Source organism: Crinia signifera, chromosome 1 (assembly GCF_055691185.1).
Source record: "Crinia signifera chromosome 1, ASM5569118v1, whole genome shotgun sequence".
NCBI lineage: Eukaryota > Metazoa > Chordata > Amphibia > Anura > Myobatrachidae > Crinia > Crinia signifera.
In genome coordinates, this window is record NC_139217.1 from 313,044,874 (window position 1) to 313,189,052 (window position 144,179).

The 144,179-nt window shown below is 43.3% G+C and overlaps 3 protein-coding genes and 1 long non-coding RNA gene across 8 annotated transcripts in view; 1 reads left to right on the top strand and 3 right to left on the bottom strand.

The window, feature by feature from the left end:
• Positions 1-2,680: 2,680 nt before the first annotated feature.
• Positions 2,681-69,593, bottom strand: KIF27 (kinesin family member 27). The gene is made up of 18 exons (XM_083186286.1): positions 69,442-69,593; positions 68,414-68,770; positions 49,440-49,640; positions 48,111-49,072; positions 45,579-45,722; positions 35,626-35,814; positions 35,117-35,298; positions 34,837-34,937; positions 34,585-34,740; positions 27,677-27,882; positions 22,991-23,188; positions 15,002-15,115; positions 13,016-13,192; positions 6,618-6,833; positions 5,961-6,167; positions 5,563-5,761; positions 4,221-4,370; positions 2,681-3,954 (listed from the first exon to the last, which is right to left on the bottom strand). The coding sequence occupies exons 2-18, from the start codon at positions 68,709-68,711 to the stop codon at positions 3,497-3,499; spliced, it is 4,158 nt and encodes a 1,385-aa protein (XP_083042412.1). The 5' UTR covers positions 68,712-68,770; positions 69,442-69,593; the 3' UTR covers positions 2,681-3,496.
• A 23,481-nt stretch (positions 69,594-93,074) lies between these two features.
• LOC146029126 (uncharacterized) lies at positions 93,075-94,702 on the bottom strand. The gene is made up of 3 exons (XR_014455314.1): positions 94,418-94,702; positions 93,824-93,898; positions 93,075-93,646 (listed from the first exon to the last, which is right to left on the bottom strand). It is a non-coding gene; the product is annotated as an uncharacterized LOC146029126 (long non-coding RNA).
• An 11,328-nt stretch (positions 94,703-106,030) lies between these two features.
• Positions 106,031-125,243, bottom strand: HNRNPK (heterogeneous nuclear ribonucleoprotein K). 4 transcript variants are annotated; one of them, XM_083186317.1, is made up of 15 exons: positions 124,732-124,876; positions 123,614-123,698; positions 123,381-123,478; positions 123,165-123,221; positions 121,675-121,718; positions 120,763-120,835; positions 120,555-120,668; positions 119,882-120,010; positions 119,493-119,800; positions 119,283-119,319; positions 119,008-119,023; positions 118,837-118,901; positions 118,559-118,728; positions 117,568-117,646; positions 106,031-106,295 (listed from the first exon to the last, which is right to left on the bottom strand). In XM_083186317.1, the coding sequence occupies exons 2-14, from the start codon at positions 123,666-123,668 to the stop codon at positions 117,607-117,609; spliced, it is 1,206 nt and encodes a 401-aa protein (XP_083042443.1). In that variant the 5' UTR covers positions 123,669-123,698; positions 124,732-124,876; the 3' UTR covers positions 106,031-106,295; positions 117,568-117,606. The 4 variants fall into 4 exon arrangements, with proteins under 4 accessions (XP_083042443.1, XP_083042444.1, XP_083042436.1 ...); XM_083186318.1 differs by lacking the exons at positions 106,031-106,295; positions 124,732-124,876 and adding exons at positions 114,859-115,991; positions 125,220-125,243; XM_083186310.1 differs by lacking the exon at positions 106,031-106,295 and adding an exon at positions 114,859-115,991.
• The window catches only part of RMI1 (RecQ mediated genome instability 1), a 24,323-nt gene continuing 5,226 nt past the window's right edge, over positions 125,083-144,179 (top strand). Inside the window, exon 1 of one of the 2 annotated variants that reach the window (XM_083186303.1) lies at positions 125,083-125,404. The gene's annotated coding sequence lies outside the window, so the exon portion shown is untranslated. Of the gene's footprint in view, positions 125,441-144,179 lie in introns of both variants that reach the window. The other variant, XM_083186299.1, reaches the window with a different exon arrangement.

Genomic DNA, 144,179 nt, shown 5'->3' on the forward strand with positions numbered 1-144,179 from the left:
TGGTATGTATATATGTATATTTTCTCATACCTCACAACTTTAGAAATGGCCATGGTGGGACCTTTGCCAAAATTTTAAGGCATGGCCTAGCAGCAAGGGGGCATGGACGACAAAACACATCACTACTGAGAGGCCATGCCCCCGCCCCATTTTTCCACTGTGGGGGCCTGAGACGGCAACAGAAAACTTGGGGCCCCATACACTTATCTCTAGGGCCCCCTTATGACCACACACACATAACTGACTAGCATACTTCTTTCAAACGGCTTACAGCAGCTGAACATGTCCCCCCTGGCAGCTGCCATCCATAAGCTCAGTCCGCTCCACACTGTGCACTTTGGGCGGAGCAGGGCGCAATGTGGATGTAGCCTAATGGACAGTGCTGCGTAGCTGCTGCTGAAACAGCCGCAAAGTAGGAAGCACTGTCTGCATTGGTGTTTGAAGTTCAGTGCGGGTGGGGACAGTGCAGATCCTCAGCGGCAGCAGATTGGAAGGATCCGCATGGTGCACCTTCATGGCATCGCGACACTCGGTGGGATCACCGTGTACATGTATTCACCATTTTTCTCCATTAGGTGGTACATAGGGGCCATTACATGTTTGTCTTTTGGCCTGTTATATACATTGTGATTCAAAAGTCAAAGTGCACCCTTTTGTTTCATATACTGTGCAGGAAATGGGAAAACGGAATACCGAACATACCTTACTGGAGTATTCAGTGTTCCCATTTCTTGCATAGTTTTTGAAACAAAAGGGTGTACTGCGACTTTTGAAACACCCTTTTTATATAGTTACAGTATGCTCCTAGACTTGCTCATTGTAATGTGGTATAAATAAACATGAGGCAACTGTAGTGCAACATAATATAAACTGGGGCACAGTAATGTGGCACACTATGAAGTGGAGGTATTTTAATGTGGTGTAATATGAATTGAGAACACTGTAATGTGACGTAATATAACCTGAGCAGACTGCAGATCTAACATAAATTAAGGGTTCTGTGTTGCATAATGTGAACTGACAGCTAAGCAATGTGAAAGAGGGAACTTCTCTGATTCCTAAAAAAAAATTAGAGCACAACTATGGAGCATTCATTAATGAAGGTATTACTATGGTTCAGATAATGAACAAGGGCACTACTATGGGACATAAAGTTAACTGCTGCAGAAAGGTGTCTCGCTAGAAGTATTGGGACATTGGTATTGCTATGGGCCCCCAAAAAATCTAACTATGCCCCTGGATGTCACTGGCATTCCAGAAACTCCAAACTGAGATCTGACATCCTAGCTCATAGCCATAGCTTTTGCTAAAACAAACATTTTAGTATTTTTATTACGATTCATTTTAGAAGTTGTTTGAACAGCTAAGTGTGTTGTACTGTATAAACATGGCACGCAGAAGAGTAAAGGTGTGTACACGGCAGATACTGCCGTGAGATGCGAGTCCCGACGCGATCAGATCGCATTGGGACTCACATCTCACGGCATGCCAGAGGGGCACAATTTACACTATATAGTGCAGATCTGCACTATATAGTGTTGCCTGCCCTCTCTATCTGGCTGTCGATATGCGCTCACACGGGAGCGCGCATCGGCAGCGCATTGGGCTCGCAAGCCCTAAAAAAGCATGCGATTTGGCTTCCGATGTTCCCTATATCGGGAACATGGGAAGCCAAATCTAACCGTGTGTACACACTATAAGTTTCACTGAGCAGAAAATTGGCATGAACAGTTCAGGACAGAGTCATCCAAGTGCTGTTAATTGAACCAGTCTCACACAGATGTTTTTAACAATACCAGCGTGTTTTCAGCAGAATACCTCACAAAATACTAGTACTTTTTAATTCTGTGCTATGGATATATGCTTTATCTTAGTCAATCTTTTAAATGTAACTCATGATGCTAAAATCTGGTACAATTACTGTTCGGTGGGCATAATTCAGCATGGATTGCTAGTTAGAGAAACAGCAGTTGTCTACGATCGAAAAATCACCACACCACCCAGACAGAAAGAATAAATGTCCCTTGCAAAATTGCGAATGCAATCGACTAAAATGTAAATGGAGAGAGAGATAGAGAGAGCAAACCCTTTTCCAGAGAGTAGGCTTCAACAAGTAACAAATAATGCAGTCTTACCCCTACATGTACTCATCAGGTGTTTGTAATGCACCCTGTTGGTTACCACCGGCAGATACAGATCAATGCATGCAATTCCAATAGATGTTATTGGGGCAGGGACTGGGTGGTTCCTGTCTGACGCGTGCTGGTGTCAGGACTCCATTAAAAAAGAGGCAGTTCCACTGGCTCAGATGGCCATGTATAAAGGTTGACACTGCGCTAAAACAAGGGGGAAGCAGCTCAATAAAAAAATTTTTTTTAACAATAAGATGGGTAATGAGCGCTAAAGGGATAGGTAAGAGAATAGTGCAGATAAAAGACAAGAAAAAAACACCTGAAAAATAAAACTGGTTAAATGAAATGTAAACAGCTCTTTGGAAAAGTTGCTGAACGGCCGTGGGGGCTGCTATGCTAACCCTACCTCTAAGCCCTGGGAGCGGGTGGGAGATTGAAGTCTCTGAGACTGAGCCTATGACCCTTTCAGAATAAAGGAATGCTGCAGAATAAGAGGATCACAGAGAAAGAACAACTTTGATTATTATTAACAAAAACACAGATATTGGTTCCTTTAAGAGATTTATTTTTTCTTTCAGTGTTTTACTACTTCCTTAACCAAGTTCATTACACATTAGGGGCCTGAGTCTGGTTCAGTCGCAAAAGCCAATTTTCTGTCTAATGGACAAAACCATGTGCACTTCAGGGGGCAGATGTAACATGTGCAGAGAGAGTTAGATTTGGGTGGGGTTTGTACTTCAAGTTGATATCTATATATTTACTCTGCATAGAAACAAAATAGCCAAATGTAACTCTCTCTGCAGGTTACATCTGCCCCCCCCACCCCTCCTGCAGTGCACATGGTTTTGAGAGAGAGAATTTGCTTTTGAGAGTGAACCAGAGTCAGGCCTTAAGTTCAAATAAACGGTAGTTTCCCCTTTTATTTATTTTCACCCCGGCAACAGACTTCTCGGTGTGGATGATAAATAAAAAGTGCCATCTTATAAAACAATTTAACAAGGAGGAAACAAAAATAATACAATTATTTCAAGATGATTAAATACAAAATAATAGTAATAAAAGAGCCTGGTGAATATACAGTTCCGAAAGTGTTCTTAAGGTTAGTGCTGGCTGTTTGTGAATCAGTGGTGAATAATTGGAACCTCTGTTGAGAGATCCATGGTCAAGGTGAAAATATTCACCGTGCAACAAGTGCTACTCTTAGGGGGGGAAGTCTTTTCAGTGTGATGTGACACTGTGATGGTCGGCTGTGCAATTACCTAATATAGGAGCAAAGCATCACTCATTTTCCTAAACAACTCCATGAGAATGATGGCATATATAAAATAGAGATATATATATATACACAATGTATATAACACAATCTAAACTTTATAGTCTCTAGATTGCTGTGTATCTTCAATTGAATCAGCAACAATAGAGCCAAAGCTGGAGCGTCGCATTGATAACCCTGACACAGAGATTTGTCGCACCTCCCGGCGGGACAGTTTCACTGGGTTCACTGTAAGAGGCTCGTGGACTGCCTCTGCTTTTGTTTTTACGGAAACAGATCGAGAATGAGCCTTTAAAATATGTGGCTCTTCAGTATCTTCTGGGTCATCGCTATTTGAAGAGTGTCTTCTGATTTGTCTATGTGGCTCTGAGACCTCTCCAGCTCCAGAAACCTCTCCAGCAATTCTGTAAGTGCTGTGCTGAAGTCGGGAATTTTTTAGGTCTTTTGGTTTTCTGTTGGGCTTGTTGGTTTCACTCATCAATGTCCATTTCTGTACTTTGCCTGGATCTGCTTCATCCTGACTCTGTGTGGCATCTCCAGGGGCATGGTCTTAAAAATTTATAAAAAAAAGGTAAAGGTAATAAATAAGCAGTAAAATATTTGCTGGAACCCATAAATAAAATTCTGGAACCCATAAATAAAATGCAGCTATCAGCTTTCGTTATTCTTACCATGTTGAGCTACAGAAAATAATAAATCCTTGGTATATATGAGTTACAACTCACTGATGTCACTCACATGTCCACTGCATATATGTACAGCAATTATCCCATATGAGTAATCATGGGTTAGGAGTGTTTCCAATTACCACTTACTTTTAGAAACATTTGATTCTCCAACCAAATCTCTTAGCTTCTTTCTCAGTTCCCGGCTGGTTGTTTTATAGAAGAAAAGCTCCTTTGTAAGCTCCTCAATTTTTGCTTCATTTGCCTTGATGCTTTCTGCAGAGACTACATTCTCATTATCTATAATGGCAAAAAGACAAAAAGAATAAACATACCAAAATATTAATAGTGATTTTCAATCCCGCCACTATTTCCGACGGGGGAAATAGCGGTGGGCGCCTATTTAATGCTGTCTTTCCCGACGACATTGAAGAGGCAAATTGACAGAATTGGCTGAGAACTGTCGTGATCACGGCCGGATCTTGACAATCCACGTCTGTTTACGAGGAGACGCCTCCTTTTCGTCGATCAGCAGGCAAGACATTGAATCCCGCCTGACGATATGCAGGGGAGCAAAACGAAAATGGGTCAGGGTCACGGCTGTCAGAAGTTACCGTCAGTTGTGACCCGGGATTGAATATCCCCCTTAGTCAGTCGTCAGTGGTCAGCTATTTCACAGTCAAGGGAATGACAATGATGTCAATATATGACATCAGTAGGAATTTCTTCTATATTTGCAGATCAGAGCAGCTGTCTGGAATAATTCAATCAGTTACTCCATGCAAGGCATTCACATCAGCTACATGCTGGCAATCTGCTTTATACAATTTAGACTGGCCTTTCTGTGTTGGACTGTTTCGATGGAGCTCTCCATTTAAGTACATAGTTCGTAAATGTATCAATGGCCTCTGATGTGTACATAATAAAATAGACAGAGTGAAACAAGTTACCTAAAGCTGGATACACACTAGACAACGCGAGCTACGGGACAGGGCGGGGAAGCCAACATTGGCAAGTGTATACACATAAAGCCCTAGTGGCGGCCATGCTGCATTCCACTGGGACTGCAGAGCATCTACACTTAGCAACAGGTGCATTACAAAATCGTGTGACAAAATGATCCTCCATTTTGCGCAGCCATATTTATTACTCCTCATATTTTGAGTCTGGGCTATGTAAAATACGCTGAAAAGTATATAGAAAAGGCAATACAGAAGCATGCAGTGGATCATGGGGCATTTGTATGCACTGTAACTATAAAACAGACTATTTGGTAGTTCAAACACAGGACCAGATCCACTAAGTTTCAAAAGTGATAAAATTGAGAGTGATAAACAACCGACCAATCAGCTCCCAACTTCAATTTCACAGACTATGTTTGAAAAACAGGGTAGTACCTGAGGGGGCAGAGCAAGACAGTGGGTGGATAATAATAATAAAATAGGACAATAGTAAATTAATAATAAAGTGCTCACTCCAGTAACCCTCAAACCTTTAAAGTGCTGTAACAGAAGCTGCATCTTTTGTTCCTGCTCCTTTTGTTGCTGGGTCAACCGTCTGTCACTTTGCAGTGTAAGATGCTCCAAGGCTGACTCTAGCTCTCTCACTATGTTCTCCTGCTCTGACACTTTCATAGCCAATTCTTGTGACTGTATCTGCAGCTTCCGTTCGGTCTCCCTTAGGCTGACAACCTGAACAAAAGATAAGTCCTCAGTCCTGGAGTTCTTTTACAGTACATACGCTTGCAAAACAGCCTCTAATTAACAGTAAAGGTCAAATTCTAAATTGAAATAAACTATTTATTAAACAAATCAATCTGAATTTATTTTAACTTTGACTAACAAAATTGACTACAAATTTATAGCACTGATCAACAGTAAAAGCTTAGACCTTGTTGAAGTATTTGACAAGGATAGATCTGATCTCGGAAGCAGATAAGGAGCTGAACTTCTCTATGACGTGGGCTTCACTCTGGGTGAGAATCTGAGAGAAGTTTTTCACGGCATCCTGCCGGCTCTGAATGCACTCATTCTTGTACTCAATGGCAGCCTCCAATGCTTCTATCCCCTCTTCCAGCTGGAACAAGGTGTGCTCTTCCTGTGGAAATAAGTATTGTAGGCACTGAGCAGTATTTAAGTAAAGCTTCGCTAGAACATATGCAAAAGACCATTACATTAGCAACTGAAAGAGCAGCATCTCCTGTAAATTCCTAGGCAACGATAAAGGCTTACATAGTATGTATTATTATAAAAAGACAGCTATAGCTAAAAAGACAGAAAATAGTAAAGCACCCACCACTCTACTAACTGTAAGCCTGGTATTGGTGCACAAAACCACTGCTTGAAGAGACTATGGGGTCATTTGGATTAATTCGGTCCCGTTGTGTTTGCACCAGGGACCAATGTTTTCACACTGCGTCTATTCGCATATGCAGGGCTGCTGTACGGGCACCTTCAGCGATCACACGCTTAAATCAGGACCTTGGTTTTTTAAGTATCACAAACTACTAGAAACCTATATAAAAGGCAGCTAAGGAAATGTAGGTACCTCAGGTGATAGCACGGTGCCATTCTTCAGTTTTTCATCCAGACTGTCTCTTCTACGTAGGAGATGGTCCCTTTCCTTCTGCAGCACTTTGACCTCTTCAAACACTTTCTTCTGCTCCTCGCTAGTACCGCTGCGCAGTTTCTTACTTTTGTCCGTGAGCTCATTTTCTACAGCATTTAGGCGAGTTGACAACTTCAGTATGTCACTGTTAAGAGCCTAGAAAAGTAACATCATTTATGAACAACATACTGCATGTAGAGCAGCCAGAAGATATACACATGATTTTATGGGTTTTAGTAAAAGCCTCTGATTATGCTATATTATCCAACAAGAAGAGAGGCACTCAAACATCAGAAATATTGTTTCACAATTCAATTTCCTGGCCAGGGTGGAGAAAGTATTAATTACTTATAAATAAGGTACCCAGGGGGAGATACATGAAGCAGTGATAATTTTTGGGGAAGTGTGCATGGTAAGCAATCAGCTTTGAGGTGACTATTAAGTCAAGTGCATGCCATACGATTATAGGTAGCACCTGAATGGATGCCATGGGCATCTTCTTTAAATTGTTCACTGCACTGCTTTATACATCACTGTTATTTACCTGCAAGCAAAACCAAATAGTTCCAGTAAAGATGCACAACCATTAAGGAAAATAGGGAAAGTTTTAACAAAGTGTGATATTCCGGTTATCTCTCGTTACTCATTTTAAATGTTGCACTAACCAATAAGCTATTTTTTTTTTCCACACAAGACCGGAGATGATTGATTGGAGCACCAAAATGAGTGATAATAAGAATATCACTTGTTATATCTGCTCAAAAGTAAGATAACTCAACAATAGCTATTTGTATACGGTGTCTGCTGGTCATCTGTAAAGTTTGGGAACATGGTCACTACAATAAGTGCCAAGTAGGTCTGCCAGATTGCTTTATATATATATTTTCTGAATCTAAGGACTTTAAATAAAGAAACAAAAAATAAGAATTTTGTTTTACATGGTTCTATATATTTAATATAGCCTCCAATAAGACTTTGGCATTGTAATTCAATTGGTTTCCTTATAGTGCAGGGAACTCCGTTATACCCCTGTCACACCTAAATCCCAGGTTTGATTTCGGTAAAGTGAATGCGATATCAAGCAGTGTCACAGCTGCTCAAACCTGTTTCTCACACAGTGGACCCAGGTTACTCCAGGATCTTCACTTCACACTGTAGCCTTGTCTGGCCTGCAGGTCCCTACCTTGAGGTAGGCCTGTGCACACACAGCCAATCAGCAGCTTTTTTTTTAAGCTCAGTGCTTCTTTATATATATATATTTTTTTTACCAAAACATATAGAACACACAAACATACATATCTAATGGGCCCATACATCTGCAATTAATTGTGACAATCCTCCGTTCTGGAGATGATTGTCACAATTAATCTTTAATGTGTGGTCTCCCCCTTCTGGCGATCCCAATCAAAAATTAATAGGGATCGCCAATCGATTGCTAAATCAGATTTTTAAACATGTCTAGAAATTTGGTAAAATGAAAAATGTATTAGGAGATAGCCTGCAAGATTTATAACTGCCAAGAAGCCCCTGAAGGGTTTAATCAGGCATTGTATAACCATGCCCCAGTGGAGAGTACCAGAGAGTAAAGAAAACAACAACCATGGGAAAAACAATACAAAACACACATTAGTTTTGGCATGCTTTTAACATGAGAATTAGACCATAATCTGGTTAGGTGCTCAGTACCATACAAATAATTCACAGTGAATGAATTAGCATTAAAATAGATTTCTTTCATGTATTTTGGCAACATGAACTCTAAAGGCATCCCAAAGCTACCCCCCTTCAGGTGGTTATGCACAGAGTTCCTGTTTCTACCCATCATCTGGCTAATAATTTTATCTAACCCCCAGACTGGGTCAGACATCACCAGAAGTCTTCTCTGACTTTACCTGCCAACTCTTGATCCAAAGAGAACATTGCATTCAGACAACCAAAGACAAACTACGGCCCCAAGATATTAAGATGCCACTCATTTGTGTTCAACCAATGTCACAAATTCAGACCCACGCCTCCCCGAAGGCAAACTTTGTACAAGTTGCTTTGACAATTTTTCATCTAGTCATAAAAAGCAAATGCCCCAGGGAAGTACCAAACAACTATCTGAAAGTGCTGCTGCATTTGGGATCATTCACTTTAAACTACAGTACATCTACAGATTGATTGTCAGATCTGGCTGGTTGGAACAAAAACCTGGTAATGGATGAGAGCAAATGACAGTTGACCATCTGCTTCAAAATGCTGGAAAATTGACAAACTGTCATTCAAATATTACCAGGTTTTTCTTCCCACCAGCCAGATCTGAAATCTGTAAATTTATGGCCATATTTAGGTGACTTTTCCAATTTATCCACATCCTGTTTAGGCAAAAGATAAATGGTATGTAATCTGAATGTAATTTAGATTTCTGTTTAGGTTTACTCCATGCCTCACACAGAAAAATCTAAAATTGAAGAGAAAATTCTGTGCACTGAAAGGCTTAGATAAATCCTTGTTGTGCTGGATGTGCAGTGTCTGTGCAATCTCTACATTCAATTCTCCACCAATACGGTCTTGAAGTTTTCTTCAAAAGCCATTAAATCCTCCATGCTACATTGCCCTCTCCATGGGAGAAACACTTAAGGTGCACATACATGTTGCGATAACAGCATGCAATGCAACGCGTTATCGGGCGGATCACATCGCAACGCATGCGTTTGGCGTGCGGTGCGATCCGCGGGCAGTACAAAAAGTATGTGCAGTGTTCTGTACTGTGCAATGCCCGCGGGAGCGCGCATCGCGTCGCAACGTGTATGGGCACCTTTGAAATCAGATCCTTACCAGGAATAACCTGTCCAGAACGGTTTTTGAATTCTGGCTCAAGAACAATTCTCCAGAATTCTCTCTAAAAAAGGTAACAATAAAACCTTGTACTGATTAAGGAAGGCACTGCTTCCAGATCAGCTCATCTTGTGATATTTCTTTAATCAGGCACAGGTGAATAAAACTACTTTGCTGGGCCAGTAATTATGCCACTTGCTTCCACAGACAGAATTTCTCAAGATATGAACTCATGCGAAAACTTTAGGGTTTAGGTTGATCACCTAATAATGCATAGAACATCACACGGACTGCCACAAAATGTAAAAAGCTTCACAGAGAACATCCCAGTGACCGCCATATACAAAAGTGCACATCAACTTTATAAGCTCCCAGACGATTTATCATATGCAATCCTAGTCAAGCCTGCCAAAAGGTGATATATCTGTCGTGCAGTCTGATCGATTTTCAGGGGCCGATGGGATGCTCACAAGACCACACATCGCATTAGACCTGATGTCAAACACATGCGATTTTTACACTTTTTATCTGATTTCTCACCAGAATCGGCTGAAGTGACCAAATTGCCATGGAATCATCCTAGTGTGTGGGCACCTTAAGACCTGGAATTGCTTCATTTATGAGACAATAAAAGTAGAAACAGAAAACTACAGGTGTGCACAATGCAGTCATATAACAACGGACAGCTGAAAAACAGTAGTTAGAGAGAAAAGAGACCCTGTACCCCACTCAGATATCCCACCTCTAGCTAGAACACTTGGGAGCAGCAGCTGATACAAAGTTGTTTTGGCACTATTCAGCCCCTGTGCCAAAACCTCCACGGAGCAGGTGCTATGCAGGGGAATACAGACTAGCAAATTAACCCAGCAAATAAAAAACCACTCATATGAGCAATCTAAAGAAGCCAAGTTCTCTGCAGAATGGGAATATAGAAATGGGAGGAACATAAACTGACTGAAATTAAAGTCCTATAGGAGGCTCTATATCACCATGGTCAATTGTCCTCTAATATAAACAAGATATAAACATAGGAAACCATTAATGAAATGGGTGGAGATTTTATGAAGAAAATATTTACATGTAATTGGGCTTAAATACCTGGATGTAAACTTCGTAATGAAAAGATTTTGTGATCTTTTTCCAGCGAGATAAAACCCGATGTATTCTAAATTACTTAAAAACAAGATATTTCCACCATTTCTTACTTTGTTAAATCTACAACTTAAAATGGACATTGACGGGTAATACAGTGTAAATGCATGTTATTCCCTTCATTCGTTAAAAAAAAAAAAAAAAACATCCTAGCGTTTGGGGGGAAAAAAAGTGATTAAAAGGTAATATTTTTAGCTGAAAAGTTTTTTATCCGGCAATATGGTCACTATGACCAGTAGAGGGTAATGACAGTAGAATAGGAATCTTGTCCCATATTGATATTGGTAAATAGCTGTATGATGCTAAAAGCCTTAAATGACAGAAAACAAAACATAGTGAAGGCTACTGACTAATAGTGACTTGCACAGATAAGTTCTTATTGATCTGAAATATGCCTAATGTATTCGAATGTATTTTTCGTAAGCCCAGGGCGTTGGCCATGGCATTTTCTTTAATAAGCATCATTATTGAGGGAACGATGCCCACTGCTGCGGTTTTGCTTGTATTCAAAACATGGGACTGGTTGTCTGATTTAGGCAATGAAGTTCCCAAGGTATTCCCATTGAAGCTAACTAGCTAGGTATATCTTTTAATAAACTACCTTATCTACAGTACATATATATATATTTTTTCATAACCCGATGTTATATCACATCTTATTTTCACTAAGGGAGGGGGGTGGGGGGGACAAGTGTGACGGGCCCCAGCGATCTCAAGGGCCCCAGAGCTTCCATGTCCCATCACGGCCGCTGGCCTTTCAGTGACCCTCGCGGCCAGGCCGTCTACTGTGCACCATCTGTGTGTGGCTGAGTCTGACTGACTCACTGTGTACCACTGCTGTCTACTGTGTGTGCGCCCTGCCATTCGGTGCTCAGAGCCATCTACTCTGTGTGCACATGGCCTGTGACCGCAAGTGCACAGCCATACCCGCCGCTGGCACTGTAGCCTCAGTCTCTAGCTCCTGTACTTTATAGCACATGCGCGGGTTGCCTGTTCTGTGCCTGCTTGTAGTGCTCAGAGTTCTTTTGTGAAAGTGACAGGCCGGCAGAAGGCAGCAGCCAGGAGCCAGGCCAACAGGACTGAGAACGAGAGAAGTCTGCACCTGAAAGCAGGATCTGGAGCTGCGAAAGGTTAAATGAGGCTCATACAGAAGAGGGTTGTGTGAATTTGGGATTAGGTGGGGGCCCCTAAAAATGTAATTGTACAGGGCCCCAAGATTTCTATTGCCAGCCCTGGCACAGCATGCTGAAGTTGCAAAAACATAATATTATAGATTTTTTATTTTTACAATATGGTATTCACCCTCAAAGGAATAAAATCTGATGTGAGGTATTCAGTCAGTTAAAAAATGTGACTTGACAGAAAGTGTGTGTTCACCTGTACTGTATAAAGGGGTGTACACACGGGCTGGGTGATTTTGACTAAGAGATAAGCTGGCGGCCATTCCCAGAAGCAGCCTGCATGTACTGCAGTATGTAGTGAAAATATTCTTGCCTGCAGTGGTGATTTGGCCGGGTGATGCTGTGGGGCCACGTATCACTATCACCCACTGTGTACCACAGGGCGATTCAGGCAAATCTGCTCATCAATTTTGACGATGTAGTCAAAATTGCTTAGAAGACTTGCCCAGTGTGTACACCCCTTAAGTTTACCTTATCTATGAGCTTGCTTTCTGGTGGTTACCTGGATAAATTACAATTTGATTGTTTAGTTATCTATTTCTCTAACTACTACTGGGTGTAAACTGGAGATTAAGGGGCCAAACCAGAGTTTCACAGCACTCTGTCACATTGCATGCATGTGATCAAATTCTGAATCATTACACTATGGGTGCTTAGAGAGAAGCATACATTCCATTATCAAGCAACAGCTTTAAAGGCCCCCAATACACTACTGCAAAGTATCGCAAACTGAGGAGCTCCCGGGTGGCAGGATACACTGTATGTGCTCTTTTTGCATATGATGTATCGCGTGCGATGCCATTGACTGCCACACACTAGGCCACTTTTCATAAGCTTTATGGACCTGATGCATTGCAATCATATATACCTGTATCGCCGCCTTTACAAAAGCATTAGATGATCATCTTTGCAAATGGGAAATGACTACTCAGCAATGGTAATTTTGTCATTTACAATGGTACCTGCTACTGTATCTGATGTGGTTGACTGTTACTGCTGCATAGGGTACTGCATTTCCATGCACAATGTGCACAGTACTCGGCATGTTTTTGATCTTCATAGTAGGTTTATTTTGAAGTTTCCCTTAGAACCTAGTTAACTTAGGAACTTCTGTGTTACAAAGAGGAAGAACTGTATATACAGTATGAAATATATGCTTTAATGTGTACAATTATTCACACACACCTGACTTGATCTCAACTTTTTCATCTCCAACTGGCTCTTCTCCTTAAGCATGTCTTCCATCTTAGCAACGCTCTCTTCTCTCTTCTTTAAATCTTCTTCTAGCTCGCTCAGTGCTTGCCGCTCCATTAAAACCTTCTCCACCTCCTCATCCAGCCATTTCTTTTGTTCTTCCATTTTCTGAATTGGACATGATACAAGATTAGGTAAAGGGTTGCATATGAGGTACATGCATTATTATGGGCTATGCAATACAGAATACAGTATATACAGAAAAATGGCATAGCTTATTGCTTTAACTATCAATGGGGCAGCTGTATTAAGCCTTAACAAGAGATAAATGCAAGGGTGATAAGGAGAGATAAACGTCCAGCCAATCAGCTCCTTACTGACTTTTTGCTCTATTTTCACAATTATTATAAAATATACCTACTACAACAATCATTAGTACACATGGAAATAATCCAAGCATATGCTTATGCAGTGGCGTAACTATAAATGTTGCTCCCCTCTGCCAAAAAAGTTTGTGGCGCCCCCCCCCCCCCCCCCCCCTCCAGGCTCCTCTCCAGCATGTTTCCCCAGTGTGTGACGTGATGACGGCACACGCGTAACGGAGAAGCTGAAGCAGGAAAGAGGAAGAGAGACCAGAATACACTGCTGCTTCCCTTGGCTCCGACGCATCCCAGACCGCACTAACACGCCCATCCGCCCTGCCCATCCTGTACACAGTAGCCAATAGCCAGCTCTGTGTACAGTCAATTGAATCAGTGGGGGAATTTGACATATCTGCCATGGCCCCACCCGCGCTGCGGCTGACTCACCTCCAGTGCTCAGTCAGTGGGCAAGGGCAGGCAGCAGCATGTCAGTGCGTCGAGTGGGTGCCGGCGCCCACACAGACCCTGATGCTGCTTGCTCCCCCAAGCGACTGCTGGGGCTGCCTTACATTAGTTATGCCACTGTGCTTATGGTATTACAGTACATTTGCTCATCTGAAAAGTAGTAAAAAAAAAGTACTAAGAAATGGTACCAGCTCAGCACAGTAACTTTTAAGAAGAGGTGGTTAGCAAGGAAGCGTGCAAAAAAAAATGCAGCTGTGTTTATCAAGATGTATGAGATAATTTCTATATCAGAGGGTTCTCCTGGTTCTACCATGGCCCCAGTCATAGGGGGTTATTCAATGTAGGGTCATGACTTTTGGGCTGGCCCAACAGCCGTGACCCTGTCCCATTCTTGGCTGGCTCAACAGGGATATTGCAGACGGGAATCAATGTCCCGCCTGGTGAGCACCAAGAAGGGGGAGTGAATACCCCCAATAGTCTGTGTACTCATAGTGGATCTTCTGTACTTGCTCCTGGCTTCTTGGATATTTACACTATTCTGCTGCCTAGGCCTTCTGTTCTGCTCTGAATAATATTACTGTTGACATCCCCTTGAGTTTCCCAGTATCTTTTCAGCAGGAAGCTGCTATATAATTTAGCAATTTTTATACCATGCCATGTCTGATTGTAGTAACTTGATATTTTACTTTATAGTTCTTATTGTATCTGAGACACTTAACCCTTTGAGTGCCAACATCTCTGTGAGATGTGCAAAACATCCGCAACAAATGCCAGCATCCCTCACATTTGTTATATAAATTCTAATAAAAACTGTTGTGTAAAAAAAAAAAGATTACAGGTCATTATGATGAATAAACAGGTTTGCTTTTTTCACACCTATTTTGACAAATTCACTTGGAACTCAAAAGGTTTAATAAACCTTTTCATGGATTTTTCATCAGTTATTACCAAAGTACAGAAATTCCATATGATACAACATATGGAAAATCAACTTAAAGTTAAATCTAAAAAAAATCCCCTCACACCCCTCTACAGTTTTCTTGCATTGAACCCAACATGCTCTTCAATGATAAGTTAGCCACCTGAACTCAAAATGCTCAGAAAATATTTATATACTGTACATTATGTGCCATACACAGTAGGTACTTACTAGCTGAAGCTGGTCTGGCATACTTGATGTACTTTTTCGTCTTCTTATGGCAGCAATCTGTTCACTTTTTAGCTTCAACATCTTCTGTTGTTGCTCAGTTTTTAACTGAAGTTCCTAAATAAAAGACAATTTCATTATCTTTTATTATATTCAGACGTACTGTAGACACAAGACTGTAGTCAGATAAATGGCTACTTTTAGTTCTTAACCCTTTTGAGTGCTAATATCTGTGAGAGATGTGCAAACATATTCGCTAGAAAATGGCACTCAAAATATGAGTGTCATCATCTCTGTGAGAGATATATACATTTTAAATTACATCTCTGTGTGAGAGATATATACATTTTATGTTACATCTCTGTGAGAGATAAAAAAAATGGGTACATATATGTTAGTTGGGCACCCACTAAGCTATTTGCTTAGTTTTCCGTGTCCGCTCGCCACGCTGAGGACTCGTGGCTCGCTGCGCTCGCCACACTATATGATATCAACTCCATGCCGACATGGATAGTAGGGACATGAGCGTACTAACTATACTGGGTGCCCAACTAACATATAAGTACCAAAAAAGGTTGTAAAAAAAAAATAAAAGATTAAATTTCCTATTTAAACGGTAAACATTACAGGTTATTATGATGAATAAAAATGTTTGCTTGGCAAGTTTCTCACCAATTTTGACAAAATCACTTGGCGAGAGAGATAAAGTGGAGAGATAAATTACCAACCAACCAGCTTCTGTCAATTCTTAAATACAGCCTGTAAAATTACAATAAGGGAAGCGGATTGCTTAGTACTTTACTTTATCTTTCTCCAAACTTTGATAAATCTCCCTTCGAACGTTTGAAGGATACCAATTCTCCACATTCTCCAAGACGAAACGGACATTATTTAAAATAAGTACACATATAAAATCAGCTAACAAATTAATTCACTATAATTGTGGTTACTAGTGCAATGGACATTTAATGCTGGGTCACAGCGATTCTATGCCACCAACAACCTGACACAATAAGCAGGCAGAACTAGGCAGCAAAAAAAGAAAACGAATGAGTTGAAAGTGTTATCCATGAAATTTTATAAACACAACAATATTTACTGATTAATTCTGTTTTTCGGCTGAAAACATCCAAATTTTAACATTTGCAATTTACACTGAATTATGACTATGGATCCGATTACTTGGGGGTGTATTCAATGCGGCCGGAAAGGGGGATAAATGGCGGGAATCACAGAAAACAAGCGATCCTTGCTGTTTAACCCCCCGCGCCAGCCGCTCACCCTGTTTAACATTCCAGGGGGAAACCTCGCTGTCAGAGGATGGCGAGGATTCCCCCAAACAGCGAGGCTCGCGGCTAATGCAGGGAGCCCACTGCGAGTCTCGCTGTTTTAGCGGCCGCATACCCCAATTCCCCCTCGCTCCAAAAACAGAGCAAGGGGTAATCAGCGTATGCAGGGAGTCAGCTGAATACTGACCCTGCGAGCTGTCACAGCTCGCCAGCAGCATTGAATACTGCCCTTGGATGCAGGCCGCCTGGCCATGGTCATTGGCTAATTCACTCACTAACAGCCATTACCGACATGACATCATCCTTTCTGCTAATATTGCAACCATCTCATCATGAACTAAAATATCATTAGGATCTTCTGGAATCACTCATTTTTTAAAGCATTATTTTGTTACCTTTACTGCTGGTTTCTTTAGTAATTTTTAGTTTATAATTTGTAATAAATATATATATATATATATATATATATATATGCATTTCTTAATGTGATTATAATATTGCAGTCATTAAATATGTGTGATACATTATTTTAGACATATTGTACCATTTAAGTTTAACACATTACTATCCAGTTTTAACACACTAATGCAGTTATCATGGTAATGTTATTTTTAAAAGTACTGTATATATAATTATATATTATCTCTGTCTGTGGTATTATCATCAACCTCTTTATATCATGATGCTTCTGGACTGATATATTCAAGCGCCAGGACCTGGCGGGAAGGGTGAGGGATTTTCCATCCACCGCTTCCTTTTTATGCAGTTTTTTTTATGGCAACTCCACTTTTGCCGACACCAGAAACAGTTTCTTATACATAAAAGTATCTATTAATGCAGAAAGACCTGATAACATGTGTCTCATACAGTATATTGCCCTTTCATTTCCACTTCATGATAGTTCTTCTCATGTTACAGGATCTCAAACCAACAACAGCGGCACATATCATTTATACTGCTAAGTGCTTTGAGTGGACTGCCGGGAACTAACAAAACTGTTCCTAACAACCTCAAGTGTCACTCATTATCTCACTTCGGCAATCACGTAGAAGGCACCGACACTCTGCATGACATGCTTGCACATTGTGAATGAATGCAGTGGTTAGTAGAAAGTCAAAGGTGTGCACTGTATAAACAAAGCAGACAATTCCACTAAATAATTATATTATACTGTTGTTAATGCCTCTTTTATGACTGTATTGAGGGACGAGGACAATGGCGTATAAAACGTCCTTTTATAATTTTAAGAATGGTATTTTTGTACTTAAATTATTATTATTATTTTTTACACTTTACCAGTTCTACTGGGACACTGGGATGCAGGGGTTTAGCAAGGAACCTGGGCACCTTTTAAAATAACTGCCTCATTTCAAGCTATTCCCCCTTATATTAACTATTAGACTATTAACTATTAGGCTTGTTCATATTTCAGCTTGCATCTAATAAAGTTATAAAGGATGGAGTATAAACGAGAGAAGAAATAAAAGCTTGTTCAAACTAAAATAAAAAAATACATTACAATATTGCAGTACGGAACAAGTTAGCATAAGGGAGGCTGCCTAGTATCTACCATGGATTTGAAGAAGAGGATCCACATCTTGGTATCTCACTAATAAAATTTATATTTAAAAAAAGGAGGATCCAACGCAAGTACAAAAATTACATTTTCAGCCATGGGAGACATTGGAATGCTGGTGACACCCCAAAAGCTGTCTTAAGGATGGATATTTTTTTTGTGAGGTTTACAGAATTGTAAGCCCAAACCTGGCATTCTTGGATACAAAGGTGTAAGATCTATTGAATTTTCAGAACTTGTGCATGGACAACCAGTTCATTGCTCTGCCTTACCACCAATAAAGAACACATGTCCTAGCAGAATCGCCCCACAAATTTTCCAGAACAGGTTTGTCTGCCTAAAGTTAAGCCTGACTGAAGTAAAAGCTTACAGAAAGCTTACAGACTGGCCAAAGCAGTTTATAGAAGATAAAAATATTGTCCATCTAAATCACCTCCTTAGGCATAGGGACATAAGTCTTAAGCACTCAGATAACGACTAGGGGTTAAAGGGCTCATATTCTATCTAAAATATCTTGCCGAATAGCCATGTGAACTCTAGAAACAACTTTTGTCTTAAATTATGTTTTAGGCTAGAGAAGAGCCCCATAGTTATAGAACACCAAAAAATGGTTATCTGCAGGAGAGTGTTTCTAGTGCTTGACCAAGCAACCCCAGGCTCACTTCTCTGTACTGCTCATATGCACACACAGCATATATTCTAGGATCAATCTGCTCTGCAAAGCAATGGGGATTAAAGCCTCCTCTAACTTCCCCTCCGACCGATGGGACACTATAGCCAGTAGGTGGGACAGCGGGAGGTACATTTACCATGAATTTATCTTATGGAAAGTCTTGGTTTATTAAAGAGAGGAACAAACGTGATTTCTGTTAATGGTGTGCATATTAAGTTTCTCTGAATGAAGTGTTCACCACACCTATTTCTCCACTTAAGCAGAGAAGTTTTATTATACAGATCTTGAGTCTGTAAGTCCTCTTTTATTATATATCTACTACATGGTGGCTTTTCAAAGTTGCTACTTGTAAGGGTGTTCTCGTCAGTGTATTTAACATAAATATATGAATATACTAATCAACACATTGCCTGGGCCTTAAAAGTTGGCCATTAAAATCCTAAATGTCAAAAATTGTTGCCAAGCCCCAAAATATACGCAAATAAGCATCCTTGACCATCCATGGAAATTCATCTGGAGTCAAGGGGTGTGATCAGCTGAAAGACTGAAGCCCCATCCCCAAGTATTCAGATGCCTTATTGATGTGTTCATCCAAGGTATATAATTCAGATGTACCGTATGAGTCCCAGGCTGTAAACCTTCCAAGAGTTGCTCCAACTTATTCTCCAATAAGTCTTGTTTAAGTGCTCTTCATTCACTAAGCCATTTCACAAACTGGGAAATGTGACCATAGTCATCCACTTGGTTCATTATGCTACCTGTATATATAACTTGTCTCACGTCATCTTCCAAAATGACAAGGACAAGAAACGTTAGTAGAAAATGGTTCACGAAAACCGCATGATAACTCATCGCAACAGAATCCACGTTCTTACCTGTCCATGTCTTATACTGCAGATTCTCATGAGAGAATACTGGGGGCTGCCCCAATTTCTTCTCCTCTCATGGCCACTGCCTCCTTATCTGGTAAGTTCCAAGATCACATGTCCCATATGTATGGTGAAATTTTGGAGATACAGGCCCTGACTCTAATCCATTAGAGCCCTAGCCCAGGGGAGTGATGGGGGACTGCGCTGCAGCCAATTGGTGCGAGCAGGCGCAGCAAATTTCTTATTCGCTGGCCCATTCGCATCCAGCCCGTTCTTTGCACCTACATCAGTCTGATTCCAGGATAGATTACACTTTGCTGGGCCACTTGGTGCAGGCTGCTTCTATAGGTCTTATGACTTGGTCTGGCCATGCTATGGTCCACCTCGATCTATCCCTCAGGTTTATGACCCCCAATGCAGGTACTGACTAGGGTGGCCAATCCCGGGATCGGGATCAGCGGGATCCCGGGATTTGGACCCAAAATGTCCGGGATTTCAATCCCGGGATTGGACTATCCAATCCCGGGATTTCGGGATTGTACAGTCTATTGCCGGGCAGCGTCTAAGCACACGCTCAGACCCTGACCGGCTGTTACCGACGCGGGGTAAGGCCGAGAGAGGTCAGACGGGGAGAGGATTCCGGTCATTCTGCCCTGTCACTTCTGAACTTACTTGTTCCGTGACACTGACTGAAGGGGAGGGGTGACGAGCGGGTTTCAGCGCTGGAGGTACAGCGCTGTGGCCTGCGCAGCGTGACCTATTGGTCACGCTGCGCAGGCCGCAGCGCTGCACCTCCGGCGCCAGAACACGCTCACGGCCGCACACAGTGACAGCATTCCTCTCCGTCCGGCGTCGCAGCCACCACCTGCCCCACTCCACCACTCATGGGGGACAGACGCCGCAAGCCCCGCTCCACCACTCATGGGGGACAGACGCCGCAACCCCCGCTTCTCCACTCATTGGGGACAGACGCAGCCAGCCCCGCTCCACCACTCATGGGGGACAGACGCCGCAAGCCCCGCTCCACCACTCATGGGGGACTGCCGCCGCAAGCCCCACTCCACCGCACTAAAGTAAGTGGGGGACAGGGGCGGTTTTCTTTTAGGGATGCCAATCCCGGGATCCCAGGAATCCCGGGATTGAGCATTTTTCAACCCCGATTCCCGGGATTGAAAAAATGCCCCGGGATTGGCATCCCTAGTACTGACATTTCAACAAATCCTTATTGAACAATCTCTACTATAGATCCCAACTTGAAAAGGCCACCGATGTGATATTTTTTAATAGTTTATTAAACTAGCATTTGCTTGCAGCTTCACCTGCATAGATGTCGGTTATTGCTCAGCATAACCAATTTTACAAAAACAGTAGTGCCATCTTATATTTATTGTACACAATGAAAACAAAATTTGCAGATTTTTCTTTAGGAATTATAAGAAATATATCCTTGGGGCAACTAACTTGTGAGCAAGCCATTTAAAGCTGCCAATGGGAGAAGCAGCTGGTCCTGAGATCTATGCCTGCAGCGCTCATTTGCCCATGTGACTTGTTGATCGTCATTGCAAAGCAGACAGGAAACTGCACTTGGATTGAAAAGAGAAATTATTGGGGATAATGAGTATACGTGGTATAAACATAGTCTCACCTATACCACATCCCATTAGAATCTCTGCCCCAGTTAGGTTCCTGATCAGATCACTAACTTTAAGTCAGGTTCTGTGGAGTCAAGTTCCGCAGAAACATGATCAGTGCAATGCTTTGCGATGGGTGCCCAGTTGCAATAAGTGAGTTCAGAAATTCTATGGGGTAGTTGGTGGCATCTTTCTGGTCTTCTGGTCTGCTGCGTTTATAGAAGTGTATCCCATCTCTTCTCTCTTATTGGTTCCTAAAATACTGTTGTTGATAGCAGTGGATTGCTAATTTTTTTGGGGTTAAACTGCTTGTTTGCATATCCAAGAGTTCTCTAAAGGAAACTGATTAATGCTTGAGCTATAGATAGATTTTAATGCAAAATAGGTCTTGTCTATGTGTATTTACTGTATATAGGCACACATATATAACCCTTTGTGTTGGAGGTGTGCAATGTATACACCGTCACACACACACACACATTAAATTATTACACAGACACACACATTTTGGACTGGAGGAGCCTACACACTGAACGCAGTGTCAAGCATCTGTGTTTTTCTTTTATTGCTCTTAACATGGAGTTACATCAAGATAATACATACCTCAGTTTCTTTCTAGGTCACTAAGTTATACAACAGTGAAATTGCCATCAAAATTCATCCAGTAAATTTTACGTGATGCCGGATCAGACATACATAGGGCCTTATTGACACTCGGATGCATGCACGCACGCACCTTGCGAATGGTTAGCCCGTACCACCCATTCGCACACAGAATTAATTTGCAAGGCTTGCGAACGGGTGTTTTACATGAACATCCATTCGCATTCCAGTGGGAACCTCCCCCATCTTTCAATGGTTGCCGACCATCGAATGATGGCAAAGGCGCACACGTATGTAAGGGTGGCTCAGACATCTCCTACATATGCGTGTAGAATTCCAGGGAATTGGGTGGGCAGCTGACATCCGGTTATGTCAGCTATCCACCCCCCACACGTGCGTCATGAACGCATTAGCATGTGTACGTCCAGCGTTTTCATGGGAACATATGTTAATGGCCCAGCACCTCACGCCCCACTCCACCCCCCGCTCGCAAGGCTGGGAGCGTGCACTCTGCAAGCAGACTTCTTGCCGAGTTTGCGCGCACCCAGCGCATACACATGCGCAGAAATGCTGCTGCGCATGCGCAAAACATTGGTCCCCCTTCCGAATTCCCGTCTGAGCGAATGAACCAGAATAAGGCCCATAGTTCAATTACAGTTACTAGAAGTAAATTTCTAAAAAAAAAAATCTTTATAGAGACACAACCTTTAGGGCTATTTCACATGCTCCGGGTCCTACAGGGCGGCGAAATCCCGCACGGCCTGGAAGCCGTGCCGTACACAGCAGTTTACAATGGTAGGGATGGCAACAGCCCGGCAGCCGTCCCTTCCAGTCGTGGGATCCGTCTGCAACCGGGCCGCGGCCGTCCCGTGTGAATGGACACATTTGTGTCAATTATAAACTTCTGCGTGTGGCACGGCTTCCTGGCCATGCGAGGTTTCGCTGCCCGGCAGGAGCCGGAGCGTGTGAAATAGCCCTTACAGTTTTATTATATGTATAGATGTATTTAAATACACAATCATTTTAATGTTTCAAATATTAGTGTTCCCACACAAATGAATGCTTGTTAATCAGGAATGAATACAGAATAGCTTAGCTAGCACTGGCTATAAAAGACATTGGGGAAAGTTACATGGGATGTTGTTTAAGGGCAACCAATCTGTCTATTATTTCCTAGAAGGTACTAAATAAATAAGTAGATTCTGATTGCTTGCCCATAGCAACATCCCATGTGAGATAGGACTCATTATCTTAATACATTTCCTCCATTCTCTCTTATATGCGAGAGGTTATGGTTTTACCACAAACATGGATATCACAAAATGATATTAAATAAAACCTCATCACTTACCTTGATCTGTTGTTGGTCTTTTTGCACAGCTAACTCTAGTTTCTTTTTTTTCTCAGTTTCATCTTTTAGTTTTTTCTGTAGCTGAGCCTGTTGTTGCCTCATGTTAAATACATTTTGTTGAAGATCAGATACACACTTGTCATTCTGCACAGAAAGGGTTGCCAGCCTCTTTGTGTCCTGCTGCTTCTTCTGTAGCACCTGACAAGTGAAGAAAATAAGCCAGTGGTTTGCATGGGAGACATGAGGATACAACTGAGAAGCCACGAGATGTCGTGGATATAAAAGCACATGCCTTTTTGTACATTTTTGTGATGTAAAATGAGACAGCAGATAAATCATGTATCATCATTTTTCACCTTTAATGTGACTTTAAAACTAAAAAAAGTCAAGTAAAAATCAAATAAACAATTTTTAGACTAAAGGGGTGAAGAGAATTCCTACAATGCCCTGTTTGAGTGCCCATGGCATATCATAACGGGAATGCAGCTGTGTTCAGCATAAACCAACCACATACAAAACAATGTTCAAAAGTGAACTAGCATATACCTGCCAGCAAAAGACAGCAGTTAGGGTTGAAGGTGCCAATCAGAGAAGTATGAAGTATGCAGAAATTCTGCCAACAACAATTTAAATATAGAAAATTGTAGAGTAAATCCAAATACAAAGCAATGGCCAAAATATGTATTTGTATGTATAAATGTACTATTTATAAATGATCTTGCAGGAGCATATAGACATCGCTATTTTCAAAATTAGATATTGAGCCAAAATACAAATTGCGCATGAACATGTGTTCCAAATGATAGAGAGGTTTGGACTAAACCCAGAATACGCATGCAAGTCAAATTGAGAAAGAGGTGTGAATAGATAGAAAGCCTACACAAAGCGATGTTGGAAGGAGATATTCTGAGGAAGCCGGTGATATTCGGAGGGAAAAGTGTCATAGGAGCTTCTACTTGTCTTTACAGGTCTGAGTGAGCCGTATCCCAGATTATATTCCAGATAAGGCTGCAACCAACGCCAGCAGTCCGGGAACACCGGAGAATACTAAAGGGCAGACTTCAATTCCTGAGTAATTACACTGCTGAACCATACATTAAGCCCATGTGATGGCTAACCTTGACACTCCAGCTATTGTTGAACTACACATCCCAGCATGCCCTGCATCAGTTTTAGCATGGTCAAATAGCAAAACTGATTCAGGGCATGCTGGGATGTGTAGTTCAACAACAGCTGGAGTGTCAAGATTAGCCATCACTGGCCTAGAAAGTGGCATTTATACAGGACCAAAGGACAAGTTTGTCTAACTCCCCCATGTCGACTTTCAGTGACGGTCTTTGGAGGCCTGTTAACTAATAACCAAAAGGCTGGTAAGAATGCTAACTCTACTGGAATAAACTAGCCAATTATTCTATATGCTACGGCTGATTCACGGTCACTAGGTCGACAAGAGGAAAATTGACATGCATGGGTCAACCACTGAAGGTCGACATGCATGAGGGTCAACCACTGAAGGTCGACATGCATGAAGGTCGACATGGGGTTAGGTCGACAGGGTCATTAGGTCGACACAGGGTTTTTCACTTTTTTTTTTAGCTGACATGTGCGCACAGGTGGTATTTAACGCCCCACTTTTAAAGAAAAAGTGTTTCTTATCTGCGGTGAAATTCTATGTTTACCATCCACTAGGGCTTGGTGGTAGAATAAAATAGTGTGCAGAGCAGGGTGTGGATCAGTTGGTCACCAGCAAGCTGTTAGACAGTCATTAGGTCGACAAGCATTTAGGTCGACATGCATTAGGTCGACTGTTGACCTAAGGATGTCGACCTAATGACCCTGCCGAACTTATGACCCTGTCGACCTAATCGACAGGGTCATAAGTTTGGCAGGGTCATTAGGTCGACATCCTTAGGTCAACAGTAAAAGGTCAACATGGGTTTTTTCACTGTTGTTTTGACCCGAATGTCGACACAGTTGACATGGACACAGATTAAAGTGCACTGCGTCCCCTCGCATGGCTCGGTGCCTCGCTATGCTCAGCACACTATTTTATTCTCCAACAACACCCTAGTGGATGGTAGGGCATGAAATACCGCCTGTCGGCACATGCCGGCTCGAAAAAAACTGTGGAAAACCCCATGTCGACCTTTTGACTGTCGACCTAACCCATGTTGACCTAATGACCCTGTCGAGCTAACCAATGTTGACCTAAATACATGTCGACCTAATGGCTGTCTAACAACTTTCTGGTGACCCAATGACCGTATCCCGACGAGCAGTGTGAGCCAAGGGAGGGGACGCGGTGCACCTTTTTAGTGTCCATCTTGACTGTGTTGAGATTTGGGATTAAAAAGTGAAAAACCTATGTGGACCTTTTGACTGTCGACCTTACCTGTGTCAACTGAATGCTTGTGTCGACCTAAAGACCCACTTGACCTAACCCCAGTGGTTGACCTAATGCATGTTGACCCTATGACCCATAGCCCTACAGCTGTATTAACTGCATTAACTGTATGAAAGTTGGTTTATACTAAACTCCTTTTGGACTAAAAAACAGCTTCAAATAACTAAGGGCTAATTATAGAATACTAAAGCTGTGTGAGAAACGGTCTGTACCAGGGGTAGGTAAGTAATTTTTAACGGAGTCCGGATCTTTCTAATTATTTTGATCGAGGTCCACAAAATGAAGTATAACTTTCAGCACCAAAATAATTTAGAGGGGGTGGCTGGACTTTTGTAGCCCGGGATCTACTATATGTACTCTTACTTACCGATAATCTACCGGCGTCTCCCCTGTGCAAAATATTCCCTGCAATACGTCCCTTACACACTTCACATTAAGCCACACAGTTTGAGACAAAATTCACATTATGCCCCACAATATGAGGCAAAATTCACATTATGACACATGTAATCAGAGCAATTCTGTCCACTAACCTAACACAAAGGGGGAAATTTACTAAAGGAAATTTGTAAAAAAATAGGTGTATTTGTTTTCAGAAATACACTTATTTTTGACATTTACTATCCCGAAAATACGGCAATTGCCGTATTTTTGGGATAGTAAATGTTAAAAATAAGTGTATTTCTGGATACAAATACACCTATTTTTTAAAAATTTCCTCTAGTAAATTTCCCCCAAAGGGTCACCTTCTGTTGACAAAAAACAAACTTCCACATAAAACCTCATTCCCTGTGCCCCTCAGGACTGCCCCCCCCCCAAAAAAAAAGTTAGTTATTTTTCCATGGAGGCCACAAAGCCCTATTGAACTGGGATGAACAGATGCCCCCCCCCCCCCCTACTCCACCCCACCACAGCAAGCAGTAACCAAGTAAAAAAAAAAAAAAAAAAAACATTTTAAACTTACAAAGCAGTATTCAGCTGTGTTCTGCCCACTGCCGCCACCACTGTGTTCTGGCCACTACCTCCGCCACCGTTCCTACCTCTGCTGCTTGTGTTCCCGGCAGACTGACAGAGATTCTCAGCCCTTGCAGTGCGTGAGTGCGTGGTGACCTCACCGGCGCACCCGCGCAATGCATTACTGGGACGCTGAAGCCAGAAGAGGCTTCAGGAGGCGAATGGGGCCAGGAGAGACTTAATGGCCACATCTCGCCGGTCCGCATTTCTGCCCTTTGCGGTCCGGAGGTGGACCGTGGTCCGCCAGTTGCCTAACCTTGGTCTATACTAACGTGCAAGCTTGCCTTGAATCTTTGTTACAATATTGATATAATTAATCTGTTTAACTGCTACTTCTGCTACTAAATTTCCAATTGGACTGTCATAATCATTATTAGAAGCAATAGACAACACAGTGTTTGCTAATTATTTACAGCTGGCCGATATATTTCTGTGTGTAATTATTTTTAAATAAATATATTTTGGATTATTCCAATAGCTCTGTTAATCTCTTTTTGTATGTGCCTTGTTTCAAAATGTAAGGGTGGTGTGTTCCCTTAAGAGACAGCTGCATATTGGAAAATTAACAGGTCTGCGATAGGTTAATTTTCCAAATAGAACTCTCCTAAAAGAAAAAAAAAACAGCTCTAATTATGTCTGACTTTATAAAGCGGTTTTATATCCACTTTGTAACTCGGACTCTGTTACATCAGCCAAGTTGTAGGTTTAACATGGGCAAAACACCTAGATCAGACTCTTTGCCTGCATCCAACTTTTAATTAATTTGGATGCGATCACATTGGTCGATTTTGCAAAATGTCCGATTTTAAATCGTCATTTGCAAAATTGAAAAAAAAATGACTGTCATTACATCCTGGCCCATGCCTCTGACCCGAGCTTCTGATGTCTCCATACACGCAATGCCAACAATCAGCAGCTGGCATTCAATGCTGGTGTCCCCCAGGAGGAGGGCCACTTCGTCACATGCGGCAGGTTGATTTGAGCGCAGGTTATCTGGCCACCCAAGACTGTTTACCTCAACGTGAAGAGGCTTTGGAGGAAGAACCCTGGAATCTCTAGGACGCCTAACACTTTTCCTTTCCCTGTTGACAGGAAAACATTCTGACCCTGGGAGGAACAGCTGAAGGGAGGAAGGCTGTCTTAGAAAGTGCTACCGTAGCAACAATCCTATCTAACTCAGCAAGAGGGCTCGCCTGCTCCAAGCAGCTCTGCAAGTGAGGACCTGTAATCACATACCTGTATCAGCAGTTTATGATGATTTGCTTTACCTGCATTTTTAATTTTGCAGCTTCCATTTTCTTATGGAAATCTTTCTGTAGTTTTGCTTTCTGTGTCAGATCTCTCAGTTCTTTATTCTCCAGCTCCTGTAGCTGTTTCTGTGCTTCAGCCAGTTCAGTTTTTGCCTGATCTGCATCTTGTTCTAACCGCGTTATCTTCTGCAAATACTGCTTGTTCATTGATTGAGCATCATTACCTTAAACCACAAATAACAAGATTATTCACATTTTCAAGATGACCAATTAAAACAACATAAATAAATCAAATGCTAAAAGGAAACTACAGAAAAAGGGTTTCGCCAATCTAAACCTTAATGTTTGGGCATCTAGTTTTCATTTTTTGTTGTATACCAGTGGTTCCCAAACTGGGCAACTAGATCCTGGGGTGCTGGAACCAAATAAAACTATTTATGGTGAAAGTGGTAGGCAAAATCAGTGCTAGTGCAACATGTGGACAATGAGAAGCATACCTTACAGCACAAATTACAGCAAGAGGTAGTGGCCCTAAGGTCACACAAGAGCACAGGTTCCAAATTAGCTGGCAAGTATTGAGCACTGCTGCTGCCCCTTATTGAGGATGCGTGCCTATATCTAGACAATGGGGGTTATTCTGATTCACTCGGAAAGGTACAATCACTCTCTAATAGACAAAACCACATGCACTGCAGGTGGGGCTGATGTAACATGTGCATAGAGAGTTAGATTTGGGCGTTTTATTGTTTCTGTGCAGGGTAAATACTGGCTGCTTTATTTTTACACTGCAATATAGATATCAGTTTGAAGTACACCCCCCATCCAAATCTAACTCTCTCTCTCTCTATGCACATGTTACCTCAGCCCCACCTGCAGTGCATATAGTTTTGTCCATTAGAGTGTGAACGTGCCTTTCCGAGTGAATCAGAATAACCCACAATATGTGTATATAGCACAAGCGGTATAAAGTCAGTGGTACTTTAAGAGGCGCAGCTGTGTTCGCTATAGTCAATAGTCAAATAAATACAATACTTTGAACAGTTTTAAGAATTTATTAAAAAATGAATTCAGAAAAAAACATAAAAATATCATTTGAAGCGCACTTTATAATTACATTAGACATCACAAGACAAAACAACACATAACACATACAAGCTGGCATTTTTTCAAATAATAATATTAAGCTAGAAATGGCTCAAATGGCAAGGCATCACAACTATAACCATTGTATTTGAAGCAATGGCCCTTATTCAGATCTGATCGCAGTACAAATTTGTTCTGAAAATGGGCAAAACCATGTTCACTGCAGGTGGGGCAGATTTAACAAGTATAGAGAGAGTTAGATTTGTGTGAGTTATTTTGTTTCTGTGCAGGGTAAATACTGGCTGCATTATTTTTACACTGCAATTTAGATTGCAGTTTTAACACACCCCATCCAAATTTAACTCTCTCTGCACGTTACATCTGCCCCACCTACAGTGCACATGGTTTTGTCCATTTTGAGAACAAATTTGTACTGCGATCAGATCTAAATATGGGCCAATGATTCTTGTATATACCAGTCCCGTATAAAGATGTTATCTCTCCAGTGGCTGTGTTTGTACAAGTATTTTACTGGACCTTTTTCAAATGGAGATTTTATCCAGATTATAGTCCTCCCTCTTTACTAGATATGCGCTCTGGATGCTGGATCAGGGTTGTATCTTTAGCCACAATTATTAGGAGTGATATGCCGCCATACAGATGTATTCTCAGCTGTATTTCCGATGCAATTAGCGGTGACCGGACTGCAGGGCTCACAATATGCGTTTCTCTGCTTGTGTAGAGAGTTCAGCAGCTTCCTCAGATGAATCCCATTGGCGTCTGCCTCCGATTTTTACATCAGTCCCGTTCGTGGGGTTATTATCGCATTTCCAGGTTCTGCGTTCCAAGCCTCGTTTTCACTTATCTTATTTATATATTCCCCAGGCCATCTTTAATTTGCTCTCCAAGCCTCATTCTCATTTATAATCATGTCACGGACATTTGAAACATAAAGCCAAGCCTCTTTTCCAAACACTGTTTGCATACAAAGTATTCACAGTCCAAGCATCTTTCTCAGTGCCGGTTGCCATTTTAAAAAAAGAATCTGCCTTAATATTATAATGCCGAATCTAGCCAATGCCAGTATATATACAAATATAACATACACATATTTATTATTATTAAGTAAAAAACATTTATCTGTGTATTCACGTATATTGTGTGTGTGTGTGTATATATATATATATATATATATATATATATATATATATATATATATATATATACACACACACACACATACATACTTACACACACATACAAACAAACACAAACAAACAAACAAACAAACACACAAACGGACAAAATATCTGTCCGCACTAATTTTTTCATACAATTAATTATAGGACTATACCACCACATCCCATTGTTTTCTAATTATTAATAACTAATCTATTACATGAACCCTCAGACCAGTACATTCTCACCCACCTTAACTATATAACTAACCCCCATCGCATCCAGATCTTTTGTCATAGAAAACATCAAAATCGTAAATTTGCCCCCTAAGCAAATCGCCAGAAATTGCAATGAATTCTGACTTTGTCTAAAACAATTAAAAATTTGACCCTATTACATGTGCGATATGGTGCAATTTTTTAGCGGTCTAATAAAAAGTCGCACCCTATTACATCTTGCCCTGTAAGTCACTTTTTTCACATATATTGGTCTCCTGTCACGTTTTTTCTACACTTACATAAATGGATATTTTATATTATCTATAATTGTTCAAAGATACCAAAGTTGATGTTAGGAGATGGCAAAGTGAATGACGCACTGTTTTACCAACAGGAACATCTAAACAGAAATCTAATGAGTGCTTGACGTGTGACTTTAAATATCATTACTCTAAGTGCTCATTTTCTACATTCAGTCTAGTATACATAGAACAATGGAAGGCATCTTGAATGTCTTTGATCTGTAAGTATGTAGAGGACCATCTGGATAGAAAAGTTCATTAATCTATACCCATTTATTCGTTGACATTTTTTATCAGCTTAAGAGTTTTATTATCTCAAAAGGTTTTGGAAATAATATAACCACTTGAGATATTGTAGTACTTCTGTTCAAGTGCTTGTAAGACTATTAACATATAAAGACAAGCTCTAGAATGGTTGAACTGTTCCGAGTTATTCTATTTCCCCTTTAAATAATACAGCACTGACATAAAGACTTCTTGGAATAAAAATATAATTTTAGCCATTATACACAAGGGGTGTGGAATAAGTTTCCGGATGTGCAGTGTATAGATAGACGCAATCTGTCTGGATGTGATCTGTAATCTTGAGACTAAAGTTTCTATGAAATGTCTATGCATAGAACCATATATAAGCAGCACTGTACCCTGAAGAAGCCAGCATGTTCACTTCCTTCAAAAACTAATTATAGAGCTCAACAGAGGCCAATGATCTTCTATTACTCCTGCAATAGCAGTAAAGTTTTGACCGACTACTCGCTGCTTTTGGTGAGGATGCACCATCGCAAACCACTGTTTTTGAGTTGATTGCAGAATTTGGGCGCAGGAGATGGTCCCTGCAAGATGAGGAGGGCTGTGGCAAACCTGTGTACGTCATCACGGAGGACAACATTGCTACCGTGCGAGCCATAGAAGGTCAATCCCACAGTGACTGAAGCCCAGATAGAGATGGAGACTGTCATCTCATTGGGATCCATCTGCTTAATACTCCATGAAAAGCTTGGACTGCGCAAGGTTTCTGAGAGCAGGAAGCAGATTGGGTGACGGTGCAAAATGTTGGCCAAGTTTGATGGCAGTTGCGAATACTCGTTCTGGTAGATCATTAGTTTGTGGTGAAACCCAGATCTCTGTTTGAATCACGAGACCAAACAACAGTCAGTCCAGTGGACCCAAGAAGGAGGTACGCCACTATAGAATTTATGACATAAGTGCAGTGTGGTCAAGCAGCTGTTGGCTGTATTTTTAGACTGCTCATGTAGCTCTCATGCTGTAGCGCACCCATCGCATGCACCAACCAGTGTCTGCCACAGAAGCCATTTCTACATACTGTCCAAGAACTGACAATTGTGGTTCCCTTTTCCATAATGACAATGCATTTATCCCTAAATCCAGGAAATTGGTAGATTGGCTGCGTGCTGTATAGTCCACACCTGACCTCCTGCAACTTCTTTGTGTTCCCACAAGTGCAAGATACAGTCAGGTCCATAAATACTGGTACATGAACACAATTCTCATATTTTGGGCTCTATACACCACCACAATGGGTTTGAAATTAACCAAATATGATGTTCTTTAACTGCAGACTTCCAGCTTTAATTTGAGGGTATTTACATCAACATCAAGTGAACGGTGTAGGAATTACAATGGTTTCTATATGTGCATCCCACTTTTTAAGGGACCAAAAGTAATTTGACTATCGACTCAAAAGCTATTTCATGGACAGGTGTGGGCTATTCCCTCATTATTTCATCACCAATTAAGCAGGTAAAAGGTCTGGAGTTGATTCCAGGTGTGACATTTGCATTTGGAACCTGTTGCTGTCGAATATCAATATGAGATCCAAAGAGCTGTCACTATCAGTGAAGCAATCCATCATGAAAAATCAAAACAAACCCATCAGAGAGATAGCATTAGGTGTGGCCAAATCAACTGTTTGGAACAGGCCTGGCCACCTGTGGCTCTCCAGATGTCAAACTACAAATCCCATCATCCCTTGTCACAGTTTTGCTATAAGGGAGTGTTAAAACTGTGGCAAGACATGCTGGGATTTGTAATTTTACAACATCTGGAGAGCCTTAAAAATAAAGAATGCACCGGAGAGCTCAGCAACACCAAAAACCCACAGAAAACAACTGTGGTGGTTGACAAAAGAATTACTTCCCTGGTAAAGAAAAAATGCTTCACAACAGTTGGCCAGATCGAGAACACTCTCCAGGAGGTAGGTGTATTTGTGTAACAGTCAACAATCAAGAGAATACTTCACAAGAGTGAATATAGAGTGTTCACCACAAGATGTAAACCATTGGTGAGCCTCAAAAACAGGAAGACCAATGTCCCAATATTTATGGACCTGACTGTACATGGGACTTGTTTGGAGTCACCAGAAGATGCAGTAGAGATCCAGCAAGTAGAAGACATAACTGCTTCAAACTGGTCCACCTGGCTCACAAAGTGGTTTAAATAAATTCAACTTTTTGTGCATCCAGAAATCTATTGCACACTCCTCGTAAACGTATTACAAAAGTCAGAGTAATGTGTTTAACTGCAACTAGGAGAAACATATGGGATACCAAACTCAACACAATTAGTCTCCACTGCGCTGTTCCCAGGATAGGCCCAATGGTCCTTTCTAGGAGGAGAAGTAGTTTTACAGATCTCCAATCATAGAGGGACAAAAGAAGATCCTTATGATAGACAAAGATATTTCTTAATCTTCTAGGGTAAAAACCACATGAGACTCACCTAGTCTTACTTGAAGACATTCACATAAAGGTATCTTTATACACTGTCTTTGTGGGTTCTAAAGCTGCCAGACAGACACTCACCTAGAAGGTCTATGTTCATAAAAAGGTTTCTTTATTGTGGATTCCAAGTGGGAAGGACAGCTCGCATCCAGGTCCAGATACAAACAGATTTATTCCAAAACTTCATAAAAAGCTGGGTTCAACATTTGATGATCAGCCCTCAGTCTCCTCACCCGGAATGATAAGATTTAAGGGTGATCCATCCTTAAGATGTTAACAAGGTGAAGATCGCAAAGTTTAAAAGTCCAAACAAAAAGTACCAACACGTTTCAAATATACACTTCTTCCTCAGGGTGAAACACCACCTTCTAAGTGAGTGTCGGTACTAAATCTGGCAGTGTATAAAGATACCTTTATGTGAATGTCTTCAAGTGAGACTCACCTAGTCTCACTTGAGACTGAGATCAAGAATCAATACGTACACATGACACATTTACAAAAGCATAAAAATTGGTACCGTATATACTCGAGTATAAGTCGACCCGATTATAAGCCGAGGCACCTCATTTTACAACAAAAAACTGGGAAAACTTATTGACTCAAGTGGGACCCTCACTCGAGTATAAGCCGAGGGGGGCTTTTTCAGCATAAAAAATGTTCTGAAAAAGTAGGCTTATACTCGAGTATATATGGTATGTCTTTACTGAAACAGTTACGGGTGTCACTCAATGGGAAGTTGAAGGATAATAGTCAGATCTACTAAACAGAAAAATGGAAGCTCCTACATTATGTTCCTCTGGGATCTATATAATAATCAACCCAGGTCTGTCCCATTTCTGACAAGTGCAGTGAGAGCCTGAATGGATGTTGGAACAGGGTGGGCAAAGGGGTGTCCATAGGTCAGTGCCAGGACAATGATAATCCCCTTTCTGGCTGCTCAACCTCCACTCTCCCCCACAACCCTTCTCCACCTACCTCCAGGACCCTTCTCTGAACATCGCCATGGGCTCCTACTAAAGGGAGTGATAAAAGGACCTTAGACACAGCAGACAGAGGATAGACGAACCACTCAGGGTAATAAAAACAGGTTACATATTCAGGGATGAAGTGGGTGGTGTGACTGGGAGGAGCAGAAGCTGGAAAGAGGTGACCTGACAGATGCCAGTTTATATCATAACAAAGTTAATCTGAATATGAAAAAACGGTACTTATGTAATATCTGGGCTCCCGTTTTTCTTATGAGACCGCGTCCGCTCGCCACACTTCAGGCACGGTGGCTCGCTGCGCTCGCCACACTATATAAAATCAACTCCATGCGTAGTTGGATAGTAGGGGTATGAAAAAATGGGGTGCATTTAACATGGGAGCCCAGATAATACATAAGTACCGAAAAAAACTCTTACTTGTTTTCGCAAGTTCACTAATAAGCTCCTCTTTCATTCTAATATTTATGGTCAGCTCCCTCATCTTCTGTTTTGCCGCTGCAAATCGAAGCTCACTGGTTTTTAGTTTCTTTAGATTACCAATTTGGCTTTCTTGAATTGATTCCATAGTGGTTCCTGCAAAAAAAAAAAGATGAGACACAAATGATAACCCTGAGTGCGTATAAATAATTATTAATTTCAATTTGTAACCTTATCTCATGATAACCTTACCAGTTAACTCCTCATTGTTTGTGGAAGATTCTTTAGCAGCACTATTAAATTCTCCACTTTCTGGTCCATGCCCTCGGGTCCATGTCCGATTGATGGAACGCCTGCATAAAAATTTATACACAAAATAATCAACTAAAGCTCTGCAAATATAAGCATATACTCTCTACCACTTTGTTTGACTTTTAACATAAAATAAAGATACAATATATAAAAACTTCTCAATTTTTTTTTTAATTTAGAGTTACTTTATTATAAGTTTGTGCATGAGACTATACATTACCTAAATGGAGATTTCTTCCTACGGTTTTTGTTTGTGTTCTCTACCTCTTCATCACTTTGATCTGAGAACTTTTCATGCAAAACTTCATCTTGTTCTTCTATTAAATCCAAAAGCATCTGACTACGAGTTCGAAACCCAGCCACCACTCGGTCTAAGGAGTATGAAGGAGGACTGGTACGCACCTATAATGGGAATAACATAACTAGATCCAATTGTTCAGGATGGTTTTATCATTGCCAAATGAAGACATCTTAACCAACAGAAATATAAGCCACATTACTTAACTTATAGGTAGTATATTCTTCCAATACAAAACAGATAAATGATTGACAAAGATTTCTGTGGAACATCAAGCAACATAAGGGAAATCCAATATTTTTATATGACATTGTTAATACATGAAAGCTATATGTTGCATTCTACTGCATCACTTCTGTTATCAAACAGCATGGTTAGTGTAATGGCTAGCATTACTGTCTCACAAGCCCTGAACCTGGAGCCAGTCTTACCTTCCTTGGTTCTAATGCGTTAGTGGACTCCTTGAAGCTTGAAAAGAGCACCTCAGATTGGTGACCTAATGGGACACTGTAAGGTCTCTTAGACACTAATTCCTGCTCTTTCACAGCTCCTTGTGACAGTTCTTCCACCTTGTATTTTAATTCATCAATAAGGATTTGTTGCTCCACAAGCTTTTCAGTCTGGTATAATACAATGAAATATTTTCAATAATATGATCATCTATTTTTGCTACACAAATTCACAATAATGACTAATCATATCAAATAAATATTTAAGGCTGTAGTTGGGACTGATGGGTAGATTTATTAAGTTCAGTGAAGTGATAAAGTGTCTGGTTTTTATCACCGGCCAATCAGCTCCTACCTGTAATTTTTCAAACCAAGCCTGTACCATCACAGTTAGGAGCTGATTGGCCGGTGATAACAAAAAGACACTTTATCAATTCACCAAGCTTTATAAATCTGCCCCAGAGTGAGTTAATGTGGCAGATAGCAGCATATGACACAGCAGGGGTGTCCAAACCTGTCCTCAAGATCATCTACCAACGGTTCATATATTTCAGACAACCTGTAGATCTATAGTAGGGGCACTGCCCGCGGATCGCATTGTATGCAAATCGCATGTGATTTGCATGCAATGCGATTTAGCACACCCCCACTATCCACGTCAGCCCGAAGCATGGCGAGCGCAGCGATCCCCGTGAGGGGACGCAGTATGCATCCTCCCGACCTGTTCATACCCCCACTTTCCACTTCGTTGTGGAGTTGATTTTATAAAGTATGACGAGCGCATTGAGCCACTGAGCCCAAAGCCCCGCGAGGGGACACTTAAACGAGCCTGAAGCATGGCGAGCGATGTGAGCAATGGTTCGGGCTCTTTTCCGCGTCCCCTCGCCACACTTCGGGCACAGTGAGTTGCTACGCTCGCCAAACTTTATAAAATCAACTCCACACTGACGTAGATAGTGGTGGTATGAACAGTTCGGAAGGACGTGTACCGCGTCCCCTCGCGGGGCTCGCCATGCTTCTGGCTGATGTGGATAGTGGAGGTGTGCTAAATCGCATGCGATTTGCATACAATGCTATCCGCGGGCAGTGCCACCGTGAAACTACACAAGTACCATAGTAGGAATGACTGCAGCATGTTTGAAAATGTGACAGTTAGTAATGACTACAGCTGTGCACCAGCTAGGTGGTCTGGAAAACGTAGACCGTTGGTAGATCTTGAGGACCGGTTTGGCCAGCCCTGTGACACAGGAACCAGAAATCTACACAATATACTGCACAGGGAAATGATTATTAAACTAGAAAATGCTGGTATTTTGGGTGTGATTCTAATCACATGCTCCCCTACGGATTCGCACAGGGGAGCAACAGCGTGCAACTGCGCCTGCACATACACATGTATGGGCATGTGCAGCCACTTGGTGCGAGCGGGCAAGGCAAACTGCTTGTTCGCCATCATGTTCGCACCTAGCAGCTTGGGTGGGGGGCAGCGGCAAGGGATTGCACCCATGGGAATGCCCAACGTTTCATGGGCATTCCCATGAAAACGCTGGGCATACCCATGCAAATGCACCCGTGACGCGGGTGTGGGGGGGCGGGCAGTTGATGTCAGCTGCCCACCCACTTCCGGCACAGGGTGCTCGCAGATGTAAGACACCAGAGATTTGTGTTACATCTGTGAGTGCTGTAGATATCATTCAATGGTCGGCGACCATCGAATGATTTCCTCCACGCACTCGGCGAGCAAGGGGGAGATAGCCGGGCGGCATTTAAACCACACACAAAGCTTCAAATTTCTCAAATCGCATGTGTTTGACATCGCATCTGATCAGATGCATGGTCCCGTGCATCGGATTGGAGCCGGAGGTCAGACCTGCCTGCGTGTCCGACCTCCGACTCGGACCACCACCCGGCAGTGGAGAATTGGATCGCATGCTGTAATTCACATGCAAAGGACCGCATACGATGTATCAAATGTGATCGTGCTGCCCGGGAAGGTCCCCGGTGGCACAGGGGAGATCAGACGGCCATACACTGCTGCACCTTCACACAGTAGTGTATGGCCACCTTTAGCTTTGGCCAGATTTAATGAGTGATATTCTTATTATGGTGCTCCATTTAACTCCTGTCATGTGTGAAATAAAGACATGAGCTGATTTGTTAGAGCAACATTTAAAATGATTACCAAGTGATAACCAGAATATCACACTGTTCTCTCTATCCTTAATGGCTGTACATCTTTAAAATAACTATATGGTTTTGCTTATGCTGGCAGATAAATAACAGTGATGAACGAAGCAGTGTGATCCTGCTGCCCGGGAAGGTCCCAGGCGACTTAAGGGGGATCGGGTGATCATACACTGCTGGGACTTCTCACAGTAGTGTATGGCCACTACTACAGTAGTGTAGTTTACAGCTCATTAACCCCTTCAGTGGTGGGTTTTTTTTTTGGGAGCGCTCCCCACTGGGCGAGTTTTCATGGGGAGCGCTCCCTTAAAAAAAAAACACCACTTGCTCCCTGGGTACGGGCAGCGCCGCTGCACTGTCAATCAGCAGCTGCCCGGACCTGCGCCCCCCTTGCGGCGTCCCTTTCACACAAAACCCGGAGGGGAGGGTGGAGGAGGAGGGAGCCGGAGGCGCCGCAGAGGGGAGGGAGCCCGGCTCTAAACAGTGGCAATCCCGAGAATTTTCCGGGCTTGCCAGACTGGGCACTGTGCACAGCCCAGAAAATTCTCGGGATTGCCACTGAAGAGGTTAATAGCAAGAGAGGCAATGCAAACTGCAGCCATTTAAAATTACAGTGGCATGAAGAAAAAAAAAAACAATGTATTCAAAACTGTTGTTCCGAAAATTAGAATGGAGCAATATAGTAAAACAGATTATTATTATTCAATTTTATTTATAAGGTGCCACAAGTGGTTACATAGGGCACATATTAGAACAATACAGGGTACACAGAACTAAACATATCAGTAACAGAGAACAAAAGCAGAGAACAGGTAACAATTAGCAGCACAGTTCTTAGTACACAATACAACTGAGATGCAGGGAAGCAGAGGAGCAGTGTGCATATAATTCAGTGGTAGAAATGAATAAACACAAGTGCGAAGAGATGCGGGTATAGATAGGAGGTAAGAGAGCTGTAATTGAAATGCAAGAAGAGTGCTGTGAGAACAGGAGGGAAAAGGGCCCTGCCCCAAGGAGCTTACTTTAATAATGTTTCTATGCAAATGATGATATGGCATAATGGAACAGTGTTATCGCTATATACTGTAAAGAGTAATGCTATACCTGGGGGGCGTGGCCTGGCAGCCTAACGAAGCAGACGCATCTATACACAGCTCCTGCCTTTACCCCGCAAGCTGAGCCTTTTTCCCCCTCCAGCTCCACTTTTGCCTCAGCACATAGCCTCTCCTGCATCCCCCCTGAGCTCCGGTCATTGCTGGCCCCTGCTGCGGAGCCGGGAAGCGCTTATAAGCGCTTTCGCGGGTTGCGGCCTGGGCACGAGGCTGGAGCCGGGACCTCAATTTTACCCGGAGGTGGACGGACGGACTCGGAGTGGCCGAACGGACGGGACCAGAGGCGATAGGAGGGTCCCCCCCGCTATCACCGCTCACCTCCTGGAAGCCCCAGCTGAGGCACGGATCCCCCTGCACGGCCCTACCTCCCTGCCGCAAATCGGCACTCTCCACTAGGCCGGAGCCGGCGCCAGAGTTAGACTCCGGGGCAAACGGCCAACATCAGCCTCTGCAAGTCCAGAGCCAGGCGGCCAGATAACACCTAACAGTCGTGAGTACACCTCTGGGAGCCCCTAAGCTGCCACCCATCGATAGGCTGTGTGGGAGTCAGCCATCAGCAGTTATTCGTAGCCATCGTAGGGGGGGGACATCCCAGACAGGGAGCGAGCCCAGGGGTCTCAACCTCCTAGCCCCAGGCTGTGTTACATCAACCCCTGTAGGAGCCACCTTTCCCTACTGCCCCCCTGGATAGGTGCTCTCCCCTGCATCTCCTCCATCCTGCTGCAGGCCAGCATCCCACAGTACTGCTTGTGTAAGCTCACAACCACCTCAGTGCCCTCTAAAGGCAGTGTACTATCTACTCTTACTGAGTTCAACACCCAAATCTGCAGGCCTCTCGGTGAGCTATTTGAGTGAACTCCTAGCCCCCCTGCAGTGTCTCCAGATGTGAAAATTCTACCTACCTGTTGCCACTCACTCACTATGTCCGACTAGAGGTTAACATGTCAGAGTGACCCTGCCCAGCTTCCTCCCCCCCCCCCCCCCCCCCCCCCCCGGTGCCATCCTCTCTGAAACTAATATTTTCAATACGAGTGCACCCATCCCTCAATATGCCCTCTAAGAGAGTTAAAGATGTTGTGCCCTCTAAAATATCCCTCTCCTCCCAAGAAATCTCCGCAACCCTCTACAGCTCAGAACAGCCCCCTAAGCCATATCTTCCACACCCGGGGTGCGCCGAGTGAGACGATGCCACCCTCTGGGCTAGCTGGAGTGGATGTTGACTCGGACCCTCCAGGGACGGTGAAGTCCCTGTGTCAGGTCTTCTCTCCATTCCAAGCGGAGATGACTAAAGATTTAAAGTCAGCTATCCATGAGGTCAAGACGGAGCTGGTCGCCATAGGGGACATAACCGACCACTTGGAGCGTAAAATGGAGGCGATAGTCGCGTCACATAATGACCTGATAACGTCCTATGATCGTCAACAGCAAGACATAGACCAATTCAAGTCCAAGCTAGCGGACCTGGAGGACAGGTCTAGACGCAATAATATTAAAATTAGAGGCATACCTGATTCAGTGGCTAATGCTGAACTTGAAGACTACGCCACCACCCTGTTCCATAAACTACTCCCTTCAACTGACCCCAAAGACCTCTTGATAGACCGCATACATCGCCTCCCAAGACCCAAGACAGTCTCTCCCGATCTTCCGAAAGATACGCTCCTACGGGTGCATTTCTTTACAATCAAGGAACGCATCCTCAAGGCGGCCCGTGAGTCAAAAAACACAGATGCACTAGGAGGTCTTCAAATCTTCCAAGATTTCTCTCCAGCTACTATAGCCAGCAGAAGAGCATTTGCCCCCATCACTGTAGCACTCCGATCCCCCGATATCTGGTACCGGTGGGGTTTCCCGGTCAAGCTGATCGTGTATTATGACGACTCCACCTACATCATATCTCAGGAACCGAAACGCCCGCAGTCTCTGCAAAAGGACTGGTCCACTACTTGAGAACTCCCCTGGGTCCTGAAGATTGTCTAACCCTGTTCTGTGAACCCGTTGTCCCTGTTCTGTGAACCCGTTGTCCCTGTTCCTGCGATCCCCTCCACCGGGAAGGGATCCACATGCTAAGTATTATATTTATCTGTTTACTATTATATGCAGGATGTATGACAATTGGTTCATTACTTTAGAGCTTCTGTTCTTTCTAGCGTACAATAGGTCTAGTTTTCACTCTTAAAAGTGTCAAACATGTTATACTGTTTATGTTCCCTCTTTAACGTTATTTACCTGTTTATATGTGAGTGGTAGCTCCTCTATACGTGAGCCAAGCCACCACCCCAACATTGCACACACTACAGCAAGACCCTTTTTTTCTTCCCCTGCAGTAGTCATGCAGGTCCAATTTACCGGACCTTTTTGTTTTGTCTCTCCCTATTCTTCTCCTACTTCCCATGCCCCTGTCTCCCCCTCCCAACTCCCGCCCACCCCTTTCCTAACTACCTGGTCCTTAGTGGACGATGCAGATGTTAGCCCGCGGAGCAGGATACACCGTTGGACCCTAGGTTTACACTACTATCCCCCCCCCCCCTATTACACAATGCCTAACTTCCTATCTTTGAATGTAAAGGGGTTGAACTCCCCTAACAAGCGACGACTGGCTCTATCCTACTTCCATAAACAAAAAGCGGACATAGTGGCTGTCCAGGAGACACACTTCAACTCCTCCAATCCCCCTCTGTTCAGAAATTCAAACTACCCAAATGGCTTATTATGCTAACGGTCCATTTAAGCGCAATAGTGTCGCTATTTTATTTAGTAAACATACTACTTTCGTATTACAATCTCAAATCCAGGACAAGAACGGTAGATACCTAATACTGTCCGGCCTGTTAGAGGACAAGCCGACTACTATTATATGAGTGTATGCACCCAACTCCAATCAAGTCCCCTTCCTGCGCAAACTATTCCTTTTAATGCGGAAATCCTCAAAGGGCCCTTTGATACTACTAGGTGATTTTAACCTAGCCTTAGACCCGAAACTCGACAAATCACATGTACCCACTTCCTGCCCCTTGCATACATCTGGCCCGTCTGCATCTTTTCGTAACCTCCTTTTAGAGTTTGATTTTTATGATGTATGGAGAGCCAACTATCCTTCTGGCCGTGAATACACCTTCTACTCCCCTGTACACAACTCATATTCTAGAATAGACTATATATTATGCGATAAGTGGACTTTACAACACACCAAAGATGTTGACATCCTACCTATCACCTGGTCTGATCATGCCCCGGTCACCTGGAAATGGAACATTCACACACCAAAAACACCCTCGAGACCCTGGAGACTCTTTCCCCACCTACTTAAAGACTCTATCTCTAAAACTACTATATTAAACTCTATAAACACCTACCTCTCTACTCCCCTCAAGATACCTCCATCACGAACCATTGGTGTGCCCTTAAGGCGGTCACTAGGGGAGCCGCAATTCAGGCAGGTGCCAACCTCAAACGAAGATCTACTAAAACCCAACAGGAATTAGAAGCCAAACTAGTTGACCTCGAATCTCAAAATAAAATGGCCCCATCCAGGGAACTCAAAAAAGAGATCTCGGGTGTACGCAGCCAGATCCAGAAACTTCTCCTTGCCCGTACTCAAATGGCATTAAATAGAATGCGTCACAAATTCTAACTTTTCAGTAATAGATCAGGTAGAATGCTTGCCCAAAAATTGCGAGCCCAACAAGCTAGAAACAAAATTAAGCATATTATAACCCCCACCAAAGCCAAAGTTATTAATCCCAAGGATATTGTGAATCATTTCGCCCAATACTACTCACAACTATACAATTTATCCTCCGATTCCTCTACCCTCCAGCCCTCTACTGACTCGATATCTGCAATTCTAGATAGTATACAATTTCCAACTCTTACCCCGGAGCAATTGGAAGCCCTCAACGCCCCATGGTCACAACTAGAAATCCAATCAGCTATTAAATCTCTACCTCGTAACAAAGCTCTGGGCCCAGACGGCTTCATTACAGACTTCTACATCACATTCAAAGACCTACTATCCCCGCTACTGACAGACCTATTTAACGAATTGTCCTCCCTGGGCTCTGCTCCTCCGGAACTATTGGAAGCCCGCATAGTGACGATCCCTAAGCCAGGGAAAGACCCGGCCTTCTGCCAAAACTACCGCCCCATAGCGTTATTAAACTGCGACATTAAACTGTTCGCCAAATTAATGGCCCTACGTATTAACCAATTTCTGCCATTGCTGGTACACCCGGACCAGACGGTTTTTGTTCCGGGAAGACAGGCCTCCAACAACACCAGGAAGGTGTTCAACCTGATCGACTCCCTCTCCGGTGAGCAAGACCTCCTTCTCCTATCTCTCGACGCAGAAAAAGCGTTCGATAGGCTGGACTGGCAATATATGCAGGAGGTACTTTGTCGCTTTGGCTTTAGAGATAGTATTCTCACGTCTATACTGACACTCTATAGATCCCCTACGGCCCGGGTGTTTAGCAATGGCTTCCTTTCTGACACATTCAACATTACAAATGGCACCAGGCAGGGCTGCCCTCTATCACCGCTAATTTTCGTTCTCTCAATCGAACCCTTAGCCATCACTATACGCAACAATAACAAGATATGTGGTTTAGAGATAGGTCACTGCCACCATAAGATGAGCCTCTTTGCGGACGACGTCCTACTTTTTGTAACTAACCCTATTAAAACTCTCCCATCCCTCTCGCCCTACTAGATTCATATAGTGCAGCTTCATATTATAAATTAAATACTACCAAAACAGACGCCCTCCCGATCAATCTCACTTCATCCATCCCCCGCCTACAAAAGGAATCGATAAAGTATCTAGGTATATATATCCCCTCTACCACGGCCAAGGTTTTTTATGTTAACCTCACACCCCTGCTTACAACCCTGACTGCTCTATCCAAATCCTGGCTTGCATATGATGTCTCCTGGATGGGCCCTATGTCAGCCTTTAAAATGTCTCTTTTGCCTAAACTGATGTACCTATTCCGAACTATCCCCTACAATTTCCCCCAGAAATCCCTTCGGCTAGGCACAGCCATATTGACCAAGTATGTTTGGGCTTCTGGCCCCCCAAAGATCGCTCGCGCAAAATGTCCCTACCCAGGGCATTTGGTGGCTTAGACCTTCCAGACCTGTCCCGCTATCAGTTAGCATGCCTCTTAGCCCCCTTTAAAAACTATACTGTACCCGATTCCCCCAGGAGCTGGGTTACTATTGAGCAGGCCTTGACCCCTCACATACCCTTAGCAGATCTAATTAGAATCCCAAGACATATTAGACGACTCAGCCCCACCTACTCCCATCCACCAAAGCATCCCTACAAGCCTGGGACCAATTATTAGCCACATTAGCCACCACGACAAATAACTTACCCAATATCTCCATAACAACCGTAGCAAAACTAATCCCTAACCTCAATTTAAACACCTTGAAGGCCCACGGTATTGCCTCTTTAGGTGATATATTGGATGCCCATTCCCTACTCCCATTCACTTCCTTACAGAGTAGTTTTCAGATTCCCGCTTCGGAATATCTTCACTATATACAAATAGCACACTGGTGGAGAATCAACCTCTCGACGCCCCCCGCCCCCCCACACGCCTCACTCCAAACAATCTTCTCCAGACCTTTCTCGTTAAATACTAAAGGAGATATTTCCTTTTGGTACAAGATCCTGGTAACCCCTTCTGCCTTTTCAAAATCTTCCGCACATATGAAATGGGAGGCCGACCTGGGAAGAATATTCACCCCTATGCAATGGCGACAAATCTTTCTTACCTCCTATGCAATGTCTCGCTGTTTAAACCATACAGAGATGCATATCAAGCTCATCAATAGAATCTACATGACCCCAGAGCGTTTGCATACCTTCTGGCCATCATGTTCCAATAAATGCTGGAGACTGTGTGGAAATATAGGGGACATATTCCATATCTTCTAGTCTTGCCCCCTAATCCTCAAATACTGGACAGAAGTATTCGACCTAATATCCTCAGTGCTCAAGACCACTGTCGCCCCAGATCCCTCCCTTGCCTTGTTTCATATCTGCCCTCAAGAGATCCCCCCCGAGAAGAGACCAGTTATGTGTCACATACTCATTGCCGTGCGAGCTAACCTAGCTCAACAATGGAAACAACCCACTACCCCATCCTTGTCACAGGTAATTTTGAAGACGAATCATCATTTTCTTATGGAAACTAGCTCAGCCCCACACTTGTCGTCACCCACCCCCTCCCCCCAATGCTGGCTCTTATGGCATACATATGTGACGGAAGGTGAGGAAACTAAGTTCTTCCCCCATGCATCCCCCTCAGACCCCCGCCAGTTTAGCCTGAACGAATCCACAGAGGTTCGATAGGGTCGTAAGCTCTACATTTAAGGGTACTAGAATTTGAAGGGTAAGGGTAATAGGATTTGAAAATAGAAGGTTATCCGCTCTGCTTGTTATGGTGTGTTTCTGCTGCATTGTTCGCTCTGCGTAGCGAAATGTTTGATATTTTAAATGTCTGTTGCTCCCAACCCCCCCTCCCTCCCCCCGCTGAAAGTACCCCCGTTTTCTTCTTTCTGTACCCCATTTAACAAATTTGCTCCAATAAAAATTTATTGACGTTAAAAAAAAGAGTAATGCTATACCTGCAGATTCTTGGTGCGATCGGTCTCTTGTAAAGACTTCTGATGATCTAGATTTTCAGCCAGCAAAGTCTGAACTTTTTCTTGTAATTCCTTAAGTTCCAATTCCTTCCTCGCAAACAGCTCTTCATCTGTTGTGAGAGCGTCCTTGCAAGCACAGTAGTATAACACAGTAAGCAAGCAGTGGTTGACGGTTATGGTAGAAAAAGGGTTGACAGTCAATAGGTCGACACCAAATGGTCGATATGCATAAGGTCAACATAGACAAAAAGGTCATCATGGGTTTGCTCTGTGTCATTTTGTAGATTTCATCACATGGATGCCAAATTAGTAAACCATGTCCCGTCACACCACTGGCCATGTTTCGGCCCACTTTACCCTTCTCAATTGAAGTCCACGTAGATGGAAAAATGTCCAAAGTGTCGTCGCCCCCCCAAAAAAAATAACCCCTTCAAAAAACTAATTTGTCAGCGATTGCCATGTCGACCGTTGGTCTATGTTGACATTGTGCATGTCGATCATATGGTGCCGACCCACTGATTGTATACTGCCGTTAACATGTTTTTTCTTTTTTACTAAAGAATCTGATTTTCTAACAGAATATTTTACTGTATACAGACAGGAGATATGCTAAGAAACCTTTTGAGTGCCAACATCTCTGTGAGAGGGTCCGGTATGATATGCCGGCGGTCTAAATACTGACGCCGGAATCCCAACCACCGCAATGCCGACAAGGGGGGGGGGGGGAGATAGCAGCCCCCCCCCCCCCTTGCGGGCTCGCTGCGTTTGCCACGCAGCGGGCCCGGTGCCTCGCAGCGCTCAGCACACTATTTTATTCTCCCTGTATGGGTGTCGGGGACAAAGTGCCGGCATTGCAGCGGTCAGGATTCCAGCGTTGGTATTTCGACCGCTGGCATATTGACCGTATCCCCTGTGAGAGATGTGCAAAATATCTTCTAAAAATGACAGCTTAGTTCAAATTTGTTATATAAATTCAAATAAAAAATGTATATAAAAATAGATGATATTTCCTACAGTAGGTAAACATTACAGGTCATTATGATGAATACAAATATTTTCACACCTATTATGGCAAAGTCACTCACTATTTAAAGGGTTAAGTTACAATAGAGCTAAAAAGCTATTGAAATTACAATTGCTCTTCTCTATCAAACAACGGAAATATACATTATAATGTTTTAGTTATAATATATTAGTTATAATGCAAGTAATTTCACTTTAAGCACAGTCATTATTTAAATTTTAAGAATTCCTTAAAATTAGGTAGGCAATAAAGTCCATTAATGTTTCCAAATGTTTTTTTAACTATGTTTTTTTTGTCAATTTTAAGCACCAACTATAGCTAGAAGACATTGGCAGGCTGCATCTAATTCCATGTACAGTATAACAAAGATTTATCAGCTCTGAAGAATCAGAGGCTAAATAAAAGAGTATAAAGCTGTTGCCTGGAAACCTCCACAGTACAGATAACTGGCTTTTTCCAGGGTTCTTGAGTGAATAGAATCTCTGTCCATGATCAGAAAGTGCTGGGTTATTAAATACATAATTGTGCACAGATAGATTATTACTACAAAGCCTTACCCAGGTGGGCAATACATAAATGAAAATTATAGGGGAAATTAAATTTGATTTGAACAAGAAAGATTGGACATTTTAAAAATAAGCTAACTTGGCTCTATTTAGAAAACAAATTCCCTAGACCATCTTAGTGTAGTTCCATTTACTTATGTTTTTTTCACTCACGTTATCACATATTACCCCCTCTTCTCTGATATCCACACCCTTCAATTCACTAGCACAGTAATATATCATAATTAGTTTCGCTTTTCTCCAAATACTACTATTATCAGGAAATCCTATTATAATATTATGGCATTGAAAAATAGCTCATAGGGCCCGCTCATAGGGCCCGCTCATTCCATATGCAGGGGGTGGGGAGTGGGACCCGCTCATTAAATATTCACTGCACAAGCGGGTCCCACTCATTAGATATGCACAGAGTGGGACCAGCTTGTGCTTACTATTGGCTGGGTCCTAAATACCGTTTCAGACCCGATCAGACTGCAAAAAAACTTGTCTGAAACGGGTTGGACCCTGTTTCCAAATAGCGTTTTTTTTTGGAAACTGTAAATTAACTGTGGACCTTTCAGACCCAGGTAATATGTGTGGCCTGAAAAGGGCATTACAGGATTCAGACACTCAAGATGTGAAAATATGCTATATTTGCAGGAGTTTTTTGTAGCGTTAATATTAGTATAAGAAAAATAACTTTATATATTCTTTATGTGCTTTTCTTAAAATATATATATATCTGCACCATAATAATTGCTTCAGTGTCCTGTCCCCTGATGCAACTATCCCTATTTACCATGTACTTGTCCTAAAATTGCCCTGTACTGTAATTAGTTATTTTCTTGTTTTTTGCTAATTTATGTTTTGTTAGGCACTGCAAATTCCTTGTGGCGCCATAGAAATAAATGATAATGACAATAGTTATAATATAGTACAGAATACCTGGCATTTCTTCAGTTCCCTTTTCAGCTGTAGTATTGTAATATGATGTGGTTCTTCTCTGCTACCAGTTACTCCATTGCGAGTTCCAGACATGGCGGTAATTTCACTTCTTAAATCTTCTGCCATAATTAGCCAACTCTGAAGTCTATTCTTTTGGGGTATTGTAAGAGCAGACATGTCCTTAAATTCATGGAACAAAGCTAAAGCTTCTTCTGTGCAGTGTCGATGATTAAAACACTCCAACTGAAACTGTGCAAGCTGTTCTTCCAGTGCCCGAATCTTATTCTTCTCCTGGCCCCAGTCTTGAGACACTTGGCTTATTCGACTTCCCCTGCTTTGCTGGTTCTGCAATGCTTCCCGCAGTGCCTTTATTTCCAGTTCCATTTCATCAATTCTATCCCAATCAGGATTATAATTTACAACTGGCTTGTTCTTGATGTTCCTGGCTCGGTTAGCATATTTTAGAGAATTTAGAGATTCATCAAAATCAGATGTAGAAGGACTAATACAAGTAATCATGACAGTTTTGGCATTTCCACCTAAGGAGTCTTTAAGGATCCGAGTAATCTTCGCATCCCTGTAAGGAACATGTGCATTTTTTCTCTTTGGGTCAGCAAGTGCACTTATCACATTCCCAAGGGCAAGTAAGCCACTGTTGATCTGAATGGACTCTTTAAATCTTTCCCCAGTGTTTCCAGTCTTGGTCACTCTCTCTGAGCCTGCAAGGTCTACAAAGTGGAATTTTGAAGTAATCATCTGAACTGAACTTGCAGATTCATTGTCAGTAGTGCCACTGCTTTTGTCCCTTTGTTGGCATATAGTTATAGTAAAGATTGCATGGGAACGGCTGGAGTGTTCATTCATTTGTGTAGTGCTGGTGTGACGAGCGGCACTGCCGGATTCTAGAAGACTCATTACTTCATCTGCACTTTCCACCTGGCATTCCTTGGCACCAGTAATAACTTGAAATACATAGATAAACTTGTAAATATAATTTGCAATTTAAAATTATGGTTGACAAACAAATTACACATTACTTTTGGCAACATAATTGAATATGAAAGCACTCGGAAATGCATTACAGATGAAGTAGGCCTTATTGCAGCATGTAACGCCAAATGGTTTGTCAATACCACCTCATTTCAAGTTATGAAAAATGGACTGTGACCAGTAGTGAGGTTACGATTTACAAATTAATTGCTACAAAATGTACAATGAAAGGTGTTGCGTTAGAACAATAATTAGTAACTTTTTGTGTTACATGTCTTTTAAAAAGCCTGATAAAATACAACAGCCACTAAAGAAAATTATAGGTAAGAAAATAAACACCTGTGTTTCCCTTTTCATCTTCACGGATGTGAATGTCCTTCACATTTGTTTCAAGTTCCAAGAGATCCCGCAGATCTTCTTTGTATACCTCTATGTAAGACACCTTAACACTGAAGTCTATATTTTGATTTTCAGAGATAATTTGGAAAAGCTCTTGGATGGTCCGTGGTATTATACCTTTTTCGTCATCTGCAACAGAAGCTGGCAAAAATATGTGTATATAGTTTATAAAATATTTTGTACAGTAATATAAAAACACAAAAAAAACCTCTATATACACCTTTCTATTATTCAAACACATCCTGACTCACTAAGGAGACGTCACACTCACTCATACTGTATATAATCAAACTGGAGGAGTACTATAGAGCAGGAAGCAATGACCAGTATATATTATAATATTTTGAATTGCCGTACATAGACAAAGACATACAGTATTTGGACAAAAAAAAGTCATTGGCTACACCTGATAATTATTAAATTCAGGTGTTTCAATCAGACCAGCTGCCAAAGTCTTATAGAAACAACTGCCCAGCCATGCAGTCATCATTTGCAAACATTTGTTATACAAAATGGGTTGTTCTGAAGAGCTCAATGATTTCCAGCGTGGTACTGTAATAGGAAGCACCTTGGATATTCCACTGTCAACTGTAAGTGACATTAGGGCAGATGTATTAAGCCTAAATGCAAGGGTGATAAAGAGAGATAAATGTCCAGCCAATCACCTCCTAACTGCCATGTTACAGACTGTGTTTGAAAAAAGTCAGTAAGCAGCTGATTGGCTGGACATTTATCTCTCTGAATCTGGATTTAGTTAGCTGGATGAGGTCTTAATCTGAGAGTCTCCAGGCATTGATACTACTCAGGGTATATACCCAGTCTGTTTCTGAGTTCGGTGGGACGTGGCATCCCGTCCATATTTAAGTCCAGTGGGATTGATTTCTATCTGGAAAGTTAAACGACAAACCAGCTTGAGACAATGGCCATTCAACTTGTCCCAAGGGCCAATTTAACTTTCAATCTTGGGATATCTGAAAAGAGCTCTATTTGCACCTTATTTTTGATTCATTACCTCATTTGTGTAAACAAAACCCTGATGAAGTATTTTTAAAGCCGAAACACGTTGGATTGTTACATCATCTTGAAAGAAATGAATGGATGCAAATCATGGAATTTTAAGTGAAGATTTTAATAAAAATAGGATTTTAATACCTACCGGTAAATCCTTTTCTCGAAGTTCTTATGGGATACAGGGAAGTCGTTCTTAACGATGGGGGAAAAGAGCATATCCGAAGGAGACAGGCACATTTAAAACTTTATACTGGGTGTACTGTCTCCTCCCCTCTGCTCCCCTTCCTCTAGCCAAGGGAACTGTGCCGAAGGAGAAGAACAATATGAGAGGAATATGTGTAATATTTACTGTGGTGAGATTCATCCAGCACACCCAACATACATTCAACGTACATAGACCACATTAGCGACCACAGAACCTGGGAAGTCTAAGGGCCTAAGAACATGTCAAACATGACAACTTTTTTGAACTGTGTTCCAACTGGAACAATTTATAAGAATTATCACTTAAGTGACAATCTACACTCGTGAACCGTTAAGGTACACTATGTAACAGTAAGTCACCTTGGTAACCTACACCCTTATGTCCGCAAGGAACAAAAAGGGCAACAGAAGGACCCAGTATTGGTCCACATCTCACAAAGTGAGTAAGGCAAACCTCCGCACAGAGGCGGGCACCCTGTATCCCAAAAGAACTTCGAGAAAAGGATTTACCGGTAGGTATTAAAATCCTATTTTCTCTATCATTCTTATGGGATACAGGGAAGTCGTTCTTAACGATGGGGATATACCAAAGACATCAGAACGAGCGGGATTGTGCGGAACTTATTGCCGCAGCACCGCTTGCCCAAACTGAGTATCTTCAGTGGCCAGAGCGTCAAATTTGTAAAACTTGACAAAAGTGTGTTGGCCTGACCATGTGGCAGCTCTACACAATTGTAAGGCCGATACTCCTCGGGCAGCTGCCCAGGAATTCCCCACTGAACGAGTTGAGTGGGCTTTCACCCCAGCAGGCATAGGAAGCTTTGCTACCACATAAGCCTGTTTAATGGTTGCACAGATCCATCGTGCAATAGACTGCTTAGAAGCAGGACGCCCTATCTTTTGGGCATCATAAAGGACAAAAAGTCCATCAGTCTTGCGAATTCTCGCTGTTCTCCTAATGTAGACACGGAGAATCCTTACCACATCCAAAGATGTTGGCACCTCAGAATGAGGCCCACTAGCAGGAACCACAATTGGCTGGTTCACATGGAACGCAGACACCACTTTAGGCAGAAACCGTGGATTAGTGCGCAATTCTGCCCTGTCTTCATAGAAGATCAAATATGGGCTCTTGCAAGGTAATGCCCCTAGCTCAGAGACCCTCCTAGCCGAAGCTAGGGCTAGTAAGACCACCGTCTTCCATGTTAGATATTTCAAATTAATTTCCTCCAATGGCTCAAACCAGGAGGATTTTAGGAACGTCAGAACGACATCCAAGTCCCATGGTGGAGTAGAGGCCACAAAAGGAGGCTGTATATGCAATACTCCTTGCAGAAATGTCTGCACTTCAGGTATATTAGCCAGCTTCTTTTGAAAAAAAGACAGATAGTGCAGATACCTGCACCTTCAAGGAACCTAAACGTAGGCCCAGGTCCAGACCTGATTGAAGAAATCTAAGAAACCTTTCAAGTTTAAACTCCGAAGGAGTAAACTTTTCCTGCTCACACCAACCCACATATCTTTTCCAGATATGGTGGTAATGTGCAGCCGTTACCGGTTTTCTTGCACTTGTCATAGTTCTGATGACTGAAGTGTGAAATCCCTTCTGTGTCAGGATCTGCCGCTCAACTTCCAGGCCGTCAAACGCAGCTGTTCCAAGGCCTGGAAGACGCACGGTCCTTGCATGAGCAGGTCTCTTTGCAGAGGTAGGCGCCACGAGTCCCTTTGCAGACTTAGAAGCTCTGGGAACCACGCTCTTCGTGGCCAGTCCGGAGCCACAAGAATCACCTCGGCTCCGTCTCTTCTTATCTTCCTTAGCACCCGAGACTAGGGGAATCGGTGGGAAGACATACACCAGGCTGTTGAACGTCCACGGTATGGAGAGGGCGTCCACTCCTTCTGCCTGAGGGTCTCTTGCCCTGGAGAAGTACCTGGATACTTTCCAATTGTGTCTTGATGCCATCAAGTCTACTAGTGGGGTCCCCCACCGAGCCACCAGAGAACTGAATACCTGGTGGTGTAGACTCCATTCCCCGGGATGGAGCTCGTGGCGACTGAGGAAGTCTGCTTCCCAGTTGTCCACCCCGGGTATGAATATGGCAGAAAGAGCCTGACAGTGACTCTCTGCCCAGGACAGGTTCTTTGTTGCTTCCCGCATGCAGGGTCTGCTTTTGGTCCCGCCCTGCCTGTTCAGAAACGCCAAGGACGCCAAGAACTCCCCCTCCTCCAGTGCCGCTATAACGGCCCGCAAGGACTCCATCTTGAACTTGGTTACCGTCAAGAAGGGATTCAGGGATTTTAAATTCAGAATCGGGTGCACTGACCCGTCCGGTTTTGGGACTACAAATAAATTTGAGTAATAACCCTGCCCCCTCTCTAGGGGAGGGACCGGGGTTATCACCCTGGTCTGTACCAGCTTTTGGATTGCTTGCTGCAACACCACTTGGTCCTCTAGGGGCGCTGGAAGGCCTGATTTGAAGAACCTCTGAGGTGGCTGTACTGCAAACTCCAGCTTGTAGCAGTGCGTAATAAGAGCCTGTACCCAAGCATTGAGGCACGAGGCTTCCCAAACATGGCCGAAGAATGAGCCCCACCGTCATGCTGCGGGTTTACCTGCAGCTGCCCCGGATGGCCGCTCTGAGGTGGCCGAAGCAGAAGGCTTCCTGAATTTACCCCGGGAGCCTCTGGCAGCATTTGAACCACCCCTGGCTTTAGGGCGTAATTTACTTGTCCGAAAGGACTGCTGGGAGTGAGACTGAAAAGGACGCTTGGGCGCCTGTGGGGTTGATGGCAGGAATGTGGACTTCCCTGCCGTGGCTTTAGAGATTAACTCATCTAAATCACTCCTAAACAACCTGCCACCTGTGAAGGGGAGGTTTTCTACACTCCGTTTGGAGTCAGCGTCAGCTACCCACTGCCGCAGCCAGAGGGATCTGCGCCCACAAATGAAAAGGAAGTATCCACACTCTTCTTATCCTCCTACTTTACTACCTCTCCTCTTGATCCTATACCTGCATTAAAGTCATTAAAAATCTATCTCCTGTGCTTATTCCAACCTTAACTAAAATCTGCAATCTCTCTCTTGCTACTGGTACTTTTCAGTCTCTGCTCAAACATTGTACTCCCATTCTGAAAAAACACAATTCTGACCCTAACTCTCTAACTATCGTCCTATCTCTCAGCTCCCATGCCTCTCCAAGCTACTCGAGAGACTTGTCTACTCTCTCCTCACAAACTTTCTTAACTCTAACACCCTATTAGACCCGCTTCATTCAGGCTTTCGCTCTCAACAATCCACTGAGACAGCAATGACTAAAGTGGTGAATGATCTGGTAACTGTTAAATCTAAAGGCCATTACTCACTGCTTATTCTTCTAGATCTTTCTGCTGCATTAGACACTGTGGATCACACTCTCCTTTTACAAACACTAAACTCCCTAGGTCTAAATGATACAGCCATTTCCTGGTTCACATCTTACCTATCTGATCGCTCTTTCACTGTTCGCTTCTCTGACTCTACTTCCTCTTCACTACCTCTGTCAGTCGGAGTTCCGCAAGGCTCAGTCTTAGGTCCTCTGCTTTTCTCAATCTATACCTCCTCACTTGGCAAACTAATCAGCTCTTTCGGATTTCAGTATCACTTATATGCAGATGATACTAAAATCTATCTATCAACCCCAGAGTTGTCACCAGTGGTTTTGGGCCGAGTCTCTGAATGTCTCTCTGCCATCTCATTTTGGATGTCTTCTCGCCAACTCAAACTCAATATTTCCAAAACAGAATTACTTATATTCCCACCAACTAAGAACAGTTACCATCCTGATATCTCCATCACTGTTGACAACTCTACAATCTACCCTACCCCACAAGCTCGTTGCTTAGGGGTCATCCTCGACTCTGACTTGTCCTTTCTTCCCCACATTCAATCTGTCTCCAAATCATGTTACATGCATCTAAAAAACATATCCAAAATACGACCATATCTCACACAAGACACTACTAAATCTCTTATCCATGCACTCATTATATCCCGCATTGATTATTGCAATAGTCTCCTAACTGGTCTTCCCAAGAACAGACTCTCACCACTACAATCCATTTTAAATGCTGCTGCTAGGCTGATCTTCCTTGCAAGACGCTCATCGTCTGCTGATCCGCTCTGCCAGTCCCTCCATTGGTTACCTGTGTTTTACCGTATTCAATATAAAACACTTCTACTAGCTTATAAAGCTATTAACCATACTGCACCAGCATATATCTCTCTACTTATGACAAAATATCTCCCATCTCGACCACTCCGCTCTGCACAAGATCTGCGTCTCTCTTCTGCACGGATCACTAGCTCCCATTCACTATTACAGGACTTTCATCGGGATGCTCCCATCCTATGGAATGCCCTTCCACGCACAATAAGACTCTCCACTAGCCTCCAAACTTTCAAGCGTTCCCTGAAAACTCACCTCTTCAGGCAAGCCTATCATATTTAAGTTCTACACGCATAACCCTCTGAGGCACTTATGTATTATATAGCTTCCCTTATGGACTTGTAACTTGGTGGGACTGCTATGCTATTACTGGTGCCTGTCCTTGTGTTTCCCTCCTATATCCCTATAGATTGTAAGCTTGCAGCAGGGCCCTCCTACCTCCAAGTCTGTCTGTTGTTACCCAGTTTGTTTTATAACTGTCTACTATTGTAAAGCGCAACGCAATCTGCTGCGCTATATAAGAAACTGTAAATAAATATATATATATATATATATACATATATACAAACATATATTGTGATCATCTTGATATATATATGGTGACAAGGATCTCAAACACGGGGACACAGGTGAAGACTTTTGGTGTTTATTTTGTACAGCAAGTCACAGCATAGCAGGTTCAATCCATATGCAATCGGTATTACAGGCAGACTCAGCATAGCAGACTCCTGAAAGGCTCCAATGGTCCGTATGATAAAACATCCCCAGCCTATCACTTCAGTAGCTATTCCACCATCAAGAGCAAGGTGACTCTGCTCTGAAAACCCTTAGATCAGGAATTCCCAGGTGCTGCTGTTTACACACCTGGGATTCTGCTACTGCTTCCAAAACCTGGTCTGGATCATCCACATTAATTTCATGTGAGAGGATGCGGTCTCTGCTGCACTCCTCCCCGTTAGCTCCAACCACCCTGGTGAATTCTTTCCAGAGGTCGCAAACCTTGCCTTCTTCCTCCAACTCTTGTTTGGAGGATCAGGACCTGCAAACCTAGGTAGGAGCAGATCCCAATCTCATTTTTCTTGTGACACTGCCCTCTGTATCATTTGCTTAAGTGTTTTATAACATCTTTCTACCAGACCATTTGTTTGCAGGTAGTACACTGAGGTGGTAATCCCGCCTACTTTTAGCAACTGGCATAAATCCTTCATGAGTCTAGAAACAAAAGGTGTACCATGGTCTGTTAAGACTGGTGGATTCCTCTATAACCCCCTAGACGTAACATCTCTTCCACCTCCTGCTTTACTGGCACCCCCTTTGCTTCGGGTATGCGATATGGTTTTTGTTTAACCACTTGAGTGGTATGCCTAGAAATTTTCCGGGCTCAGCTGCGCTGCCGTTAACCCTGCCATTAACCACTTTAACAGTCTCAAAGGCATGTACCAAATTGCTGTCATCGCGTTGATCTCTCCCAAAGTCCTGCAGTTATATCTTCTCACCAGCTGGGTTCCAATGGGCCTCAGAGTCAGTCTCTTGGGGTAGTTCAATACCAGCAGCATCTCTCCCGGATGCCAAACTTTGGTAGTCTCTGGTCTGAGTTGCTTCAGGGGCTGACTGTTTGCTGGTGTCATACCAGGTAACCAGCTCCTGCAGCAATGGAAAGTCACGGCCCAGGATCAGTGGATAAGGTTGTCTGGAGGTCACTGCCACTACCACCTTTAATGACCGACCTTGAAGGTCAGAGGTAAGTAGACACATGGGCACTCCTCATGGATGCACAACACCGTGACAGGAGGCTGGACCTTGTCAGCTCCTGGAGGAACCACGTTGGCAGCAACAATGGTGAGCTAACTGCTGGTATCCACTATGGCCCAGATCTCCAGGCCTTCCAACTGTACCAGTACACTGAACTGGGAGCACTCTGCATGGGATACACCCACAGTCGCCATGCTGACCAATGGCTAAGCCATATTTACCGCTCTGCAATCCATCGGCTCTCCCTATTTCGACAGTCCTGCCGCACATGACCAGGCTCACCACACTCAAAGCACACCAAGTGAAGCTTTGAAAGAGCCAATTCCTGCCATACACCAAAGCCTCTTTGAGGACATACAATTTGTTTGCCCTAAATGGGTGGAATTGTATCATAACGTGCCAGTTGACGGCCACCAGCATGACAAAAACGGGTGCCGGACGGGATCCCGACAGTCATTTACCCGACGTCGGGACCCCGACTGTTAAAATACCGCCGCACGGGTTCCCGAGGACCACAGACTATTCTCCCTTGTGGGGGTGCATGACCCCCATACAGGGAGAATAGAATAGGTGGCAAGCGTAGCGAGCCAACGTGCCCACAGCGAGCCCGCAAGGGGCTTTGTTGCACTTGCCACGCAGTCTGAGTCTGGTTACAAGAAATTGGGTGGGAGGGGACTGCACGAAAGATTGGAAATAATAGTTAGGAAAAGATAGGAAGATTGGGAAAAAAACTGACTATAATAGGAAATAATTTGTTGCTAACATCACCTACCAGCCTATGCAACAAGCCGTGGCTTTAAGAAAAGTGATGGTCAGTGGTGCACCCCCGAGTAAGGAAGAGTTTAATTGTAAACAAGGAAAGAAAAGAAACTCGGGTGGGGTGCACTCTTAATCCCCAATCTAAGTAGCTCAGCTGCTCGAAAAAAGTTTTACATATTTTTTATATTTTTTTAATGCCAAGTGAAAAAGTAAAAGAATGAAAAGGAAATTATTTAGAAAAAGTTTTTTTTCCTTTTTACTTTTATTTACAGGGACTGGCTGCTCTGCTTAGAGGCAGACACAGCCGATAATTGTGTATGAAATCAATCAATTGCACCTGTTTATGACCACATAGTGCTTGCCACGGTGCCTCAGTAAAATCAGAGAGGCACAATAAGTTTATAGCGGTTTCAGTGTAAATGTGTTTTTGTGGACATGACTCTGGCTCAGTAATGACTGTTATGTATGTGGATGCGCATGAACATGTAAGCAATACCATCTGAGATATACTAATTGGGCTGTTTATCTTGGAGTGAGTTTTCTTGCTGCAAAATTGCGACATTTGGAGTTTTATTATTTCTTGTTACAACTGTGTCTGTGAGTATCACCAGGCTAATTGGATAAATTTCTATGTGAATATTACTAGACTAACTGGCTAATTTTTTTGCAAACAATCAGTCAATTATGAAGTGAATTAAGGCATGAGTGCAAATATAAATAGTGTGTACATACTTTATTTGATTTATTATTTATTATTTTGCTGACTAATGATTATAATCCTTGTCTCATCCCAATTGAGAACAAAACTACAATGCCAAATGGTATAGGCATTAAGGATTTATGAAGGTCAGCTTTATACATTGTTGGTGCTTATGTGGATCACATATAGTGGTACACACACGGGAATTATTGCACCAATTTTTGATCCAGCCCCATCATCATTATAATGGTGGTGCTGAGATGAATCAGATATAGTGGTACACACAGGATAATTTATTATACCAATTATTGATACCAGCCCTATCATTATTGTTTAAAAATCATTCGCAAATAAAGGCATATATTTTGTATGTATATAAAATATTTATATAAAATAGTCTAAAAAATTTAATAAAAATCACTCTGATATAAAACTCTTGCGCAGCATCAGATTTTATTAATGCAATTAAAGCACATTAAAATATAAGCAGTCTGAGTCTGGCCAGTCGGGATCCCGATGTCGGGCTAATGATTGTCGGGATCCCGACTTTCAGAACCCTGTACCACACCCGACAAAAACTAGAAAAACACCTGTAACTGCTGCCTTTGCTGCCTGCCCCGACCTCGGCTATGTCTCTGGAGAAGTACTGTGTGCCACCAGTACAGTTCTGCTAACTGACTCTAAGCAGTCACTAGTTTCCTTCTCTGTACTTTGTTCTGAACTACCCGGTTAACTGGGGATTAGGGCTACTGGCAACAACAAAAAATGACACTGGGCGACCACCTCATGGGTGTGTTGGAAGAGCTGCTAATTATTTTAAAATGTTGAATTACAACCAAATCATTGATCACTTAATAAATATAAGATTTCAACCTATGCAACGCCGGTTACTTCAGCTTATGCTTCATAAAACAAAGCTGTACATAAAACGTAAGCTGGGTACACACTAAGCACTAGGCCATCCAATCAGGGAGATCGGACTGGGCTCTCATGCAAGCGAGCACATGTCTCATGGGCCTAATGGGAAATCCAGCACTTCCTTCAGACAAAGAATCTCTGAGAGTGTTCACTCTAGGATTTTATTAGGGAAGGGCACTTTTTTCAATCAGAAGGGCACATTTGAAATTAGAAATTTACATTAGAAACAAAGAAAACCATATATAAAAATTGCACACTGCACTAGGATTACTCCCATTAAACATTGTCGTACTATGCTATGCCCATTTCATATTCTGTTGTCTCATCATATTCATAATGAGACATTATGGAATACACTGTAATGCCTCTTACACATTATACCACACACCATAATGCCCATTACACATTATAGCACAGCGTAAGGGTGCACAGTGCCACACACAAAAGGGCAGGGTGCATTTTGAGACTTTAAAACAGGGCAGGGTGTGGCACCCTGCAAATGAAGCTTAGAGGGAACACTAGATTTAGTTCACGTAAGTAGTGGAGATCTACCATTGTCAATGGGCCTGATTCAGAAGTGTCTCATATACTGATATTTGCTCTGTTGAGCAATTTTGTTTTGCCATTCCGCATGCATGAAAGTGCTGAAGAATGGCAGATAGAAGATATGAATACATAGAGGCCCATACACAATAGAAGACATTGGCTTCAATATCACTGATAAAGTGGCTTTTGAGCGTTATTGAAGCCAATGTCTTCTAGTGTGTACGCCTAATATCATTAACGATGTGTGTCCCCGCACTTCGTTAACGTCCATCGGTATCTGCCGGACATGCAGGTTAATCAGCCCAATATTGTTAATATCATTAGGCCCATTGTTCTGTGTGTATGACACACCAAACGATATTACCGATATTGGGCTGTAGCCACTCCCCTGTCTCTCTTCCCTGTTACTAGAATGCATGCATGACAAAAAAAAAAAAAAGAGGAAAGAGTAGTGTCTGCATATGGTGCACAAAGGATCAAAAGGAATTTGGTAAATATTCACTTTTAATAAATCTTAATAAAATAGTTGCTTTTAGCGAAGTATGTTAAAATGAGTAAGAGTGATGTGTGTAAGGAAATAAAGAGTGATTTAAAATAAGGCTGTGTGTTGTTGCTTCTCTATGTGCATTATCAATTTTTCAAACTGTACTACAGATAGATCAATATTTAAAAAAAAGGTCTATACAGTATATCATCTGATATCTGAATCGATATGTATTCGTTCACCACAAAATTAGTATTGCTGTATTAAGGAGAGTACACACGGGTGCAATTTCATGTAAAATCGCTGGGAATATGGTCGCTGGTTGCCAGTGATTTGGATAAATCGCCAGCTGCGCGCTCCCGTGTGCACTGCCTAATGGTCCCTGGTCGCAGGAGCATGCTCCTGCGACCAGCGGCTTTCCCCAGCGATAGCCCCGTGCCGCTGCTCCCTCCCTCCTCCCATCAAAGTGACCGCAGCAGCATCAAGCTATTCTGTCTCATTCTGTCTCTACCTCATTTTGACTAGAAATCACTGGTTGCTGGTGCACAGTGCATTGTGCACCAGAGACCAGCAATTTTTTAGTCATTTATGAAGCTTCCTGTAAAGGGATTATTACCAAACAAGATGGGGAATTCCTAAAAGTAACTTCACCAAAGGTACCAATGCTATATCTGCTGACAAAGGTACACAAAACGAGAAGACACCACCCGGGACATCGATAGTCTCGGGTATAGGTAGCCTAAGTGAAAGGGCTAGCATCTTTATAGATCACTCTGTGTTACAGAAATGGAGGGGGGGGAAAGCTGGGGTCCCATTGTATTCCAATAACCAGCACCAGGCTCTGGGCCCAATCCTGGTTCCCAAAATACGGGGGGGGGACAAAAGGAGTAGGAGTCCCCTGTATTTCAGAAACCAGCACTGGGCTCAAACAGCCATCAGAGTAATGCCACAGCCAGGGGACACTTATTATAAGGTCCCCTGGCCAAAACATGATTACCCTGGCTGGTCAGCCTGGGCCGGGTCCCTGGGTGAGTGGAGACCCCCCAACAAAGGGGTCCCCCCTCCGGGGAACTACATCCAGCTTGAAAAAGGAGACATTGTTTGGATCTATGAAACGCATTGCTGCTAAATCCACGCCACTGCACTTGCAGCTCCTGCCCTGAGACTGAGGGATTTCCTAGTGATGTCATACACCAGATCCTCCCCAAGCAAATCAGGAGCAGTCTCTGGGGGAGCTCCACGGCTGATGGGCTGTTCGCGGCTCTATAGACGCCCATGTTAAAGATTAAAATGGGCGTCTATGGGCGGCTCCCACCATAGACACCCATGTTTTTTAAAAAGTAGTAACAGCAGTAGTAAGTAACAGCACTCTGTTTCATGGCCGGCATCAGTGTTTGATCTGCCCCCTCTATGCCTTTACTCAGAGGGTAAGTGAGATTGCTGGGCTATTAGGTTAGTATTTGTTCATTTGTACTTGATTTTACTTTGATAAAGGAATAAAATCCAAAACGTTAGCATGCAGACGCATTCTTGTGTACTTATAAAGAGGTGGTGTCAGCAGACACAATAAATACGTTTAAAATAAGGTTGGACAAACATCTATTGGGTAAAAACATCCAGGGATACAAACAATAATCATAATCTGTCTTTAAATATATCAGAATACACTATATATAAAATAAGGGATGAAGCTAATAGATCACTCACACTAACCAAGGTTGAAGTCGATGGACGCAAGTTTTTATTCAGCCTTAACCACTATGTAACAATCAGTAGAGAAGTCCATGTGAGTGCCGTTACTGTCCACTATTATATATATATTATATATATACACACACATATATATAATACACATACATACAATGGGGCAAAAAAATATTTGGACAGCCACCGATTGTGCAAGTTGACCCACTTAAAAAGATGAGAGGTCTGTAATTTCCGTCATAGGTACACTTCAACTGTGAGAGACAGAATGTGGGGGAATAAAACAGATCACATTGTATGATTTTTAAAAATGTATTTGTATATGCTTGTGGAAAATAAATATTTGGACACCTACCAACCAGCATCTGGCTCTCACAGACATGTTACTTCTTCTTTAAGAAGCTCTTCTATCCTCCACTTGTTACCTGTATTATTGGCACTTGTTTGAACTGGTTATCTGTAGAAAAGACACCTGTCCACACTCTCAAACTGTCAGACTGCAACCTCTCCACCATGGCCAAGACCAGAGAGCTGTCTGAGTACACCAGGGACAAAACTGTAGAGCTGCACAAGGCTGGGATGAGCTACTCAACAATATGCAAGCAGCTTGGTGAGAAGAGATGAACTGTTGGCGCAATTATTAAAAAATGGAAGAAATACAAGATCACTGACAATCTCCCTCGACCTGGGGCTCAATGCAAGATCTCACATCGAGGGGTATCAATGATCTGGAGAATGGTGAGGAATCAGCTCAGAACTACATGGGGAGACCTGGTCAATGACCTCCAGAGACCGTGGACTACAGTCACAAAGGTTACCATTAGTAACACACTACGTCGTCATGGATTCAAATCCTGCAGCGCCCGAAAGGTCCCCCTGCTTAAGCCAGCACATGTCCTGGCACGTCTAACGTTTGCCAGTGACCATCTGTATGATCCAGAGGAGGACTGGGAGAATGTCATGTGGTCAGATGAGAGCAAAATAGAACTTTTTGGTATAAACTCCACTCGCCTTGTTTGGAGGGAAAAGAATGATGCGTGGCATCCCAAAAACACCATACCCAGTGTGAAGCATGGGCATGGAAACATCATGCTTTGGGGCTGCTTTTCTGCAAAGCGGACAAGACGACTGATCTGTATTAAGGAGAGGATGAAATATTGTCCAAAAACCTCCTTCCATTAGTAAGAGCATTGAATATGGAAGATGGCTGGGTCTTCCAGTATGACAATGACCCCAAACACACTGCCCGGGCAACTAAGGAGGGGCTCCGTAAGAAGCATTTCAAGGTCCTGAAGTGGCCTAGCCAGTCTCCAGACCTCAACCCAATCGAAAATCTGTGGAGGGAGCTGAAAGTCCGTGTTGCCTGGCGACAGCCCCAAAATATGACAGATCTAGAGAAGATCTGCCAGGAACAGTGTGTGCAAACCTGGTCAGGAACTACAGGAAACGTTTGACCTCTGTAATTCCCAACCAAGGTTATATTACAAAGTATTGAGTTTAACGTTTTGATTGTCCAAATATTTATTTTCCGCAAGAATATACAAATAAATTGTTTAAAAATCAAACAATGTTATTTCACATTTTACCTCTCAACTTTTTTAGTGGGACAACTTGCACAATCGGTGGCTGTTCAAATACTTTTTTGCCCATTGTATGTATATATATATATATATATATATATATATATATATATATATATATATATATATATATATATATATATATATATATATATATATATATATATATATACACACACACACACACACACACATACATATAAGTGTGTGTGTTTGTGGGTATAAAACCTGAGCAAGTCCGTAGAAAGTGAACATTACAAAGCATTCTCAGCTGGCAGCTCCACTCTGAGCTAAGCAGGTGGTTAGTATGTGCTGTGCTCTATAGTTCACAGCATACAGCTAGTATGGGCAATGTTCACTCTAGCACCCTGCATCTTTCAAAACCCATGCTCTCTTCCCTGTCTGGGGTGTTGCGCTCTGCTTTGGTGCTTCTAGTACAGACCTGGTCTGCATATCAGTGCTGAAAGCCAGACCACACTGTGCTATAAGCAATACAGCAAAGAGTGACACCCCAGGCAGGGAAGAGGAACTGCATGGCATTTGGAAGATGCAGGGTGCTAGAATGAACACTATGGTCCACACATTTTTGGGGACAATAGAATTCATGGCGCACAAAGCACTATGCAATATGAGCATAAAAAGTCTTTATAGATTGTGTGTTCTCTTTTAAAAAGTTGTTTGTTACATCTTCACAGAGATTGGTCAATCTCTATGAAGATGCAAGGAAAAACTCAAACAATAAATTCGTTTTTGAAAATCAAAGAACTTCTAAGCTGTAAGAAGTATAGCAGTCCAAAATAACTCATGTGCAGAATCTATTAGCCGAAGCGTTTAAAGTGCAGCTAAAGCTCTGGGTGCTGGGTATCAGAGTGTTAACCCATGTGGTAAGCCCCAGGAACTCAGAGGAAAAATAGTAAGTGCACCCTATAGAGCAGGCATGTCCAACCTGCGGTCCTCCAACTGTTGTGAAACTACACATCCCAGCATGCATTGCCATAGCTTTGCTATTAGGGAATGCTAAAACTATGGCAAGGCATGCTGGGATGTGTTGTTTCACAACAGCTGGAGAGCCACAGGTTGGACATGCCTGCTTTATAGCTTAAGTTGCCCATACATGGTGCGATTTGCATGCGATCGGGACCTAGTTCAAAAAGTATGTGCAGCACTGTTTGAACTGTGCGATGGGATGTGTGCGGAAGCACGCATCGCATTGCACCCGCAAATCGCACCTTTACCATAAAGAGTAGCAGCAATTCAATACTGTAGGTCAGCCGTGGGGTTTGGATTTGCCCCAAAATACAGAACTTATTTATGTCTAGAACAGGAGCATTTTAAGAGGGAAGAGGGCTGTAGCAGGCAGCACATTGGGAGATCCTAGTGCTGTAATGCACAGGTCTCTGGGGAAATGGAGCAGTGGTCATTTTCCTAATGTGCATGGGGAATACACCATGAAAAAGTTTGTCTAAACAGGAACACTGGACCCCTTATAGCAGGGATGGGGAACCTTTGGCCCTCCAGCTGTTGTTGAAATACACATCCCAGCATGCCCTGCTGCAGTTTTGCTCTTTGGCCATGCTAACACTTTTGCAGGGCATGTTCGGATGTGAAGTTCAACAACAGCTAGAGGGCCGAAGGTTCCCTATCTTTGCCTTATAGACAAGCCACTGAGGACCACTGATAATGGAGGATCCAGTTATTCTTTATCATGCAAGGGAGAGCACAGTTTACCTATCAAGGGTCTATCACTATTGCAAACAATGCCATACAGTAGCGCAAGAATATCAGCTATAACTACATTATCACAAGGTTTAAAATGCTTAAAGTATAATTTTATGATACATGGATCACATATAAATAGCTAAAGATTTGCCAAAAGGAACAAATTTGTGACAGATGGTTCAAGGATACATTTCTATTCACACAAATGAATGTAAAAGGACAAAGGCCAACACACAGACATCCCTTTTGTTTTCATGTAAAGTAATACATGAAAGACAGAGATATAGCAGACTAAAAGTTACAGACATAACAAAACATGGTCTGAATGACACCATTAAAAAATCCCACACATGCCAGCTTGCAGACAATTGACTTCACTGCAGCATTGCTACATTAGGGAAAATTAACTTCTGTAATACCCCTTTTACACCAAAATCCCTGGTCGGACCCTGGTCTTTGAACACGGGAGTTTCCAGGGTTGGACCCAGCTTCATACCCCATTTACACAGCACTGTGACCCAGGTCTGCACCGTTTACACTGAACCTGGGTCAGCCCTGCTTTTCCCTATGGATGACATTAAAAATGTCCATTTTAGGACCAATAAACTGCCATCCAACCTTCCCTCAAATATTTTAAATATAAATTAAAAGACCTGACAAGTTAGCATTGAAAAATGTTGGTTTGTTTACTTTGTAAAATATTTTTCAAAAAGTTCTATTCAGTGCTCAAGCACACACAGCGGTATAAAAGCATCATCCATGAGCCCCCCCTGCCCCTTCCCCTGCAGCAGCAGACCAAATCTCCCATGTGCTCCCCCCAGCCTCCCCCCCCCCAAAAAAAAAAAATATATATATATATATATATATATATATATAAATGATACTCCATCCAATTATGAATTCTGTGTGCACTGCTCATATCCTTCCTGGCTGCTGTCTTTTGCCACTGAAGCGCACTGTGGAAAGGCATCCAGCACTTCTGGTATCCTTTCAGCACTTCCTGGATGTCCCAAACTGGGTTGGGACCATTTACACCGCCTACGACCCAGGTCCAACCAGTGTTCAACCCTGGTCAGGACCTGGGTAGGAGACCAGGGTTATACCCCTTTTACACCAAAACGCCGGGTCGCACCCGGCTTTTTTAGACCCAGGTTCAAGCCGGGTGCGACCCGGCGTTTAGTGCAATTTACACCGGGCGGACAGCCCGGCCTGCACCCGCATCCGCGCCCCCCCCCCCCCCGGTGCTTGGAGATGACAGGATGATGTCATCTCCAAGCGCCAATCACCGCCGCCGCCGGACCGGAACGCTGCTGGGGGCAGCCCAGCACTAAGGTAAGCTGCTGGGCTGCCCCCAGTCCCCGCGCACACTCCCCCCGCCGTCGCACAGGAGGTGAATGGATGTCGCACAGGAGGTGAATGGATGCCGCACACAGGCATCCGTTCACCTCCCTCACCCGCCGCCGCTGCTGTCTGCAGAGTATAGCAGATAGCAGTGCCGGCTGTCAGTGTCAGGCTGACAACCCGTCCAACCTGCGGACGCTGCGGTCCGCAGGTTGGACGGTCCCCATTCATGTAAATGGAAGCCGGGTCTTCCGACCCGGCGTTCCCATTTACACCGCCCTCTACCCAGGTCCTAGCCGTGTTCTACCCAGGTCAGGACCTGGGTAGAAGTCCCGTGTAAAGGGACACGGCGTTAGGGATTTACACCGCCGAAGATCCGGGTCTGACCCGCCGCTGACCCGGATTTTTCGGCGGTGTTTATTATTTATTATTATCATTATTTATTATTCCTTGGTGTAAATGGGGTATAAGTTGGCAGAACAAGGTGTGAAAATGTAATGTTTACTTGAACAAGGTGTGAAAATGTTCAATTTCATTTCTTATTAATACCAAGATTAATTTTATAAAAAGTGGACTAGCGCATAGGTGTTTATGCTTCAATGTTTTATAGTAGAATGAGGGATTGCAAAATGATCAGAGAAAAGCTTGACGGGGGAAATTTACTAAGACGGGAGTTCTATTTCACAGGTGATGTTGCTATGGGCAACCAATACAGAATCTACATAATTTAGCCCCTTCTAAAAGATAATAGATAGTATCTGATTGGTTTTCCATAGCAACATCCAATGTGAAACAGAACTCTCATCTTCAGTGGTGTTAAAATGGGTATGCAGACCGTGTGGTGGCTTGGGCGAGCAGTGCCAATGAAGTCTGCAGGGAGAGCGGGAGCTGCCACTTGTTTATGCAGCAGAGACCAGGTGCTGGAGCAGAGTACAGCGCTACAGAGAGGAGGGTGCCGGGCAACAGAGCATACAGAGCTCTATAGTTCACAGCATACAGCTAGTATGGGCAATGTTCACTCTAGCACCCTGCATCTTTCAAAACCCATGCTCTCTTCCCTGTCTGGGGTGTTGCGCTCTGCTTTGGTGCTTCTAGTACAGACCTGGTCTGCATATCAGTGCTGAAAGCCAGACCGCACTGTGCTATAAGCAATACAGCAAAGAGTGACACCCCAGGCAGGGAAGAGGAACTGCATAGCATTTGGAAGATGCAGGGTGCTTGAATGAACACTATGGTCCACACATTTTTGGGGACGTTAGAATACATGGCGCACAAAGCACTATGCAATATGAGCATAAAAAGCCTTTATAGATTGTGTGTTCTCTTTTAAAAAGTTGTTTGTTACATCTTCACAGAGATTGGTCAATCTCTATGCAGATGTAAGGAAAAACTCAAACACTAAATTAGTTTTTAAAAAACAAAGAACTTCTAAGCTGTAAGAAGTATAGCAGAGACCAGGCGCTGGAGCAGAGTACAGTGCTACAGAGAGGAGGGTGCCGGGCAACAGAGCATACAGACAGCAATAAGGGATCAGGGTATTTTCAAATGCTGCACTGGCTGCAAGCTAATGGAAACTTGCAGTCAGTCAGCCAATCAGGCAGAAGGGGCTCCTGATTGGCTTGCCATTCAGCACCACATGGATGGACCTCCCAGTTTCCTCTACCACAGCGTAACCTTTTAGTCAGTGCCTCCCCTTCTGCAGCCCAGGACTGTCCCCACCGGCAACCATGTTACCGCGAATCACGGTGCCCCCTTCCCTGCAATTTTTATCTGGATCAGCTCTGCCCCCTGGGTACACTGACAGTCTGTGTCAGGCAGCAGCAGTCTTCAGCCCCTTCTCAATGAGAGGTTGCTCCCAGGGTGATATAAGGTATTTAAAATGTTAATTTTGGGCAGTCACCTCGCTTTCTCCTCGGCACAAGGTAGCCCCACTCCAGCAAAGCCAGGAAAACAAACATAACCAATGTCAATTGCAAGCGTTGTTAACATACCAACATGGCCGCCTCCAATTGTATAAGTCTTGCCAGAACCAGTCTGTCCATAGGCAAACACGGTAGCATTGTATCCTTCAATCAATGATATCAAAAGTGGTTTGATGCAGGAGCTGTAAACATCGTCCTGGGAGGAGATTTTTCCAAAGACATAGTCAAATGTGAAGAGTCTGTCTTTCCCAATGATGATTTGCTGTGTATTGGGGACAGATCTCACACAAACTTGGTGTTTATGAAGAATCTCTTTTGACAGTAGAGGACGGATCCTCACTGCCACCTTTACTGGGATTTCATCCATTTTGCTCTTCGTGCGACTTTGATCAAGTCAAATCGCTTTGTTACAATTTATGCCATCATCTGAAATGAATAAATCACAAGTATTACATATAATTTTGTCATTAGTATACATGTTCAGAGATCATTCTTGGTAAGAACTGTACCAGGTACGTACATGCAAAAGAACCTATACCATCTTAACCTAATTAAAACACAAACCTGCACAACTTCTTTCTCAAACCATTCATTCCTAAGTATATTAAACATGTAAATACCAAAGCCATTGTTCTCCATTTATTGCATTAAATTTTTTTTTAACTGGGCTCAGTTCACCAATGATCTACTCTGGTATTGTGGAACATATGTAAATAGTAGCAGCATCTCAGCCGCAGTGCACCTATATGTTATACAGATAATAATCTGCACTCTGTATGCACAGGTAGGGAAGTGCCTGCTGTGGCTCTACATCTCTCAACACAAAAGTACAAAGGTGGGAGTATGGTGCACTTGTGTGTCTAGTTCGCCAGAAACTTAATGTATACAATAGACTTGAATTTAATAAAAATGGTCAGCTCTCTGATCAAACAACGCATGTAATCAACTATGTATGTAGACGAATGATTTACTCATCAGGTACATGACATCATTACTGCTACACACATGTATATATGGCACTTGTGCACGGTGCAGATTGCACACGCAGCTACAGCCAGCCATCGGCGCACACACATCACACACGCCGGGAACGTTACCGGTCAAGTGAGGACTTGCTGTTAGTGCCGCCGCAGCCGCGCTGCCCGGTGATGACGCCAGCTACTTTTGTTTTCAGCTGTTGCCTTAGCAACTGAGAGAAAAACGTTATGAACCGCCCGCTTAGCCGCCCAGCGACGGGTGCCCGGATAGCCATTATTAGAAAAGGGCGCTATCTTAATCTCCACAGCGCCCCTGGTGTCCAAAATGGAGAAGAACGCAAAATTACAGGCTGGAAGTGAACTGTGAGATGAGATGATATCTGTGACTTGACAGCGGGCAGGACAAGTCACACAGATCGCTCCCAAATCTCCAAATATGGGATGGATAGGGATGACCATCGGTGGGTTATCCATCGATATATAATCTTATTGGTGTAAAAGCATAAATAAATGAGCCATTGATGGTGTTACCCACAGTAACCCCTTTCTTAATTAATTAATTTACACAGGTTCAGCGCAGAAGATTCCGTTGCGCTTGTAGACAGTGATAAAACTGGGAAACAACAGACAGACTTGGAGGTACTCTGTAGGAGGGCCCTGCTGCAAGCTTACAATCTATAGCAGGGGTGGGGAACCTTTTTTGGGCCAAGGGCCAATTGTATGGTGGAAAAATCCTTTGGGGGCCATATGTAAAAATGTATCTTACAAATTGTCCTGCTGCAGCCGTCCCATGCTCCGGCGGCTGCACCTGAATAGGACTGACAGTCTCCGGTTGCTGTTGATTAAGAGGAATCTCGCAAGAACTACCAACCTCTCGCAAGAAGTCCACTGTACTTGACACCCGGCAAAGCCACTGGGTGGGTAGGAGGGCCACTCAGATCGGCTACGGGGGCCGCATACGGCCCCCGGGCCTGAGGTTCCCCACCACTGATCTATAGGGACATAGGAGGGAAACACAAGGACAGGCATCATTAATAGCATAGCAGTCCCACCAAATGGAGGTCCAGAAGGGAAGCTATATAATACATAAGTGCCTTAGAGGGTTATGCGTGTGGTCAGTGGCGTAACTATAGCACCGCAGCCCCCGCGGTCGCGGGGGGGCGCTGTGCATGTGGGGGCGCCGGGGGGCTGCGTTGCTATAGTTAGCACCCTCCCGTCCGCCCATCCACCGCTTGCCGCCCGCCCATCGCCCGCCAATCCGCCGCCCGCAGCCTTACCTGTCTTCAGTTCTTCTGCTAGTGAGACGGACCACAGTAAAATGTCCACCCCATATAGCAGACAGTTCTCTGAAACTGTCTGCTGTATGGGGGCGGACATTTTGTGTTGGTCCGTCTCCATAGCAGAAGAATGAAGCCAGTAAGGGAGCCGGGACCAGCGGCAGCAAGACAGGTAAGGCTGCGGGTAGGGGAAGGGGGAGGGGGGGGTGCTGCGGAGGGGGGGGGCACCCCCCATTAATGGCGGGGGGGGGGCGCCCAATTCATAGTTACGCCCCTGCGTGTGGTACTTAAATATGATAGGCCTGCCTGAAGAGGTGAGTTTTCAGGGAACGCTTGAAAGTTTGGAGGCAGGTAGAGAAAATATTATTGTGCGTGGAAGGGCATTTCATAGGATGAGGGCACCACGATGTAAGTCCTGTAATAGTGAATGGGAGCTAGTGATCCCCTCAGAAGAGAGACGCAAATCTTGAACAGAGCGGAGTGGCCAAGATGGGAGATATTTTGTGATAAGTAAAGAGATATAAGCTGGTGCAGTATGGTTAATAGCGTTATATGCGAGTAGAAGTATTTTATGTTGAATACAGTAAAATACAGGCCGCTAATGGAGGGACTGGCAGAGCGGATCTGCAGATGATGAGCGTCTTGCTAGGAAGATCAGCCTAGCAGCAGCATTTAAAATGGATGGCAGTGGTGAGAGTCTGTTCTTGGGAAGACCAGTGAGGAGACTATTGCAATTATCACGGCGCCCGCGAAATCGGCTGCAAATCGCATGCAAAAATGGGATGCGGTTTAGCAGCGATTTTCTGCCGATTTGCATGCTATTCCATCCTTGCAAACCCCCACTATCCAAGTCAGCCCGAAGCGAGGCGAGCGCAGCGGTATGCGTCCTCCCGACCTGTTCATCCCCTCACTATCCACGTCGGTGTGGAGTTGATTTTATAAAGCGCGGCGAGCGCAGCGTGCCACCGAGCCTGAAGCGTGTCGAGCGCACGCGAAAAAGGACTCGAAGCCGGGCGAGCGGCCACGGATTACTTGACGTGTATTCCGCGTCCCCTCGTGGGGCTCGCTATGCTCACCACACTTCGGGATCGTTTTCCGCGTCCGCTCGCCACGCTTCGGGCTCAGTGGCTCTCTGCGCTCGCCACACTTTATAGAAATAATCAACTCCACGCCGACGTGGATAGCGGGGAGATGAACAGGTCGGGAGGACGCGTACTGCGTCCGCTCGCCACGCTTCGGCCTGACTTGGATAGTGGGGATGTGCAAGGATGGAATAGCATGCAAATCCTCAGGAAATCGCAGCAAATCGGCCGCTAAATCGCATCACAGATCAAATTGGCCGCAAATTGCATGGAAATACAGTTTCTTATATAGCGCAGCATATTCCGTTGCGCTTTACAATCGGAGACACCAGTGATTAAACAAACTGGGTAGATACAAACCGACATGGAGGTAGGAGGGCCCTGCTCACAAGCTTACAATCTATAGAATAATCAATGCAGGATAAAATTAGTGCATGGAAATTGCAGGCCAATCAGGGACCGGGGGCGTGGCTTTGTGGGTATCAGAGGCAGAGCTATGCTCCATGTCCCAACAGATGGTATAAAGAAAAGTACTTGGTATCTGTGTATATCTTCGAATGTTGGAAACCATCTGGTTCTCCCCCATCAAAGGTAAAAGTAGTTACCATTGGTCATAGACATCAATCAATGATTTGCAATCATTTGATTGTCGATAGCCATGAGCCATCCCTAGGGAGGGAAGCTGGCATCCCAAGGAGCATGACATGCCCGATTCTGTGGAGCTGCTCTGGTGTAAGGCACCACAAGAGCGCCATCACTGGGATTTACCATATGTTAAGTTCGCGGTGCATGAGCAGAATGTGGATGTCGGCTTTTTTATTTAACTTTTTTACATATTCGTTTTTCCTATTTTTACTAGCATTATAGCAAAAAAGCGGTTCTCTGACAAATGACATGTCCACTAAATTAAGAGAAAAAAAATCTTAAATTAATGTATGCACAGCATAATAAAAATAGCATAAAAATTTAAAAATGTTTACAGAATAACTTCACAATAAAATTTGGGGATTAGAGTGCACCCCACTCGAGTTTCTTTTTTCTTTTTCAATTAAATACTTATACTTATAACTCGGGGGTGCACCACTGACCATCACACATACAGCACAAAACCCAATGGGTCAATGTTGGGCTGTGATGTCAATATAGAATTATCTGAAACAATTTAAATAGTCAGTTATGTCCCCAAATATAGTTATTCAATATATTTATCCAGTTTAATCTTTCCTGATTATATAGTGCAGTTCCCCCCAAAAAAACCTTCTAGCTGTCCACTGTATCTGTGTGGAAAGGAATGCAATCTATAACCAGCTACAAGAAAACACCTAAACCCACTGCCATGTACCAAGACCAAGCTGAACAACTTCTATTGCAGGTTTGAAAAAGTAGTCCACTGTGAACCAAACCATACCCTCTGTGCTGCCCCAAATGTCAACAGCCAACTCCAGGTCACCCAAGTAGAGGTGGAGGAGATGTTCAAGAGGGCCAAACCAAGGAAAGCACGAGGTCCTGACAGGGTGTCACCATCTGCCCTGAGAGTATGCACGGGTCAACTTGCCCCCATATTCACCAGGATCTTCAACAAATCACTGGAGCTACGCAAGGTTCCCTCCTGCCTCAAAAGCTCCACTATTGGTCCAGTCCCCAAGAAATCAACCATTACATATCTGAATGACTACCGGCTGATAGGTCTGACGTCTGTGATCATGAAAACATTTGAGCGCCTAAGATTGAACCACCTGAAAGCTGTGACTGGCCACCAGCTAGACCCCCTCCAGTTTACCTACCGATCTAATCGATGCATTCAGGTGCAGTCAACCTGGGCCTGCACTACATTCTGCAGCACCTGGATATGCCTGGTACCTATGCAAGGGTTCTGTTTGTCGATTTCAGCTCGGCTTTCAACACAATCATCCCCAACATAATCCACCCCAAACTACTCCGCCTGGGAGTCCCTGAAGCTACATGTTCTTGGATTGTGGACTCTCTGAATGATAGAAAACAAGTTGTAAAAGCAGGGGAATTCACCTCCCAAGTGCGGTCCATCAGCACAGGAGCCCGCCAGGGCTATGTACTCTCACCCCTGCTCTTCTCCCTGTACACCAACGACTGCACCTCAGAGGTGCAATCAGTAAAGATAATTAAATTCGCCAATGACACTACCGTCATTGGCCTTATCAAGGACAGGGACGAATCGGCCTACAGACAAAAAGTGGACCGATTGGCCCGGCGGTGCAGCAGCAACCATCTAGAGCTCAACCCACTCAAAACCAGTTGAGATGGTAGTGGACTTTAGGAAGAAAGCTGTTGGTGTTCCTCCGCTAACAAATGCTGACAGTGTGGTGTCGCTAGTGGACTCCTTCAAGTTCCTAGGAACCACAATCTCCTGTGACCTTAAATGGGGGCCCAACACTGATACTATTGTTGGAAAAGCGCAGCAGAGGCTATTCTTCCTTAGGCAACAGAGGAAGTTCAACATCCCACAGAAGCTTCTGCTCCTCTGCTACTCCGCAATTGTGGAGTCTGTACTGTGCTCCTCAAAACTGGTCTGGTACGGCTACGCCAATGAGAGAGACAAATGCAGACTTCAAAAGGTAGTCAGAACTGCGGAGAAGATAATCGGGACAGACCTTCCCTCTGTCCAGGACCTGTACCTGTCCAGAGCAAAAAAGCGGGTAACGAAGATAGTCAAGGACCAACTACATCCTGGCCATGGCTTGTTTAATATGCTGCCATCAGGCAGATGCTACAGGGCTATACCCACCAGGTCCACCAGAAGCCTAAAAAGTTTCTGTTCTCAAGCGGTTCACCTGTTGACACGTGAACTCATGAACACCTCACTGTCTAGTCGCGCCATAACCCTTTGCACATAATCTAACACGGTGTCCCCTTGGTATAACTTTCTATATGACTGTACATGTTCCCCCAACTGTTTATATTGTTTATTGCTTATACTGTATGCTGTTTACTTGTTACCCACCTGGCTGCTGCACAGCAACAAAAAACAAATTCCTAGTATACGCAAGTATACCTGGCCAATAAAGCTGATTCTGATTCTGATTATCACGGTGGTACCAAAAGGGCTTGTTATCCCAATTTTCAGGGAAATACCGCTTATAGGGCATCTGTTTCCTGTCGTGGACTGAACTCTTTGCATCAACAGATAAGTAACCAGCAGAAGCAATTTTTTCTGTATGTGCTGCCTGTACCACACTTGTGGTCTTAAATGAAATGAAGGCAAATTGCTGTCTGCATGTGAGTTTTCTGCATGGTCTCAAGACCCCTTTTCCCGAGTGTGACATGCCGAGAAATGGATGGGGTTGTTACTGAAGATCTACATGTCCTTTACATACAGAACTCTGCCAGCCCTGCCCTCAGTACATAAGTAGAATATTGGCCATTCCAGAGGTGCAATCGGAGAATAATTATACATCCATCAGGGGGGTTTCTGGGTACTGGCTGTGCAATGCCTGTAATACCAACATTACACAGCGATGAGTAAGGCCACAATGATGCAAGGGGACATCGTGATGGCCGTGCCCCCTTCAAATGTTCCTTGGGTAGCCCTGCCCCCAGCTCTACCCCATTTCACGGCACGGACACGGCACTGCCACCTATTTTTTGGAGCTGGCTACCCTTTCCCGGAGAGCCCCAAAGTCGGCAACCCTGGGACACCGGGATTCTTGCACGGCCATGCCACAGGTCTGATTGCTGGAGGGGCTGTAGCATAAGGGGATGCCATGGATGCACTCCCATTTTCCATCACTGTGGGGGCATGCCCAGTGCTCTGAGAGCTGTTGGCCATGCCCCGATCCCACTGAATAGACACCATGCTCACTGTGTATGCGCAGAGAGTCTATTCCCCGCACTGATGGTCATGAGTGGGACACTGGACAGTAAAAAAAAAATAATGACTATCCCACAAGAATCAGGACAGCTGGAAGGTATGTTTATGGGACCCACCGGTGAACACAATCTTATACAGAGTTTACCTCTGACTGCCATAAAATACATAAGTGAAAAGTCACCACCATATAATATTGACAGCATCAATGATTTCCATACAATACCTAAAGACGATATGTGGACAGGTCAACAGTCAATAGGTCAACCACTATTGGTTGACAGGCCATAGGTCATCATACCTTAGGTGGACATGGTCAAGATGTGACACATGCAATAATTGGAAAAGGTCGCCGTGATAAAAGGTCAATATGAGTTTTTCACATTTTATTTCTTTAAAAAAAGTTGATTTTCATACTTTACCATACAAGTGGACATAGAGATAAATTCTAATAGTGTGCCAAGTGTAGTGAGGCACCGTGCCCAAAGAGTCTATGTCGACCTATGTTGACATAGAAACACACAAAAATGTGGAAAAACTCCAGTTGGTGCCCATTACAGAGGCCTTGGATCTGCTGTTTGTTGATCGATTGGAAAAAGTAGGAGACAATATACAAGTATCGACTGTACAGGTCTCGTGATCAGAAGAGATGCAAACTTAGCTCACCTATTTTTTGGAGCTGGCTACCCTTTCCCGGAGAGCCCCAAAGTCGGCAACCCTGGGACACCGGGATTCTTGCACGGCCATGCCACAGGTCTGATTGCTGGAGGGGCTGTAGCATAAGGGGATGCCATGGATGCACTCCCATTTTCCATCACTGTGGGGGCATGCCCAGTGCTCTGAGAGCTGTTGGCCATGCCCCGATCCCACTGAATAGACACCATGCTCACTGTGTATGCGCAGAGAGTCTATTCCCCGCACTGATGGTCATGAGTGGGACACTGGACAGTAAAAAAAAAATAATGACTATCCCACAAGAATCAGGACAGCTGGAAGGTATGTTTATGGGACCCACCGGTGAACACAATCTTATACAGAGTTTACCTCTGACTGCCATAAAATACATAAGTGAAAAGTCACCACCATATAATATTGACAGCATCAATGATTTCCATACAATACCTAAAGACGATATGTGGACAGGTCAACAGTCAATAGGTCGACCACTATTGGTTGACAGGCCATAGGTCATCATACCTTAGGTGGACATGGTCAAGATGTGACACATGCAATAATTGGAAAAGGTCGCCGTGATAAAAGGTCAATATGAGTTTTTCACATTTTATTTCTTTAAAAAAAGTTGATTTTCATACTTTACCATACAAGTGGACATAGAGATAAATTCTAATAGTGTGCCAAGTGTAGTGAGGCACCGTGCCCAAAGAGTCTATGTCGACCTATGTTGACATAGAAACACACAAAAATGTGGAAAAACTCCAGTTGGTGCCCATTACAGAGGCCTTGGATCTGCTGTTTGTTGATCGATTGGAAAAAGTAGGAGACAATATACAAGTATCGACTGTACAGGTCTCGTGATCAGAAGAGATGCAAACTTAGCTCACCGGGCTTCTTTGTCAGCACACACAGCACAGTAGGGGAGGCCAGGATGCCAGGGACCACTTACACTGGGTATGTGGATGCAGGACAGGTGCACAGTGAGGAGTAGATGGCATATTGCGGGACTGGCATAGACATGGGGTGTGGATCGTATTGTCGACCCGACTTAGGTTGACAGTCATTAGGTTGACACCGTTGGGTCGACAGGCAGCAAGGATGACAGGGTTCTAGGTCGACAGGTGTCTAGGTCGACATGGGACAAGGTCGACATGGGTTTAGGTCGACAAATGCACAGGGCCGGCGCCACCACTAGGCAAATCTAGGCATTTGCCTAGGGTGCCGGGCACTGTAGGGCGGCATTTTGCCCCCCCCCCCCCGTGCCACCCGGGTACCTGTCCTGCGGCGCTGTGTATTTAAAGCTGGCGGCGGAGGCAGCGGGGGTCCCTGCAGTCCATTAGAAATAACAAGCGCTATCCGCCGGGCTATGCGGAAGCGCTTCTGTTGTGAAAACACTGGCAGCACGGCGCACGCTGATCTCAGCCAATCAGCATGCTGCCAGTGTTTTCACAACAGAAGCGCTTCCGCATAGCCCGGCGGATAGCGCTTGTTATTTCTAATGGACTGCAGGGACCCCCGCTGCCTCCGCTGCCAGCTTTAAATACACAGCGCCGTAGGACAGGTACCCCCCCCCCCGGCACCGGACAGCGCCGCAGGACAGGTACCCCCCTCCCCCGGCACCGGACAGCGCCGCAGGACAGGTACCCCCCCCCCTCCCCCGGCACTGGGGCGCTCCCACCCCGACTCGCCTGGGGCGCTCCGGTGCCTTGCACCGGCCCTGCAAATGCATTAGGTAGACATGGGTGAGGTGGACAGGTCGCGATGTTTTTTTCGCAGTTTTTTTACCCGAATGTCGACACAGTCGACATGGACACAGTTGGAAGTCAACCTCAGCCCCTCGTGTAGCTCGCTTCGCTCGCGATGCTTCGGGCACGGTGCCTCTCTGTGCTCGGCACACTATTTTATTCTCCCACCACGCCCTAGTGGATGGTAGGGCATGATATACTGCCTGTCGGCACATGTCAGCTAAAAAATCAGTGAAAAAACCCATGTCGACCTCACGACCTGTCAACTTAACCCATGTTGACCTAACACATTTGTTAACCTAAACCCATGTCGACCTAGACACCTGTCGACCTTGTTGCCTGTCGGCCCAACGGTGTCGACCTAATGACTGTCGGCCTAAGTCGGGTCGACAATACGACCGTATCCCTAGACAGGCTACACATTAATAAAGTGTATTAAGTCCTAATGCAGAAATAGCACTATATAAATAAATGTATTATTAATCTAATAAAGTGTTTGCGGTGCACGATTATTGTTACTGTGTTCATCATTCACATAAATGTCAGTTGCTACAGATAGAGGAAGCAGACAGGTGGTCCAACCAATATAGGGGGTCATTCTGGTTGACACGCAAAGCTGCAAATTTAGCAGCTTTGGGTGTCATCTGTGCGCCGCACACACGCATGCGCCGACCATCGAATGATTTTTCAAGCGCTTGCAGATCTAAGACACCTCTCTGGTGAAGGAAGTGGGGGGGGGGGGGCAGCTTACATCTGCTGATGTCAGCTGCTTGTCCCCCGCACCAGCATCACGGGCCGAATTTCCATGGGAACACCCATGAAACGCTGGGCGTTCCCATGGGTGCGAGAATGGCCTCCCCCCAAAACTTTTTCTATCATGGGTATTAGATTTGGGTGAGTTATTTTGTTTCTGTGCAGGGTAAATACTGACTGCTTTATTTTTACACTGCAATATAGATCTCACTTTGAAGTAAAACCCCATCCAAATCTAACTCTCTCTGCACATGTTATATCTGCCCCACCTGCAGTGCACATGGTTTTGTCCATCTAAGAAGGATTTTGTCAGAAAGAGTGAACTAGAATAAGGCCCACAGTTTGGGAACCACTGCAATCCAAACTTGCCTACTTTTGAAAACTAGTTTCAGGGAGATTATAGTTGGTAGTAGAATTTTGCATAGCGACCCAGTGAGGGGACATGTCATGCTCCACCCAAAGGGCGTGTCTTGTTCCATATATGGAGAGATTGTGAAAAAGAAATTGCAAATGTGGCACCTAGAAGCGTGGGTGTGTAATTTAAAATGAGGTATATACATGTAGATAAGCCAGTTAGGAAGAGCTACTATACTTTCCAAAGTGCTGGGAAATGGTGCAGATGATTTAATGCAACTGTATCTATCTCTCATTCCCCCTCCCCCCCCCCAAAAAATGTAACGCCGTGTTCTCACTGCGAGTGAGAAATACACGACTTTTCCCCGGCATTGAAAAGCCGGGGACTGCCGCACTGGACCCCCGTTCTCACTGCAAGTCAAATTCCCGGGTGAAGAAGTTCCCGGGAATTTGCCTTTTAACACAGGTTTTTCGGCAGTGTGAACGGGTCAACCCGTGTCTGCATACCCGGATCTCAGACATGGGTAAAAAGAAGGGTTTTACCCGTGTCTGAGATCCGGGTATGCGACCCGTTCACACTGCCAAAAATCCTGTGTTAAATGGAAAATTCCCGGGTCTACATGCTAGACCCGGGAATTTGGCTGCAGTGAGAACGGGGTATAACAGTGTGATGTGGGCTAGGGGAAATGAGGGAGATTGCTAAACTAATTAGGGAGAGGGGGAGATTGCTGCTAATTCAGGGAGTCTCCTGCAGAATGCAGGAGGTTAGGCAACTATGCTGCAATCTGTGTCCATGTATAAAAAAAAAATCCATTTGAATATTTATAATAGATTAGAATATTGACTGATTTATGCATGTCCTTTTATTAAGGTGTGCCGTTTAAACTTTTACTAGAACCTTCATTGCCTAAATTGAAGTTATTCAATTTTAAGCATCAATAACGTATGATACGAAATTATGAAAATATCATTATATAAGAAGAAGGAAGAAGAGGGATAGAAAAATGGCTGGTATTTTCTTCTTTGCATTTTGTGTATTTTGTAGACCTTAATTAATGGTCAACATTACACGGACCATCTATTAATTATGTATAGATGTTAGTCTGTCTTACATGTTTACATTTTATTAAACTAAGTCCGTTTTAAAGATTCAATTGTTTTGCAAACTCTGTATTAAGTATGTATTCTAACAGATTTCATTTGTTGTCATAGAAATAACTACGGTACTTGTTTCCTAGCATGGCCACAATCGTGGGGATCGTGTACCTTTAAGTTAAGGTTCACGATCCCCACGATGGACCCGATTTCCTTTGAAATCAGGTCCATTTTGCCGGCAAAGGTACAAAATCGGGGGCATCGCGTCGGTTGGGACCATTAACATTGGTCCCGACGCGACCGACGCGATGCCCCCGATTTTGCTATAGGCTTCAATGTTAAAATATTTTTTAACATTGAAATCTTGAGCATCGCGTCGGTCTTGTGCCATTATAATGGCACAAGATGAGATGGACTTGATTAAGTCCATCTCACATTGAAAAAAATGTGAAAAATGTGAAATGGGCCAATATGACCCATTTCACATTATATATGGCCCCGTCGTCACCCCACGATAGACGCCAACCCGAAGCGTGGCGAGCACAGCGTGCCCGCGAGGGACCTTTTCATTCCCCTACTATCCACGTCGGCGTGGAGTTGAGAATATATAGTGTGGCGAGCGCAGCGTGCCACCGAGCCCGAAGCGTGGCGAGCGCAGCGAGCCCCGCGAGGGGACGCGTATACCTGTGAAGTTATATGCGTCCCCTCGCGGGGCTTTCTGCGCTCGCCACGCTTCGGGCTCGGTGGCTTGCTGCGCTCGCCACACTATATATTCTCAACTCCACGCCGACGTGGATAGTAGGGGAATGAAAAGGTCGGAGGACGCGCACCGCCGCCCCTCGCAGGCTCGCTGCGCTCGCCACGCTTCGGGTTGGCGTCTATCGTGGGGTGGGGTTTACGTAGTACAATTTGGGGGTCTAGGGAATATTTTATATTGAATCCAATGTAAAATCGGGTCCCAGGGACCCGATTTACATTTGATTCAATCAAAAAATCGGGTCGGTCGCGTCGATCGCATCGCATGCGATGCGATCGACGCGATTTTTCCGACACGACCACCCCGATGTAAATCGGTGTGGCCGCGCTAGGAAACAAGTACCATAACTACTGATGAAGTCTAAAGACAGACAAAGGGGGTTATTCTAGTTCACTCTTTCTGACAAATTCCTTCTTATGCTGTGTACACACGGGGGCGATAGGGGCTATAATCGCTGGGAATATAAATCGCCGGGTGCGCGCTCCCGTTTTCTGCCCCATTGTAATCGCTGGTCGCAGGAGCTTGCTCCTGCGACCAGCTAATTACCTCTGCGGCTCCCCCAGCAGAGGTTCCTTTTCATCAGCGACCATCTCTGGTCGCTGATGAAAAGGAGACACTGGGCAATATATTGCTCAGCAATATATTGCTGAGCAATATATCTCCCCCCGTGTACGGGGCTTTAGATGGACAAAACCATGTGCACTGCAGGTGGGGCAGATGTAACTTGTGCAGAGAGAATTAGATTTGGGTGGGGTTTTACTTCAAAGTGAGATCTATATTGCAGTGTAAAAATAAAGCAGCCTGTATTTTCCCTGCACAGAAACAAAATAACTCACCCATATCTAATTATCTCTGCACAAGTTACATCTGCCCCCCTGCAGTGCACATGGTTTTGGCCATCTAAGAAGGAATCTGTCAGAAAGAGTGAACTAGAATAACCCCCAAAATGCATTGGGTTGTAATGTTATCATCTGCTTGTTTGAATCACATGAACAAGATCTGCAATAACAAGATCTGCAATAAAGCATCTGGACTTCGAATTTTGTATCTTATTTATTGGACTATCAGTATATTTACATTAACAGATTATGCTCCAAAGGAGATATTGGCGCCACCCTACATCTGTATTATATATATATATATATATATATATATATATATATATATATATATATATATATATACACAGAGGATGAAGAGCGGCACTCCACAGGCTGAATAACTGCTTAAAAATCCTTTATTTATTGGGCTAAATAAAGGATTCTATTTGGACCCGCAGTGGCCACGGGAAGGCACACACAGCAAGCTAACATATTGGACTACTGGAGTGCCGGGCATACCCTATCTACCTATCTAGATAGATATTGCTACCTGGAATCTGTAACTTCCGGGTAGTGATATTCGCTACCCAGTAGGACCTCTAGCATCTATCCATTTATTCAGTAGTACCTCTAGCATCTGTCTCCAAGGCAGCGGCCATTTTTCATGGGGCGTTTTCAGTAGATTCCTTATGGATGGGCAGGCCAACTGGAATCTGCAGAGACCATGCTTCCCCATGCGCGCAGAGCAGTGCCAAGCGAGGACTACCAGTTGCCCCCCCCTACCCCCCCCCCCCTACCATGAGACACCATACCTCCCAACTTTGAAGGCGGTACACAGCTGATGCGCGCCGCAGAATTTTCGGGGGGGGGGGGGGCCTAATTTCGGGGCATATACTCTCAGCTCTTTCGCGAGGCCACGCCCCCATTTTTGTCGCTATGGGGGCATGACCCAGAGGTTCTGTGAGCCTCTAGCCATGCCCCCAGCCCCCTGGCTGCGGGAATAGACCAGAGCCAGATTATGGTCTAAATGGGCCTGGAGCTGAAAATGATCAAGGGCCTATTGTGTGCAATAATAGGGGTTCTGGCCAGCACCTAATAATGTGGGGGCGTGACCAGTGTTCTGTTTGGATGGTCTGCTCATAGGTGTGTCTCTATTTGTGTGAATACTTCCAACTAATTATATATGCCTGGAAAAGGCAGGGGGCTGGCATAAGAAAAATGCAGGGAAATATAATGGCGGGTCCCTCCAAAGGTGCACCCCCAGGACGTCGATGTCCTAAAATACTTGGGTTAGGTGGCACTCCAGTCATAAAAAAAATACTGAAAGCCGAAACTTGGTAGACAACATTTCAGCACCTTTTATGTAGTTTACCACAACATATACCCATTATACAAATCATGCAACACAATATTAACCCCCTTATACTGTACTTGCCTCTCCCACATTATGCCACATGGAATGAGCCAAAATTCACACCGATTGAGCCAAAATTCACACTAAGGCACACAGATTGAATCACAATTCGCGTTATGCCACACAGATTAAGGCAAAATTCACATTGTGCCACATGGATTGAGCCAAAATACACATTACACCAGGCATATCCAAACAGTGGCCCTCCAGCTGTGAAACTACACGTCCCAGCATGCCTTGATATAGTTTTAGCATTCCATAATAGCAAAGCTGTGTCAATGCATGATGGGACTTGTAGTTTCACAAGAGCTGGAGGGTCATAGTTTGGACATGCCTGCACTATACCAAACAGATTGAGCAATAATGCACAATATGCTTCATAAATAGGGGCATTGCACGCCAATGGCGCGCATTAAAAATTTACACCATAATGCCCATTACATGTTAAGACACACACCATAATCTCCATTACATATTATGCCAAACACCATAATGCCTATTAAAATTTATGCTACGTAAGTGTTGCTTACCTACATGGTCATTGCCAGGGGTTCCATGTTCATTGCCAGGGGTTCCATGCTCATTGCCATGTGGGATTACATGCTCATTGCCAAGGGGGAATACATGCTCGTGGTAACTGGGGGACAGCCGCCGCCGGGCAGAAATGACAGCAATTGACAGCCAGCAGGGGGCTACCCGGCTGTATTCAGAGCACTGCTATTTGAAATAATACCCCTTTCACACCAGAAAATGCAGGGACTTACCCGGGAATATGGTCCCAGGATCATGCAGGGACATTCCCGAACTGGCCCCTTTTACACCAGTATAGTCCCTGCATTTTCTGTTGTGAGGGGGAGAGAAAACCACCACCGCCCCCCTTAAAACAACCAGCTATATCTTCGGAACCAACTGACCCATTTACATGCAGGCTTCAAATAGCTTTTATTATAAGTTGTTGCTTGCTGCTGCTAGTATGTTGCAGTTTAGCAAGTAATGATGTTGCCACTGGGATTTATAAGATCAGATGGTTAATATAGGGGTTTTCCACTGTAACTGATTATTTCAATCTCAAATTGCTTTTATTTTGTATTTATTTGTCACAGTGTCATTATTCCTCTAATGTGCAGCGCTGTACTGTTCAGTTAGGTGAATTTGTTCCTACAGACTGGATATAAACTTATAATAATGGTCTGCGTTAAGAGGTGAAGTGAGGACCCTTGTGTGTACTGATTTAATAGTGAGAGATATGCCCTTATTATATATTGATTGCCCGGTCTGCATATGGCCTGTACCCGTGTTTGAGCGGCTTAACCGCCGGGTCTGGTGCAGTCAGGGCTCAGGGTAATTGTATTGTTGGGCCTCTCCACTTTGATGGTATCAGCTTTTTTTTTATATATTATACAGCCTATATTGATGTTTATTCCCCAAAAATAAGCGATATAATCGCTGGGGTTACACTGGCTGTGTTATCACATATAATTTTCTGAGAAGGTTGTAAGCTGTCAAATAATTAGATGGTCCTCGTGGGTCCTAGTGTGGTTTATAATACCACTCTTATTCACTTAATACCCGGTAATAAGCGGTTTACCACTGGGTAGCGCAGTAATATTAAAGTGATAAAAATGATTTAATACGCTTTGTATATATATCCAGTTATTAAATCTCTGTGCAAGGGTGTCTTGGACAAACGCACAGTAATCATAGATTTCACAAGCATCCAAGCTTTTTATTAACTGAACAGAGGGTGCCTGCAACTGACACACCGCAAATATGTAACATATATTTGCGGTGTGTCAGTTGCAGGCACCCTCTGTTCAGTTAATAAAAAGCTTGGATGCTTGTGAAATCTATGATTACTGTGCGTTTGTCCAAGACACCCTTGCACAGAGATTTAATAACTGGATATATATACAAAACGTATTAAATAATTTTTATCACTTTAAAATTACTGCGCTACCCGGCGGTAAACCGCTTATTACCGGGTATTAAGTGAATAAGAGTGGTATTATAAACCACACTAGGACCCACGAGGACCATCTAATTATTTGACAGCTTACAACCTTCTCAGAAAATTATATGTGATAACACAGCCAGTGTAACCCCAGCGATTATATCGCTTATTTTTGGGGAATAAACATCAATATAGGCTGTATAATATATAAAAAAAAAAGCTGATACCATCAAAGTGGAGAGGCCCAACAATACAATTACCCTGAGCCCTGACTGCACCAGACCCGGCGGTTAAGCCGCTCAAACACGGGTACGGGCCATATGCAGACCGGGCAATCAATATATAATAAGGGCATATCTCTCACTATTAAATCAGTACACACAAGGGTCCTCACTTCACCTCTTAATGCAGACCATTATTATAAGTTTATATCCAGTCTGTAGGAACAAATTCACCTAACTGAACAGTACAGCGCTGCACATTAGAGGAATAATGACACTGTGACAAATAAATACAAAATAAAAGCAATTTGAGATTGAAATAATCAGTTACAGTGGAAAACCCCTATATTAACCATCTAATCTTATAAATCCCAGTGGTAACATCATTACTTGCTAAACTGCAACATACTAGCAGCAGCAAGCAACAACTTATAATAAAAGCTATTTGAAGCTAAGATATGTAAAAATAAGCTGACACACACACTTTCATCCTTTCTCTTCTCATTTTAATTGAATATACACAGTTTTTCCATTCTTTATCACAATCTATCTTTTAAATATTTCACTCTGAAACAAGGTCGTATAGTCTCATTCCAATAGGAGACTTTTTTAAAATTGTAAAATTAAAGGTTACATTTTATGGTAATAATTGATTCTCAGTGCATCCTATAAGATACTTCTTTTTCTTCGTGGGTGTTTAGGTATAACTTTAAGTAGTGGGTAGCACCCCCCAGACTGATTTTGGGGAAGATTTGATCTCCCAAAATTTTGGAAATAACTGGGGGAGGAGAATCGAAAATAAAAAAATAAAAGAACTGGTGCGGGAATTCCTTCTTTTTTTGTGTCCGTTCAAATGATTTTGGTCCAGTGAAACTGGGCCGTTTGGTTCCAGAGAAATCTGTCCTCAAACAACATGAACAGCCATGAAATTACATTTCAGAAATGAAAAAAAAAAAAAACTGGTTTACCCGCAATATCTCTAGAACCAATGAACCCATATGGACCAGGCATCAGATTGAAGGCCCAGCGATTTGAGTTCGATTGAGATCAACCTTGAGCTTCTGTAATCCCGGAGAGGGAACTGGCAGCACTTGGAACCCGGGTGGAGGTCGGAATTAGCGGGTCCCATGTTATCCTATGGGGAAAACATTCCAGGTTTGCCTGGCGGTATCTCCGGTTGCCAGGGGGCTAGCGATGCAGGGCTGGCCTCGTTGGAAAGCCCTGGCCCTCAGCTACAAAATGGGCCTATTTGGAGAGTGGGCCTGGAGCTGTAGCTCCATCAGGCCCATTGTTAATCCGGCCCTGGAATTCCCCGCTGCTTAGCAGCCGACAGGGGGGACTCCCAACAGCCCCCCTCACCGCGGGACACTGCCAGATGTGGGTGGGACAGCGGGACAGGCCCTGATAATCGGGACTGTCCCGCTAAAATCGGGACTGTTGGGAGGTATGGGACACTGCTAGCCCTGTGACAGTTGGGAGATATAGGGACACACTGTCACTGTTTTTACTGACACATGGGTCTAATTCAGCATGGATCACTAATCAGAGACTTCGCAGTGGACTGTGAACAGGAAGCCACAGCCCAGACAGAAAGAAAATATTCCCCTTGCAAAATTCAGCGCAAATAGCGATATTTTCACAGAATCATTCGCAAATACCAAATCATTGAACATTTTTTTCCATCTGTGTCAGTCTAGAGCTTCCACTAAACTGCTCAAGAATCAGGCCGGAACTGATCATTACTGATATCAGAGACCCACCCAAAAAAACACCTGGGCCTCCCTGCATTTTTGCAAACACAACCTTGAAAATGACATGTATTGTAGCCCCAAACATTAGCTTCCTGTAACTCATGCAGTCATTCGATAATCGCTTGATTGGCAATCCATGCTGAATTAGGCCACTAATGCATTAGGTAGGAAAGCAATAAAATTATATCAGACAGTAAGTTCTTGTTGCTATACGTGTGCTAACCATGGATGAAATAACCCTTTTAGTTTGGTATTATACATGCCTGTGGCGAGGTCTCCCTCTTGTGGAGAAAATACAGTAGCTAATTTATTACATTTCTGAGAAAATCATAATGGGTCTATTTTTTTAAATTTATTAACAGTTTCTTATATAGCCATACATATTCCGCAGCGCTGTACAGAGTATAGTTGAACATTCACATCCATCCCTGCCCCAGTGGAGCTTACAATCTATATTCCCTACAACATGTACACGTACACAGACATTCTAGGGTTAATTTGTTGGAAGCCAATTGACCTACCAGTATATTTTTGGATTGCGGGAGGAAACCGCAGTACCCGGAGTAAACCCACGCAAGCACGGGGAGAATATACAAACTCCGCACAGTTAGGGCCATGGTGGGAATCGAACCTATGACCTCAGCGCTCTGAGCCAGTAATGCTAACCATTACACCGTCCATGCTGCCCCAATCTATCCATGTATTAGTTTTTAATAACTGAGAAATAGATGGTATTTTGTATATAGTGGCCATATTTACCAATCAAAATGAGCCTTTCTTCCTTTACTGCAAAACACCTCTCTCCACTCCAATCTATCCTCAATGCTGCTGCCAGTCTCATCTTCCTCTCCAAACGTATATGTCCACCTCCCCTCTCTTACAAGCCCTGCACTGGCTCCCCTTTCCCTTCAGAATACAATTCAAGATCCACTTCTTCATTAAATCTCACCATTTCTCATCCTAACCCTATGTTTATGTTCGCTTCTATCCCAGTTTGTCTGCCCTGTACCTTTAGAATGTAAGCTCTAACGAGCAGGGCCCTCTCTCCTCGTGTGCTTTTCTTGGGGCAGTATTCAATGTGAAAGTTCTCCGTGCATGGAGAGCGTTTTATTTCGCTCTCCATGCACTCTCCGTGTTTTAGCGGAGATTCTCCGTGTTCCGTAGCCTCCTGCTCCCACTATTCAATGTGGCTGATGCTCGCCGCCACTCGCGGCGAGTCTTAACCCCTGCAGCGGACGAGCGTCCGCGGCAGGGAGCTTTCAGGGAGCCGGGGGACGGAAGCAGCCAGAGAGATTAAAGTCTCCCTGGCTTCTCCAGAGGAATGTGGAGGGTAGGGGGGCTCCCCTGGACCCAGGCAGCACAGGCTGCCCCCCCCTATAGCCAGCGGGGGACCCAGTATTCCCTGCACCCGATCGTGCATATTAACGATCGGGTGCAGTGAATATATGAATATCTAATGAGCGGCTCGAGCACTCCAGCCCCCTGCTGGCTGCACTGTGTAAAAAAAATAATAAAAAAAAAATACAAAAAAATATTTTTTTTAAAATTAAATATATATTCATGTGCTATAAGCACATGAATAAAAATAACATGCCCCTTCACAGAAAAAAACAACCTGATTTTTTTACACCAAAATTAAAAAAAAAAAACCTTTTAGTTTAAAAGTTCACATTCCAGCTCTCCATCAAAAGATGGAGAATTGCTACACGGAGAGAGACGGAGAGAGACGGAGAAAATCACCTAGAAAGACGGAGAATATTTCACATTGAATAGGGTTGCTCGCTTTTGGAGAGCAAAATGCTCCGTCCAAGGCGAACAAAGCACAAATTCTCCATAAAACATGGAGAACTTTTCTCATTGAATACTGCCCTTAGAATAGATCTCTGCCACTGTTATAATTGCATCAGTGTCCACTGTTGCAACTGTCAATTTTATCTACCATGTACTATGTACCATGTACATCTAATTTGAATTTGTAGTGTAAATCACAATCTTTCTTGTATTGTTCTTTGCTCATCTATGTATTGTCAGGCGCTGCGGAACCCTTGTGGCACCATATAAATAAACGATAATAATAATTATAATACACACAGACATATATAAGATATTTTGCAGGTCAATTTGACCTTTTTTGGTTAATTCAAATTGACTGAGGTACTAATTAGTCACCTGCAAACAAGCATGTACTTAAAACCTTGTCTGTTAAGCTAGGTACACATGAATAGATATATCTGCAGATCAATTAATCTACAAATATATCTACAGATGGGGGCAGTGTGTTCTCCATTCACACTGCCTGATCCATCAGGACTTACATCACAAGTGGGCAGGTGCAATTGCATGCTCCCACCTACTGAGATGTCAATCACTGGCGGCTCCTGGAGTGGCTGTACAGGCGGTCGTCGGATTGCCCGTACACATAGCACGATGCACCAATATATCTGTAGTTATAAAGGTTTGGGGGATGAGCGCTAATAGGAAAGAGAAATAAGAATAGAGAAATAAGAGAGAAAAACACCTGAAATAAAAATCGGGTTAAATGCAAATGTTTACAGCTCCTCTGAGCCAATATGTTTGTCCGTGGATAGCGCTTGCTAACTCTCCCTACCTCTGGTACCGGCACCGGGTGTTGCGGGGTGAGAAATGAACTTGAGCAAGTTCATTTCTCACCCCGCAACACCCCGTGCCGGTACCAGAGGTAGGGAGAGTTAGCAAGCGCTATCCACGGACAAACATATTGGCTCAGAGGAGCTGTAAACATTTGCATTTAACCCGATTTTTATTTCAGGTGTTTTTCTCTCTTATTTCTCTATTCTTATTTCTCTTTCCTATTAGCGCTCATCCCCCAAACCTTTTTAACGTATTTTAACTAAATTGAGCTGCTTTCTCCACCTTCCATTCCAGCGCAGTGAGCAACCATTTTTTATATCTGTAGTTATATTGGGCATAGACTGTATTGCAGAGCCGACGCTGTGAACGTCCCCGTTAACAGATGTATCGCTCGTGCACACTGGCTGATCGTGTATCGATATATATATATATATATATATCGACCATTCAATCGAACGGCTGGTATAAATTGGCCAGTGTGTACGAACCTTTAAGGTGCCATGTAGACCGAGGGCCTAATTTAGACTTGATCACAGGTCAAATCTGTTTTTAAAATGGGCAGATATAATGGGTGACATTTATTAGAGATCGATGTTGGGTTTTTGGCGATTTTTATCGCAAAAACGGCCGTTTTTTCATTTTTTACCCAAATCGACTTTTTAATGGGTGGCGATTTGCTGCATAAATCGCACTTTTTGCCGCTAATTCGCACTTTCTGAAGTGGCGATTTACAACATCGCATCCAGATGTTTTCACATTGAAAAAGATACAAATCGCTAATTTAATGTCTGCCGCATTTGGAAATCGGCAGTAAAATGCGATTTTTTCCCCCCCCAAAAATAAACCAAGTACAGGGTGACGATTTGCTTAAAATCGCCAGCGTTTGAGCGTAGAAACGGTTAAATCTCTCACAGGTGACCCACATAGCACTTACTAAAGGCCCATACAGACACTACGATGATTCCTTAATGATGATGAACGACCCCATTATAAATCACCTCCTGAACAACTCAGAACGACTTCGTTCAGGGTCGTTCAGGAGGTGAATCTTTCAACATCGTCTAGTGTTTATGCTGTGAATGATGGACGACTACAAACGATGCGCGTACCCGTGGGTCGTTAAAGACCATAGCCATCGTCCATGCATGCAGGTCAATTTGGCTATGGTCGTTAACATTGTTTGTTTTTTCAATAGAAAAAGGACCTGCATCGTTTGTGGTCGTTTCTCATCTGTCGTGCACCAGCGATCACTGCAATGCTGAGGTCTTTCATTTTCACTTCAAGGGTGAAAATGAACGATGGTAGTTAAGATGTGACACATCGTAGTGTCTGTATGGGCCTTAACTCCCCTACATATACTCCCACATGATTATGGACACCTGTGAGGCTGTTTGAGATGGACATTTTGCAGAGTGGACTGGAGGTGCTAGTGTGTGAGCTGGGGCGTTTGGAGGAGCTACGCAGGAGGGATGATGCTGCCCACCAGATCCAGGTACCCCGACCACTCCGTGCTTCTCGTCGGTACCGTGCTAGGGTGTACCTGGACTCCCTCTCTGATCAACAGGTGGTGGACATGTTTAGGTTGAACCGACAGAACCTGTTGAACTTATATGAGCAGGTGAGAGATGATTTGGACCCTTGTGGGGGGGCCAACTATGCAGTGTCTGGGCTGCAGAAATTAATGTGCGCCCTCCATTTGTTTGCCACAGGCTCCACTCAGTCTGTGAGCTCATAGGCCTTGGGGGTGTCACAAGCCACTTTCTCTAAACATTTTTCTCAAGTGTTAAATGCATTAAAGAAGCTGTGGCGCACATATATCACATTCCCACGTTGTGAGTCCGAGTTGCAGGACCTGAAGGTGGCATTCTATCGGCTCTCAGCATTTCCAAATGTGCTGGGAGCCATAGACTGCACCCACATTGGGATTCGGGCCCCGCACGTGAGGGAGCATGTCTATGTTAATCGCAGGGGCAGACATTCCCTCAATGTGCAGGTGGTCTGCGATGCCAACCTCAGAATTCTCAGTGTGGTTGCAGGCTATCCCGGGAACTGCCATGATGCCACAACAACACCATGCCAGAGGGCTGGCTACTTGGTAAGTCACTTACCACTGTTTACATGATGTTTGCTTACCTATGTTTTTCCCTTTAACATCCATGTGTGTAACCTTCTATTCAAGAGTCATTTCTGTTGTAATTGTTTATACCAGCCCAAACAATATAGTATAGCCTGCTACTATTATGTGCAAATGACCCACATGATATGTGACCACACAAATCCCTTTACATTTTAGGTGACTCAGGATATGGGTGTCATTCGTGGCTCATGACACCTCTGCGGAACCCACAAAGCCCTGCACAGCACCGCTACAATGCTGTACATATTGCTACCCGCAATGTAGTGGAACGCACCTTTGGGGTGCTGAAAAGCCGATTTCGGTGTTTGGACAGGTCAGCAGGTACACTGCTATACCACCCTGCCAAAGTGGTTTTGGTTGTCCAGGCTTGCTGCATGCTGCATAACATAGCTTTGGGTAAACCAAATTATGTAGATGTGGCCACTGCAGCAGTCGTGCAGGAAGCTCAAACTACTGATGTTGTAGTGCGAAGTACACGGAGGGGGGATATGGTTCGTACACAGATGATCCTGCAGCATTTCACAGGTCATTTTTGTGTGTACAATGAATAGTAATGGGGAACCTGTAACACACATACATTGGTAACATTACATTTTTCCCTGTCCATGTTAATTGCCCAGAAGCAGACCAACAATAATGGGCAACACCTTCAAGCTACCCCACCACAGCATACTTTATGCCTGGCAACATGATAACACCTATAACAATGTCAAGTAAGTACTGTAGTTTTCTGTGTGTAAAAATGTTGGCAAATACAAATTAACATAGGCTTAATGGATGGAGGTGACATGGATCATTGATCTGAGGTGGTTGAAATGTAGCAAAACAAGTGGCGCCTACATACAGTATGCAATTCCCAATGCTTATCCCCTTCAAATGTGACTATTTCCTTAAAATTCCATGACAAATAAGCACACACAACCCAAAGTCCCGTGGCTGCTAAAATGTCACTAGTTGACAATACATAATAGAACAGTGTGGGTAATCATTTGTAAAGAATGACAACAAGTTTGCTGGATGCAAATAATTTTTACTTGCTGAAACATTTAGGCATAGCCCATACCATATAAAAAAAATTCAGGAACATTCACTGCATGAGTGAAGGAAAAAAAGAAAGAACATGATACACATGTAAATGCAAACAACATTATTCATTTTTGAATACAGGCCGGGTATTAGTACCCTTACCACTAGTGGCACCACCACCCCTAGTACGGACACTACGCCGTGGGGGAGTAGTGGGGGACCCACTCATGGGTGTGGAGGACACACTACTACTTTGGGTAGAAGTGGTTTGGTGCTGACCTAACAAAGTAGTTGCACTGAGGCTGAGTTGCGTTTGTAGGGACATCAATGCAGTTGTTTGGCCGTTAATAGCTTGGGTCTGTTCAACCATATTGGCATTTAGTGCTCTAAAATTAGTAGTTTGGCCCTGAATGGCTTGGCCAATTTCTGCTAAGCGTGTGTCTAATGTGGAGACAAGACAAATTTGTGTCCCTACATTAGCCCGCACACTTTGAGAAATTCGTCTCATTTGCAGAGCTATGTTACGCACATACCCCTTAACGGTTTCTAGTTGGGTGGTCTGCACCTCCATAAAAGCTAGTTGTTTCCCCTTGAAAAGATGGATGGATTGCGCAAACTCCTCCGCACTAGTGGGGGTGTTGGTGGCTGCAATGATTGGGGCTGCTGCCTATGTGACTGCGTATAGGGGGCCTCATTGACTGGGTGTGCTTGGTTTTGTGCAGGTTCCAACGATGGCACCGTCTCAAGGATGATTTCACTCATGTCGTCCATATTTTGCATGGGATCCGTAGGTTCAGGCATCAGTTGTGAAGGACCTACAAATGAGAAAAGAGTGGTAAGTATGCTATGCAGATTGGTGTATGGTGGGTCATGTTACCTTAGTTGGAATGGTTAGGTGTTGCTCATGCATTATGCATTGGCACAGGCTACTGTGGTGGGGACAGCCATGTGTGAAATGTGCAATGTGTTTGTGTAACAGTATGATATCTCACCTGCAGACTGGACAGTGTGAACAATCGGATGTGGCTGATGTTACTCAACAGCAGGCTGGGACTCCAGAGATGGAGCTGTTTGAAATAAGAAGACATGTTCCATAATGATCATTTGCACCTAACTGTCACTTTTTCAAATATGCTGATAAAAAGTTTACCAAAATCAAATTTTTTTACTCTGATATGATTACATAAGGAATGTGAAGACTATGAACTGAAGTGGTTATTTCAGTATTATGACTGTGAACAATATTTTAAATCCACTTGCAAATAACAGGAAAGACCAGCAGATTACACATGTAAAAGTGACTGTAAAGTGCTTTTCCAACTACCCAGAGGATTGATATGGATTAACAATCAAGTACACTGCAGCCCTACAGTAATTAGGACAGCACACATTAATTGGATCTGTGGAACTACATAACCCAGCAAAATGCACAGTCCATTATTTAGCAATGCAAGCTAGTAAAATGTGATTTTGCTGGGATATGTAGTTCCACACACAGCAATCTTTTGGACACATAAAGCATACCACCATAATAGCATGCGCACATGACATAGCAAAATGTGTAGTTGACATGTGTGGACACTTACCAGTTGGCGGTGGAGTGGGGGGCCTGTCTGTGTCAGCAATGTGGATGCCGGGAAACACCTCCGGTGGGATGATTCGGCGTAGCAGCCTCTCATAGGCCTTAAAGCAGACTTCCTACCTAGGGCCACCTCCTGTGCGACAGGCCTCTTTCTTCTCCAGGGCAAGCTTGGCTTTGAGGAGGCGCTTGATGTCATTGTATCGCTTTTTGACGTTGCGCACACTCCTCTTGTGTGTGCTAACTGCATATACCGCGGAGGTGATATTGTCCCACATCCCCTTCTTCCTTGCCACACTTGTGCGGTGATGGTGAGGACCAAGTAGTCATACAGGGGCAAGAGTGCACGCACCAGGGCCATATTCTCCTCATAAGAGAACCTGACTTTCCTCCCACTAGCTGTACGAGCTGCATCATCCTCCTCCACATTTTCAGCCTCACCCTCCTCCTCCTCCTTCTCCTGTCCTGCTTCTTCCCCCAGCACCTCCAAGTCTGCTTCATCTGCCTCCTGCACAGGCCAGTCCACCTCTGAGAAATCCCCCTCTTGCAGCTCCTCCTCTGTGTGCCTGGTACTCTGTTCCTCCTGTGAGGACACATGGCTTGTGCCTGCTTCCTCCTCATCCTCCTTAGCCACCTGCTCTGCTTCCACCATGTGGCCTCTCCCTGGCGCAGCTCTTGCTGGGAGCATGCTGGCTCTCCCTGTCCTGCCTCTGGCAGTGCTGCCTCTCACTCCCCTACCTCTCCCAGTGGTTGGGGTATTTGGGCCCAAGCTGGCTGTCCCTCTGCCTCCTCTGCACCTTATGACTGCTCCTCTCCTCTCCATCTCAAACGCCTTACTCCCTTTCAAAGGGTAAAATGGCGTCTGCGCCCCTTTATATAGGGGGTGTGATGCGTATTGCAAGGGACTAAGGTGGGCCAATAGGTTAGCATGTTGTATGGGCTGATCAAGTGTATTGGTGTAAATCGCATTCCGGTTGGCCGCAAATACGCACATGACCTAACCCGGAAATCGCACTTTTATGGCGTATTACATCGACTCAATTCGCACCTTATCGCCGTCTATTGCCATCTATCGCACTTTTCAGGTGGCATTGCGCCAGCCATTCAATACGCGATTTCTGGAAAAAAATGCGATTTTTAAAAATGGCGATATAGGGCGATTTGAGTTAAAATCGCATTTTCTGAAAAACGGTCAACACAATAAATCTCGCCCAATGTGTGCAGAGAGTTAGATTTGGGTGGGTTCAGTTGTGTTCAAACTGAAATTGCAGGGTAAAAATAAAGCAGCCAGTATTTACCCTGCACAGAAACAAAGTAACTAACCGTCTTTATTTACCATGTACTTGTCCTAAATTGTATGTACTGTAATTCTTTTTTTTTTTTCTTTTCTTTTTTTTGCATGCTGTAGAGCCTTCAGCCCCATGCAATTTTAGGAAGGTGTCTGGTACGATGAATAAAGTTTTTGTTTATATTTATTGAGACAGACAAGCCTACAGAAAAGCAAAGGGTACAACCACAACCAGGAAAAGGTGAGTCATAGTTGCCTACCCTCCTGCATTCTGCAGGAGACTCCCTGAAATAACAGCAATCTCCCTCTCTCCCTCATTAGTCTAGCAATCTCCCTCATTTCACCTAGCCCACATTACACTGTTACATTTTTGTGGGAAAAAAGGAATGAGAGATAGATACATTTACATTGAGTTATCAGCACCATTTCCCAGCACTTTACCAAGTATAGTAGCTCTTACTAACTGCTTTGGGGCTCATCTACATTTGGATAAGTCATTTGAAAATATTGCTCACAGATGTAGCAGTACACACCCAAGCTTCTAGGTGCCACATTGACAATCTATTTTCACAATCTCTCCATATATGGAACTAGACACGCCCTTTGGGTGAAGCATGACACGTCCCTCCAATGGGGCGGTGTGCAAAATTCTACGACCAACTATAATCTCCCTGAAATTAGTTTTCAAAAGTAGGCAAGTATGAGGTGAGTGTATGTGGGCTGCAGGGGCAGGATGCAGCGACTGGCTGGAGACACATAAGGGGTTGCTAGCTGGAGAGACAGAAGGGGGCTGGCTGTAATTAGGTGTGTGCGAGCGGTAATGCAGACAGTGACAGAGACACTTTTCTCCCATTATGGGGGTCACCTGTGGTGAGTGCAGCGACACAGTGAGCCACCGAGGCTACAGTGTGGCGAGCCCGCAAGGGGCTTCTTTACGCTCACCCCCTCTGTTGGCATACTGACCATTAGAATCCCGACTGTGGGCCATCTTACCACACCCTGCAGTGGCAGCCTGCACAGGAAGTCACGTGCTGCAGTGGAGGAGCCCAGCCCCACAGACCTGTAAAGAGAAGCAGCAGCCTGCACACTGGCAGCCAGCCACCCCACAGTAGAGGCTCAGGCAGGTCCTGCTGGAGATACACAAGGGGGATGGGGAGTAATGTGTCCTGGAAGCAGAGTAACTAGCAAAAGTTTGTAAGGGCCCCCTATTTACTGATGGTGATAAATGTAGGTAAAACATATTACTTAGACAGCAAAGATGGGCCCCCTTCACCTCTGGGTCCCATAGCAGCTGCACCCCTTGAACCTATGGTAGTTACGCCCTTGCCTGGAAGGGTGTGGGGGGTCAGTTGTAACTTGTGTAGTGTAGCGTGTGCAGAGAGGGACGTGCAGTGTAGTAACGGTACTTGTTTCCTAGCACGGCGCCAACGATTTAATCTTATTACATCATTTTGATCGCATGCGACCAGATTACATGCGATGCGATCAAAATGATGATTTAATTGTACAGGCACCCTGATGGGTGATTACTATGTTATATGCACCCCCATTGTTACCGCCACTGCCACTATTAACGCCAACCCGAAGCGTGGTGAGCGCAGCAAGCCCGCAAGGGGCGAGGGTAAATTTCCTCCGAACTTTTCATACCCCCACTATCCATGTCGGCGTGGAGTTGATTTTATACAGTGTGGCGAGCCACTGAGCCCGAAGCGTGGCGAGCGCAGCGAGCCCCACAAGGGGACGCGGATAACTTCACATGTATTCCGCGTCCGCTCGCCACGCTATAGAATCAACTCCACGTCGATGTTGATAGTGGGGGTATGAAAAGGTCGGAGGACGCGTACCGCCGTCCCTCGCGGGCTCGCCACGCTTTGGGTTGGCGTTGATAGTGGTGGTGGAGTTAACAATGGGGGTGCATTTAACATAGTAATCACCCATGAGGGTGCCTTTACAATTAGAAATTGCATCGCATTGCATGCCATTTTAATGGCATGCAATGTGATTACAAAATTGTACAGTGCGGCTCTTAGGATCCGAAAATCGGGTCCCATCGCATACCACTAATTAAGGCATGCGATGGGCACCGTGCTAGGAAACAAGTACCATATTAACGGTAGTTTATGCAGGGAGTCCTGTCAGTGTCCACCTTTACAGAGTCCCTTAGACCAGCTAGAACCTCTAATACTTCTTGTAGCTGGGGAGTTTTGCTTATCTTTAGGGCTCTACTTGGAGCAATGTGTGGGGGGGGGATGGGACCAATTCCCTTTCTGGCACTCAGCACCAAAATGATAGCGGGGTTTAGGACACTGAGTGTCCTAGGAGGGTGCCTAGAAAGGAGTGGATTTGCTCAGGCTGCGGTTTTGTGGATTTGGGAGTCAAGCCCAAATAATGTGGAAATACAAGAACAGAGAGTGTGAAACTGCACTTGTAATATACAATTTTAATAAAATAGTTATAGTAAAAAGTAGTCAAATATTTAATTCAAACATTCCATAAAAAAGTGCTAGTACTAAGTAGTTTGAATTAGAGCATGGATAGTCACCCAAAGTTCTAATGGAGTGGTGTCCTGTGTCCGTTCCTAAGTTTACTTCCATGTTTGATGTCCCAATTAAAGAGGGCCGATGATGCAGAAAGGACTTGTTATGAGAGGTCGCATTCTCCAGCCCAGGGAGCGCCTGTTGTTGTAGGGCTCTACCTGGTGTTTTGATGTTCCAAATTTCATGGCTACTGGGATAAGTCAGGAAGCTGGTCCGGTCACAATGGATAAGGACAGATTTGGGGTCCAAAAGGTGGGTGTCCGGGCTCTATTCCACCAACGCGTTTCGCTTTGCAGCTTTTTCAAGGTGATATCTGGAGTACCATGTGTCAGTGTTTTATACCCAAGATACTGAGGTAGGTAATTAGCACCTGTTGCATGTTAATTGTAAAATCTGATTTCATATATTCAATATAGTCTTGTATTTGAAATAGGAGACAAAACTGAGCCTTCTTAGACCTTTTGTACTCTAAAACGAGTGTCAGAAAGTATAGAAAAACATCATTTACTAAAAATATAGTTAGAGACCCGTTTCCGGACATCCGGTTACGTCATTTCCAGGTCTGCGAACCGCACATGTTTCCACCAATACTCGGCATTAAGGCATTGTATTTAGCCTGTCTCTGTCCTTTTTAAAGAAGCCGGTTTGTGTATTTCCGGTTTTCAGATGCCGGATATTGCTGGCGTTCCCTGCATTTAGGATTTAATCAGGATGTGACAGATTATTACAATATGTTTATTTAGTTCTGTTTTGTTGTTAATTTCGGCTTTCAGAATGCACCTATTTATTTGTGGTGCGCATGTGCGATTTTACATTGTATATTGAGTATGTACATAATGCAACATATATTTAGATAATACACATTACTAGAGAATATTCAGTATACACAAGGTAATCATTGTATACACATAGGGAAATGACAAAGTGAGTGAATCAATCTGCAGAATATCGATATGAATAAAGCATTATTGACATTCATTTTTTTTCCCAACAAATTTTATTTGAGTTTTCAAATTTTCACATAAACAAAACGTACACAAATGTGTACCGAAAGAAGATTACAGGGGTAAGTATACATATAAACCGAATGATATCTCTCTCAGATGGTTAAGCTAGGAATAATCGTCACATAGGCCCTTATTCTGATCGGTGTGGCCGGATCCGATTATGCGGCCAGGACCGTGCGTGCGAAACCCCGCCTTCCATACGGATCGCCAACTCCGTCCGTACGCGGTAAGAAGCTGGCCGAACGGACCGCACGTGTATTTTTCACGGAATACGCCTCCTCCATCTAAGGGAACCTCCCCCATCATTCGATGGTCGCAGACCATCGAATGCAGGACCGAGTGGTCCACCAGCTCCCGCAACCTCAGACCACACAGACATTTTTCCGTGCAAAAGCAGGGATCTGGGCGGGCAGCTGACATCCGGCGATGTCATATGTCCGCCCCCTACATGTGCGTCATGGCCGCATTACCATACGTATGCCCAGCGTTTGCATGGGAACGCCCATGAAACGCGGGGCGTATGCATATGGTAATGAGCCCAAATAGCCCTTCACGCCCCTCTCCACCCCCTGTTCGGAGTGTTCACATATCATGCAGGATTTGGCCGTACGCCCCGCTCGCACATGCGCGGAGACGCCTCTGCACATGCGCAGACACAAAACATTGGCGGGCCGAACGCACGCGGATATATCCACACCGACCAGAATAAGGGCCATTGTTTGAGACATAAACTTGTAGAGGTATACATCAGGGCACAGCTTTAACGGAACTAGTCAATCCGGCCAGAAAGTGGGCCCTTCACAGAGTGCCTACATGTTGGCGTATCCAGCCTAAACGGTTGTAGAGACGGAAATAGCAGTACAAAAACAGTAAACAGTACAAAAACATTTAATTACATCTTATCTATGTAATAATATAGGGGGGAGAGAGTAGAGAAAAGATGGACAGAGGTAGGAGAGTGGGGGGGGGGGGGGGGTGTAGCTTGGAGGCACCCGCCACAAGTTGAGATACATCGTTATCGGATGCAGATATTATAGATCGGCATCTTGAGCTCATTATTAAATGTGTGCATCAGAGAATAACAGTGATCCTATACCAAAGTATGTCAAGCATCATGCTGAGATGCCTTCAAAATGCTTCCATCTTCTGACATATCCGGACACAGTGTTCGACGGTAGGGAGGAGTCATATTTATCAAAAAGCATTATCTTGGTCAGCATCGAGAGTAAGTGACATTATTGACATTCTTATATTCATGTGGATACATAGAGGAAAATTCTCAATATTATATAGTCATGGGTTTTTATAATTTAAGTCAATATCTTTACCTTCCTTTTTTGTTTTATATTGCTATTTTGTATCTAAGCATCATTTTTAGTGTTTTATATAGGGACTCATACAGTCTGTGAAACATATTTTGCATAAGACAAGGAGTAAGAGGATTTTCATTTTGTTTATTTTCGGGATGGGGACAATTTTCTTATAGTGGAGTCATTTTACAAAATCTATAGTCGGATGATGAAAGGAAAAGGAGGGGGGGGGGAGGAGAGAAGAGTGTGTGTGTGTGTGTGGGGGGGACGACGATGACGGAATATGCAGGGAACCAAGAGCAGTTAAGGGTTTCTGGAGAGATGGTTAGGGCTCTAGTACCGTTATACAGAGTTATTCTTGTAATCTTTATAGGATTCAAGTGTCTAAATTACTGTATTTAACTCAACGGCCTCATTCAGCCCTCCAGGATGTATAGAGTCCATCTTGTACATCCAGTACATCTCTTGTCTGCACAAGGTTTTGTAACGGTCTCCACCACGTGGAGTTCTTTTAACATGTTCTAGACCAATTAACCTTAGGCTTTTTGGATCCCCTGCATGATGCTCATGAAAGTGTCTGGAGACACGTTGGGCGAGATTTAATAGGATGAGAGATTCAGAAAGTGAGAGATTTGGTAAGAAATCTCCAGTTTTTTTAAAGTGGCAATCATTTACACTGCTAATCCAGTTTGATTTTGCAGTGTAAATGATTGCAGCTTTAAAAACCTGGAGATTTCTCACCAAATCTCTCACTTTCTGAATCTCTCATCCGATTAAATCTCACCCTCTATGTCTATATGTGTTTCATTATGCATTATGCATTCATTATTCAGCAACAAAATGTCTAGTTACGGCACAGATGGGGTACTGGCTGTAGCTGGAGACACAGAATGAGGCTGAAAACACTGAAGGGATCTAGCTGGAGAGACACCATTCCTCCCAACTGTCCCGCTAAACGATTTTTGGGGACGTTCCCGTGTCCCTCCCGCGGCCAGCAGTAGCCCGCTGCGGGGGCAGTTGGGAGTCCCCCCCCCCAATCTGACAGAATAGACACTGTGCGCATGCACACAGCGTCTATTCGTGACCGAAAACAGGGGCGTGGCTTCATTTGCATAAGCTGTACCCTCATTTACATACGCCACCCCCCCTTTTCGGACGCTCGTGCGGTGTCCCTATTCTCTCATTGATAAAGTTGGGAGGTATGGAGACACTGAATGCTGGAGCTGTAGAAACATGAAGAGGGGTAGGACTGAAGTGAACTAGTGGGAAGTGGTTGCAGAGTTCTCAATGAGCAGGATTACTGGCACATCACTGTTTTGCCCACCCAGGCTTTGCTACTGCTGTATGGAGGGGCAATGGTGGAAATTGTGAGTGGTTGGCTCAGGTGCAAAAATATATTTCGGGCCCTCCTCCTCCACTCCAACCCAACTGTGGGTTGGCAGCAGTGGGCCCCTTAGTCTATAGGGGCCCCGATGCAATGCACCTGCTGCACCAATGGTGGAGGGACCTACCTATTGATTTTGCAGTCCTGGGCTTCACAATTTCTGATGGCAGCCGTGCGTGTCATATGGTATACAGTCACTAGGTCGACAGTCATAAGATTGACATGCATTAGGTCAACACAGGCATTAGGTCAACATGGGTTTTTCACTTTTATTTTCAACCGACATGTGCCGACAGGCGGTATATTTAATGCCCTACCATCCACTAGGGTGTGGACGGAGAATATAATAACCCGAAGCATGTCGAGCGTAGTGAGCCATGCAAGTGGACCCGGTGCACTTTTTCAGTGGCCATGTCGACTGTGTTGACATTTGTGTGTGTGTGTGGGGGGGGGGGGAAATCATGTCGACCTTTTGATTGTTGACATCCCCAAAGTCGACCTAAAGCTTGTGTCATGCCATGTCAACTTTTTTTATGTGTCGACCTAAGGCCTATTGACTTTCAGTGGTCCACCTTTGTTTGGTCGACCTAATGACCCACACCCTTCCATATATTACTGAGAGGTCCTTTTGGGGTGTTGATGAGCTCTACACAGAAGTTTGTCTTTGATGTAGTCACTCAGCTTATAACTGCACACTGAGACAATCTTAAATGATTACGGTTTAATAATATTTAATATCAATCATTCACAGTGAAGCTTACAATCTATATTCCTAAAACATGCACACATACACGCTAGGGTTATTTTTATTTATTTTGGGAGAAACCAATTCAACTACCAGTGTGTTTATGGAGTGTGAGAAGCAGGGGATCTTGGCGCCTTAGGAAAAACCACTAGCAGTATTGTTTTTCCTGCCTTACATATGTCAACACTGGGGAAATGTGTGTTCCTGGCTGTGACCTTGGTGGGCCAGTGAGGGGTGCTGAATAATGGAAGCTTGGAGCTTTGATGAATCTGGATGATATACAGCGGATAAATGAAGGATGGCACACAAGGGAGCCCCCATACATTTGGCCGACTTGTCCTAAGGACAAGTCGGCCCCGACCTTCCCTGAGATCTCCCGGCAGCTTGATAAGATTTGGCACTTGATGTGCCATTTTTTACATGTGATAAATCGGCTCGATTTATCACATGTAAACCGAGGGAGCAGCAGCAGAGCAGGGTCCGGGGGGGGCTGCAGGAGAGAGTCTGGGTCCGTGGCAGAGAATGGAGAGTCAGTGGCGTCTTTTGAATAGGATTTTCTCTATTCTCCCGCTCGCCGCAGGGTCCGGTGTAGCGGTGAGAGGAAATCCTATTTTAAAAACTGAACGGCGGGGACACTGCTGGGTGGCTGGTGGGGGGCGCTGCTAGAAGGGCAGAGGCAGCGTGCAGGGGACGCTGCGGGGGACAGTGACAGTAAAGGGGGAGACGGGAGCTGTCAGTGCTAAGAAAGCCTATACAATGAATGGGAAGCCTGTGATTGGCTGAGCGCTCTCTCAGCCAATTGCTGACTGGCTAAGAGAGCGCTCAGCCAATCACCGGCTGCCCATTAATTGTATGGGCTTTTTTTTTCTCAGCACTGACAGCTCCCGGCTCCCCCTGCCCGGCTCTCCGTTACTGCCGCCTCTGTCCCCCGCAGCGTCCGCTGCCTCTGCCCTACTAGCAGCGCCCCCCGCCATCCGCCCCACAGCGTCCACGCCACTCTGCTCCCTCCACCTTCCCGGAGCACAGCTCCCTGCTCCGGCGTCCCCTGCCCGGCTGCACATAAAATTTAGCAAATCTTATGTGCAGCCGGTCCGACCTCCCGACTCTGAACCGATGCGCACAGGACCGTGCTTCGGGTTGGACCGGGTGTCTGGACATGCGATTTGGCCCGATTTCACTGCCCGATCCATCTGGCATGCCGCACTGGGCCACCTAGCTTATGATAGTTTTTGGGGTGCCACACCCTGCACCTAGATATAGCGCTAGGGACCCCCAATATACAGAGAAGCCTTGACGCGGCTTGGGGGCATGTCATACACCTGCGCAGGTATATGTAACCAATATCTCTGAATTCTATTATCATGTAGTGTTCAAGATTGTGTGCTGGAGGAACCAATGTCTAGTTTGCTATCTTGAAATATCTGAACCTTTTAATGGTCTAAACCAACCATTAAACCATTATTGGGCAATCATATCGACTGATAAAGATCTTAAGTCCCTGTCCAACAAAAAACTTATTACCAGCTACTCCAGGGGGCATAATTTGTGTGATATGTTGGTCCACAGTGATGTCACAAATTTTGACAGAATTCCATCTAACACATTCCTAGGGGGCACCCAAAAAAGGATGTGTCAAATGCACAGGCTGCGTAACGTGCAGCTACATGTGGACGGGTGATTCAATCAAACATCCATGCACGAACCAAAACTTTAAAATCAAGCACCGTTTAACTTGTTCCTCACAGTTTGTGATATGTTTTGGTTTGTCCGTGTGACAAATATTACATCGGCAAAACCGATTGCCAATTTAAGGTTTGAATGGCCCAGCATCGCCAAGCCATCCGGGCAGCGGTTTTGAAAGGCACCAGTGAACAGCCCGTAGCGCGACATTATGCGACTATGAGGCATTCACCTACTGCCATCAAACACAAAATAATAGATCACATTCCGCCTTTACAGAGGGGTGGCAATAGATCCAAGTTGCTTCTACAGAGAGAGGCAAAGTGGATCTTTACACTGGATACGCTAAGTCCTAATGGACTCAATGAAACCTTAGGTTTAAACTGCTTCTTGTAAACTGTCCTGTATTATTAATGCATTATGTACATTACGTTATATGTCCTGCTAAGAACGTGTTTTTCTATAGACCTGCTAATGTTATTTCCGACAGTCAGCTGTATGTTACTATGGTGACGTCATCATTGAGTGCCGCGGCGGGAGGACGCCCGCACGGCGCACACGGACGTTTGGTGATGGCAGAGCACATAAATGGTGAGTGTTTGTAACTGTTATTATGTCCTGATGAAAATGGCAAAGGCCCATTGAAACATTGACAGACAGGCTGGTCTCTGTGGGCCTTATTTTGGTTCATTCTTTCTGACAAAAGCCTTCTTAGATGGACAAAACCATGTGCACTGCAGGGGGGGGCAGATGTAACATGTGCAGAGAGAATTAGATTTGGGTGAGTAATTTTGTTTCTGTGCAGGCAAAATACTGACTGCTTTATTTTTACCCTGCAATATAGATCTCACTTTGAAGTAAAACCCCACCCAAATCTAATTCTCTCTGCACAAGTAACACCTGCCCCACCGCAGTGCACATGGTTTTGCCCATCTAAGAAGGATTTTGTCAGAAAGAATGAACCAAAATAAGGCCCTGTCTTCATTTCTCGTCTTGAGTGCCTCCGCTCCTTGCAAGTTATATATATATATTTATATATATATTTATATATATTTATAGTATGTCCTAAACTTTCTTGGTTGTAATTGTTTTCAGATTAAAAAAGTAGTCTTAGCTTGGAACCTGCTGTACTTTCCATGGATGGTAACTATAGTAGTAATTATTATGGTCAATGCTAAGAATTGTAATAATAGTATTTTCATTCATCAGTAGACAGCAAGGACGCTACGGTTCTTATGTGGCAGCACTTTTGGTGATTTTGGGGGAAATTTACTAAAATATGTATTCTTCTTCACATGTAATGTTGCTATGGCCAACCAATCAGATCCTGTCTACTATCTTCTAGAACAGGGCTGGGCAATTGCGGCCCTCCAGATGTTGAGGAACTACACATTCCAGGATGCTTTGCATTAGTTTTGCTATGTGGCCATGCTGAAACTGATGCAAGGCATGCTGGGATGCATAGTTCCTCAACATCTGGAGGGCCGCAATTGCCCAGCCCTGTTCTAGAAGGTACTAAATAAATAGTAGATTCTGATTGGTTGCCCATAGCAACATCAGATGTGAAGTAGAATACACATCTTAGTAAATTTCCCCCTTAATGTGAATGCTACCATAACAATAGGCACAATTTGCAGTTTCATATTGACATATATGTGGACCAGCGTGATTTGTGACATACAGTAATCATTTTATTCATATATCGCTTTTCTCCAGCAGGGTTCCAAGATACTATACAAGCATCAAAAACATAGCACAGAGGTTTAATATTACAACAAGAAAGAACACATAAAGGGCACAATGAACTTAATGCAGGGTTGGTGCAGCCATTTCGTGGCATAAATTCCACTGGTTAAATAGCCCATCCATGAACAGTACCAGGCAAGGAAGCCATTTTGGGTGCATTATATAGGTTAGGGTGGAATAAGCAACACCTAGAAGAGATGACACAAAATGGAGAAGTTGCAGCTTACTAAAGCTAGAAGAACAGCTTTTACATAAACATTGGTTCCAAGTATTTTTCACCTCAACCATGGGTGCACCAGGCAAGACATCCATCTTGGGTACATTAAAGGTTACAATGCTTGAAACAAGACATATATGGTTGACTAGAAATAGTATTATATGGACTTAATGGTTACAGCCATGCGTTGTGCATCCTGTCTAAGATAGAACCATCCGAAGCACACTATATGGTAACATCTGGAAGGGTGCACAATGAGCAGAAGTTTAACATCCAGGTGGGGGGTGGCATAAAGAAACAGTATTAAAACAATGGTGACAGCACTAGAACTTATTGGTAAGGTTAATAAAAGACATACTACCCGGGAATTACCCGGCATTTTGATTGCTGGGTATTTTTCCCGGGTGCAGCCTGCATCCTTTCACACTTACAGCAGCAAATTACCGGATAAAGCAGTTCTACCCAGTAATTTGCTGACAAAGCCAAGTTTTTCTTATGTCTGAAAGGGTAAACCTGGGGTGTAAACCCCAGGTCCTCAACCCAGGTAAAAAGATGGGTCGATGACCCTTTCAGAAATACCAAAATCCTGGGTTGATGCGCGTTCATGTGCAAAAACCTGGGATTTTGGAGTATGTCTGAAAGGGGTATTACAGATAACCACATGACTTGGTGTGTGCCCAGAATCTCCCTTTCTCTCGAGTGTGTGGTTGAGTGAAATCCAGAATTTTTGTTGAGTGTGAAAGGGCTGCAGCACAAGTCAGAATATCCAACGTGAACAAAAGTGAAAACACATAAAAAACACAACTTGATACCACATTTTTATGAGCTGCAGTGCTTGAGAATAATTTATTTTCAGATTCTACAGTATGTCACAGGCCGACAGATTGTTCTTCTACGGCTTACATCCTGTTAAACTCTAGTTTTACTCCACTTTCGATATAAATTACACTGGTGAAAATAACATTACATGATCTTGTTATAATGGCACCTGTTAAGGTGTGGGATATATTAGGCAGCAAGCACAATGGAATTTGCTGCGCTATATAAGAAACTGTAAATAAGTGAACACTCAAACTGAGTGACTTTGACAATGGCTAAATTACTTGCTCAGATCATTTCCAAAACTCTATGTCTTGAGGTGTTATTCAGTGGTTGTACCTATCAAAAGTGGTCCAAGGAAATTATTGTGGGTGCCCTTGGCTCATTGATGCACATGGGGAGAAAGGCTAGCCCATATGTCCCTTTGCCAATAAAGAGCTAATGTAGCACAAATTGCTAACATAAATGTTTTAGAACACATAGTGTATCGAAGCTTGTTGTGTTTCTACAGACTGGTAACCCTTGTGGAAAGCACCTACAGTGGACACTCGAGCGTCAGAACTGGACTATGGTACAATGGAAGAAGGTAGCCTAGTTTAATAAATCATGTTTTCGTTTACATCATGTGGATGGCCAGGTGCCATCATTTTACATGAAGAAAATATAGCACCAGGAGGCAAATAGTTAATAAAGCACTACTATTTCTTCCCTTTAGGTTACTAAAGCAGGTTTAATGCAGCAATGTAGTTATGTATTAAAGCCCCATACATTAGGCCAATTTGTCCTTGAGCTCCCCGGGAGGGCTCACTTACAATTTAGAATTGATGTGCCATTTTTTGCATGCGATAAATCGCATGCAAAGACTCCCAGGGAGCTGCAGCAGCGGCCAGGAGAATAACAAAAAAAAACTGTCAAAAGACTGGCCTGCCACCCACTCAGCAGCTGCCGTCCGCTCACGTCCAAATGATATAACGCACTGGTTCTCAAACTCGGTCCTCAGGACCCCACACAGTTCACGATTTCCAGGTCACTCGACAGGTTCGCAGGTGCATCCATTACTCACACATTTGAAATGATCTACATATGGAGCTAATTATTTCACTTTTGTGTACATGTGGCAGATAGATTGTAAGCTCCACTATGACAGGGACTGATGTGTATGTTCAATTATTCTCTGTAAAGCATTGTGGAATATGTCTGCACCTGCACTCCACTCACTGCGCGGCGCGGCATTACTGAAATGACATGGTGAGGAGGATTTCATGCTAGGCCCAGCTCAGTCAGGGCGCAGCAGAGGAGCGGGCAGGCATCATATTTAGCAGTGAGGACTGAGAACTGGAGGTGCGCAACACAGGGCCCAGTGGAAGAAACTTCTAGGGAACCCAGAGTGCTGTGACAGCAATTCAGGGACTAGGAGGGAGCGGGTTGTTTGAACTGCGGCACATTGTGTAATGTGCACTGTGATAGTGGCATATTAAGGGTATTACATGGAGGTACATAAGGTTTAATGGTTCCCACACACTTGTGACTTCTCAGAGGGTGAAGCTGCATATGAATCAGGAATATTTTTTGATCTTTAGTAACCAATGACAGGGGGTGCAGGGTGCATAACTGTGTACCGTAGATAGTCTCTTCTTAGGACATGATCCTTGCATTGAGGCACACACCCCTAATGCACTTTTAAAACCTTAGCTTTCATTTGGAATCACACCACACTCCTTATTCTGGCTGCCTTTGGGTCTACCAGACCTCTTCACATCAGTTTTCAAGTGACATTTGATGGTTCAATAAACTAGTCAGTTATACCATGCCATGCGAAATACTATTACTTTATTAGTCTGTTTTCCTTTGTTGTGTTTTTCTCACCCTTACGATAGAAATATACCACTTATTGCACTTCGATCTTGTCCACGTAATGTTTCAGAGGGTGCAGCAGCACTTCCAAAATTGCTGGAAGTTAGGGCACACGTTTGCATCAGTTTTCAAGGCTTTGTCTATTGCCACAGAACAACTGTAAATCTTAATATATTCTCTTAAATTGCTTGAAAGAAAAAAATAAAATAAAACATGGAAAAATAGGAGTGTCTTAAAAAGTTTGACAGATAATGAAAGTATAATCCATCTGAAAATTATAACTTATCACGGTGCTAATTTTTATTACTGTGATTTAACAGCATTTTATTGCAATGAGCCAAAACATGTCCTTAATGCTACGATCACTGGTTTGGCATACATCTGCTAGAATGACGTGCAGACATTTTGGGATAACTTCATTATTTAAGCCCTAGTTCCCCCAGTGGGCATATTTAAGAAATATAAAGCATTGCATACTTGTGGTCACAGGATGAATTCAGTCATACACAAACCTAATTTGGATTTAAGTATGGGCAACATATGCCAATGAAGCAGTAAGCACATGATTATAACCCTTTTAGTGAATATGGCCAAAAATTGGTTTTAAATTATATTCAGGTAACTTACAGCCACAAGGGCCCTTTCGTTATAGCTGGCCTGACTCAGAGTTGAACACACAGCTGCTGCAAACGCTTCCATGGTTTTGTGCCTGTATCGGGAGGGGAAGCGGTCATCTATTAGAATGAACTTAGGTCTACAGTCATTAGGTCGACCCCACTAGGTTGACATGGGCCAAGGTCGACATGACTTAAGGTCGAATTTGCATAAAGGTCGACATGAGGAAGGTCGACATGGGTTTTTAACTGTTTTTTTGAGCCGACATGTGCCGACAGGCGGTATTTCATGCCCTACCATCCACTAGGGCGTGGTGGGAGAATAAAATAGTGTGCCGAGCGCAGCGAGGCACCGTGCCCGAAGCATTGCGAGCGATGCGAGGGTCCGATTCTCATTGCCAACTGTGTCCATGTCGACTGTGTCGACATTCGGATCAAAAAACAGTGAAAAACCCATGTCGACCTTCCTCATGTCGACCTTTATGTAAATTCGACCTTAAGTCATGTCGACCATGGCCCATGTCGACCTTAAGTCAGGTCGACCTTCCTGCCAGTCGACCTAGTGGGGTCGACCTAATGACTGTAGACCTAAGTTCATTCTGACAGATCTACCGCTTCCATCGGGAGATGGTGACCCCATCCATCTACTAGTTAAAGTAAACATCATTACTGATGTGTGCAAGAGGGTCATCTGATAAAAAAAAAAAGTAATCTGTGTACACTTAACTCTGAATAGTCCACCTACAGAAGATTTAAGCCGAATACACACTGGAGTGACAGGGAGTCATTTAGACATCCCCGTCAGCCAAAATCACCCACGCACACCTGAGCAATGTTTAAGGATAGAATGATCACTGTTTCGTACTTCATTTACATGCAGGATGTCACAAGGTTTAATGCGTAGCAAGTCAAACCTTGCATCATATTAAGTGACCGTGGAGGAGGCACATATACACACTGAGCGATCCATACAAGATTTATTCATCAGATGACCACACATAGGCCAGTATGCACCTGGTTCCAAGCTGCAGTATACCCAGTTACACCCATTCTGCCACAAAGAGATGTGGTCAAGATATGAACTGTAAAATGAGCATAATTATGGATCTTTGACTTGGAATGATGTGAGTGTTCAACTATTCTCTGCAAAGCTCTGCAGAACATGTGCACTATATAAATAATGGTCAATAATAATCGTAGTGTTAAAGAACAGTCTGCAAATTGGACTTGCATGAAACTCTGAATGAGACCAGTTGTCAGCAGGTACTTCCCTTCAAAAATAAACTGTGTGCCATATATAATGAGTTATCGGGTTTGGTAAGAAAATAGATGCAATTGTGAAATCCTTTACAGGAAAAACATCATATTCTTCTGGAAACCAAACAAAGAAAACAACAGTCATAGGACTTACACACGTAGCAATATCAGGCCTGTGCGGTGTGTGCATAGGGGCTATAGCGATGACCCATCCTGCGACATCTCCTGACAATTAATATCCAACATGCTGGATAAATCTAGTTAATCCCCAGTGTTTTTTCCCTGACAGACTGCTCAGCAGCACATCACAGTGCAGTATGCTCATCCCCCACATATCGCTACGGGTGTAGGCTCCATCAATGGTATAAAGCACTCATTCCATGTGAACCAATGCTTAAAGGAAGATGGTGAACTAGATTTTTTTCCTTCTTAAGAAAAAGACAGCAGTCCAGGAAAGTTAGTAACACATAAATGAGTCAGTTGTTAATATATTGTCTGCCAATGCCTACCCTCTTCAATAGAGATTGAAAGGTGTAACTTCATTTTGTTGTAGGGCTCAAATATTCAAACTGAAGAAACCTCTAAAAATCTTTCACCTGATGGTACTGATTAGGCTGAAGGGGATATAACTACCTGAATTCTAGTTTACAGCTAGATTTCTTGAAGGAACTTTTTTTTGATGAGAAGATCTTGTGTGGGATACACACACATATTGATAAAAGATTGTTTAATCTTTATGGTTGTAATGAAAAACCTGGTAACACATAGCAAAGAGATAAAATGGAAAGTTGATAGAAATTGGTTAAACCCATTTTTTATTTATCTGAATGACTCTGGCCATTTTCTGGCATTTGGTAGATTGTCATTTGCTCCCATACAATACCAGATATTCACTCCAACCAGAAGCTATGCTGGCTATAGATCTTGCCCTGACACTTCAAAAGACTGGTGATTAATAAGCAAGAAAACAGACAGGTACTTGTGTAGTATCACAGCTCCCACGATGGGCATTGTATAGTAAAAAATCGGATCGCATGCGATTTTAAATCACAAATGCATCTAAATTAGTAGGAAACATGTTAAATGCACCCCAAATGCCATTTTACACACTGTACCACCCCCACTATCAATGCCAACCCGAAGCGTGGAGAGCGCAGCGGTACGCGTCCTAAGACCTTTTCATACCCCCACTATCCACGTCGGCGTGGAGAATAGAAAGTGTGGCAAGCGCACCGAGCCCCGCGAGGGGACGCGGACACCTGTGAAGCACGCGAGGGGACGCGGAGCTCGCTGCACTCACCACGCTTCGGGCTCGTCTATTCTCAACTCCACACCGACGTGGATAGTGGGGTATGAAAAGGTCGTAGGACGCGTACCGCTGTGCTCGCCACGCTTCGAGTTGGCGTTGATAGTGGGGGTGGTACAGTGTGAAAAATGGCATTTGGGGTGCTTTTCACAGGTTTCCTACTAATTTAAATGCATTTGTGATCAAAATCGCATGCGATTTTTAAAAAAAAATGCAGCAAAAAAAAAAAAAAAACGGGAAAAATCGCATCGCATGCCACAACATTTGGCATGTGATGGCAGCCGTGATACTACACAAGTACCAACAGACATTTCCCAGTCCAGTATTGGGGCCCTAGATGAAGTCCAAACATTTCCAGAATATAACAAACCAGTCCACTCACACACAGCGCAAGTAATCTGGAATATAGTGTTTGTTGACACAATGCTCATTCTATCTGGAAAGAACAAGTATCAGCAATGCTTTAAATTACCCATTTTGTGTCAAAATAATAGCATGTAACAGGAAATGGAGACCCTCTACACAAAGTTAAACATAATTTTTAGAAAAAAAAAAAAGTAACTGTAACGTAGCAAAAAGTCTGTTTTGCAATGTACATAGCTACGGATAGTGTTTTTCTAAATTATATTTTGTTGGTTAGAGCAGGACATAGTCGTTCAACAGTAGTATGAACTATACAATTTGCTTCATCAAATTTAGAACAATGTGATTGCTATAAAGTTATCAATTACATATGTTTTTGAAAGTATTACAATTGAACCAAACCTATATTTGGTGCAAGATGTACAGGTAAGTCTACATTCAACTTTACTTTACTTTTCTTGCGTTATATGCTATGAGATGCTTATCACAAATAAGCACAGGTAGCATCTGGACTGATCAAAAAATGTTTGCATCAAGTAGCATATTTTTAAGAAAAATCACAAGTTGTAATTAAATGTCCGAATCCATTGCATGCCAAATAGGGCCATGTGGTTTGGTTTTAGGAAAGTTACACACATCTGTATGTTAGAAATCAGATGGATAATGGTGTCTGCTCAATTGGAACACAACTTCAGCTATACTGCATGCTTTTTGTGAATGACCATGTCAATCTCCAAACAAAAACTTTAATTAGTGATATATTTTCTAAGTAAAATATCTGCTTTAAAAGTAAGAGAGAATCCTACTCCGGTACACCAATGATAATCTGGAACTGGCGAGTACTGACCTATCAGCGAGATCTCCCAGAGCACAATTGCCCCATACAATGCAACTCCCCCTCAGCATCCATCTCACCCTCCAAAGCCAATCTCCTAAACGCAGAACACCCTCGTCCCACTCACAAACGAACGCAAATTGTCCTCGACACTAGAGGTGTTCAGATTAAGGTGTGCCAGAAACCGGGTACACATTGAGCTGGTTCTTCTAAAGTTATTATACTCCCCCCCCCCCCCAAAAAAAAAATTAGATCGGACACTGATAGTGCATGAAATGGTTTTCATGCACTATCAGTGTCCGATCTAATTTTTTCAGAATACCATGACCTGCTGGATACAGATACATCCCAGGTTGGAGAAAAGGAGCAGCTGGGTTCTATGTACTTAAGTGCCTTTTGGAATTTAGCCGGAGGACTGAATCTAAAACATTTGGGAGTGAAAGTTCTGAGAGGTTCAAATTATATATAATAAATATACACACAAAAAATTTTTTAGGAACTGCTCCCACTCATGGAATAGTAATCCACAATTTAAATTATGTATTGTTATCCTATTTCAAAATTCAGTGCTCTAGATTTGTTACCCCTTATAAGTGTAGTTCTGTTTAAAGCCACCCATACACTGAGTGATGTGCGCTCGCAGGAACTACACATCGCACAGCACAAAATACATGCGACAAGTACTTTTTGTACTAGATCGAATCGCATTTAGTACAAAAAGCATGCTGCTATAGCACACTGCATGCTGTTTGTACTGGAGGTGATGCGATCTAGTACAAAAAGTACTGAGTACATCATTCTGTGTTTGGGCACCTTAACCTTTGCATATACCTACAAATCTCCTTAAATTTTGGGGAGGAAAAAAACAAACAAAAAACCATGATGAATAAAAACAAACTAACATCAGCAAGCTCAGTTCTGGCATTCTGCATACTGAACCAAACACTTGAATGGGTTATGCAACCAAAAGCTCAAGGAATATGCTGTTATGTATTTTTGTGCAACCACTGTCAAAACAAAAAAGTGGCATTTTTTACTAAATAAAACACTGCTTTAAAGAAGGGATATGCTGTCACTGGGTAGACAATGTCTAGGTCGACAACTTAAAATGGTTAACATACCCAAGGTCAATGAAAGTTTTTTTTTTTTTTAAAGGTGTTTTTTTTTTCATACTTCATCCGAGTGGAACAATAAAAGTGTGCTGCAGCGTGCCCAAAGCATAGTGAACGCATCAAGCTATATGACGGGCTGTGGTACACTTATCCCATGTCCAGACAATAAAAAATTGGTTGCCCTTTTGTGAATGTCGACCAATTCAAGGTGTTGACCTAGTCACCGATGGCCATTAGTGGCTGACCGAGCGACTATAGACCTATATGTTGTCGGACATTTATACCTTAACCTTAAAGTACAGCAATAAATCTTATTCTACATTACATTTACCCCCTACGTGTCAGATCATGTACTGAACAAGAATAACTCAATCTTACAGAAAGCACACTTCTTTTATAGACAGATTGAGAATAAGCTTACATAAAGTCTGAATGCCCTTAGGCATGACTACAAACACATTAAGAGGGCAGGAAATGAAAACCATATATCAAAGACAATGCATTCATTATTTAAAGAGCAAAACTTCCTCAGTTGTACAATAAATGATGGCCCTTACTCTAGTTGCAGCACTAGTGATGCATTTTTCAGAGGCACAGTGAGGGTTTGGTGCAATTGCTACAACTTTTATTTGCAGAAATATTTGCTGAAATCTGTCCAGTGAGTAAAGCCAGGTTTAATACACCAAAAAAAAAAAAAAAAAATTAATAAAACTCTATTTCCCCCTACATTTGCCTAACATTTGGCATCTACAACTTGGACAGAATTCAAGAGACAATGACTAGGTTAAAATTTGATTTCCATTTTAGTTAAATAAAATGTTGCACTGCTCACTTGGCTTCATCTAGAGGAATAATAATAAAAATATTTTTTTAAACTTTAATTATATTAAAAACTGAAGCACAGCTGGCCAATTCTCAATACAGGTGACTATTTTCAGTTACAACATACCGATGTAAAAGTGATAAAAACAGCAATGTGTAAAGTCACCATTTTGTTACATTTAACATACCCCATTTTAAACAGACATTTCAGGAAGAATAAAAATTAAAGAGAACCTCAAAAATGTGGAATTAAGAGATTTATAGAGGGACAAAAAAAATAAAAAAAAAATAATGATTACTATAAAAACAGAAAAAAGGAAACCTAAACATGTTGGCTGCTGCTCAAAACTTACAAAATCAACTTATTCCATTAGAGGTCTAGAGAGGAAGCTTAAGCGGAGATTCATTCTCCATGTAATAACTGAATTTAGAACATAACATAACAAAATAATCTTTAACATAAAGCAGATATCAATTCAGCTCTAGAAATTCTGTACAATTCTCTTGGAGGTGGGGCATTCTCTGTAGTTTGTGGATTCTTAGTGCTGATTAATGTTAACAAATGCATCCGTAGATCCAGATCTTGTTTTGTAATCCATAAGCAACGAAAGGGGGGGGAAGGAAAGCATTCCAGGTTTTTTCATTGTAGCTGTTCTAAACAAAATATTTGGGAATCCACTTAAGCCTGAAAGAGAAATTCATATTTTGTTCCTGATATGTAACACAGAGACATAGCAGATGGCTCAACCCAAGCAGGAAATAAAGAATTTGAGGCATCACTATAGGAGATAACCTAAGATGTACTTTTCTGGAGGTAGAACTACCATAAAAAAAAAAAAAAAAAAAAGAAGGGCAAACCTTCCATAAATGTAACATTACACTGCTGTCTCTATGCAGATTGCCAGAAAAGCCTTGTTGTGTATAACTTAACATTTAGCGAGCACTCAAACATGGATACTCTACCAGCTAAAGCGTTCTAGTACAGTTCTGCACGCATTTAAATTTAGCAATGCATGTTTAGATTTTATTTATCGGAGTTTAGATCTCCACTCCTTTAACTACCAATCATTTAAACAAACAAAACACTATCCACTTAGGAAAGTTGTAAAATGGCAGTGATGAAGCTAGCCATTTCTTGCACTTGTCAAAAGGTGGACTTCCAATTCACCATTATTTTATTTTTCAAATCTAAATGGGAAGGAGCGAAAAAAATTGCCTAATAAAAAAAAAGATTTTATTTTGGAAAAAATGACAAGGCCAAAAAAATATAACAGAGTCTTAAAGAATCCTTAATACCTTAACAGATTTACCATTTAGCACTACATTCACACCAAAAGTGCATATTTAAGTACTAAAACAATTGTCAAGTGTAGGTAAACAAAATTTTACTTTAACCACATGAAAATAAAAATCTTTGGAATTAACCGTAAAATATTAATGGCCATCAATATTGGCTTTAAGAAGAAAAAAACCCCATTTAGATTTGAAAACTTCAGTGTATAAACACGCAAATCACTACTTTTCATTAAAACAGTTTTATTGTGAGAATAGAAATAATTGTAAAACAAGCCCAAGTGCAAAGGAAGACTAATTTTCAACACTGCTCACTGTACACTTCCTCTTCTGCAGTAATGCCTGTTTTAGAGCGACAAATAACCCTGCAAAAGAAAAAACAAATTAAGTGTTTATACTAATTAATGTACTGAAAAATACCTTTATTTAGAACACAGGAGTAGGAAGGTCAAAGAGTTTTGGAAAATTTACACTAACCAACTATATGGTGTTATTTTAACAAACCTACTTAAAACAATCACCATTAAAAATGGTGACAAAATAAAAAAAAAAACCACCCACAGTTCACTACATTTATTTAAAAATAATAAAAAACACATTTCCACTGCTCATGGTAGATTATGATCGCCAATAACTTTTCATTAACATATATGCAGTATAGGTAAACCATCCACAAATAATGCAAATTAACCAAGATTGGCAAATGACAAGCTGGATTTAAAATAAACCCCACTCATTCTGCATCGGTTACCAAACTAGTCTGTAACACGTCAAACACCAGTTACTTCCTACATTTTAAAACTTATTAAACCCATGAAGCAGAGGAATGTTGGCTTTTTTTTATTATTTTTTTTTTTTTTAAATCAGAAGCGAAGAAAAAATAAAGATGCAGGATTCCTTCATTCTTCACTAGTCTTAGAAAAACTTGCCAGAATACTGCTTCACACTATAAAAAAAGAGAATCTTACATTAGAACCCTTGAGCATGTGCCTCTCAATGTTTAGAAGTCAAAACCCATAAGCATAATCTTCAGAATACTGCTTCACACTATAAAAAAAAGAAAATCTTTCATTAGAACCTGTAAGCGTATGATCTTATAAAAATGATTCCCCTCCCCCAGCAACATAAAAGCCAATACCAAGAACATAATTAAAGTATTACTCAACAGAAAATATAAAACTGTAGTTTCTGGTGGACTTTAGCAAGACAAACATTACAGAAACATATTACCGCATGCTACCGATTATCCATGATTGCCTTGCTAGTGTGAAAGTTTTTTTATTTGAAATTTTAAATATGATTAGAATTTGAATCATGGGTGAAATTAGCTAAAATTTGCACCATAAGGAGAGTCCCATTGATTCAATAGCATCAGGAGAGTGGCAGTTTCTCATAGTTTATAGTTGACCAAAATCCACCAAAAATAGCACTGGTTAGTCTTCCAGTTAGTGATGTTTAAATATAAAAACACACAAACATGCTTTGAGTAACTAAGCAGGAAAAAAAAAAAAAAAAATCAAAAATAGTGGTTAGTAAAGGTGTGAAACGCTGCATTATAGCATCAAATCAAAACCCATTGTAACTTGTCCTGTAGAGGCATGGTCTGTGCCATATGGCAGACCGTGATTTGTTGTCAATGTTGTTATCTAAAAACAACAAAATCACTAGTCTTCCACACAGAACTAAACCAACATCCACTGATTTCTTCTAGATTTAGATTTTGTCTACAGGCACAATAATAAAATGTTGGTTTTACAAATCTTTTGCAGCCGTTTCACGACAGAAAGTTGAGCTGTTAATTTCATGAAGCAGAATTAGTTTGAAAGCATCTTCATTTTAAGAGATAGGAAGATCTGAAAGGGGGAAAAATGTATTAAGGCTGTAAAATGCCACAAAGATTTAAAATAGTTAACAGTTTAGTAGGAAACCCATGCAAGGCTAGACATATCAATAACTTGCCTGTTCTGAAGCAAATATTGTGCATTCTGTATCTGATCTTGGGTGCCAATAATTGTAATGATGCGATCATCTGACCCTTCCAAGGGTTCATCAATTTTGATAGATGCCCCAGATTCATGGCGGATTTGTTTAATCCTTTGACCTCCTTTTCCGATAATTGACCCTGCCAACTAATAAAATGATTTTAAGTGCATGGAAGTCTTAAAAAAATAATTAAAGCCAAAAATATAATGATCAAAAGTCCAGTCGGGAAAAAAAAAATGGATTCATCCACTTACATCTTTTGGAATGGTTACTTGTGTTGTTATGACCGGTCCACCTAGATCACCATAGGATCCCCGACCTACAAAATCATGAGACAAAATGTCAATACATTTTTTTTTCTTAGGTTCAGTCCCATCCAAGTTTATGATCAATCAGAAATATACCAAACAAAAATAGAATCTTACCATATCCTGCGCCACCCTGATGAATGTTCCAAAAAAAAAGAAAAAAGGAGGAAGTAACAAAAATAATTAGTACCACTTTTAGATCACACTTGAAATATAGAAAGTAAATAAAACCCTGTTTGAAACAGACCTCAATATTACTGAAAAAAAAAAAATATTGTACCCACAAATATTTCCCACAATGCATTAGAGCCTAAAAAACTAGACAAGTGGTTGATATCAGCTCATGGGTAACTTATAAACCAAAAAATATAAAAAAAACACACACAACTTACCATTCCATCATAATGGTCAGGTCTCCCTCTCCTATCACTGCAAAAAAATAAAAGATTAATTCTACATATAAAAACACACCAGAAGTTGGCACAATCAGAAAATTTGTAACCAAAAGTATCAGCAAGAACCCGAAAGACTGACACCACAGGCACACAAATTTGTTCAAAATAATAAGAGAATCCTTGAAACCAATTCGAAGGCAATCTTACCCTCCTCTTGGTGGTGGGGGTGGTGGAAGTGGAAGATTACGAGCTCTACTGCCACCTCTGCCTCCACGACCCGGAGGAGGTGGGAGGGGCCCTCGCCTTGGACTCATATCATCATAATCTCTTCTCGACTGTGGCATGGGCCGGCCACCTGGTCCTGGAGGCATACGATCAAAACCTCCTCTTGCATGCATAGGGAAGCCCATGGGCCGCCCTCGTCGGTCATCAAACATCATTGTAAAGCCACCATAATCATAGGTTTCATCATAGAAGTTAGGGTCATATGGCTGTGCACGCCCTTTAATAGGAGACTATGGAAGAGGAGAAAAAGTAAATAAAAGCAAAACCATACATGAGAGCAAAGTTCAAATATAATTTTATACAATACTTACTTCAGATATGAGATCCAGAATAACTTTAATGCACTCAACCACTCTATCAGGCTTTCCTCCAATAAGCACAACACGATCAGTAGAATGGGGGCAGCACTCCTGGAAAAGCTTAATTGTAGTCTGCGTATTCTGCAAAAATTTAAAAAGAGGATGTAGATTAACTACTAAAAATACCATGTACAAAACCAAGTAATAAAGTTTACTACACAAAGTACAAATTTAAAATGAAAACCTATTTAGAAAAACATGTCTAGTACTCTGCAAATTTCAAAGTCAACATTTAAGGAGTTGGCAATATTAAGCCCCGCACACACGGGGTAACCAGTCCTCCATGCTGAGCGATGGGCTTAAGCACGATCGCTCAGCACACATTGCGGTACACTTGGTGATGCGGTTTGCTGAGCAGGGATTTGCCTATTGTTCATAGGCAAAGCCCCACAATCTAACACCGGCTTTCGGTGTGTGCAGTGGCAGCGCGCAGGACTGTGCAACGCTGCAGGGTGTACACAAAGTGGTCAATGCTCCTCCATATCTAAGCAATCTAGTCAGATTGCTTAGGTTGAAATAATGTACAGCCCTTTAGGCTCTACCAAAAAGAAAGAGGGGGGGGGGGGGGGGGGGGGGGGGAACGACGACACGGGACGGTGGCGCTGAGAAACCCCAAACCACATACCTCTCGAAGTTCCTTGATCTTTGCACCTTTAACACCAATAATTCCTCCGGCCAGAGACTGGTGGATCAAGAGCCTCAACTCGCAATCAAAGTCATTTCCCTTGTAATGTTGATACTGCAGAAGGTTATTGGTAAAGTGTAAGTAAAACCGGGAATAGAAAAATTAAATAAAAAAAAAAAAAAACACACAACAAAAACCACACACATACCTCTTCTAATGTAGGAATGATTTTCTTCAGTATCTCTCCAATTGTCTCAATATCTGCACTGATACTTAATATACTGTATAATACATATGACATAACAGAAAAAAGGGGAAAACATGTTACAAAGACAGCCAAATAAATATTAACAAGGATATTAATCTGATTTGAATCAAATTAATTCTCTGTAGAGAACATGCACATTTGCCTTGTTTTTTTTTTTAGTTTTTCCTTCATTTTAATGTGACTGGGCAGTAAAACGTTTAGATGCTGGTGAAGGGAAAGGGATTCTGGAAGGATTTAGATTAAGCGGTCAAAAAAGAAATAATAAAAACAACAAAAAAGGAGGCACAGAACTGGAAACAAGTGAATGATCACATTCCCCGTCACCACTAATTTTGGAAACCCTCACTATTTGAATGAAACTGGCGCACTCCAGGGAAAGTTGTAAAATGCAATAGGTGAATATTGTATGGATGAAACCACTTAAACTTGAAATACTAATGTGCTTTGAAGAGAAGAAAAATAACAGAGAAAGTAACATAAAGGTGAAGTGAAAGTGATTAAGAGTTAGCACTTCATTAGAAAAGAAAATAATTAAATTATGTAACAGGCAATGCTGGAGGAATCAGGTGGGCCACGAAGACAGAAACCACTTAGAAACTAAACTATACAATATGGACAATAGGTAACTCTTGAAGTTATGTTTCCCATGTATATTGAAATTAGTGGGTCTACAGACCATGACTTACATAGAAGTTCAGTGAGGGACGAAAAGAAAATAAATAATCCAATGGGAACAAAAAGACAGAAAATAAAACACTATGTAGGGGAAACTACTGTAATCATATTAAAAGGCAGGTTATCATACATTTCTCTTTCTAATCAGGCAGTGAGGCATAAACTGTTGGGACATACCGCTCGGGGCCACTGCTGTCTGGGACTGAAACACTGGCATTGTACTGCATTGGTCATTGGCGTTCGTGGATGTTGGCATTGGGCATGGGCATTCAATCGGAAGATGTCAGGAAAAGTGCCCGTTGGGCAACGAACACATTTTTGGGCATAGCCAACCGGGGTTTTCACATGGGCGTTCAGGGGTAGATGGGCCATCATGATGGGCAACGCAGGGGTAAGACGATCCAGTACATGGGCAACGGAGATATATGGCCAAAAAAACAAGGAGAGGGAAAAGGGGGGGAAAAGCAATACATTTTAATTTAATACAAACTAGACTGTTTTCAATTAAATTAAATGGTATTAAAGGCATACTGTAATACAATAAAAATGTGTAAATTAGCAACTTTAATACTTTAAAGCTAGAGGAATTAAGTTTAAAAATAATAGGCGTGCAATTTGACATTATACAAATATAGTAGGCTGGCTCGTGAGTATAGACACATTCCCCCTACCACTCAAAAGGGTAGATAAAAAGGGCCCTGTTTATCAATTGTTTACTTCATAAAGTTATGTAGAAACTACAGTTTCTGCATAATTCTATTAATTGTTGCTATGTACTAATAACCGGATACATGATCCGTCACAAAAATCTCCTGCATAATGCTTATTAGCTCTGCAGTTCATAGTACACCTTATTAAAATGGGGGCTCCTATTTATCAAACACTGTAAAAGCAAAGCTTTTCTTAGTTTGGCCATGTTAGTTTATACCATCTTCAGATGAAATAACATGCACTAAATCTATGGAGAATTTACATGCAGCAGAGAGATCTTCCAATCCTCTGGCCTGAAACAGATACTATGCACATGGGCTCACAGCAATCTCTCACAAATGAGAAAGATTCCCTCAAAATGTCAGAAATAACTTGCAGGGACAGCAGTTTTTACAACTGCCCCTACAAGCTAACTTTAGTACAGAACAGGAATATGTTCGTTAAAATGAAATTATCCTCTACAATTCAGATTGTTAATAGCAGTGACGCAATTTACATTTAGGCCCCTGACTTACAATACCGTGACAGGAGAAAAGGCAAGAAAGCTGTAATAGGTCAGCTTAAAATTGTGTAAGACATACATTTTTGTAAACTTTCAAGAAATGTTATTCACGTGTCTAATCGCAAGAGTCAACCCACTAAAATAAAAAGCTTAGCCTACAAAGAACTTCTATTCAGGATTATTCAGATCTATTGAAAGCAATGACATTTTGTATTGTAGAACTCTTTACTTTTACACATTATAAATATGAACTAAGTAACTAAAAAAGAAAAAATATATCAAAAATAAACACCTACAAGTTAAGAACCAATAGTTTTAAAGCCGGCTAAAAACAAACGCTTAACGTACTAAAACAATTTAACCAAAACATCGATAAAGTGGGAACTGTCAGCAAAGTTTGGCTCTACTCTGCAAAAACAAAAATATGGAGAGGGAATATTGTTTTAGAACTCACGTCTGTCCGGAGTGCTTTAATATTCTTTCCTCCTTTACCAATTACTGCACCAGCATTCTGGGGAAAAAAAGTGGGGATTATAAAACCATTACAAAATGCGTATTATATTAGTTTAAACTTAAGAATGCAATTATCTACAAATCTAAAGCACTAAAATCAATTTCCATTGAGTTATGAGATTAAAAGGGGGGATGGACAGGATACAACAAGACATACTTTGCTCTGAAGCAGTATACGTAGTTCAACCATCATATCTGTGTTTCTAGATCTCTTAAAAGCTTGTTCTTCCTCCATGTCCTCTGCTGGGCGTTTCCCTGAAGATACAAAATTGTACTATTAAAGAACAGGAATGCATTCAGCTTTCTTCATCAAATCAGGTAACACATTAAACAATAGGAATAAAAGGAATTTCTGTAAAAGAAGCAGGGAGTAAGCAAAGGGCAGTTTACCGTTGGTCTCTGTGTTGGTGAATTCAACCTCTTCCTGCTCTGTCTCCATTTTCATGTAATGAACTTAGAAAGTGGTGGTAGCAATCTGCAAGGAAGCAAACAGAAGAGATCAGCACAACTGATGGCCACATGATTACAGGCGTGCTGCTGCGCCGGGAAGTGCATTAATAAAAGCTCCCTCTCAGGGCACCGATGTTATAACATAAGAATCAAGTGGGCGGGACAGCGATGACACCACACAGACCAGACCACCTATGAAAGCCTGGCCGTATATATACACTATAGCTTGCAATCCGCAATACAGAGAACTCGCACCGGCGGCGCCTCCAGTACCCAATCACAGGAGGCCGGCTACAGCGCGCCACACACGGCGGCGGGATCGCAGCCGCCGCGCAGACAATGGGACGGGCACACAATGCCTGCCGGCATCCGGCTGTGCGCAGCGGTTCTCTCATCCCCAATCCTTTGTCTGGGCTACAGGACACCGGCCATTGCAGCCCCGCCCCTCTGCCGCAAGCTTCCGCCACCGGCCATTTTGTGAATGCGAGAGAAGACGGAGAGGCAGCATGGCGGCTGCACCCACAGCCTGCCTAGTGACCGGGGCGTGTGATCCGAGCTCAGCGAATACCGCATGCAGCGCGGGCACCGCAAGACTCTCCGTGCTACCGATAACACATCACACGTCTGTCGCAACAAAGCACAGCGCTTGCCGGCTCAGGGAGGGGATTAAATAGTACTCGGGGCGGGTAACACGAGCAGGGCTCCCGGGCCAGTGTGTGCATCGCGCGCGTCTCCAGTGACCCACCACGGGCAGGTGCGATAAGACGATAGCGCGTGCTGCCGGGTTGTCCGCACCGCCAGCCAGCCTTGCTCCCGCACGACAGTGTAGCCCCGGCACAGGAATATGCGCAGAGCAATCCGTACACACAGTCGGGCTGGAGGCAGAGGCCCATAAGCGTATAGGGTAGGCAGAGAACAGGATATCCTCCACGCCATACGGAGTGACGCACCTAGAAATACAGCCACGGCCTGCCCCAGTCACAAACCCTCAAAATGCTACTCCTAGCCGGAAAGCGGTGTCCCTCCCTCCCTAGCACCGCCGCTACCCGCTCACTCACCGCCTTCCTGTGCCGCTACCGAACTACCTCCACCAACGCGGCCGAAGCACAAGACGGATCTTCACCAGAGTGCAACCTAAAGGAGTGATATGTGCAACCCTCTCCTTGCTAACTCCTATTGGCTGGACGCTACAGGAAGAGATTTGATTGGCCTAGCAAAAAGCCAATCAAAGATAACCCCGCCCATCTAGTACAACGGGGCACAATACTATTCATGCTAGGTTGAACGGGAGGCCTGGCGCGGCGGAGGAAATTAAACGGCCAGTAATTATAATAGTCTAGTAATGCGTGGATACATCTGACTGTATGTGTGTGTGTGTATGTATATATATATATATACATATACATACACACACACATACAATAAATGTGTGATTTCTACGTAGATGTGCACAAAAAGGCCTTAGTAGCGATACCATGTACGCTTAAAAACATATCTGTGTAAAATAGAAAATGTCTTCCTCAGTTTCTGAGGTAGAACATAGTACCCGTTGCCAGGACAATAGATCCGCCATGGAGGAGGGGAGCACGACTGCTGCTTAACCACGAACTCTCGCGATATCCTGCATTGCCGCCGTCGTCGCTGCTCCACAGTCTCCTCCAATCAGCGACGGTTGCTGGCGCCCGGGGAGAGCTACGGCCGCAAATGCTGGGTACTGCTGCGCGGGAGCCGGTAATCTGTTACGGTGATAGCTACACACATACTTACGTGGGTGTCCCGCCTATGTACTATTGTAGTGTAGAGACGGTGTGGCACGGCTGCAGTAGCTGTGTGTGCACTGTAATGTGTGAGAAAACTAGGGCTCATTGTGAATTTCATATTTTCTCTTTATTTTCTGCGCCACACAATGAATAGAGAATGAATTGGCCATGACATGATCTAATCCAGCGGTTCTCAAACTGTGGGTCACGACTCCATGTTGCTGACCATCAGGCTGATGACTTTTCTAATCTCAGTCAGTGATTCAATGGCAGGTATTCAATGCGTCCGGCGATGGGGTTAAACAGCGAGGATTGCAGAAAACCATCGACCCTCGCTGTTTAACCCCCTCATCAGCCGCTCACCCTAATGAAAGTTCTGGGGAAATCCTTCGCCCAAACAGCGAGACCTGCGGCTAATGCAGCGAACCCACTGTATTTAGCCGCGAGTCTCGCTGCTTCTGGAGCCGCATACGCCAATTCTCCCTTGCTCAAAAAACAGAGCGAGGGGGAATTGGCGTATGAAGGGGGGTGAATACTGACAGGGTGAGTGGTGACAGCGAGCAGGAAGCCCTGCCCATTGTCGCGCTCGCCTACGGCATTGAATACCTGCAAAGGAGTCTGAAAGATCTGTTGAATTGTCTGTTATTTTAGACTCCTCCCATCAGTTTGTGCCTCCACAATGCTGCCATGCATGTGCTGTCTGCTGCTTACACATGTGACGTGATGACCTTCTGCAGTAACTTGCTGGGGTCCCGTATTTATTTTTATTGTCTAATGGGGTCCCAGAGCAAAATAGTTTGAGGACCCCTGATCTAATCAGACCAAAATGACTACGCGTGCGTTTTGGGAAGGGTGCATTGTGTGGGTTCTTGACATCTACCACATGTAGGGTTAAATAAAAAGAGTAGCACTTGAAATCCCCTCCCCCCACCTCTACTACCTGACCAGATATTTATTTATTAACATTTTCTTATATAGAGCAGCATATTCCATTGCACTTTACAATAAGAGACCGTGATACAACAAACTGGGTATTTACAGACAGTTAAAAGGTTTGAGCGCCCTGCTTACAATCTATAGATATGCCCCTTTTCTAGCTTTAAATTTAGTTTAATATTGTTGAAACCCTAGAACATGTACATACTTTGCCAGGCAGTAATTTCAAGTTTCTTTGGGGTATTTTATTACCCCTGTATGTGTTCTTGGGTAAAAGGCTAAACTTTAACTTGGTGGGGAAATGCAGCGATAGGGGCCCATAGTTAGAGGTGTGGCCAGCCTCATTGAGGATTAGGTAACCATTATAATATACACCAGGGGTGGGGAACCTTTCTGGGGCCAAGGGCTGTTTCTATTGGGGGAAAAAGCCTCGGGGGCCATATATAAAAAAAAATAAAACACTTACAAATTGCCCTGAGGCAGCCATCCCATGATCCGGCGGGTGCCGCAGTTTAAGAGTCGCTGGTCTGTGTGGTCTGGCGGCTGTGCAGGGAGTCAAGTACAGGGGAAATCTTGCGAGAGGTCGGTAGCTCTCGCGAGATTTCCCCTGTACTTGGCTTCCTGCACAACTGCCTGGAAGGTGGCGGGGCCAGAGGTTCCCCACCGCTGATATACACAGTCCAGTCACATTGGGCCTTATTCTGATCGGTGCGGATTTTACCGCATGCGGACGTCCCGCCGATGTTGATCGTCTGCGCATGTGCAGAGGTCACTCTGCGCATGTGCAGGCGATTTCGCCGCACGTATTCTTTATACACCGCACAGGGGGCGTAGAGGGGCGTGAGGGGCTACTTAGCCTCATTACCCTATGCATACGCCCCGCGTTTCATGGGCGTTCCCATGCAAACGCGGGGCGTATGCATGGTAATGAAGCCGTGACGCGTGTGTAGGGGCCGGGCATCTGACATCGCCGGATGTCAGCTGCCCGCCCCCATACATGATTTCACACGGACAAGTGTCCGTGTGGTCTTGGGTGGCGGGACCTGGTGGAGCGTGCGGCCCTGCATTCGATGTTCGGCGACCATCGAATGCAGGGGCTGCTCCCAACATGGAGGAGGCGTATCCCCGTCCACTTTCATGCGGACCGCCACATATCCGCATACGGACGGAGGTGGCGATCCGTATGGAAGGCGGGGATTCGCCTGCACGGACATGACCGCATATTTCTGATCGGGCCGCACCGATCAGAATAAGGCCCATTATGACCATCTCCTACATTTGACACCGGCTGCGGGTAGCCCATGTAGTACGTCACATGCCATGCACTGGCTTTGTGGGTATATAAGGTATACCAACAGTTCATGTTTTCCAGATCTCACAGAATCACAAGTGAAGTAATAAGCTCCATCTGTGGATCTTTTAAAATGTGTGCGAATGGATAGATATGTAAATCAGCCATTCTCATGCCATGCGAACATATGCGCAGTGCGAATGGTGGGCTGGCGTACCATCATTCGCAGGGTTTGTTCTGGTTGACTCGCAAGGATGTGCATTCGCATCCGAGCGAATCAACCAGAATAACTCCCACAGAGTAATGTTTGACAGTGGTCAATGGGTTGTGTAAGTGTAGAAATAGAACATGCAGTATTATTTATTTATTAACAGTTTTTATATAGCATATTCCGTTGCGCTTTACAAAGGAGTAGGTGATACAACAAACAGGGTATTTACAGACAGTCAAAATGTAGTAGGGCCCTGCTCGCAAGCTTACAATCTATAGGGAAATAGGCATTGATACATAAGGATAGATACTGTATTCTTTATTGCAATGATTCCACCAGAACGCAAGGTTCTGTGACTGGTTCTGGAATTTGATAAGCTTGCCTGAAGAGATAAGTTTTTAGGGAACGCTTATAGGTTTGGAGACTGGAAGAGAGTCTTATTGTGCTTGGGAGGGTATTCCACAGAGTGGGTGCAGCCAGAAGAAAGTCCTGCAGTCGGGAATGGGAGCGAGTAATGAGTGTGAATGAGAGACGCAGATCTTGGGAGGAGCGTAGAGGTCGTGTTGGATGATATTTTGAGATAAGAGAAGATATGTATGTTGGTGTAGTTTGGTTTCTGGCTTTGTGTGGAAGTAAAATAATTTTGTACGGTAGAATATAGGTAACCAATGAAGTGACTGACAGAGTAGCTTTGCAGACGATGAACGTCTGGCTAGGAAGATTAGCCTCACAGCTGCATTCATGATGGTCTGTACTGGTGAGAGTCTGTATTGGGGAAGGCCAATAAGGAGACCATTGCAATAATCAATGCGTGAGATGATGAGAGCATGGATTAGAGTTTTTGCAGTGTCTTGAGTAAGGTAAGGGCAAATTTTAAATATGTTTTTTTAGGTGCATGTGGCATGATTTTGAGACAGATTGAATGTGGGGTACAAAGGGAAGCTCAGAGTCAAGGATAACACCTAGGCAGCGAGCTTGAGAGGTAGGAGTGATTGTCATCTTCTCAACATCAATAGAGATATCAGGTTGGTAACTACTATTTATTGTATAATTAATATAATTCATTCTGTTTTTAAAATATTAAGTCATAGGTGGCGAGATGACATCCAGGATGAAACAGTAGAAAGGCATTCAGAGACACGGCTCAATACAGATGGGGACAGGTCCGGGGAGGATAGGTAGAGCTGAGTATCATCCGCATACAGATAATACTGAAATCCAAAGGAGCTGATTAGTTTGCCAAGAGATTAGGTATAGATTGAGAAAAGCAGAGGACCTAAAACTGAACCCTGATGTACTCCAACTGAAAGAGGTGGTGAAGAGGAGGTAGAATCAGAGAAATTAACACTAAAGGAGTGGTTAGATAGGTAGGATGAGAACCAAGAGAGGGCTGTGTCTTTAAGACCTAGGGATTGTAGTGTTTGTATGAGAAGTGTGTGGTCAACAGTGTCAAAAGCAGCATAGAGATCTAGAAGAATTAGTAGTGAATAGGGGCCTTTAGACTTAGCAGTGACCAGATCATTCACAACTTTAGTCAGTGCTGTCTCTGGAGTGTTGGGCATGAAAGCCTGACTGAAGTGGGTCCAGTAAGTTGTATATGGATTTTTGGTTGGTACCTGCGCACTGAATCTCTTTGTAATCGGTTAGCAGCCGCACTAAACGGATGACTGTCTCCGTTTCAATTCGTAAAGGTTCTATATGGGTTGTGCTGCGCTCTACCTTAAACTGGATGACCTCTATACATAATTTAAATATATGAGATGCATGTCTTAAGAAAATTATAATTTATTCAAAACATAAATAGTATAAATCACAGTACTGTGTGTATAAAACCCCACTGGGTATCACTCCTTTGCAAGCGTGAAAGGATATTGAATAAATTAATATTTATGGGAAAAAAATGAAGAGCTCCCTAGAAGAAGGCTTACGCCGAAACGCGTTGGAGAGAGTACCCCCATTACAACCCAACTTACTTTGGAGACAGGCAGAGAGAACGGTAAGGCAGCGGCAAACAGCGTGTGCACACACTGTACGACGGCAAGGAGATCGCCAAGGAGGAAGCCCCGACAAGAGGTGAGTACGGAGAAGGGAAAGTGAGGGAGTGAGCCAAGGGACCTGTAGAGTGGTGAACAGTCACCGGGACGGGTATCTACAAACCCGAAACGGTGGTCTCAGTAACCACCACAGACAAGGTGCAGCGTCCGGCCAATTCCTGACTGCACGGTGAGCGGTGTGATACACGCAGCTCCCCGGAGCAGACAGACGGCGCACGCAGCCCAAAGAGTCCGGGACCCACAGTGCACACTAATACCCACAAGTACCAGACCCGGAAAACCAGAAGAAAAGAGGTACAGTACCTGAAAGCTGTATCCAAAAAGTAAAGACAATTTACAGTATATCAAACAGCGGGACGCCGCTATTACCATTGACTGAAGGACATAATTCTGTTTATTCCGAACAGAACCATTTCGTGCACATTATTTTTTCATTTTTTTCTTTCTGCATCATTTCATTTTTTTCCCATAAATATAAATTTATTCAATATCCTTTCACGCTTGCAAAGGAGTGATACCCAGTGGGGTTTTATACACACAGTACTGTGATTTATACAATTTATGTTTTGAATAAATTATAATTTTCTTAAGACATGCATCTCATATATTTAAATTATGTATAGAGGTCATCCAGTTTAAGGTAGAGCGCAGCACAACCCATATAGAACCAGTAAGTTGTATGAGTTAAGAAAGTGTGTGAGGCGAGTGTAGGCAAGTCTTTCAAGTAGTTTGGAGGTGCATGGAAGTTGAGAAATGGGACGGTAGTTTGAGAGAGAGCTTGGATCAGAATTCTTTTTTTTTCAGAATTGGAGTAATAACTGCGTGTTTGAACAATGAAGGAAAGACACCAGTAGAGAAAGTATGTGAGATTATGTAGAGGAAGTAACTAGTAGAATGATTTATTGCATTTATGTGGGTGGTTTGGGCATTTGAAAAGCTTAGTGATTTGGGGTGTTAGGAGCAGTCTTGTTCATGGTAGTGTATTCATGAAAGTGAGAGCAGTTTGAAAAAAGTCCTGTAATTGTGAAAAGGAACAAGAAATGAGTAAGGATGAGAGACTTATAATGGGTGCGTTACTAAGCACATGACATCACAACATGTAATTTAAGGCCCATACACACTGAAGAACGCTATGGAAAGCCGTCAGCTCGTTGGTGGCTGGTGATGATGAGGGAGCGCGCATCAGCGCTCACTGCCAGCGCGGTTTTTGACAGGGGTTTTTTGAGCTGAAAGCAGCTCAAACGGGAAAAGTGAGCTGCTTTCAGCTTAAAGTCACCCAGTGTGTATGGGTCTTTATATTATATTAACATCAGTGTTATACTCCATGTTAGCTTGTCATGCACTTGCAGTGCCTCATTTGAGAGAACCTAGATTATGGGATTTCACATGTGCGAAGCCATGACAGAGTGACTCGTGCTTTGAAAAATGCATTCTTTTTAACAAAATTGCTATGTATATCTATATCTATATATATATATCTATATATATATATATGTATAGCAAAAACAAGGGGTTATCGGAGTGCGCTAATTAGGGTACCACCTAGCCAGATTCCACATTTAGTCCACTACACGGATGTATTTATCAGTAATTATAAAAACACATGGTTCTTCCGTCCACTTTTTCAAAGATGACTCCAAGTCAGACAAATGGTCCTTTATTCATAAAACCCAACGCGTTTCGTCACAAGGGACTTCGTCAGGGGTATGGCAAATTTGCCATACCCCTGACGAAGTCCCTTGTAATAATAATTTACTGATAAATACATCAGTTTATAATTACTGATAAATACATCAGTGTAATGGACTAAATGTGGAATCTGGCTAGGTGGTACCCTAATTAGCGCACTCCGATAACCCCCGTTTTGTACACCCCTGGCTCTCACTAACAGGAGAACCATATCGGAGGAGCAGCTGTTAAACTAGAAAAAGCGCACGTCAGAGGTTAACCTTTGTATTATATATATATATATATATATATATATATGTTTTCACACCTTGACAAAGGGGCGCTGCCCCGAAACGTTGGTGGTTTATTCCATGTTTTTCTAATACACACCCAATAAAACTGCACATGACACAGGTAGCGCGTAGCGTGATCAAAAGAAAAATACAAACATACATGTAATTTATACTCACAAACCATCACCAATGTTCACTCTAGGTGCGGGAGTGGCAGCCGGTGTCTTTCGCATCCGTCATCACTGAGCATCGCAGCGTGTCGCACATACGTACAGACGTCCCGGTGGCTCCGTTGCCTTGGAGATCTGTAAACATTACAGACCGGTACAATTTTATTACAAAGAACATTTACACATAATACATTTTAAAACACATATATCTATCAGCATGAGCATAGCAGACTGAGTAAATGAGATCAAGAGCATGTTTTAAGCTGTGTACACACCGGGGCGTTAGGGGCTGGAAATATGGTCGCAGGCGACCATATTGCCAGTGATGGGAGTGTGCCCCGGTGATAAATCGCCGGGTGCGCCCTCCTGTTTTCAGCCCCGTTCTAATAGCTGGTCGCAGGAGCTTGCTCCTGCGACCAGCTAATTACCTCTGCGGCACCGCCGGCAGAGGTTCCCTTTCATCAGCGACCATCTCTGGTGGCTGATGAAAAGGAGAAACTGAGCAATATATTGCTAGCAATATATGGCTGAGCAATATATCTCCCCGTGTGTACGGGGCTTTAAAGTACTTTCTACATCATGGAGAATATCTATATTAGATGGCAACAGCTCTCTAACCAGAGCACAGGTACCAGTATTAGAACCTACATAATCACAGCCTATAGGTTTATAAAAAAAACACCGGAGGCCCAGATGTTCTTTAAGCCCCCGAGGGGATAATGTTCCTAATCGATAAATCCATCCCATCTCACATTGTACTAATTTCCGGGATCTATCCCCACGTCTAATCGATGCAGGAATATGATCTATCAGAATAAAGCGCAGGGATGCCACACTGTGGCCAGCATGTAAAAAATGGCGTGCCACTGGTTGGTCACTGGACCCACTTTCTAGGGCACTTTTAATCGAATGGCGATGAGTAGCTATTCGTTCCCTAATAGTCCGGTCCGTCTTGCAGACGTATCTATAGCCACAAGGACATGTCAAAAGGTATACTACAAATTTGGTAGTACACGTCAGCCTATGTTTTATAAAATACTTTTTACCGGACAGTGGATGGCAAAAATAGGAGGATGCTGTCATGGATCTGCATGTAAGGCACCCCAAACACTGGAAACATCCGTTTCTGTGTGCCAAAAATGTGTCCGTATGCACCTGGCTACTGGTGAGCCCCGTAATATCAGTACGCGCCACCCAATCAAATATAGTACGGCCACGTTTGTAACATGGCATAAGCCTGCTATCAGCCAAACCTATCTTAGGATCAGCTGTAATGATAGGCCACCATTTCTTAGCTGTTCTGTTAATATCATTACTCTGGGAATTGTAGTGATTAACCCACGGTAAACGCCCCCCAGAAAATTTCTGTCATATCTGTCCATAGCAAAAAAAAAAAGCTAAATGTGGAGCACTAAAACAGTTGGATCAATATGGTATGGTATAAAATTACAATTTCGCCGTCCAACTGACAGCTTTCTCAAAGGTATGGCACCCTATGTGTAATCCTGGTTTATATACCCACAGACAGGAAGTTCAATTAAACATTTTTGCATATTTAATATTGCCATACCTTTGAAAAAGCTGTCAGTTGGACGGCGAAACATGTCAGGGAGCACCTGCTGATTTGATTTTATTGGGTTACTGGCGGATTGGATATCTTGTTCCTTGGAATATTCACTTGGTACATATATCAATACTGGACTGTTTGCTGGACATTATTACCATCTGGTACCATCCATTTTGGGACACCACCACCTACATAATAAGGATCGTAGGGGCGCATCTCGTCGAGGACACCCACAATTCTAGTGGGCCAATATTCTTCCTCCAGCGTCACTTATCCGGCAAGGTATATGGACCCCATCATAAACCAGCTCCAGACCACACAAAAATTCCCAACATACAAGTGCCTCCAATAAGGACAATTCAACAAGAATCCAGCCTATAAGTATCATACCCATTTCCTTTTATTTATCCCAAATGTTATTATCTGTATTTTGATATTTTTAACCTGTAATAATTGTGTACACGTTTTATACCTGTTGAGTGGACATATTCCACTATATATTGTGTAAAAAAAAAGATTGTAATTTTATACCATACCATATTGATCCAACTGTTTTAGCGCTCCACATTTTGCTTTTTTCTATATATTCTATATAGGGGTTTGACGCCCACTAGAGGAGCTGCTTGACAAACCACCCTATTAGGCGCCTGTCTACTACTAGCCTCAGGCTATTAGTCATCTTTCTGCACATCTGTCCATAGCCATGGCCTTATTTCTTGCGGCTAGAACTGAATTTCTGTCATAGCCACGCTCAATAAATTTAGACACCATAAACTCCATCTGTACTTCTGCATCCACATCAGAGCTACAAATTCTCCTCACTCGCAAGAATTGCCAATAAGGCAAACCATACTTCAGCGATTTAGGATGGAAACTATTCGCACAAGTATGGTGTTCCGATCAGTTGCCTTAGTAAAAAGATCGGTGGAAATAACTCCCTCTTGCACTGTAACTTTAATATTAAGGAAGTCAACTGCAGTAGGGTGGATGCTATAAGTAAATTTACTGGGGCTATTTGACAGATTATGCATCTGTAGATGTTTCTCAAGCTCATCAACCGGTCCCGACCAAATTATGAATAAATCATTGATGAACCTGGCGTACGCTTTGATGTTGTCACGTACCCCAGGGACATCAAGAAAAATCTCTCGTTCTGCCTGCAGCATATAGGCATTAGCGTACGATGGGGCCACATTGGACCCCATCGCACAGCCCGACAGCTGCAGGTAGAACTCACCATCATAAATAAAGTAGTTATGTGTTAGTATTAACTGCAATAGCTCTAACCCAAGTTCAATGGGGGGACCGCAATACAATGGATATCTCTCAAGAGCCTGCCAACCGTACATAAACCATCACTGTTAGGAATTATAGTATATAGGCTGGTGATATCCAAACTAACCAACATACTATCACAAGACACAGTCCACACATCAGCCAACAAGTTTAAGAAGGCAGTAGTGTCCCGTATATGTCCAGGACTGTTATGTCCAGGACTGTTAACAACACATGGCTGGATTAATGCATCAAGATACACCGAAAGGGCTTGGAATAGGGACTTCCTAGCCGATATTATCGGCCGTCCCGGCGGCCCCACCAAGTTCTTGTGCACCTTAGGTAATGTATAAAGTATTGCCACCATCGGATCTTTTGGTAATAGGGCATCAAATAACTTCTGGTCAATGCTTCCAGATGCAACAGCCAACGATAAGATATCCTGTAATTCCCTCTTGAACTGATTTGTTGGATCACATGACAATGTACAATAGACATAAGTACCAGCAAGTTGGCGTAATATTTCTTTCTTATACTGTCCGTTGTCTTGAACAGTGATTTGGCGGATTGTGTTGCTCCCACTGTCGAATATATATCGACTCTGATGCCATTCAATCCCAGTGTAGGGAAATGTATAACAAGCAACCAACAGAAGGCACTCTGGAGTTTTTCTGACGACTGTACGGTGGCAGCCCAGTGGGTAACAATAAGGAAGCAGCACAAGTCAAATGTGTCTAATATATATATATTTACATTTGCAGCTCACCTAATCAAGCTCGATAGTTATGCAAGGTCTCATTTAAACCTTTTTATAGACTTTCATATGGGGCCTGATTCTGGTTCACTTGCAACTTGGGGGGGGGGGGGGGGGGGCAGATGTAACATGTGAAGAGAGAGTTGGATTTGGGTGGGGTTTGTAATTCAAACTGATTTCTATATTGCAGTGTAAAAATAAAGCAGCCAATATTTCCTCTGCACAGAAAAAAAATAACACCCAAATTTAACTCCCTCTGCATATTACATCTGCCCACCTGCAATGCACATGGTTTTGTCCATTAGAGAGAGAACTTGCTTTTGCAAGTGAACCAGAATCAGGCCAATGATGTCTAAAGGCCCCCATACACTATGCGATTTTGGGACGATTTCATCCGATTTCGGCACTTTGTGCCGATAATCGGATGAAATCGGCCCAAAATCGTAGGTATGTGACATTTGATCCGATCCGATGCGCGGTCCCGTGCGCATCGGACCGGATCAGGGAGGTCGGACGGTCTGTACATACGATCACGTCCGACCTCCCTGTATGCATATGCCTGCCACCTCACAGGCATATGCATACAGACACCGGGGGAGTAGTGGGGGCGGCCAGCGGCAGCGGTGGTGGGGACGGGCGGCGTGTGCGGTGAGCGCAGTGTACTTACACATAGCAGCAGCGGCGGGGACGGGACGCGCAGTGGCGGCTATTATATTTTTTAAATACTTGTCAAATGACCGGCCGCTCTCTGATTGGCCGGAGAGCTCTCAGCCAATCAGAGAGCGGCCGGTCATTTGACAAGTATTTTAAAAATATAATAGCCGCCACTGCGCGTCCCGTCCCCGCCGCTGCTGCTATGTGTAAGTACACTGCGCTCACCGCAAACGCCGCCCGCTGCCGCTGACCGCCCCCCGCCCCCACTACCGCCGCTGGCCGCCCCCACCACCGCTGCCCGTCCCCACTACTGCCGCTGCCCGCCCCCACTACTGCTCACCGCCCTGCAGCTCCCCGGGTTTTTTTTTACATGGGATAAATCGCATGCGATTTATCCCATGTAAAAATGGCACATCAAGTGCCAAATTGTATGTGAGCCTCCCGGGGAGCTGCCGGGCGGCTCGCAGGTAAATTGGGTCCGACTTGTCCCTAGGACAAGTCAGCCTAATGTATGGGGGCCTTAAGTTTCTATACAAATCAAATAATTTAATTTTTAAAATTAAAAATGTTGATTTTCTCAGCAACCAATTATTTTAGATTTTTTAACAAATATCAAAAATTGTTCATGATGTTGTTATATGTGTATGGACCTTTAGATGTGGGTGTGGTGTGTTTTGTATGTGAGCCCATACTGGGGAGCTGCCAGGGAAATCAGGTCTGGCTTGTCCTAGGGACAAGTCGTCCTAGTGTGTGGGGGGCTTTATTATAGAAAATGATAGTTGGCATTGTTAACAAATGTACAGTTTAAAACATACATAGACTTTCTTGCAAAGGTGGTTTGCAACCAATCATTCGACTACCATATGGGGGACTGTGTGTCTTGACGTGGGACTGCAGTAATCAAAAACCTTACTTTGAGTAAGAATTTGATGAAAATGTTCCACATTCCATTAATGGATATTTTGTTGACATCACTTTAAAAATGATGCAGAAATCAACATCTGAGTTTATAAATGTATTTTGGCACAAACTTGCTATGCTGATTCCCCACGAGTTTGTGGCAAAAAAAAACCCAGGGGCTGATTTTGACACAACCATAGGGGCTGAATGCTTCTCCTTTCCTGATTTTTGGGGTTTGCAAAAGCACATTTATACGCATGTGCAAACCCTAGGGGCAAATGGCTGCGACATGTTTCACACTGGCCGGGCCGTTCGCTTCAGAGGGGGCAGGCTGGAGCACAGGAACGCCCAGCATTTTATTGGCGTCTCCATAAAAATGCTGCGTGTTCCCCTAGGAATGGTGTGGCTTTGACGTCAGTGAAAAATCTATAGATTGTCAGTAACCGTCGAATGATTGCTCTCCCCTTCGGCTGCATGGGAGAGGATGTGTTCCAGTGCACATCATCTCGCATCCTAGTGAGGGGATTGGTGGGGGAGGGGGGGGGTGCTTACCTGTCCGAATATACGTAGCCTAGCTAACAGGTCTGAGTGAGGTCCAAAAGTGAATTCACCATTAAAGAAAATCTTAAAGATTTGAAATGTTGTCATGCAGAATAAGGCCCAGAGCTATCATTAGACCAGTGCTTAAGCCAGGGCTTCCCAATCTTTTTCTAATCACGGCACCCTAGAGTATCAGAATTTTTCCAAGGCACCCCTAGGCCCCAAAAAATATATATCAAATGAACTAGATTGTGTTTATATGTGCTTCTTAGGTTCAGTTATGTGGTAAAGGGCAGGATTTGGTTCTGATTGGTCACATTTTATGATTGGCAGCCACCAGCACTGGTTTTGTCCAGAAATAATTGATCATAAATAATTTGAATTGGTCCTGGACCACCAACCCGAGGCACCCCTGCAAGTGTCCCGAGGCACCCCAGGGAGCCTAGCGCACAGTTTGGGAACCACTGGATTAAGCTATAGTTCTCACATTTGTGGTGAATTATGAGGGAAATGCAAAAACCGAGCTTCTTAGCTATGCTGTTATTTACCCCTTTGTGTGGCAATGTTGCTGTAAGAGATCCTCAAAATATCCACACAAAAAAAGAACAGTCACTGTGAGCAACGCTGGCATTTTTAATGGATATTTTGAGGATCTCTCACATAAACGTTGGCACTCAAAGGGTTAAGACTGTCTAGAACACAACACAGTGGCAGTCTGCTGCTTCCAGAGGAAACTCATAGGGCAATATTCAATGCCGATTTTCAGCATGTGCAGCGAATCCTTTTTAGGATTCGCTGCACATTCGCCGCGTTCCGGAGGGCTGGAGCATTCGCTGCCATCCCTCCCTCCCTGTTGCCCTATTCAACTCCGCAGGGGTTCGCTGCCCCTGAAGGCGAATTTTAACTCCTGCAGCATCCGGGGGACAGCGGCAGGCAGGGAGATGGAAGTCTCCCTGCCTGTGCCGGAATGTGTGTGGGGGGAAGGAGCAGCTTCCTCCCCCCGGAGAGTTGGCAGGGGACGCGGGCAGGGAGCCGCAGCACTGCTCGTGCATATGTAATGAGCGGAAGCAGTGTGGGGTGAATCCATCAAGCATATGCCCTTTCTAAAATGGCAATACTAAAAACAAATAAAGCCTTCAGCCAGTTTCAACCCATCAAGTACCAAGATCTGTAGTAAGCATTCTTAAAATATGTGAAATCACTGTTAAAGTCTTACTGTCATTGTACATAATTATATACAGTAACAAATGGATTGTTTTAAGGAAATACATTAAAAGTACTCAGCAGGCCTAGATGGTCCTAATTTTCATTATCTTAACAAATAGTCCAAAGTGAAACCTATTGTAGCCGTGATCCTAAAATTAAACCTTTATTAACATCTGTATGAACAATAATTTAGATAAAAAAAACTAAAACGTTTGAGTTCATTTTTTTTCCAGTTTTTATGGAAATAAACTGCTGCCTTATGTATATGCTAAAGCCTGTAAAAAGAGGTTTAAAATGAGACCTTGTTAAACTCTCTAGATCAATTGCAGTTTGTTTTGTTAAAACATTGAACTTAAAGGTATATAACTTTAAAACCAGTGTACTTAAAAGCTTAAGATTTGGAAGCTATCTTTACTTCTAAAGGCCTGAACACACGGTGTGATGGGTGTTCCATGCTGAGCGATGTGCTGAAGCATGGATCAATCAGCACACATCACTGGCACACATGTGATGCACCAGCGTTGTGTGCAGACAAGATCTTGTCAGGTGATGGCGATGTGCAGGACCACGCATAGTCATCACTGGGGGTATACACACAGGCCGATATGGGCTGAATTTCTAAGCAATCCAGTCAGATCTCTTAGAAATAGACCTGAAATCGCCACGTGTGTACAGGACTTAGGCATCAATTAATATACCACATTTAATTACAGTCTGAAATGTTCAGTTTGAAACCGTGTTGATTTGCTGTGGAATAGCCTGGGGCGTAAATGTATAGTCAATATTGGTGGTTATCATGAAAAGCTTTAAACATGGTGCATTTGCTTACAGTAACAGCTATGAGCAACACACAATTTGGTACATTGATAGGTAGCTGTTGGAACAATGCCTTATTTGCATTAAAGGCAAACCAGAAAGGTCAGTGTACACAAGACATCTTTTCAAATGCTGCTTTATTTCAATAAGTTTTCACTTAGTCATCAGGAATTGGTGATGAGAGTGGGAAACCCCTTTGAAATGTTAAAATTCTGAACTTTTTTTTTTGTTTTTAAAGAAACTGCGCTTCTTTGTTACCTAGTAAATAAACCGGCACTGTATGTAAATTATTCAGTGTGATGACCGGTCACACCTGATATTGCCTAGCCATTATTAACAAGATGAGCATAGTATATCTGCCATTTTTGTATTCTGAACACAAATGTTGCACCTGTGTTAGTGTATATTAAATTCTATGCATGTTCAGGTGACTTTTCCCATGTACTGTACATCTTATCTCTACAATGCACAACTATAAAAATGCTTTAGAACGAACAATTTATTTCTTTGATAACTGTGTTGTGGAGTTTAAACTCTTCTAATGATCCAGCTTTGATGTGCAAGACATATGATAGCTGTAGAGTCGGAGCTCTGTCCTCCTCCCACCAACATGCTGTCTGTTTTGGTTGCTATTGCAACTGGGATGCTAAACAGTGATTGGCTGAGATGAATACTGTAGCAGTAACCAGGACTTCAATAAAATGCATGTTTAAACAGTGAAGAAACACCTACATTTTCAACATGACATGACTCATCACTTGGTTTATTGTGAAGCCTTGAAAATGTCACCAGCAAGGGTTTTAAATGCAACTGAGCTATCATTTTCACATTGTTGGCTTGTTTAATCATTTAGTAAGCTAGGGTGAATTGTTGCCTAACACATACACTTTTTCATTGTGCCTCCCACACAAAGGTGTTTTATAATAACAGTTTCTCAGATGTAGTTGTCGCATATTAAGCACAATTGGGCTATCTGCATATACACAAAAGTCATGGGGGTGCTCTTATGTTATATTAAAACAGTTGAAAACCCTGTGAACGGATTTTCAAGAAACTGTTCTACATAGATAATATACTTTTGCAAAATAAAAAAAGGTAAAGGCCCCCATACATTAGGCCGACTACCTGATTTCCCCTGGAGGGGGAAATGTGCCAAGTTTTGCATGTGATAAATTTATCACATGGGGCTGCAGGCAGAGGGAGCTGGGAGCCGGGTGGAGATGTTTGCCTAGAGGTGGGCAGGGGGAGCCAAGAGCCCAGCTGCAACCCCCTCTCAGCCAATCATTGGCGGCTCATTCAATTTTATGGAGTTTTTTTGTTTAAATTCGCCCACCACCCGGTTCACCCGTCCCCCGCTGCACGGTTCTGCATTTGCCCAGGCAGTGCAGCATGGGGGGGCATTTACCTGATCGACGGTCTCTGAATATACGCAGCCGAGCGATCAGTTATGAATCAGGCCCCAAAAACAGAAATGCACTAAATAAAATGGCCCCTGCTCCAGTCCTTGGAATTTAAACCCAGACCATTATTTTAATAGCCTTTTATAATGAAAGATTTTCAGAAAAGTCTTTTGTCTCCTCAAATTCTCTTGCTCTTTGGGAAAATAGCTCAGTGTCTATGCACTACTTTAATGACAGATATATCTATCAGAGATTTTGGCAAAGTTTTTTGAATTGAAGATCTCCTAGTGTGTATGGGCCTTTAAGGCGGCCTGGGCACGCCCCTTTTGTGACATCGTCGGCCCGGGACCGCCCACAAGTGTGACTTTGTAAATATAAACTGGTGGACAATGGTGCCAATAATATATACTTGGTTGACCTGTGCCAGCCATGTATACGTTGCCACCATAAAAAATATACATTGGTGGGTAGTGGTGCCAGTAATATATACATTGCTGGCCTGTTCTGGCGATGATGCAGGAGCGCACATCATCTCTAGCGGTCCATTGCTGAGGCATACACACTGGTCGATTTTTAGCGCAAAATCTGTGAAAACGGGCCTTAAGCATTCCTCTCCTCTGGTTCAGTGGTTTCCAAATGTTTTTGAAACACTGCACACCTATACCCTTTTCACATGGCTTAGCCAAGTCTGGCACTTTTGCATTGAATCCGGGTCGCCAATTATACAGAGGGTGACCCGGGTTTAACCCTTCTTATAACCTGGGTCAAATTGCCGGGTTGGTCGACCTGGGTTATAAACTTGGTACTTTCATACCACACCTTGACCTGCGTTCACATGTCAGCAACACGGTTCTTACCACCCCAAGCCAAAAATTTGTAATTGAGAAATTCAGCATAAAATAATAAATTTAAGTAAATTGTGTTTCTGTACTGTATTCATTCTATCTGTTAAGCGGCTTGAGTCCTATTGGAGAAAGAGCGCTAATAAATAAAATGATTATTATATGTCATCCTTCATTTCAGTTATGTGTGGGGGACAGTAAGGGAAAGCAAGTTTCCCAAAGCACCCCAAAGTGCCACATTATCAAGTTGAGAACCAGTGTGCTAGTTTATTCTGGGAGCATTGTTCTTTTGATAGTTGTAAAGCCAATGAATATGATCCTGTTTATTTTGGTCTTGGAAACCAGGTCGGCAGCAGACAGCATTCACAGTATAGGATGCCATTCATATTACAATTCAGCTGCACACAATACTTTTCCAAAGAGTAAACATTTACTGTATGTCATTGTGTGTGTGTGTGTGTGTGTGTGTGTGTGTGTATATATATATATATATATATATATATATATATATAGTCCAGTTGAATTGATCGCACTCTCACTTATGGAAACTGTAGTATCAGTGGGGTGCACATAGGGGGTACAGATCCAAGTCCATTCCTCCACATATAGAAAATTCTCCCAATTGGGAATGCACACTCTCCACAATATCAAAGAGAACACACTTTGATAAAATCAAATCGTGGTTTTATTTTCATTTGGAGATATCCATTATTCATTTGCCATAATTGCAGAAGCCCCGACGTTTCGGTCCCACATCTGGACCTTTATCAAGGAGCCTGAAAATCACATAAGGCCAATCACTACAAGTGAAGTGCAAAATGTGCTTTCAAAATTTACAATATAACATCCTTTATAATAACAAAAAAGTTCTAAGCCATGTACTTACAAAGGCAAAATCGTTCAGCTTAAGCAGCAGCACACATCAGGCAGATCAGCGTGGTTCAGGTACACCAACCATACCTGTGACTGCCCAGGCCCGGACTTATATACCCTGATATCGGAAGTCACATGTGTAGCTAATTCCCGCCGTTTTCGCGGGTGACGCCGCACTTCCGGAAACGAGTTACCGGAAGTGTGCAACCAGTTAGAGTAAAGGACCACAGCGCTGTATTCCCGTATAGCCCGCGATACCGGATATCCGGTATTTGGAACGCATCTTAATGCCGGCTGTTAGCCAGAAGTAGGAAGTAGGCGGAACACAGAGAGCAGTCATTGACGCGCATGTAGATGACACGCATCTCAGACTTAGGCTTGTGACTATGGCAACAGTGGATTATGATGCTAACAACGCATGAGTCTTTGGGCTAAATGCATGATATATGGGTAGTGACTTATGGTATCAAGGGTAACGCCGGGGACCTGCTGTTACCGATGCCATCGGACTGTTGTTGGAAATAAATCCAACGCAGTTGCTGTACAAAACATTTACCATAGAGCATAATTAATATATACAAAAAAAAATTTCTTTATATATAATATAATAATTGTAGACAACCTATTACATATGCGTCATTAATTTATATACACTGAGTCCATTGGCATCGAGCAGGACAATTTGAATAGAACAAGCGATGTGACAAAAAATTAGTGAAAACACGTGAAAAAATAGAAAAAATAAATAAAAATAAAAAAAGAAATAAGGAAGTGCAAACCTGCAAAAATATCTGTATTTGTCACACACACATATATATACATATATATATATATATATATATACAAATATCTCACACATATTCATACATATACACATATATACACACATATATATATATATCTCATATAGTGCTATCTAATGCACCCATTGGTATAAACGCCGTGATCCATCATAAGTGTTAAATACATGAAATTATATATATATACACCGAAATATTTAGCCTTTGTAAGTACATGGCTTAGAACTTTTTTGTTATTATAAAGGATGTTATATTGTAAATTTTGAAAGCACATTTTGCACTTCACTTGTAGTGATTGGCCTTATGTGATTTTCAGGCTCCTTGATAAAGGTCCAGATGTGGGACCGAAACGTCGGGGCTTCTGCAATTATGGCAAATGAATAATGGATATCTCCAAATGAAAATAAAACCACGATTTGATTTTATCAAAGTGTGTTCTCTTTGATATTGTGGAGAGTGTGCATTCCCAATTGGGAGAATTTTCTATATATATATA

Bases quoted from the DNA above. Each gene is read 5' to 3' on its own strand.
- KIF27 (XM_083186286.1), bottom strand. From the start codon at position 68,711: ATGGATGAAATCCCAGTAAAGGTGGCAGTGAGGATCCGTCCTCTACTG. The intron at 49,641-68,413 runs GTATGTTAACAA...TATTTTTGCCAG, and splicing joins AATTGGAGGCGGCCATGTTG to CTTCTGTTGCAGATGACGAA. The intron at 23,189-27,676 runs GTAAAGCAAATC...TTCACTTGTCAG, and splicing joins CTGCAAAATTAAAAATGCAG to GTGCTACAGAAGAAGCAGCA.
- HNRNPK (XM_083186317.1), bottom strand. From the start codon at position 123,668: ATGAAAATGGAGACAGAGCAGGAAGAGGTTGAATTCACCAACACAGAG. The intron at 120,669-120,762 runs GTATGTGTGTGG...AACCTTCTGCAG, and splicing joins TCATTCCTACATTAGAAGAG to TATCAACATTACAAGGGAAA. The intron at 117,647-118,558 runs GCAAGTTATTGA...TTTTTTTTATAG, and splicing joins CAATATTTGCTTCAGAACAG to TGTGAAGCAGTATTCTGAAG.